This window comes from Haliotis cracherodii, unplaced genomic scaffold (assembly GCF_022045235.1).
Source record: "Haliotis cracherodii isolate W230 unplaced genomic scaffold, xgHalCrac1.p SCAF_8, whole genome shotgun sequence".
Classification (NCBI taxonomy): domain Eukaryota; kingdom Metazoa; phylum Mollusca; class Gastropoda; order Lepetellida; family Haliotidae; genus Haliotis; species Haliotis cracherodii.
Window position 1 is genome coordinate 28,067,727 of NW_027266341.1, and position 121,896 is coordinate 28,189,622.

At 39.5% G+C, this 121,896-nt stretch overlaps 2 protein-coding genes and 140 non-coding genes across 142 annotated transcripts; 1 reads left to right on the plus strand and 141 right to left on the minus strand.

Annotated features, from left to right (window-relative positions):
- Positions 1 to 25,101: 25,101 nt before the first annotated feature.
- Positions 25,102 to 25,503, plus strand: LOC139450899 (uncharacterized). The gene has a single exon (XM_071232727.1). It carries the CDS (start codon positions 25,102 to 25,104, stop codon positions 25,501 to 25,503), a length of 402 nt encoding a protein of 133 aa, XP_071088828.1.
- A 15,427-nt stretch (positions 25,504 to 40,930) lies between these two features.
- Trnaw-cca (transfer RNA tryptophan (anticodon CCA)) lies at positions 40,931 to 41,002 on the minus strand. Its single transcript has one exon. It is a non-coding gene; the product is annotated as a tRNA-Trp (tRNA).
- A 252-nt stretch (positions 41,003 to 41,254) lies between these two features.
- On the minus strand, positions 41,255 to 41,326 carry Trnaw-cca (transfer RNA tryptophan (anticodon CCA)). The gene has a single exon. It is a non-coding gene; the product is annotated as a tRNA-Trp (tRNA).
- A 252-nt stretch (positions 41,327 to 41,578) lies between these two features.
- Positions 41,579 to 41,650, minus strand: Trnaw-cca (transfer RNA tryptophan (anticodon CCA)). The gene has a single exon. It is a non-coding gene; the product is annotated as a tRNA-Trp (tRNA).
- Positions 41,651 to 41,907: 257 nt separating this feature from the next.
- Trnaw-cca (transfer RNA tryptophan (anticodon CCA)) lies at positions 41,908 to 41,979 on the minus strand. Its single transcript has one exon. It is a non-coding gene; the product is annotated as a tRNA-Trp (tRNA).
- A 251-nt stretch (positions 41,980 to 42,230) lies between these two features.
- Positions 42,231 to 42,302, minus strand: Trnaw-cca (transfer RNA tryptophan (anticodon CCA)). The gene has a single exon. It is a non-coding gene; the product is annotated as a tRNA-Trp (tRNA).
- A 252-nt stretch (positions 42,303 to 42,554) lies between these two features.
- Positions 42,555 to 42,626, minus strand: Trnaw-cca (transfer RNA tryptophan (anticodon CCA)). The gene has a single exon. It is a non-coding gene; the product is annotated as a tRNA-Trp (tRNA).
- Positions 42,627 to 42,883: 257 nt separating this feature from the next.
- On the minus strand, positions 42,884 to 42,955 carry Trnaw-cca (transfer RNA tryptophan (anticodon CCA)). The gene has a single exon. It is a non-coding gene; the product is annotated as a tRNA-Trp (tRNA).
- Positions 42,956 to 43,212: 257 nt separating this feature from the next.
- Trnaw-cca (transfer RNA tryptophan (anticodon CCA)) lies at positions 43,213 to 43,284 on the minus strand. Its single transcript has one exon. It is a non-coding gene; the product is annotated as a tRNA-Trp (tRNA).
- Positions 43,285 to 43,536: 252 nt separating this feature from the next.
- Trnaw-cca (transfer RNA tryptophan (anticodon CCA)) lies at positions 43,537 to 43,608 on the minus strand. The gene has a single exon. It is a non-coding gene; the product is annotated as a tRNA-Trp (tRNA).
- Positions 43,609 to 44,056: 448 nt separating this feature from the next.
- Positions 44,057 to 44,128, minus strand: Trnas-cga (transfer RNA serine (anticodon CGA)). The gene has a single exon. It is a non-coding gene; the product is annotated as a tRNA-Ser (tRNA).
- Positions 44,129 to 44,376: 248 nt separating this feature from the next.
- On the minus strand, positions 44,377 to 44,448 carry Trnaw-cca (transfer RNA tryptophan (anticodon CCA)). Its single transcript has one exon. It is a non-coding gene; the product is annotated as a tRNA-Trp (tRNA).
- Positions 44,449 to 44,703: 255 nt separating this feature from the next.
- On the minus strand, positions 44,704 to 44,775 carry Trnaw-cca (transfer RNA tryptophan (anticodon CCA)). Its single transcript has one exon. It is a non-coding gene; the product is annotated as a tRNA-Trp (tRNA).
- A 171-nt stretch (positions 44,776 to 44,946) lies between these two features.
- Trnaw-cca (transfer RNA tryptophan (anticodon CCA)) lies at positions 44,947 to 45,018 on the minus strand. The gene has a single exon. It is a non-coding gene; the product is annotated as a tRNA-Trp (tRNA).
- Positions 45,019 to 45,584: 566 nt separating this feature from the next.
- Trnaw-cca (transfer RNA tryptophan (anticodon CCA)) lies at positions 45,585 to 45,656 on the minus strand. Its single transcript has one exon. It is a non-coding gene; the product is annotated as a tRNA-Trp (tRNA).
- Positions 45,657 to 45,913: 257 nt separating this feature from the next.
- Positions 45,914 to 45,985, minus strand: Trnaw-cca (transfer RNA tryptophan (anticodon CCA)). Its single transcript has one exon. It is a non-coding gene; the product is annotated as a tRNA-Trp (tRNA).
- A 251-nt stretch (positions 45,986 to 46,236) lies between these two features.
- On the minus strand, positions 46,237 to 46,308 carry Trnaw-cca (transfer RNA tryptophan (anticodon CCA)). The gene has a single exon. It is a non-coding gene; the product is annotated as a tRNA-Trp (tRNA).
- A 258-nt stretch (positions 46,309 to 46,566) lies between these two features.
- Positions 46,567 to 46,638, minus strand: Trnaw-cca (transfer RNA tryptophan (anticodon CCA)). The gene has a single exon. It is a non-coding gene; the product is annotated as a tRNA-Trp (tRNA).
- A 249-nt stretch (positions 46,639 to 46,887) lies between these two features.
- On the minus strand, positions 46,888 to 46,959 carry Trnaw-cca (transfer RNA tryptophan (anticodon CCA)). The gene has a single exon. It is a non-coding gene; the product is annotated as a tRNA-Trp (tRNA).
- Positions 46,960 to 47,214: 255 nt separating this feature from the next.
- Positions 47,215 to 47,286, minus strand: Trnaw-cca (transfer RNA tryptophan (anticodon CCA)). The gene has a single exon. It is a non-coding gene; the product is annotated as a tRNA-Trp (tRNA).
- A 171-nt stretch (positions 47,287 to 47,457) lies between these two features.
- Trnaw-cca (transfer RNA tryptophan (anticodon CCA)) lies at positions 47,458 to 47,529 on the minus strand. Its single transcript has one exon. It is a non-coding gene; the product is annotated as a tRNA-Trp (tRNA).
- A 567-nt stretch (positions 47,530 to 48,096) lies between these two features.
- Trnaw-cca (transfer RNA tryptophan (anticodon CCA)) lies at positions 48,097 to 48,168 on the minus strand. Its single transcript has one exon. It is a non-coding gene; the product is annotated as a tRNA-Trp (tRNA).
- Positions 48,169 to 48,425: 257 nt separating this feature from the next.
- On the minus strand, positions 48,426 to 48,497 carry Trnaw-cca (transfer RNA tryptophan (anticodon CCA)). Its single transcript has one exon. It is a non-coding gene; the product is annotated as a tRNA-Trp (tRNA).
- Positions 48,498 to 48,748: 251 nt separating this feature from the next.
- Trnaw-cca (transfer RNA tryptophan (anticodon CCA)) lies at positions 48,749 to 48,820 on the minus strand. Its single transcript has one exon. It is a non-coding gene; the product is annotated as a tRNA-Trp (tRNA).
- A 258-nt stretch (positions 48,821 to 49,078) lies between these two features.
- Trnaw-cca (transfer RNA tryptophan (anticodon CCA)) lies at positions 49,079 to 49,150 on the minus strand. Its single transcript has one exon. It is a non-coding gene; the product is annotated as a tRNA-Trp (tRNA).
- Positions 49,151 to 49,409: 259 nt separating this feature from the next.
- On the minus strand, positions 49,410 to 49,481 carry Trnaw-cca (transfer RNA tryptophan (anticodon CCA)). Its single transcript has one exon. It is a non-coding gene; the product is annotated as a tRNA-Trp (tRNA).
- Positions 49,482 to 49,740: 259 nt separating this feature from the next.
- Trnaw-cca (transfer RNA tryptophan (anticodon CCA)) lies at positions 49,741 to 49,812 on the minus strand. Its single transcript has one exon. It is a non-coding gene; the product is annotated as a tRNA-Trp (tRNA).
- Positions 49,813 to 50,063: 251 nt separating this feature from the next.
- Positions 50,064 to 50,135, minus strand: Trnaw-cca (transfer RNA tryptophan (anticodon CCA)). Its single transcript has one exon. It is a non-coding gene; the product is annotated as a tRNA-Trp (tRNA).
- Positions 50,136 to 50,392: 257 nt separating this feature from the next.
- Trnaw-cca (transfer RNA tryptophan (anticodon CCA)) lies at positions 50,393 to 50,464 on the minus strand. Its single transcript has one exon. It is a non-coding gene; the product is annotated as a tRNA-Trp (tRNA).
- A 251-nt stretch (positions 50,465 to 50,715) lies between these two features.
- On the minus strand, positions 50,716 to 50,787 carry Trnaw-cca (transfer RNA tryptophan (anticodon CCA)). Its single transcript has one exon. It is a non-coding gene; the product is annotated as a tRNA-Trp (tRNA).
- A 258-nt stretch (positions 50,788 to 51,045) lies between these two features.
- Trnaw-cca (transfer RNA tryptophan (anticodon CCA)) lies at positions 51,046 to 51,117 on the minus strand. Its single transcript has one exon. It is a non-coding gene; the product is annotated as a tRNA-Trp (tRNA).
- A 257-nt stretch (positions 51,118 to 51,374) lies between these two features.
- Positions 51,375 to 51,446, minus strand: Trnaw-cca (transfer RNA tryptophan (anticodon CCA)). Its single transcript has one exon. It is a non-coding gene; the product is annotated as a tRNA-Trp (tRNA).
- Positions 51,447 to 51,697: 251 nt separating this feature from the next.
- On the minus strand, positions 51,698 to 51,769 carry Trnaw-cca (transfer RNA tryptophan (anticodon CCA)). Its single transcript has one exon. It is a non-coding gene; the product is annotated as a tRNA-Trp (tRNA).
- Positions 51,770 to 52,349: 580 nt separating this feature from the next.
- On the minus strand, positions 52,350 to 52,421 carry Trnaw-cca (transfer RNA tryptophan (anticodon CCA)). The gene has a single exon. It is a non-coding gene; the product is annotated as a tRNA-Trp (tRNA).
- A 259-nt stretch (positions 52,422 to 52,680) lies between these two features.
- On the minus strand, positions 52,681 to 52,752 carry Trnaw-cca (transfer RNA tryptophan (anticodon CCA)). The gene has a single exon. It is a non-coding gene; the product is annotated as a tRNA-Trp (tRNA).
- Positions 52,753 to 53,010: 258 nt separating this feature from the next.
- Positions 53,011 to 53,082, minus strand: Trnaw-cca (transfer RNA tryptophan (anticodon CCA)). The gene has a single exon. It is a non-coding gene; the product is annotated as a tRNA-Trp (tRNA).
- Positions 53,083 to 53,340: 258 nt separating this feature from the next.
- Positions 53,341 to 53,412, minus strand: Trnaw-cca (transfer RNA tryptophan (anticodon CCA)). Its single transcript has one exon. It is a non-coding gene; the product is annotated as a tRNA-Trp (tRNA).
- A 477-nt stretch (positions 53,413 to 53,889) lies between these two features.
- Trnaw-cca (transfer RNA tryptophan (anticodon CCA)) lies at positions 53,890 to 53,961 on the minus strand. Its single transcript has one exon. It is a non-coding gene; the product is annotated as a tRNA-Trp (tRNA).
- Positions 53,962 to 54,172: 211 nt separating this feature from the next.
- Positions 54,173 to 54,244, minus strand: Trnaw-cca (transfer RNA tryptophan (anticodon CCA)). The gene has a single exon. It is a non-coding gene; the product is annotated as a tRNA-Trp (tRNA).
- Positions 54,245 to 54,848: 604 nt separating this feature from the next.
- Trnaw-cca (transfer RNA tryptophan (anticodon CCA)) lies at positions 54,849 to 54,920 on the minus strand. Its single transcript has one exon. It is a non-coding gene; the product is annotated as a tRNA-Trp (tRNA).
- A 586-nt stretch (positions 54,921 to 55,506) lies between these two features.
- Trnaw-cca (transfer RNA tryptophan (anticodon CCA)) lies at positions 55,507 to 55,578 on the minus strand. Its single transcript has one exon. It is a non-coding gene; the product is annotated as a tRNA-Trp (tRNA).
- A 251-nt stretch (positions 55,579 to 55,829) lies between these two features.
- Positions 55,830 to 55,901, minus strand: Trnaw-cca (transfer RNA tryptophan (anticodon CCA)). The gene has a single exon. It is a non-coding gene; the product is annotated as a tRNA-Trp (tRNA).
- Positions 55,902 to 56,154: 253 nt separating this feature from the next.
- On the minus strand, positions 56,155 to 56,226 carry Trnaw-cca (transfer RNA tryptophan (anticodon CCA)). Its single transcript has one exon. It is a non-coding gene; the product is annotated as a tRNA-Trp (tRNA).
- Positions 56,227 to 56,483: 257 nt separating this feature from the next.
- Trnaw-cca (transfer RNA tryptophan (anticodon CCA)) lies at positions 56,484 to 56,555 on the minus strand. The gene has a single exon. It is a non-coding gene; the product is annotated as a tRNA-Trp (tRNA).
- Positions 56,556 to 56,766: 211 nt separating this feature from the next.
- On the minus strand, positions 56,767 to 56,838 carry Trnaw-cca (transfer RNA tryptophan (anticodon CCA)). The gene has a single exon. It is a non-coding gene; the product is annotated as a tRNA-Trp (tRNA).
- A 255-nt stretch (positions 56,839 to 57,093) lies between these two features.
- On the minus strand, positions 57,094 to 57,165 carry Trnaw-cca (transfer RNA tryptophan (anticodon CCA)). Its single transcript has one exon. It is a non-coding gene; the product is annotated as a tRNA-Trp (tRNA).
- A 301-nt stretch (positions 57,166 to 57,466) lies between these two features.
- On the minus strand, positions 57,467 to 57,538 carry Trnaw-cca (transfer RNA tryptophan (anticodon CCA)). The gene has a single exon. It is a non-coding gene; the product is annotated as a tRNA-Trp (tRNA).
- A 251-nt stretch (positions 57,539 to 57,789) lies between these two features.
- Positions 57,790 to 57,861, minus strand: Trnaw-cca (transfer RNA tryptophan (anticodon CCA)). Its single transcript has one exon. It is a non-coding gene; the product is annotated as a tRNA-Trp (tRNA).
- A 560-nt stretch (positions 57,862 to 58,421) lies between these two features.
- On the minus strand, positions 58,422 to 58,493 carry Trnaw-cca (transfer RNA tryptophan (anticodon CCA)). Its single transcript has one exon. It is a non-coding gene; the product is annotated as a tRNA-Trp (tRNA).
- Positions 58,494 to 59,047: 554 nt separating this feature from the next.
- On the minus strand, positions 59,048 to 59,119 carry Trnaw-cca (transfer RNA tryptophan (anticodon CCA)). The gene has a single exon. It is a non-coding gene; the product is annotated as a tRNA-Trp (tRNA).
- A 257-nt stretch (positions 59,120 to 59,376) lies between these two features.
- Trnaw-cca (transfer RNA tryptophan (anticodon CCA)) lies at positions 59,377 to 59,448 on the minus strand. Its single transcript has one exon. It is a non-coding gene; the product is annotated as a tRNA-Trp (tRNA).
- A 257-nt stretch (positions 59,449 to 59,705) lies between these two features.
- Trnaw-cca (transfer RNA tryptophan (anticodon CCA)) lies at positions 59,706 to 59,777 on the minus strand. The gene has a single exon. It is a non-coding gene; the product is annotated as a tRNA-Trp (tRNA).
- Positions 59,778 to 59,988: 211 nt separating this feature from the next.
- On the minus strand, positions 59,989 to 60,060 carry Trnaw-cca (transfer RNA tryptophan (anticodon CCA)). Its single transcript has one exon. It is a non-coding gene; the product is annotated as a tRNA-Trp (tRNA).
- A 301-nt stretch (positions 60,061 to 60,361) lies between these two features.
- Trnaw-cca (transfer RNA tryptophan (anticodon CCA)) lies at positions 60,362 to 60,433 on the minus strand. The gene has a single exon. It is a non-coding gene; the product is annotated as a tRNA-Trp (tRNA).
- Positions 60,434 to 60,644: 211 nt separating this feature from the next.
- On the minus strand, positions 60,645 to 60,716 carry Trnaw-cca (transfer RNA tryptophan (anticodon CCA)). The gene has a single exon. It is a non-coding gene; the product is annotated as a tRNA-Trp (tRNA).
- Positions 60,717 to 60,973: 257 nt separating this feature from the next.
- Positions 60,974 to 61,045, minus strand: Trnaw-cca (transfer RNA tryptophan (anticodon CCA)). Its single transcript has one exon. It is a non-coding gene; the product is annotated as a tRNA-Trp (tRNA).
- Positions 61,046 to 61,296: 251 nt separating this feature from the next.
- Trnaw-cca (transfer RNA tryptophan (anticodon CCA)) lies at positions 61,297 to 61,368 on the minus strand. Its single transcript has one exon. It is a non-coding gene; the product is annotated as a tRNA-Trp (tRNA).
- Positions 61,369 to 61,625: 257 nt separating this feature from the next.
- Positions 61,626 to 61,697, minus strand: Trnaw-cca (transfer RNA tryptophan (anticodon CCA)). The gene has a single exon. It is a non-coding gene; the product is annotated as a tRNA-Trp (tRNA).
- Positions 61,698 to 61,948: 251 nt separating this feature from the next.
- On the minus strand, positions 61,949 to 62,020 carry Trnaw-cca (transfer RNA tryptophan (anticodon CCA)). The gene has a single exon. It is a non-coding gene; the product is annotated as a tRNA-Trp (tRNA).
- Positions 62,021 to 62,277: 257 nt separating this feature from the next.
- Trnaw-cca (transfer RNA tryptophan (anticodon CCA)) lies at positions 62,278 to 62,349 on the minus strand. Its single transcript has one exon. It is a non-coding gene; the product is annotated as a tRNA-Trp (tRNA).
- Positions 62,350 to 62,600: 251 nt separating this feature from the next.
- Trnaw-cca (transfer RNA tryptophan (anticodon CCA)) lies at positions 62,601 to 62,672 on the minus strand. The gene has a single exon. It is a non-coding gene; the product is annotated as a tRNA-Trp (tRNA).
- A 251-nt stretch (positions 62,673 to 62,923) lies between these two features.
- On the minus strand, positions 62,924 to 62,995 carry Trnaw-cca (transfer RNA tryptophan (anticodon CCA)). Its single transcript has one exon. It is a non-coding gene; the product is annotated as a tRNA-Trp (tRNA).
- Positions 62,996 to 63,246: 251 nt separating this feature from the next.
- Trnaw-cca (transfer RNA tryptophan (anticodon CCA)) lies at positions 63,247 to 63,318 on the minus strand. The gene has a single exon. It is a non-coding gene; the product is annotated as a tRNA-Trp (tRNA).
- A 257-nt stretch (positions 63,319 to 63,575) lies between these two features.
- Trnaw-cca (transfer RNA tryptophan (anticodon CCA)) lies at positions 63,576 to 63,647 on the minus strand. Its single transcript has one exon. It is a non-coding gene; the product is annotated as a tRNA-Trp (tRNA).
- A 251-nt stretch (positions 63,648 to 63,898) lies between these two features.
- Trnaw-cca (transfer RNA tryptophan (anticodon CCA)) lies at positions 63,899 to 63,970 on the minus strand. The gene has a single exon. It is a non-coding gene; the product is annotated as a tRNA-Trp (tRNA).
- A 257-nt stretch (positions 63,971 to 64,227) lies between these two features.
- Positions 64,228 to 64,299, minus strand: Trnaw-cca (transfer RNA tryptophan (anticodon CCA)). Its single transcript has one exon. It is a non-coding gene; the product is annotated as a tRNA-Trp (tRNA).
- Positions 64,300 to 64,550: 251 nt separating this feature from the next.
- Positions 64,551 to 64,622, minus strand: Trnaw-cca (transfer RNA tryptophan (anticodon CCA)). Its single transcript has one exon. It is a non-coding gene; the product is annotated as a tRNA-Trp (tRNA).
- A 251-nt stretch (positions 64,623 to 64,873) lies between these two features.
- Positions 64,874 to 64,945, minus strand: Trnaw-cca (transfer RNA tryptophan (anticodon CCA)). Its single transcript has one exon. It is a non-coding gene; the product is annotated as a tRNA-Trp (tRNA).
- Positions 64,946 to 65,196: 251 nt separating this feature from the next.
- Trnaw-cca (transfer RNA tryptophan (anticodon CCA)) lies at positions 65,197 to 65,268 on the minus strand. Its single transcript has one exon. It is a non-coding gene; the product is annotated as a tRNA-Trp (tRNA).
- A 257-nt stretch (positions 65,269 to 65,525) lies between these two features.
- Trnaw-cca (transfer RNA tryptophan (anticodon CCA)) lies at positions 65,526 to 65,597 on the minus strand. Its single transcript has one exon. It is a non-coding gene; the product is annotated as a tRNA-Trp (tRNA).
- A 251-nt stretch (positions 65,598 to 65,848) lies between these two features.
- Trnaw-cca (transfer RNA tryptophan (anticodon CCA)) lies at positions 65,849 to 65,920 on the minus strand. Its single transcript has one exon. It is a non-coding gene; the product is annotated as a tRNA-Trp (tRNA).
- A 257-nt stretch (positions 65,921 to 66,177) lies between these two features.
- Positions 66,178 to 66,249, minus strand: Trnaw-cca (transfer RNA tryptophan (anticodon CCA)). Its single transcript has one exon. It is a non-coding gene; the product is annotated as a tRNA-Trp (tRNA).
- A 251-nt stretch (positions 66,250 to 66,500) lies between these two features.
- On the minus strand, positions 66,501 to 66,572 carry Trnaw-cca (transfer RNA tryptophan (anticodon CCA)). Its single transcript has one exon. It is a non-coding gene; the product is annotated as a tRNA-Trp (tRNA).
- Positions 66,573 to 66,829: 257 nt separating this feature from the next.
- Trnaw-cca (transfer RNA tryptophan (anticodon CCA)) lies at positions 66,830 to 66,901 on the minus strand. Its single transcript has one exon. It is a non-coding gene; the product is annotated as a tRNA-Trp (tRNA).
- Positions 66,902 to 67,158: 257 nt separating this feature from the next.
- Trnaw-cca (transfer RNA tryptophan (anticodon CCA)) lies at positions 67,159 to 67,230 on the minus strand. Its single transcript has one exon. It is a non-coding gene; the product is annotated as a tRNA-Trp (tRNA).
- A 554-nt stretch (positions 67,231 to 67,784) lies between these two features.
- Positions 67,785 to 67,856, minus strand: Trnaw-cca (transfer RNA tryptophan (anticodon CCA)). Its single transcript has one exon. It is a non-coding gene; the product is annotated as a tRNA-Trp (tRNA).
- Positions 67,857 to 68,416: 560 nt separating this feature from the next.
- Positions 68,417 to 68,488, minus strand: Trnaw-cca (transfer RNA tryptophan (anticodon CCA)). Its single transcript has one exon. It is a non-coding gene; the product is annotated as a tRNA-Trp (tRNA).
- Positions 68,489 to 69,048: 560 nt separating this feature from the next.
- Trnaw-cca (transfer RNA tryptophan (anticodon CCA)) lies at positions 69,049 to 69,120 on the minus strand. The gene has a single exon. It is a non-coding gene; the product is annotated as a tRNA-Trp (tRNA).
- A 257-nt stretch (positions 69,121 to 69,377) lies between these two features.
- On the minus strand, positions 69,378 to 69,449 carry Trnaw-cca (transfer RNA tryptophan (anticodon CCA)). The gene has a single exon. It is a non-coding gene; the product is annotated as a tRNA-Trp (tRNA).
- A 257-nt stretch (positions 69,450 to 69,706) lies between these two features.
- Trnaw-cca (transfer RNA tryptophan (anticodon CCA)) lies at positions 69,707 to 69,778 on the minus strand. The gene has a single exon. It is a non-coding gene; the product is annotated as a tRNA-Trp (tRNA).
- A 554-nt stretch (positions 69,779 to 70,332) lies between these two features.
- On the minus strand, positions 70,333 to 70,404 carry Trnaw-cca (transfer RNA tryptophan (anticodon CCA)). Its single transcript has one exon. It is a non-coding gene; the product is annotated as a tRNA-Trp (tRNA).
- Positions 70,405 to 70,964: 560 nt separating this feature from the next.
- On the minus strand, positions 70,965 to 71,036 carry Trnaw-cca (transfer RNA tryptophan (anticodon CCA)). Its single transcript has one exon. It is a non-coding gene; the product is annotated as a tRNA-Trp (tRNA).
- Positions 71,037 to 71,596: 560 nt separating this feature from the next.
- On the minus strand, positions 71,597 to 71,668 carry Trnaw-cca (transfer RNA tryptophan (anticodon CCA)). Its single transcript has one exon. It is a non-coding gene; the product is annotated as a tRNA-Trp (tRNA).
- A 257-nt stretch (positions 71,669 to 71,925) lies between these two features.
- Positions 71,926 to 71,997, minus strand: Trnaw-cca (transfer RNA tryptophan (anticodon CCA)). The gene has a single exon. It is a non-coding gene; the product is annotated as a tRNA-Trp (tRNA).
- A 257-nt stretch (positions 71,998 to 72,254) lies between these two features.
- Trnaw-cca (transfer RNA tryptophan (anticodon CCA)) lies at positions 72,255 to 72,326 on the minus strand. The gene has a single exon. It is a non-coding gene; the product is annotated as a tRNA-Trp (tRNA).
- A 551-nt stretch (positions 72,327 to 72,877) lies between these two features.
- Positions 72,878 to 72,949, minus strand: Trnaw-cca (transfer RNA tryptophan (anticodon CCA)). Its single transcript has one exon. It is a non-coding gene; the product is annotated as a tRNA-Trp (tRNA).
- A 563-nt stretch (positions 72,950 to 73,512) lies between these two features.
- Trnaw-cca (transfer RNA tryptophan (anticodon CCA)) lies at positions 73,513 to 73,584 on the minus strand. Its single transcript has one exon. It is a non-coding gene; the product is annotated as a tRNA-Trp (tRNA).
- Positions 73,585 to 73,841: 257 nt separating this feature from the next.
- Trnaw-cca (transfer RNA tryptophan (anticodon CCA)) lies at positions 73,842 to 73,913 on the minus strand. Its single transcript has one exon. It is a non-coding gene; the product is annotated as a tRNA-Trp (tRNA).
- A 257-nt stretch (positions 73,914 to 74,170) lies between these two features.
- On the minus strand, positions 74,171 to 74,242 carry Trnaw-cca (transfer RNA tryptophan (anticodon CCA)). The gene has a single exon. It is a non-coding gene; the product is annotated as a tRNA-Trp (tRNA).
- Positions 74,243 to 74,796: 554 nt separating this feature from the next.
- On the minus strand, positions 74,797 to 74,868 carry Trnaw-cca (transfer RNA tryptophan (anticodon CCA)). The gene has a single exon. It is a non-coding gene; the product is annotated as a tRNA-Trp (tRNA).
- A 560-nt stretch (positions 74,869 to 75,428) lies between these two features.
- Trnaw-cca (transfer RNA tryptophan (anticodon CCA)) lies at positions 75,429 to 75,500 on the minus strand. Its single transcript has one exon. It is a non-coding gene; the product is annotated as a tRNA-Trp (tRNA).
- Positions 75,501 to 76,060: 560 nt separating this feature from the next.
- Positions 76,061 to 76,132, minus strand: Trnaw-cca (transfer RNA tryptophan (anticodon CCA)). The gene has a single exon. It is a non-coding gene; the product is annotated as a tRNA-Trp (tRNA).
- A 586-nt stretch (positions 76,133 to 76,718) lies between these two features.
- Positions 76,719 to 76,790, minus strand: Trnaw-cca (transfer RNA tryptophan (anticodon CCA)). Its single transcript has one exon. It is a non-coding gene; the product is annotated as a tRNA-Trp (tRNA).
- Positions 76,791 to 77,001: 211 nt separating this feature from the next.
- Trnaw-cca (transfer RNA tryptophan (anticodon CCA)) lies at positions 77,002 to 77,073 on the minus strand. The gene has a single exon. It is a non-coding gene; the product is annotated as a tRNA-Trp (tRNA).
- Positions 77,074 to 77,328: 255 nt separating this feature from the next.
- Positions 77,329 to 77,400, minus strand: Trnaw-cca (transfer RNA tryptophan (anticodon CCA)). Its single transcript has one exon. It is a non-coding gene; the product is annotated as a tRNA-Trp (tRNA).
- Positions 77,401 to 77,657: 257 nt separating this feature from the next.
- Trnaw-cca (transfer RNA tryptophan (anticodon CCA)) lies at positions 77,658 to 77,729 on the minus strand. The gene has a single exon. It is a non-coding gene; the product is annotated as a tRNA-Trp (tRNA).
- A 211-nt stretch (positions 77,730 to 77,940) lies between these two features.
- Positions 77,941 to 78,012, minus strand: Trnaw-cca (transfer RNA tryptophan (anticodon CCA)). Its single transcript has one exon. It is a non-coding gene; the product is annotated as a tRNA-Trp (tRNA).
- Positions 78,013 to 78,313: 301 nt separating this feature from the next.
- On the minus strand, positions 78,314 to 78,385 carry Trnaw-cca (transfer RNA tryptophan (anticodon CCA)). The gene has a single exon. It is a non-coding gene; the product is annotated as a tRNA-Trp (tRNA).
- Positions 78,386 to 78,636: 251 nt separating this feature from the next.
- Positions 78,637 to 78,708, minus strand: Trnaw-cca (transfer RNA tryptophan (anticodon CCA)). The gene has a single exon. It is a non-coding gene; the product is annotated as a tRNA-Trp (tRNA).
- A 560-nt stretch (positions 78,709 to 79,268) lies between these two features.
- On the minus strand, positions 79,269 to 79,340 carry Trnaw-cca (transfer RNA tryptophan (anticodon CCA)). The gene has a single exon. It is a non-coding gene; the product is annotated as a tRNA-Trp (tRNA).
- Positions 79,341 to 79,854: 514 nt separating this feature from the next.
- Positions 79,855 to 79,926, minus strand: Trnaw-cca (transfer RNA tryptophan (anticodon CCA)). The gene has a single exon. It is a non-coding gene; the product is annotated as a tRNA-Trp (tRNA).
- Positions 79,927 to 80,227: 301 nt separating this feature from the next.
- Trnaw-cca (transfer RNA tryptophan (anticodon CCA)) lies at positions 80,228 to 80,299 on the minus strand. Its single transcript has one exon. It is a non-coding gene; the product is annotated as a tRNA-Trp (tRNA).
- Positions 80,300 to 80,510: 211 nt separating this feature from the next.
- Positions 80,511 to 80,582, minus strand: Trnaw-cca (transfer RNA tryptophan (anticodon CCA)). Its single transcript has one exon. It is a non-coding gene; the product is annotated as a tRNA-Trp (tRNA).
- Positions 80,583 to 80,883: 301 nt separating this feature from the next.
- On the minus strand, positions 80,884 to 80,955 carry Trnaw-cca (transfer RNA tryptophan (anticodon CCA)). Its single transcript has one exon. It is a non-coding gene; the product is annotated as a tRNA-Trp (tRNA).
- Positions 80,956 to 81,206: 251 nt separating this feature from the next.
- On the minus strand, positions 81,207 to 81,278 carry Trnaw-cca (transfer RNA tryptophan (anticodon CCA)). Its single transcript has one exon. It is a non-coding gene; the product is annotated as a tRNA-Trp (tRNA).
- Positions 81,279 to 81,529: 251 nt separating this feature from the next.
- Positions 81,530 to 81,601, minus strand: Trnaw-cca (transfer RNA tryptophan (anticodon CCA)). The gene has a single exon. It is a non-coding gene; the product is annotated as a tRNA-Trp (tRNA).
- Positions 81,602 to 82,161: 560 nt separating this feature from the next.
- Positions 82,162 to 82,233, minus strand: Trnaw-cca (transfer RNA tryptophan (anticodon CCA)). Its single transcript has one exon. It is a non-coding gene; the product is annotated as a tRNA-Trp (tRNA).
- Positions 82,234 to 82,747: 514 nt separating this feature from the next.
- On the minus strand, positions 82,748 to 82,819 carry Trnaw-cca (transfer RNA tryptophan (anticodon CCA)). Its single transcript has one exon. It is a non-coding gene; the product is annotated as a tRNA-Trp (tRNA).
- A 301-nt stretch (positions 82,820 to 83,120) lies between these two features.
- Positions 83,121 to 83,192, minus strand: Trnaw-cca (transfer RNA tryptophan (anticodon CCA)). Its single transcript has one exon. It is a non-coding gene; the product is annotated as a tRNA-Trp (tRNA).
- Positions 83,193 to 83,403: 211 nt separating this feature from the next.
- Trnaw-cca (transfer RNA tryptophan (anticodon CCA)) lies at positions 83,404 to 83,475 on the minus strand. Its single transcript has one exon. It is a non-coding gene; the product is annotated as a tRNA-Trp (tRNA).
- Positions 83,476 to 83,776: 301 nt separating this feature from the next.
- Positions 83,777 to 83,848, minus strand: Trnaw-cca (transfer RNA tryptophan (anticodon CCA)). The gene has a single exon. It is a non-coding gene; the product is annotated as a tRNA-Trp (tRNA).
- Positions 83,849 to 84,099: 251 nt separating this feature from the next.
- Trnaw-cca (transfer RNA tryptophan (anticodon CCA)) lies at positions 84,100 to 84,171 on the minus strand. Its single transcript has one exon. It is a non-coding gene; the product is annotated as a tRNA-Trp (tRNA).
- A 251-nt stretch (positions 84,172 to 84,422) lies between these two features.
- On the minus strand, positions 84,423 to 84,494 carry Trnaw-cca (transfer RNA tryptophan (anticodon CCA)). The gene has a single exon. It is a non-coding gene; the product is annotated as a tRNA-Trp (tRNA).
- Positions 84,495 to 85,054: 560 nt separating this feature from the next.
- Trnaw-cca (transfer RNA tryptophan (anticodon CCA)) lies at positions 85,055 to 85,126 on the minus strand. Its single transcript has one exon. It is a non-coding gene; the product is annotated as a tRNA-Trp (tRNA).
- Positions 85,127 to 85,680: 554 nt separating this feature from the next.
- Positions 85,681 to 85,752, minus strand: Trnaw-cca (transfer RNA tryptophan (anticodon CCA)). Its single transcript has one exon. It is a non-coding gene; the product is annotated as a tRNA-Trp (tRNA).
- Positions 85,753 to 85,963: 211 nt separating this feature from the next.
- Positions 85,964 to 86,035, minus strand: Trnaw-cca (transfer RNA tryptophan (anticodon CCA)). Its single transcript has one exon. It is a non-coding gene; the product is annotated as a tRNA-Trp (tRNA).
- Positions 86,036 to 86,336: 301 nt separating this feature from the next.
- Positions 86,337 to 86,408, minus strand: Trnaw-cca (transfer RNA tryptophan (anticodon CCA)). The gene has a single exon. It is a non-coding gene; the product is annotated as a tRNA-Trp (tRNA).
- Positions 86,409 to 86,619: 211 nt separating this feature from the next.
- Positions 86,620 to 86,691, minus strand: Trnaw-cca (transfer RNA tryptophan (anticodon CCA)). The gene has a single exon. It is a non-coding gene; the product is annotated as a tRNA-Trp (tRNA).
- Positions 86,692 to 86,948: 257 nt separating this feature from the next.
- Positions 86,949 to 87,020, minus strand: Trnaw-cca (transfer RNA tryptophan (anticodon CCA)). Its single transcript has one exon. It is a non-coding gene; the product is annotated as a tRNA-Trp (tRNA).
- Positions 87,021 to 87,268: 248 nt separating this feature from the next.
- Trnaw-cca (transfer RNA tryptophan (anticodon CCA)) lies at positions 87,269 to 87,340 on the minus strand. Its single transcript has one exon. It is a non-coding gene; the product is annotated as a tRNA-Trp (tRNA).
- A 257-nt stretch (positions 87,341 to 87,597) lies between these two features.
- On the minus strand, positions 87,598 to 87,669 carry Trnaw-cca (transfer RNA tryptophan (anticodon CCA)). Its single transcript has one exon. It is a non-coding gene; the product is annotated as a tRNA-Trp (tRNA).
- A 251-nt stretch (positions 87,670 to 87,920) lies between these two features.
- Positions 87,921 to 87,992, minus strand: Trnaw-cca (transfer RNA tryptophan (anticodon CCA)). The gene has a single exon. It is a non-coding gene; the product is annotated as a tRNA-Trp (tRNA).
- Positions 87,993 to 88,249: 257 nt separating this feature from the next.
- On the minus strand, positions 88,250 to 88,321 carry Trnaw-cca (transfer RNA tryptophan (anticodon CCA)). Its single transcript has one exon. It is a non-coding gene; the product is annotated as a tRNA-Trp (tRNA).
- Positions 88,322 to 88,461: 140 nt separating this feature from the next.
- On the minus strand, positions 88,462 to 88,533 carry Trnaw-cca (transfer RNA tryptophan (anticodon CCA)). Its single transcript has one exon. It is a non-coding gene; the product is annotated as a tRNA-Trp (tRNA).
- A 251-nt stretch (positions 88,534 to 88,784) lies between these two features.
- On the minus strand, positions 88,785 to 88,856 carry Trnaw-cca (transfer RNA tryptophan (anticodon CCA)). The gene has a single exon. It is a non-coding gene; the product is annotated as a tRNA-Trp (tRNA).
- A 256-nt stretch (positions 88,857 to 89,112) lies between these two features.
- Positions 89,113 to 89,184, minus strand: Trnaw-cca (transfer RNA tryptophan (anticodon CCA)). The gene has a single exon. It is a non-coding gene; the product is annotated as a tRNA-Trp (tRNA).
- Positions 89,185 to 89,395: 211 nt separating this feature from the next.
- Trnaw-cca (transfer RNA tryptophan (anticodon CCA)) lies at positions 89,396 to 89,467 on the minus strand. The gene has a single exon. It is a non-coding gene; the product is annotated as a tRNA-Trp (tRNA).
- Positions 89,468 to 89,768: 301 nt separating this feature from the next.
- On the minus strand, positions 89,769 to 89,840 carry Trnaw-cca (transfer RNA tryptophan (anticodon CCA)). The gene has a single exon. It is a non-coding gene; the product is annotated as a tRNA-Trp (tRNA).
- Positions 89,841 to 90,091: 251 nt separating this feature from the next.
- On the minus strand, positions 90,092 to 90,163 carry Trnaw-cca (transfer RNA tryptophan (anticodon CCA)). The gene has a single exon. It is a non-coding gene; the product is annotated as a tRNA-Trp (tRNA).
- A 257-nt stretch (positions 90,164 to 90,420) lies between these two features.
- Trnaw-cca (transfer RNA tryptophan (anticodon CCA)) lies at positions 90,421 to 90,492 on the minus strand. The gene has a single exon. It is a non-coding gene; the product is annotated as a tRNA-Trp (tRNA).
- Positions 90,493 to 90,743: 251 nt separating this feature from the next.
- Trnaw-cca (transfer RNA tryptophan (anticodon CCA)) lies at positions 90,744 to 90,815 on the minus strand. The gene has a single exon. It is a non-coding gene; the product is annotated as a tRNA-Trp (tRNA).
- Positions 90,816 to 91,066: 251 nt separating this feature from the next.
- On the minus strand, positions 91,067 to 91,138 carry Trnaw-cca (transfer RNA tryptophan (anticodon CCA)). The gene has a single exon. It is a non-coding gene; the product is annotated as a tRNA-Trp (tRNA).
- A 251-nt stretch (positions 91,139 to 91,389) lies between these two features.
- Trnaw-cca (transfer RNA tryptophan (anticodon CCA)) lies at positions 91,390 to 91,461 on the minus strand. Its single transcript has one exon. It is a non-coding gene; the product is annotated as a tRNA-Trp (tRNA).
- Positions 91,462 to 91,712: 251 nt separating this feature from the next.
- On the minus strand, positions 91,713 to 91,784 carry Trnaw-cca (transfer RNA tryptophan (anticodon CCA)). The gene has a single exon. It is a non-coding gene; the product is annotated as a tRNA-Trp (tRNA).
- A 251-nt stretch (positions 91,785 to 92,035) lies between these two features.
- Trnaw-cca (transfer RNA tryptophan (anticodon CCA)) lies at positions 92,036 to 92,107 on the minus strand. The gene has a single exon. It is a non-coding gene; the product is annotated as a tRNA-Trp (tRNA).
- A 251-nt stretch (positions 92,108 to 92,358) lies between these two features.
- Positions 92,359 to 92,430, minus strand: Trnaw-cca (transfer RNA tryptophan (anticodon CCA)). The gene has a single exon. It is a non-coding gene; the product is annotated as a tRNA-Trp (tRNA).
- Positions 92,431 to 92,687: 257 nt separating this feature from the next.
- Trnaw-cca (transfer RNA tryptophan (anticodon CCA)) lies at positions 92,688 to 92,759 on the minus strand. Its single transcript has one exon. It is a non-coding gene; the product is annotated as a tRNA-Trp (tRNA).
- Positions 92,760 to 93,016: 257 nt separating this feature from the next.
- Trnaw-cca (transfer RNA tryptophan (anticodon CCA)) lies at positions 93,017 to 93,088 on the minus strand. Its single transcript has one exon. It is a non-coding gene; the product is annotated as a tRNA-Trp (tRNA).
- A 554-nt stretch (positions 93,089 to 93,642) lies between these two features.
- On the minus strand, positions 93,643 to 93,714 carry Trnaw-cca (transfer RNA tryptophan (anticodon CCA)). Its single transcript has one exon. It is a non-coding gene; the product is annotated as a tRNA-Trp (tRNA).
- A 752-nt stretch (positions 93,715 to 94,466) lies between these two features.
- Trnaw-cca (transfer RNA tryptophan (anticodon CCA)) lies at positions 94,467 to 94,538 on the minus strand. Its single transcript has one exon. It is a non-coding gene; the product is annotated as a tRNA-Trp (tRNA).
- Positions 94,539 to 94,795: 257 nt separating this feature from the next.
- Positions 94,796 to 94,867, minus strand: Trnaw-cca (transfer RNA tryptophan (anticodon CCA)). Its single transcript has one exon. It is a non-coding gene; the product is annotated as a tRNA-Trp (tRNA).
- Positions 94,868 to 98,064: 3,197 nt separating this feature from the next.
- On the minus strand, positions 98,065 to 101,990 carry LOC139450432 (homeobox protein CHOX-CAD-like). Its single transcript, XM_071232131.1, has 2 exons — positions 101,513 to 101,990; positions 98,065 to 98,534 (listed from the first exon to the last, which is right to left on the minus strand). Exons 1-2 carry the CDS (start codon positions 101,988 to 101,990, stop codon positions 98,065 to 98,067), a joined length of 948 nt encoding a protein of 315 aa, XP_071088232.1.
- Positions 101,991 to 121,896: the final 19,906 nt, after the last annotated feature.

Here is a 121,896-nt window from a genome sequence, read left to right on the forward strand (position 1 = left end):
CACGACAGCTACAATCCTCTCGTAACGATACGGAACCAAAACAATGAGCTCCTGTGGTGAATTGGGCGGGGTGGTGAAGCGAAGGATATTTGACACGGTTAAGAAGAGTGAATAGCAAGATTAATCGTATTAAAATTCAGTCACTGACTTCCCTGCATTATATTTGGGCATTATTTAAGGCATTATTGTACAGTTGTTGATTTCATATTATGATATGAGGCTAGATGATGGCGTGTGAAGGAGAAAGATATTAGATTGGTAGATCGGTTGTTCTAGGTTTCCGAGAACAGACTCTAATCATGAGAAGCCGCATGTTGCTTCCTAATCACTGCACATGATATGGGATTATCTACGATTACGCTGTAGAAGAAATCCTTTAATTATACCAAAGGAAGAACATTAAACCAGAGCCGATTTAAACATATTATCAAATGCTGAAACGACATCATCAAATTGGAATAATTTTTTACATATTCGTATTAAAGTTCATAAAAACAGATTTAATGAGGCCATGCATGTACCAAACGCGGAACTAATGACAGCGCCGCCCAACAGATCACGGTACAACTCCCGCCCTCTCACGTCTTACTCCCGTGTAGATGAACGTTGTCATAATGGACTGTTTCTATGACAAATAACGCGGGAGTTGTAGACTGGTGTGCGAAGCCGCGTTTTGTAATCAGTATTATATACGGTGCACATATTTAGTTATATCGCAGTAATAGTCATTAATACACTGAACAAAAGTAAAAAATGGTTAGAAATTATGAATATTTTGGGGCGGTTTTTTTTAAATTGTGTCCTCAACCTTCACTACAAAGAAGAATCCCGAGAAATATCCATGAGCCGTATTTGTTTTGTTCTGTATTAGATATCTGAATGCAAATATTTTAGTTCTCCTTTGGTGACAAACCACACGATACAATGAGAAGAGACAGAAAACACAATGCTAGGGGACAAAAGGCAAAATGATGACACATGGCACAACGTAGACACAATGTCGACACTAGACGCAGTGAGGACACAAGGCACAATATTGATCTAGACACAGAACAGGGTATAGACAGAATGTAGACAGGGTACAAGGTAGACAGGACACCAGTAGATACACAGCACAATGTTGAAAGACACAGGCTACAACGAGGAGAGACACATGACACAATGTAGACACAAAACACAATGTTGAAAGACACAGGCTACAACGAGGAGAGACACATTACACAATATAGACACAAAACACAATGATGAGAGACACAAGCTACAACGAGGAGAGACACATGACAAAATGTAGACACAAAACACAATGTTGAGAGACACAAGCTACAACGAGAGACACATGACACAGTGTAGACACAAAACACAATGTTGAGAGACACAAGCTACAACGAGGACAGACACATGACAAAATGTAGACACAAAACACAATGTTGAGAGACACAAGCTACAACGAGGACAGACACATGACACAATGTAGACACAAAACTACAATGTTGAGAGACACAAGCTACAACGAGGACAGACACATGGCACAATGTAGACACAAAACACAATGATGAGAGACACAAGCCACAACGAGGAGAGACCCATGACACAATGTAGACACAAAACACAATGTTGAAAGACACAAGCGACACATGATATATATGAAATAATGATGACAATAATAACAACCAAATATTTGTAGAGCGCGAGAATCCAGCTGAATTCAACTTCTCAAAAGCTCTTTCTGAGATTGCATCACACTAGGTATATGGAGTCCACATATATGTGTCAGTGAACAAGTAAATCTTAAGTTTGGATTGAAAGTCAGTTCTTGAATGCTTCGGAGATGGAGGGGGCGGTCGGGTAGCCTAGTGGTTAAAGCGTTCGCTCGTCACGCCGAAGACCCGGGTTCGATTCCCGACATGGGTACAATGTGTGAAGCCCATTTCTGATGTCCCCCGCCGTGATATTGCTGAAATATTGCTAAAAGCGGCGTAAAACCAAACTCACTCACTCACTCACTCGGAGATGAAGAGGTTGCCCCTTCACAGTGATGCAGCTGCTCTCTCGAAACAGCAACCTCCAAAAAGAGTTATCTGCGACGCAAGAACAGAGAGTAAGTGTTGACTTCTTGATCGGAGATTTCTCGATGGCTGGTATTCTTCAATGAGCTCTTGAAAAATAGATTGAAGCTAATACTTGTCTGGCTTTGAAGACTAACACGCGGGTCTTGTATTCTTGTAGCAACTTTCAGCCAGTTTAGATTCTTTAAAACAGGCCTAATGATTTCATTTTCTAGTTTTTGTGACAAGCTGTGTCAGCTCTGTTCTTATATGGCTGCAGATTGTCTATCAGATGTTTCGGTAGACCAATGAGTAGCGCATTGAAGTAATCCTGTAGACACAAGACACAATAAAGAGACAAAACACAATGTAGACACAAGACAATGAAGGTAAAATACACTTAGGACTACGTGTGCTTCGTCAACATGAAGATCTACCCTTAACGGGAACTGGTGGTGCATAATAACAGCATTATCTCATTGTTTATCGTCGTGTTTACTCGGTTTTTTTTGTCGTTAAATAACCTGTCGTTTACTTCTTATGTGTGAAATCGGCTGCTTAAAGCATTACACCTCACATGAAGCATAACATGCCTCGAGTTGCCCGTTACTTTTGTTGAGTAATTTATGGACCGTCTGGTGTTCTTCTCCATTTAACTTATTCAGATTGTAACATGTTCTTCGAATCGTAAAACGCCAACGCCAGAGAACACGACGAGCCGACAATAATCTGTCTGGGCCACACAAGCAGGAACAGGAACATGTTCATTTTATCAAAACAGTCCCACGTGTGTAGATTTGGGAGTGATGATGCCGGATTGGCGGTACTAACCGAGATCCCTTGGTTTCATAAATCATATCTTACTGAGGAACAAACAACAGCGTTAAACCCTCCACGGTCAATGACATAGTAGAAACTACAAAAAACTTGACGCCTTGAAACCACAGAGGCACCAATAGCGTCACATACACGTGTGCTGGATGCTAGGTCGTATCAATGCAATATTACAGTAACATTACGTGCTCCTCGTGTAGCTTACAATTGCGATTGTCACCTTTAAAGGTGCTCTCCACATGGTCTGTTTTAGCAGTCATTGTCTAGACTGTGTAATTAGTACCTTGCGTAATACTAGATAACTGTCCCTGCCTAACTGAAGTATCCAGTCATTAGCAAATTGAACGAGACTGCGAAACTTGAGTTTGCAGACAATAAATGTTTTCTTTGGGTAACAAAAGTCAATTAGGCCTCACGGGCTGAGATCAGGTAGAGGAGCCATCTTAAAGCGAACGCCAGGCAGGATATGTTTCCATTGACCAACAGACATCAAGATGTCGACACAGCGTTAAACCACCAAAAACGTCCCCTCCCTTTGTGCGCAAGCGATATCTCCTGACTGATCAGACAATACTGGTGTCCCCAAATCCCTCCTAATCCATACTCGTGCAGGCTTCACGTAGCCAATATGTTCCGGCACGTATCGTGTATCCCGGCGCGTGTACCTGGCTTACCACAATTACCGCTGGTAGCATCTCACAAGCAAGGCCATGTAACAATTTCGACAAACACCGGCGCGACATCTGCCTAGGAGCACGGACATTCCAAGGTTAGGGTTACCCCTGACAATAGCAGAGCAGGGAGGGATGGGGATCTGCAGAGAGGGCAGAGCAGCTCTTGCACGGGGCTGACATAGGTTGGGCCAATCGCCTGTTTCTTCTGCCCTGTAATCAGGCTGGTCGATCCCTTGATTCCTCCGGCCAATTAACCGATTACAAGCCAATCTCCGACATTGTTTCTGGGCGACACTAATTGTTAGTGCCGAGGCAGTAGTTTTCTTCCCGGTCTACCTTTCCTCAACGCTCTAATCTCGAGGGGAGGAATCCCCGCCTCAGTCACCATCAACCGACGGTGAACGTACGGCCGTCATTATAAGCAGATTTACGACCTCGCTTGTCCGTTTGGCACAGGGAAATTTGAATGGTTTTTTTCAAACGCATGTAAGAAATAGAAGATACACAACCTTCTGATTTATATTAAGGAACGCAGACGAGGGCATGAAATTTGTTTCAGTATAGTATTGCAATTACTTCTCGCTTTCGAAAATGTTCCATAATGTTTAGTTTCAGTGATGTATGTTTCTTATTAACCATGTTATACGCTTGGGTTATGGCATTATGTGGTATTGTAAAATCAGCAGCAATGAAGAGAGAACTGACTGATGGATTTTAACTTGTGTGTTGTTAAATGCGAGGTTTCAGTACAAATGTTTTGTTTGTTGTTTTACGCCGCACTCAGCAATATCCCAGCTATATGACGGCGGTCTCTAAATACTCAAGTCTGGCCCAGACAATCCAGTGATTGACATCATGAGCATCGATCTATGTAATGGGGCTACGATGACATGCATCAACCAAGTCAGTGAGTCAGACCACCCGATCCCGTTAGTTGCCTTATACGACAAGTTTAGTTGCCTTTTACGACAAGTATGGGTTGCTGAAGACATATTGTAACCCGGATCGTCACAGGGGGAGACAAGCATGGGTTGCTGACGACTTCATCTAACCCGGATGTTCACGGGTTCTTCAGTACAGATAACAGTATTTGTCAGGCAAGCACTTCAAACAATAAAGAAGTTGAACTCCATAAACCCATTCGTTTTAGATGCTTGTATCTTTATCAAGACAGTGCATGCTTGATGTTTGTACTAGTGAGTGAGGGAGAGTGAGTGAGTATGGTTTTAGGCCGCTTTTAGCAATATTCCAGCAATATCACGGCGAGGGACACCAGAATTGGGCTTCATACACTGTACCCAGGTGGGGGATCGAACCCGGCATGTCGAGCGAACGCTTTAACTTTTACACCACTCCAACGCTCTATTTGTAGTGAAACGAGGAAAAACAATTGTGACATTGTGTGTTTTGTCTGTAGAAGACAATACTGTCTCACATCTCTATCTTTCACAAAGGATGAACAGATTTCTCTTTTTTTTCATCGATGTTGTTGTATGAACGAAGTTGTAATCCAATACATTGTCAACATTGTGCCATGTGTCTTCTTTGTGCCTTGTGTCTGCATTATGTCATGTTCCGACATTGTGTCATGTGTTCACACGGTGTCCCATGTCTACATTGCATCCTGTGTCTACGTTAGTTATATGAATCATGGAATATGAAGTTGTTTCAAGGCAAATATCTAAACGTAGGTTCGGATCTCTTCGAAACAAAACTAAATCCACCAATGTATATCCAGTAAGTATGTTCAACAGTCACATTCCTTCCTGAATTAAAGGACCCGTGAAGATTCCGGGGTAGAATAGGTCTTCAGCAACCCATACTTGCCGTAAAAGGTGACAATGCTTGTCGTAAAAGGCGACTAACGGGATCGGGTGGTCAGGCTCGGTTGATGCATGTCACCGATCCCAATTGCGTGGATCGATGCTCATGATATTGATCACTGGATTGTCTGGTCTAGACTCGATTATTTACAGACCGCCGTCATGTAGCCGGAATATTGTTGAATGCGGCGTTAAACAACCAATCAATCAATCCTGAATTAAAGTAATGCCCAGTAAATCTTTATGGTATACATGTGGTGTACATTTCGATATTCTGTGCATCAGTGACAGAAACTATGTCCGATGAAATTCCCTATTTTGACTTGTACCATATGTTCCTGTTTTTGTTTCAGGTGAAAAGGTGACTTGTCTTTGCATGTGTTTGTGACGGGTGCCTATGATGGGACAAGATACGCTCACCTTTTCGCGAACACCTGGTATCATCACTATTTGATAGCGATTCATAAACACATGCTCATGATACAGTCGGAATCGTACAATGGACTCTGCTTTTGTCAGAGATTTCCATGATTATGGCAATGGTGGTGTTGCTTTTATTTCCATTTCAACTAAAGTAGGAAGAAAGTATTTCTTAGGTTTCTACTTTTTGGTTTGCAACTTCGGATATTGAAGCTGAGGTGAAATGGTGTTTAACGTCGCGTCCAAGATTATTGCTCTTATATAGCGATGTGCATGTATGTGTGTGTGGCTGTTTGTACTAGTCCGGACTGATGCCAATTTATAGTGCTAGCTCACTGAGATACCATGCCGCAGTTTAACAGTCATGAATACCCCACTCAGACACAGTATACTGACTCCGAGCTGACCAGTCCTTGTTTTAGCCTATTAATGCCGAGCGCCAGACAGGGTAACAACAAGTACAATGTTTTAACGTATTTTGGTATGACGCGGTCGGGGATCGAACCTCGGACCTTCCGCTCTCCGTGCGGACGCTCTACCCCTAGACCACGGAGTCGGTCTTCAGGTATTAAAGGGGCAGTCAGGTAACCTAGTGGTTAAAGCGTTCGCTCGTCACGCCGAAGACCCCCGTTCGATTCCCAACATTGGTACAATGTGTGAAGCCCATATCTGATGTCCCCTGCCGTGATAGTGCTGGAATATTGCTAAAAGCGTCGTTAAACCATAGTCACTCACTCACTCAGATATTAAAATTTCGGCTATTACAAATATTCGGCTGCTAGACCAAGTATTGGTAGCTATCGTAAAGGATTCGTAATATGCAGAGCGGACGCAATTGGGGTAATTCCTGGCTCGTGAATATATGTTTCCTAGGTCATGTGATGTTAATTGGACCCTTAAAACCCATATATTTCTTAAATATTTGCGCTCTTCCACACGGATTAAACTATATTTGCTATTTTGATCGTAAAATGTATAACGTCATCGCATAAAGGGTTAATCCTATATTCATCTGTCTGTTTATATCAGTACATAGCCCAGATTAAATTATTGGATTTTCGTCCTCGCCCGCAATGATACCAAACAAGCCACTTCACGCCGTTCTGCTTGTCTCAGTATCTACAGATGAAACAAATCACTTTGTGTTCATTTCAATGTTTACTTGACGAAATATACCGAATAAGTACGTTGTTCAGCCAATATTTATGTACATGTGAATCACACCCGAAGATGGAAGAACATAGATCCCTGTAAACAGTTTCTTTAAAGTAAATGATTAGATTCAATGCCTCCCGCTCAAAAACATTTATTTGTTTAAAAGGACGAATATTTAATAATTAATTATTGTGGCATTAAATTTACAACACAAACGTTGCCTAAAGGTGAATATTATTCAGTTCCCTCTTCCTGTTCATATTAGTACATAAAGAAAAGACAAAGACTTTGGGATTTAGTTTAGTTATAACTAAAGATCAAATGTGTCCAAGTAACGGCACACGACGACAAACATTTCCCCCATCAAGAGAAATAAATCAAATTGTTAAAAAAACGAATTCTAATTACTAAACACTTAGGGCAGCATATTGGGTTTTTTTTCACAAATATGCAATAATAATAATAATAATAATAATAATAATAATTCTCCCAAAAACACATTTAAAAATCAATGTGAGACTATTTATTATTTTCTGTCGGAAGGCTGTAAATATAATAAGTCAACGCCAGAGAATAACCAGTCTCGATTATCCAACGAAATAGATTCCAATGGGTGTAAAACGTGAAATAGCGGTGAAAAATATATTGGTGGATCACTAGAACTCAGGGATGACCCCAGGTGTTCGCAAAAAGAAACTCGACATACAGATTAGTGTCCAATGTAACACCATCCGCCGCTGGCTCGCCTCTGTACTGTAAACCTTATACCTTTGATGTATTTGCAAGGTGTGTCCAACGTTTCCAATAGTGAAAAAGCCAACATGATGCCAAACACTAAAGTAAAATCGTCATTAATCATTCTACTTTATATGTATCTGATTTGAATGTGAAGGGTCGTTTACATAAATTTGAATTAGTGTAATTTGTGAAGTTCATACCCTAAGGTTAAAATCTAAACTGAGTGCGGGCGTTATTAAACACACCGAGTTATGATGTATGTTATGAGAGAGATACATGCTACAAAGCGGCTAATACTACGCCAACAGTAGCTCAGGCTGTGACCTCCCGCAGTGCTCAGATGACCTCTCTCGGGTCAAATTTCCCGGTTGCAATTATGACGTCCATCCATGTCGTTCTAATTGTCTCAAACCATGGAGATTACGTCGCCACTGTTGCACGTGTTAGAGCTTTCCTGTATTACCCATTGAAATAATCAAAGCGTTCTGATCACCGCATCACAGTGATCGCGGGCGGGGGGACCGGACAATGACTTAAACCTGGGAGGGGGGTGGGGCCTGGGACAATGGGGGGTAGAGAGGGAAGGCTCGGGTAGGCCGAGTGGGTCATTACACTGTTTGCTTTTAATCAGGCAAATTGGGGCAAGTATTAAGCGTGGAAACAGGCCATATTTATATCATCAATCAGCGATTATTATGGGATATTTCTTGTGGTGTCGAGTGAAGTCGCCCACAGCACGTGTATCCTTAGCCATGTATTGACGTCGTAAATGACTTTGTTTTCTACATCACGTGTATATTTTGTTATGAACATAAATGAACGTGTATCGATTGAATACAAAAAGGTTTTGTGAGGTATTTTAGGAGAAATGTACCTGTAGACACTTTATACAGAAACCTACTACAAGAGGACATATGAGTTAGTGATTGGATGGGTGAGTGGGTGGATGGGCTCTATGACGGGACGAGTGGGTGCATGAGGGGGTGAATGAATGAGTGAGTGAGTGGAGAGGTGGGTGAATGAGTGAACACTGCATCATGCGCAAATCAACATCACAGCCACTTAATGACAGTCGGGAAATTGCCGAATCTCGACCAGACAAACTAGTGGTTGATAGCATGAACAACAACATATTCCATGCAATATCATACATAACCACAGTACCAGGATAAACAACGACACACTATTTAAGAAATTAACGATGAGTGGGAGTTGTTCATCGAACAATAAAACACTGCAGGGAGAGTAACCAAGAGGGGCGCATTTTGTACAGCCTTTTAAAGGATGTCAAAAAAAATTACAAACTTTGTAAACATTTGCCCTTATTTAAATAATGATGACTCCTCGAATACAATCCGACCTCGGCAATGTCGGACAAGTCCATTTTATGTACAGGGGGTTTAAGTTTGGTATTCTCACAATTTTCACGTCGATTATCTGCACCTTTTCTCCCAATATCAATTGTCATATCTCTCCCACTTTTGGGTGCGATCGTTCGGCCATTGCGTTCATCTGCGCTGTCCAGCGGCGTTAAACAACAAATAAACAAACAAATAATACATAGCGTTTCATTACCGTTACATTAACCTCTATCACGTGGTTCTCTTGTTGAATTCAAGCGAAGATAGTAAAAATCTTCTTCAATTTTTAACACTCACATTTAATACCCGTGAAGATCCGGGGTAGAATAGATCTTCAGCAACCCGTGCTTGCCATAAAAAGCCTATGCTTGTCGTAAGAGGCGACTAACGGGATCGGGTGGTCAGGCTCGCTGACTTGGTTGATGCATGTCATCGTATCCCTTATGCGTGGGTCGATGCTCATGATATCAATCACTGGATTGTCTGGTCCAGACTCGATTATTTACAGACTGTCGTCATGTAGCTGGAATATTACTGGGTTTAGCGTTAAACAACAAATAATACATAGCGTTTCTTCATTACCGATTCCTTAAACTCTAACACATGGTTCTCTTGTTGAATTCAAGCGATTTCTAACTTTTAGCAAAACTCTTCTTTAATTCTTAACATTCACATTTAATACACACAATTGACAATCTAATTATGACTTTCAGCATACATTGACTATAAATTGATTATTGTGTATTCACTTGATTAGATACTGTATTTATCTGAAAATAAAATCGATATATCACTCGGGTGAAATAACATTTGATACAGGAGGTAATTTCAGTCTGCCACAATGACACCGTGTTTGCAGAGACAACCTCAGTGAGAATATATAAAATAACATAACATTTGTATTTTCTTTTCAAATAACATGTTTATCTCTTCTCGTGTCCTGACAAAGTTGACATTTAACTCATGGCTGCGCAAAATAAGAAAACACGAATATTCCCTTTATACTGTCCTGATAATGAGTAAGGTCCTGTAAGATTTACAGGGACTGTACAACAGCTCTGCATGTTCTATGTTGGTTTGTTGTTTGACGCCGCAATATTCCAGCTATATGACGGCGGTCTGTAAATAATCGACAATCCAGTGATTGATATCATGAGCATCGATCCACGCAATTGGGATGGATGACATGTCAACCAAGTCAGCGAGCCTGACCACCCGATCCCGTAAGTCGCCTTTTACGACAAGCATAGTCACCTTTTACGGCAAGCATGGGTTGCTGAAGACCTATTCTCTCCCGGAATCTTCACAGTTCACAGCCATGCATGACACTCCAGGACATATACGGTGACGATCCGCGATAAAATGGGGGAGGAAAACGTATTTAAACATGTCGGTTGAGGAGAATTCAGCTGTGAAACGTTCAGCAAGGTTGGACAGCACATAGTTCATAATGCATGCTATGCAAGGTACATTATACAAATTCCTGTTGATGTTTGTTTGTTTGTTTTGTTGTTTAACACCGCACTCACCTTTGAGGTCAATATGTTTCATCGCGTAGATAGTAATTGTAATCAACACTCGGTTAGGTTAACGAGTTTCTTTCTTTGTTCTAAATATCAAAGCACATACGAGTATTTGGTTTGTGTCTGGGAGGCATGCATACATTGAATGCGGAGGAACTGTATAATTATTAATAAACATATTCCTATTTATTTATCTGGCATTGCTCATTGATATGCACAATGTTAGATGGGTTCCGCTGAATTTACACTACTCAAAAGAAGTTAAGAACAACACACAATCTTTCATATTACTATAGTAAAACTGTCACGGATTGACATATATACTACAGTAATTTGAAAGTGTCGAGTTATCCTTAACTTCTTTTGAGTAGTATATATTAGGCATAGATAATATAACTTGTTTCAATTCTCTCAAAAACACACGCTTAAACGTCACACCATTTCAAAAAAACATTTTTTCAGGTTCCCCAAGAAATTGAATTGATCGTGAATTTTAATACTGAGCGTCCCTGTATTGTTGAGCTATGTACACATGACTGTCAGCTCTGAAAGACCGCAGTGTAATGAGCCACAGGCCCTTGTCTTCAGCACAAATCCCTGTTTGACAATCAATCAGACATTTCGCTCGTCAAATACCTCTTAACAAAAAACTTTCAATACAATGTTGAAAGTGGCCAGATCTGTTTCCGGTGTGCGCGCGACACCTCACGGCGCTGTGAATCACTTCCGCCCTCACGGGTCCCCGACGTCTCGTAAATTTATCTTGAAATGAGTGTGAAGATGCGAAGCCAATTTGATAGCAATCGCAGACGGTCGAGCGGTTAAAAAGAAAGCAAACGATAGTTTGGGATGTAATAACCGTTTACCCGCATCTCGCCAACTTCGGCCACACTGGCGTCCACACACATCCTTGAGCGTGCACGTGCAGTCACGTGACACATCAACAGTCCGTGCACCTCGGGCATAGTGGGCACCTCGTGAGCGCGTGCAACCCGAGTTATGACCGCTAGGCCGTGGTCGTAAGTGCTATGTCATTTCCAGGTAATTTGTCAGACGGAGGAGCTGGGTGCCTGTCTCCCGTATTGACCCCAAGCCGGGCCCCCGACCCACGCGGCCTACCCCTTTGTTTGTGTGTGTAATGGCAACAAATCCTCCATCCACTCGTCATCTTAAACATCTACGCCGACGTCAATGTAACTGTAGCAGAATACGGGACAATTTCTACTCGATTAAATCGCATTCAAAGTTCAAGTTGCTTGCGACTCGAATCTATGTTTGTCGATCGTTGTCGTTCAATCCAAGCGTAATAAGATGTCAATTAAAAAACTAACAATTATAACTCAAAGGTTTGAGGAACGTGGTCTTTGACAGATACGTCACTCGTCAATAGAGGTTGGCGTTGGCGTATGGACAATCCACCACCGGACTGTCCGCTACGACGTACGTCCCAAACGACGCCGCGATTGTTGCTCCTGTCACCCACCCGTTAAAGCCACTACCAACGTACATGTTCTTGTCAGGTAATGTCAAGTCCAAGATAATGTATAGGGTTGGTTATTGAATTCTAAATTGATTTGAATTGTTGAGGCTATTAAAGGGACGGTCCAGATACAATTTCCCGTTGGTTTTGTCAGGCTATATCTGTAAATGGTGGCCGCTGCATTATAAAAATGAACATTATTTTGGTTTATTCACAATTGCTTGTATCTGTTTGTGTCTGTGTGTTATTGTTGACGTATATTTTAATGCATTTATTAAACCGGCAACCTAGGATTTATATAGTCATGTAAAAGTTTTACTTATGTTTATATCTAATAATCAAATTATATTTAAAAATATCTTATCTTTTAAGACAAGCATTTGCACAATCCTTGGCTTTGGAAACGTGGTCTGTGACAGAACTCATTCATGGCTGGTTTCAAAGGTCGAGAGAATACTAAAAGACCAATTTATTCAACAGTGGCCAGAATGTATCGTATCAAGTTCAAAAGGTTTATATTACTAACATTTAAAAGAATTCGAGAATTTTCTGTTACTTCCTTAAACTACTTGCCTATTTTACAGTTTCGTACATCGGATCATCATTTGCCCATTGAAACAGTACCACCGTTGGTGGTTTTTCAGAGAAACAAAACTGATGATGATGATGATGATGATGATGATCCACCACCTGACTGTCCTAATCGACGCCGTTACTGTTGCCCCATGTCACCCCCCGAGAAAGCCGCCACCAACATGCATTTACATGTCAGATCCTGTTCGAAAAAAAAAGATTTCTTATGAATGTGGATTTTTGTATTATTATTTTACACGAATCTTAACAAATTCAGAATACATCTAAGACTTATTTGTTGATTATCAAATGATATTCTCATTTACACTTACCTACGTTGCAGTTACCACAAGAGGGGACAACAGTAGGCTAGTGTTGTGAGAGTCATCGAATGTTAATCAATGATCAATATGAATCCATTCCCACTGATAATATGTAAATTGTGTTCATATTCTGTTAAACTGATGAAGATGCTAATTCTCTATCAATCATGGGTGATTAGTGGCTTTATAAAGCCATGTCACAGGAAATTGACACACAAAACCAAATTACTGCAAACTTCTAAATTCCCCATTATTGCCCATGTTATGGTTATCTTTATTAAAATCAACAAATCCGCGACGACCAATTACCCAGCATTCTCTGGTCACTATTGTAGTCACGTGTCATTGAAAAAAATGTCTCGATTCCCTTGTCAACCGTCTCAGTCATGCGCAGAGGTCTGTAAGGGGTCAAACTATGGTAATAAATGGATTTGTAGAAGTACAACATGTATTTGAAACAAACGGACTCATTGTGGTAATGAATAGAGGCGGGTTAACCAGTAATTGGTTAGTAGTCCGACAGGTCAACTGTCATCCTGATAGCCAATCAAATGCATGATTTATAGACGTCTTCCGCCTAGTCACGTGACATGCGCAGTTGACTTGTGACCAGCCATCTCGGAACGTGCCAGGTCAAGCTTGTGCTGACCATGTGTAGAAAAAAGTAATTGTTGTATTTTCGTTCAATCAACTTTAAATGGGATCTGCCACGGAATAAGTTCCTTTGTTTTGTTTCCAAGTTATGTGTGCCAGATCTTTGACCGCAACAACGGATACACTGGTTTAATTGGATTCTCAGAAATGTTATTTGTTATATTTTCATAGCTATGTCACATGCCGAATATTATTTTTGATAATTCAGAGAAAAGAGGCTAAACATGAAACTATTTGATTATGAAATTCCAGCCACTGTCATTTTGTGATTTCTCCTGGCTTAGGAATTGAATGCATGAACGGATGGATGGATATCCTGGGGATATTGTGTTTGATTCTAATTGCCTGTTGACATATGCTTTTAGCCATTGGGGTATGTGTATTTTGAATGTAGCAGATGTTGCAATACGCGTTCAAACATGAGAAAATTATTACGTGTACGTATTTCCATCAAATGCCATTAATATGCAGTATCCGGCATGATGGCCAAGAGTCTTCTTAGTACACGGAAACGTATAGCACACACACACACACACACACACACATATAACAGTTATAAAACGTCTTAACACAGCAACGTAGCAACTATGGTAATACAGAAGCAGCAGTGTTGAGTTTACATGCAATATAACCATTCTTACATTCATAAAAGGGACCGAAAAGTGAAAAATGCATTATCAAAATTCTAAATATGATATTACATTCAGTTATATTTGATCGCTTGGGAATACATATTTAGAAAAGAAGGCCCGAATGTAGTGGTTTGCATCCAAACGTCAGCGGATATCGGAGTCAAAGCTGCAAGTTATACGAAAGTGGGATTCTTCTCCCGTATCGCCATGGTAACCACAGTGGCATATGGGTTCATGGAGAACGGTCGGTAGATGCTGAAACCGCCCGAGCTCAGTGTCTAATGGCATTGCATCACACCTTATTTGGCTGAAGTACTTCGTTGTTGTCGGTTGAGTACAAATATGTTAAGAACGTAAGGTTCTACATAACGATTAAGCTTAAAATGCTTGTGGGTACCTAGTTGGGTACCATTTGCTTGTCTAATGTAATAAAAGCGAAAAACAAAATTCCATAATGAGTTTGTGACATAAGTGTAAACATTATATTATTTGAAACAACCGTTTCCTTCCCAAACGCTCCTGTAAACTTATAAGCGCTCTTGCGCGTACAGGCACCATCGCGCCATGTTAGAGCAGTAAGGTGAAGTGCTATGGTTTGTTTCCTGGTATGGAGACCTACCTTAGGTTGCTGGCGGTCTTTAGTCCGTTATTATATTGTACTGTGAAATAACTTTCTAACTTATGCTCTAATACTAGTTTTAAATAAAATTTGTGATAATCTGGTTATTGCACTCTCCATCGACGTCCGGTTTTTAAATAGACATGTATTTATTATTTATGTACAACGTCTCGTCACACGGTATACCTGAAATATTGCCAATGTAACGTTAACTCACTCACTCACTCACTTACTCACTCACTCACCCCTATGGTTGTCAACAGCCTCCGTGGTCTAGTGGTAGAGCGGAAGGTCCGGGGTTCGATCCCCGGCTGCATCATACCAAAAGACGTTAAAAGATTGTACTTGTTGTTACCCTGTCTGGCGCTCGGCATTAATGGGCTAAAACAAGGACTGGTCGGCTCGGTGTCAGTAAACTGTGTCTGAGTGGGGTATTCATGTTAAATTGCGGCATGGTAACTCAGTGTGCTAGCACTATAAATCGGCATCAGTCCGGACTAGTACAAGCAGCCACACAAACACACACACGTACATGCACGTCGCTATATAAATGCAATAATCTTGGACGCGACGTTAAACCCCATTTCACCTCAACTATGGTTTGTCATATTTGCACGAGTACTGACTTACATATCAGTGCTACTAATTCAACAACGTTATTCTTCTTTAACGAAATAGTTGCTGCAAGGGTAGCGTAGAACTAATTCATTCAGCACAGGTCATGATTCCACCCATTGCAGGGCTGAATTGTTAGCAAATCATTCATCACTAACAGAAATTATACCATAATTGCTAACGATGATATTTACACATTATTTCCCCCCAGCACTGATATTTCAATATACGGGTATTGTTACAGTATCCTATTTCTGAGCGGCATCAGCCTCAATGTCACTATGGGTGCAATATTCAACAATATGAAACAAAGTGCGCGACATTCGTTGATAGTTGTCATAGAATCCACGACTTTGCTTGGCATCAAATACACTTTGATACATTCTTACGTGGGTGTATTTTGCGGAGGGAAGGGAATGAAAAATACATGTTTTCATTATATTCTGAATTAAACGTGATGTATTGAAATACTTAGAATATATTCTACCCTTGACAACTTACAGCGAGACAAGCAGGGATACTAGGGACATATTCTACCCTGGGGCAGCCATATGGAGACAAGCAGGGGTACTGGGGACATATCTAAATTGAAGTAACCATATGGAGACAAGCAGGGGTACTGGGGACATATCTAAATTGAAGTAACCATATGGAGACAAGCAGGGGTACAGGGACATATTCTACCCTGGGGTAGCCATATGGAGACAAGCAGAGGTACTGGGGACATATTCTACCCTGGGGGTAGCCATATGGAGACAAGCAGGGGTACTGAGGACATATCTAAATTGAAGTAACCATATGGAGATAAGCAGGGGTACTGGGGACATATTCTACCCTGGGGTAGCCATATGGAGACAAGCAGGGGTACTGGGACATATCTAAATTGAAGTAACCATATGGAGATAAGCAGGGGTACTGGGACATATTCTACCCTGGGGTAGCCATATGGAGACAAGCAGAGGTACTGGGGACATATTCTACCCTGGGGTAGCCATATGGAGACAAGCAGAGGTACTGGGGACATATTCTACCCTGGGGTACCCATATGGAGATAAGCAGGGGTACTGGGACATATTCTACCCTGGGGTAGCCATATGGAGACAAGCAGGGGTACTGGGGACATATTCTACCCTGGGATAGCCGTGTAATCTAAATTGAAGTTGTCAAATGGAGATAAGCAGGGGTACTGAGACATATTCTACCCTGGGGTAGCCATATGGAGACAAGCAGGGGTACTGGGGACATATCTAAATTGAAGTAACAATATGGAGATAAGCAGGGGTACTGGGGACATATTCTACCCTGGGATAGCCGTGTAATCTAAATTGAAGTTGTCAAATGGAGAAAACCAGGGGTAGCCTAGTGGTTAAAGCGTTCGCTCGTCACGCCAAAGACCCGGGTTCGATTCCACACATGGATACACTGTGCGAAGCCCATTTCTGGTGGTAAAAGGCGACTATGCTTGTCGTAAAAGGCGACTAAGGGGATCAGGTGGTCAGGCTCGCTGGCTTAGTTGATGCATGTCATCGATCCCAATTGCGTGGATCGATGTTCATGATGTCAATCACGGGATTGTCTGGTCCAGACTCGATTATTTACAGATCGCCATCATATAGCTGGAATATTGCTGAGTGCGGCGTAAAACAACCAACCAACCAACCATTTATGGTGTTCCCCGCCGTGATATTGTAGGAATTCAACGTAAAACTATACTCACTCACTCACCCATTAACTGTTCAGGGGCGGTGGGGTAGGCCTAGTGGTTGTAACGCTGACTGGCCACGCCGAATGCCCGGGTTTGATTCCCCAATTTGGTACAATAAGTGAAACCAATTTCCTGAAAAATGAAACCTGGTGTCCCTCCTATTTTACTGATGATTTAGCTTTATGAGACACACTTCAAACATAACCACGTGTTTCCATTTAGCTACTTTCATAATAAGGACACACTATCCCACTGAACACTTGAAAATCAGATTTAACCAAAAACTTACAAACGTTATCAATACGTTACTGGAGAAAACATTCGCCGAAACACTCCAAACTTAAGGTTCAAAAACACAACTATGATACCAGAATCAAATCCATCACCATTGAATAATTATGTTTTGTTTATTCATGTTTTGCCACCATCAAACATGGGTGAATACTTTCGTTTGCCCGGTAGTTTATTATTTTATATCAACTGTTATATAGAAAGGAGTCATTGCATTACAGTGTAACCAGCGACTTCCATACGACTGGGAAAGTCGGGTTATGGTATTGTCAACGAATCCTACAGTGGAGCTGATTGTGTGCTTGTCACCAGTTGGTCTATGAGCTTTGAAAACAAAATACGGGACAACTTTAAACCATTTTAACCTGCGTTTGCCAGGAAGTCCTATCGACATGACCAGAAGCCCCGGAATGAGGGAAAACAGTTTGAGACAATCGTCCCTAAAATGGGGTAATGATATCAAAGTCGTTTCCTTTGATTTATGATATTGCAGTTGAGGACTTGACGGCCATATTGAATTTTTAGTTGCAGTCAAATACAAGTTTATTATTCTTTTCACGCCTGGAGTTGCCTGCTCACTAGACGTTACAAGACCTTTAACACAATTTCTTTTTAATTACGTTGTTAACCATGGTACATTTTACACTCCACCGCCCTAGATTAATCTACCCGTTTTACACGTCGGCAACAACAGCGTCTTGTCGCGAGGGAACTAAGGCCGGTCTTTCAATGAAGCTGCTGTCGCTGAAGGTGCAGGTGAATTGTTGCTGTTTGCGTGGATTTTAGGCCCGGGCCTGTTCCACGAGGCGTACGTAGTTGTACAACTGTCGTAACACATACGTACGTCGTGGCACCGTAACCCACATACGGAGCGTATGTATGCATTGTCGTAACCCCGACATATAGCATCATTTCGTCATTACCAAAATTAGAGTTATATTTTGTATCATTTTATTCTCGTTAGGGTAAGGTACAATTGTGTCAAAGGGTTCATAACAATTATATTATTATTATGTTTAAAAACAAAATACAATTTCACCAAAATGGTAACCGGTTTACTTTAAATGTATTCACAGTTAAAGATTATTACCCATTTTAGTGTTTTGAATTATGTGGAGTTAAAGAAGAGCCAATCGTATGTTCAGAATATAAACGATCGTCAAAATAATCCTTGGATCATTGATATAATTTTGTCAAGGATAGGCTAAACGTAGAAGTTCGCTTCTCAACATTTTCTTTCTTTTCATAAATGGTTAATGTATGAAAATATAAAAAAACAGAGCCATTTCATAGGAAGAATAGAAAGCGCATATTATGAATCAAAATCGACAACGAAAATAAAAAATGTTGGGTATATCCCATATGTTAATGAATGTTAATACCCTGTGAGGCGGCTTTGTCGTCTAGCGACTAAACAAATCTCGACAACATGGCAAAACAGATTCTGCTGGGCGTAAAAGGCATAATCCCAGCCGTAATGTTGCTGGAGTATTGGTAAAAGCGGCGTTAACCTCACTCACTCGTTACATCCCATGGTAGTCGAGCGGGCAAGGGGTGGCCTATGTTGATCCCGTCCACACAGCACCGTCCGCGCCTCACAACTCCAAGACCAGTATATGGTTAAACCGGGTAAAATGTATTCCCTCTCAATGTAATCGTTATAATACGATATTGAGGTGAGGTGACATTGGGTTTAACGTCGCGACCAAGATTATTTCACTTATACAGCGACGTGCATGCACGTGTGTGTGGCTGCTTGTACTAGTCCGGACTGATGCCGATTTATAGTGCTAGCTCACTGAGATACCATGCCGCAGTTTAACATGAACACCCCACTCAGACACAGTATACGGACTCCGACCCGACCAGTCCTTTTTCAGCCGAGCGCCAGACAGGGTAACAACAACTACCATCTTTTAACGTCTTTTGGTATGACGCGGTCGGGGATCGAAATATGTTTAAGATTTGAAGTAAAAAAACAGTAATATTACTTAAATTATTTCATTGGGATTGAAATCGTTTTCTACATTTCTTGATATTAGCGCTCACGCCACCGTTGGGTGAATGGTGAACCCTGCGTGTTCACATGGTGGCGTTGTATTCCAGTGTCTGGTTCTCATACAGGAAGGACGAAAAACGGAATGAATGGGATCATAGCATCCTACTCTACATATTATAGATATTCAGCTCTCGGTAAAGGTGTCATTATGTTTTACATTCTGATTATTTGTTTAAGGGGCACTTTTGAAGCTGTAGTATCTGTGATGACTGACTTGACTTAAGGGTTTCAGCTTCTTTATTGCATCAATGCGACCATCGGTACAAGTGCTTGTATTATACAGGAAATAATAAGTGATCAGATATGATAAGAGAACATGTCTCACTTTCTGTAAACTCGTCACTTGAAACGGATATTTTTAACAATACAAAGACAAATTAACAATATAGAAAATATAACGAAAACATACTGACACCCCCGGGCTTTATGAGAGATATGTAAAGTCAGTAAAGCATCAGGATAAATCAACAATGTCGTACAGGACAAAACAATAACATACACTGCATGACACATACTGAGTGTGACTGACACGGAGGCAGACACAAACACACTCACACAGACACACACACTCACTCACACATAAAACACACAGACATACACACACTCACTCAAACACACACAGACAGGCACACACACAAACACAGACACACACACTCACTCACACATAAAACACACAGACATACACACACTCACTCAAACACACACAGACAGGCACAAACACAGACACACACACTCACTCACACATAAAACACACAGACATACACACACTCACTCAAACACACACAGACAGGCACACACACAAACACAGACACACAGTGACACACACGCTCGCGGAGACACAGACACACATTAACACGCACAGACAGACTCACACGAACGAACACATACATACATACATACATACATACATACATTAATTAATTAATTAATTAATTAATTAATTAATTAATTAATTAATTGATTAATTAAATGATTATTTCCACCTGTGCACATATACTAACACTCCATATCCATATATACATACCTATCTCAATAAATGCATGAATCATACTGCTTTAAAACAACTCCATGCATGTGTATTAAAATAATGAAGTAAGCAGTTGTCGTTTACGATATATTGCAGAAACAGCATCACAGAGATTATGAGAAAAACTGCTCGTTTAATGAATGAACAAACCTTTCGCTGGATGTACGGTTGCTGAAAAATGGGATTGCATCCTTCAATCAAATATTTTCAAGTAATTCATATCGCTATATACACCAGCTAAGCCTGTTTTTATTTTTAATACTCGTTTAATTGGTGAAAATAGTCCACGCACAAATCAAAAAGGTCCACTAAGCATGCAGGAAGCATTCGCCCGAGTCACTGAGATGTTAAGGGTGGAAGAGTTACCTCCCTTGACGATCATCTCGAAGCCCCCACCAAGTATAGTCATCACAACACACATATTAACTGTGTGTACACAAAACCTCCCAATCTTTGTTTTCAACATTTATACCGTAACATAACTCGAGACGGAGTACGATTTATCTAGACTAAAGAAGATTGGTTTGTTTGTTAGTTGGCTGGTCCATAACTAATCGAGGCTGGAACAGTCCAGTGATTGACATCATGATCATGCATCCACACTAGTTGGGGGGAAAAGTGGTTTAACGTCGCGTCCAAGATTATTACACTTACATGCATGCACGTGTGTGTGTGTGTGTGCGTGCGTGCGTGCGTGTGTGTGTGTGTGCTTGCTTGTATTTGTCCGGACTAATGTCGTTTTTCTAGTGCTAAACCACTGAGATACCATGCCGAATTAGACATGAATACCCCACTCAGACACAGTATACTGACTCAGAACCGACCAATCCTTGTTCTAGCCTCTTAAGCAGGGTAAAAGCAAATACCCTATTTTAACATTCTTGACGCGGCCGGGGATCGAACTCCCGACCTTCCGCACCCCGGACAGACGCTCTACCACTAGACCACGGAGGCGGTCAGGGGTCATAACATTGCTGGGGGTAAGTAATGAAAACGGGTATGAGTAACAGTTTTCTCAAGTTTATATAGCCGTGTTAGAGATCAATTTCATAATTTCAGGTAAATAAGTATATCACCGCTCAATACATAACAAAAGTTTACATTTCTCATATAGCACAAGGAACGTTTAATACAATTCACAAACTGGTAGATCGAATAATTGATAAACACCAGTCGTTTTGTACTCGTTTATATCGACTATAAGACTTTTACTTTTTCTTATTGGTTACTTTCAGGATTATTTTCCTTGCTCAGTGATCGAACTAAAAATATAAATAGGCCAAGTAGTTGTTTTTTGTTGTTGTTGTTGTTGTTGTTGTTTTGTTTCTTCGGATGGTACGATGATAAAAGTGACGAGAATGTTAAAATATTAACGGTAAAGTTATGAAGCGTATTTGAGAGCGCCTTTAATTTACTTGAGCATTGAGCACCACTTGCTCAGGTAGGGACATAATTTTGTGATATTGTTTTTTCGTAAGCGTCATTATCAGGATCAACGGTAATTAAAAAAATATAAACTATAAAAAACGTAATTTATGTGTGGTTTGTATCCGTGAACCAATTGCTACAAGATAAAACGCCTGAATAATGATAATTCATTAAAAACTCTCGTAAAATCATTTAAGCCTAGTTACGCTACTAGCCAGACACCGACCATTGGTTATGTTGACACATGCGCACATTCAGACCGGGAGGATCGATACCGCACTCACGTGTGAACAGCGCATCAGGGACAGCGGATAGCACGGGCGGAGTTATGTCCCTTAGACCGTGTTAGTGAATAGACCCGTATCCAGAACAATCTGCGAGTTGTCCCTGCAGCACTCACTGACCCTAAGGGTTCAAGACGAGACGGGTTGTTATTATGTCGGTCTGTATAAACGAAAGCGTGACTGTTAAACTAGCATCTGTCATGCCTGCTTAGTCACGAGTACAATGTATTTGGTTTTGTACTGACAATAAAACAACGCAACTTTATAGAACAGTAGTATAGGTAATGGGGGTTCTGCCGCAACCCCACTTCAGCCAGATTTATATACCTATACCACCACTACAGGGGGAATTTTTTATGCAAAAATGATGATGCGATTCAACGATCGTCAATATTAATTAATGGATAAAATTTACTATAGCCCACGAGGATATTGGAAAGGTATAGGAGCAATGAAAAAAATTAGCCACTGCGGCTAAAGTATCTAAAGTTGTGGCCAAAGATTGGTTAAAGAAACAAGCGATGTGGCAAATATACTTACCGGCACCGCGTTATATACCGAGGAAGAATTTTGATATTTTTACAACGAGTGAAGTTCATCAGGCTGACCTCTGGTTTCTTCCCCATGATAAGGTAAGAACAAAGTAAGGAAAAGATATATGGATGAACAACTTCTTTATTATAATTAAGGGTGACGTTTCGGTGTAGATTCTAACACAGTTATAAAGCAAGTGATGTACAGAGAATGGTTGACAAATGACTCTCAAAGAAGGAATAATAATACACTTGCCTTGTTCTGCGGATATAAGGTTGTGGTAAGAGGGGGTGCAGTGAAATGGGTTTCTACTCCACTTGTGTGCGTGCTTGTGTGTCTAAATGTGTGTCTATGTATGTGTGTGTGCTTAAGAGTGTGTGTGTGTGTGTGTGTATGTGCTTAAAAGTGTGTGTGTGTGTGTGTGTGTTTGTATCTGTCTCAGTGTGTGTCTGCATGTGTCTGTGTTTCTGTGTGTGTCTGCATGAGTCTCCTTGTGTTTGTGTATGTGTGTGTCTCTCTCTGTCTGTCTGTGTGTCTGTATGTGTCTGTGTCTGTCTGTGTGTGTGTGCTCGCTTGTATTCGTCGGGAAAATTTGCCAGTTATTTATTGCTGGCTCAATGAGATAGTCCAATGCCGCAGCCTGACATGGGTACCTTACCCAGACATAACCCGCCTGTACTTGTTTTATCCTTTAATTCCCTTGTCTCTTTGTTTGTTGTTTAACGCCACAGCAATATTCCAGCTATATGACGGCCGTCTGTAAGTAATCGAGTCAGACAATCCAGTGATTGACATCATGGACATCGATCCACGCAATTGGGATGCGATGACATGCATCAACCAAGTCAGCGAGCCTGACCACCCGATCCAATCAGTCGCCTCTTGCTACATGCATAGTCGCCTTTTACGGCAAGCATGGGTTGCTGAAGATCTGTTCTACCCCGGATCTTCATGGGTCTCTTTAATTCCGAGCACCAGGCAGCCTAACAGGTGCGTCTTTAGGTATGCACAAGTCTGGGCTGGAACCACGACATTCCGCTGTCCGGGGATGCTCTCTCCACCAGACCACAGAGGCTGTCTGGGGTTGGTGAGAATGATGATGTTGTCGGTGATAAAAATGGCACCAGGCGCAGTCAGGCGTTATGATGGATGGAATGAGTGAGTTTGAGCGTCTTTTCCGCCTCATCAAAGGACGTCAGCTTAATTTTGGTGGAAAGCCCCAAATGGCTGTCTGTTGATCTTCATCGCGTTTCTAAACCCACGAGCTCTGAACGCATGGTAATGTTATACCAGTGTTCGTTATCGGGAGGAATCTAAGGTTCGAACCTACTATCAGCGTATCCTGACACGGTAAAGGGGCTTAATGTGACGCCTTTCACCTCTTTGCCACCAGTACCGTGGTCGAATGGTTAAGTTCACATTTTAGACCAACTTTTATACCACATTTACGTTTAAATCTGGAGGTGATACTCATAAGTCTTTTATTGTCTTTACACTTGAGCTCTACTGTGGAGATTTCGAGTTAGAATAGGTCTCCAGCAACCAACGAGTTTGTTGGTCATAAAGGGCCTGTCACTCGAGAGATGGTCAGCTACTCGAACGTATATAAACAGAGCAGCCAAGGATAAAAATGAAATCATATCAATATAAGAAAGTAGAAATCATATCAATGCAAAAACAGAAATTATGTGAACACCGAACTCACAATAGATATGCGTACCCTTCTCACACACAGGAGTCCCAAAGAGGGACAGGTCAGCCGAAATTGCCTAGGCAAACCTCTTAAACACTTAATGCAACAACAACAACAACAACAACAACATACTACGGTTTCACATCGGTACCAGTACGGTACACATTGAGGCCACCGGAGAGCCGCCGATCCATTACGGGGCTCTACCGGTGCTGTACCGACATTAACGAAGTCATACCGGAGTTCGGCCGTTGTAGTCCCTAAGTCCTAGTAGACTAAATTGATCAGGTGATCTAGCGTGGTGACTTTGTTGATTGCGTGACGTTGTAACCCGAAGGCGTGAGACATTACCTCTATCGGATACAGTATACTGACTCCGAGCCGACCAGTCCCTGTTTCAGTCCCTTACTGCCGAGTGCCAGACAGGGAAACAACAAGTGTACCATTTTTTAATGTCATTTGGATTGACGTGGCCGGCGATCGAATCACCTATGCTCTACCACCAGACCACGGAGGCGTCCCAATCAAAGATTGAATAAACGCGAACACATCAAGGATAAGCAGGAGAAGAGGGAGAGGAAGAAAAGAAGAAGAGAAAGGAGAAGAAAAATATGAAGAGGAAGAAGAAAAAGGAAGGAGAAGAAGAGGAGGGAGAGGAAAAAGTAGGGAGAAGAAGCAGAGGGGAGGAAGATGGGGAGGAAGGAGAAGAAAAGGGAGGCGAGAAAACGAGAGGAAAGGGAGGAAGAAGAGAAAGAGGAGAAGGAAAGAGAGGGGCAAGAAGGAGAGAAGGGGAAGAAGAGGAAGGAGAAGAGGAAGGAGAAGAGGAAGAAGAAGAGGAAGGGGAGGAAGGAGAAGAAGAGGAAGGGAGGAAGGAGAAGAAGAGGAAGGGAGGAAGAAGAAGAGGAAGAGGGGAGGGAGAAGAAGAGGAAGGAAAAGAAGAGAAGAAGAAGGAGAAGAAGTGGAAGAAGAAAAATGAGGAGAGGAGAAGAAGAAGAAGAGGAGGAAGAAGATAGAATGATTTCCTCTAATCACCCTACATACTTTAAGGCCCTTCGTTCAGGGAAATATATAAATATATTTTTGCTTCATATTTTTTCTTAAATTTGAAAAGAGTAAATGCAGCTGTTTAAGCAAACAACGCAGCTGGAATTCCTACGTGTAGATTCCCACGTGCAATGACAAACTGAAGATAAGATATAAGATAAGAAATATTTTATTGCTGTGTCACATGGCGTGTGCTACATTGAAGTCCGATCGAAAAGCCCTATCATACACAGGGGTATCAATAATAACGCAGTAAAAGCACCGAACGTGCTAAGATATGAATCTATATTAATATTAATGGTTAAAATATTACAAAAACATATTACTAAAACCTGAATATCTTAGTTCAACTAAGATAAGAACGTGTGTATTATAGAAACTAATGTGAGGGATGACATTTCCCTTAAACTTAAAGATGACGACAGCGACACGGACAAACGATAACTCTTCACGCGACATTAACAATGCGAATTGATCAGCTGATCATGATAGTAAACAATGGATTAATGAGTGAGGTTTGATTAAATTAGGGGCGGTGGGGTAGCCTAGTGATAAAAGCGTTCGCGCGTCACACCGAGAACCCGGGTTCGATTCCCCACATGGGTACAATGTCTTCAGTCCATTTCTAATGTCCCCTGCCGTGATATCGCTGGAATAATGCTTAAAGCGGCGTAAAACAATGCCCACTCACCTCACTTGAAGAAATAAACCCGATCTTACATTAGTATTCACAGGTAACTAAAATTGAGCTTCGTCTTCACCACTGCGGTGGTTACAGAATTTAAAAATATATTCAGAAAAAGGAGTTTCTGGGCGCTAATAGCGCCCCAACTCTATTTCCAAAGGGAGGGTACCACACCGGAGCTTGACTACGGTGAAACTGATTCCAAATACTGTGCGAATATTATGAAGTGCACAGGCGCTCTTATAACAACCGAAATTTTCTCAGTTTATGACTATTTGATTGCCCAGGATTCCCCAAAGCACTGTACCAAATTTCGTCATAATTCTTTTTGTGATACTATGGAACTCTGTGGATGAATTATTATTATTATCTGGAACAAATAACTTCAACTATCAAGTATGTAAAACTGTCCACGACAAACTGCCTGGATTTTCCTCTGTAAACTTCAATCCACTCAAACCACTAAACCTGCGTTAACGTAAGTATTATCAAGGATGTGGTGATTATTTCACTTATATAGCATAGTACGTGCGTACGTGCGTGTGTATGTGATGCAATGTGGGTTTTTTATTTACGTTAATCATGCGTTATTAAATATCTTTCTATTCAATTCACTTCCCTATTTGAACATACTGTTTGATTTAGTAAATAAAGAGTTATTAATAACTAATAGCTCATGTACAATGGAATTGCTTTCCATGCTCTCTCATTCTGAAGGTATATCCCTCTTTCCACACTCTGATAATCTGCCGTGTAAGTCATATTTAAGTTGCAAATCTCCTGATCAGTATAAACGGGTACTTATCAAGATAAAACTACAGTAAATATATTTATTCAGCTGTTTCAATAGGAAAATCTATAACATGCTATAAATAGAGTATTGATCTAATACTAACGGTATTTGTTGCCAGCACACATTGTACAAACTGCGTGATACTATCGTCATCGAGACAGGAGTGGTGCGATTATATAATGTTTATTTCAGTTTTTTAAAAGGATGAATCATCAGGCAACATTTCTTTTTAATAACACGTTACAGGTATGCGTACATATATTCTACAAATTTGAAATACCATCAGAAAGAATATAATATATAAAAAAAACGAGATATGAAATAGACAAAGATTAACTAAATACATTTATCATACGAATATTTCTTCGTGATTTGTTTATACATTATTACCTGATTTTACTTAAATGAAGATTTAAAATCAATGTCGTGAATAAATGTAATAATTATTTTGGGTTTTGAAATTTAATTTTATTACATAGAATATGAGTAATAGAGTATTGCCCCGTGTGCTATGCATGATAATGCATCATGTTTGTTTATGTGTATGCTCATATTCATCAACAACTCGTACATTACATGTTACCTTAAACACTGAAGAGATCAACAAATGCAGGTTAAATTAACTGGATTGTAATATGTACTCGTTCTGTAATTATTAAACATGTTTGCCCGTCAGGGAATTACAATACAACATTTAATTCACTCATCTATCATAAACCAGAAGTGTCGTTTGTTCACGAATACAATTTTGAAATGGGAATTTGGAAATATTGAGTTCATTTTGGGGAATATATGCAAAATGTGTGTTTAGCTATAACTAATACGTACCACCTGAATACATTATATCTTGTTGCGATGAATGATCAGAACATGAAATCTTCACTTTCTATGCGCAATGAAAATATGATTTATAATGGCAGCTACGATTGGTTAGTGATGAGCTCAGCGGCCGTAACTTTTATGGATTCATGTGAGCCATCCGTAAGTTCACGTGTCACGTGTACGGGCGTATCTAATCCTGTTTCATGAAGACCACGTTGACATGGATTTCAACGTTTTCATTCTTTCAATGCGACGTTTCGGTACAGACACTTGTACCTTTATCAAGCCAGTGATCCGAGAAGGACGCAAAACACCAATCCAGTATGTTGGTGTATCCCACCTAATTTGAATTCTGACATTATCGTTATGTAATTGTTGTACGGACATTAAAATACGTATGTGTTGTGATACATATGTGATCTGAATGTTGCAAAACACAAATTACAACACAAATATGTTTATATGTTGTACAACATGAATTAATACAACATAACAGTAATATGAATTATGTTGACCTATCAAATATGTGATCTATAGGCAATAGAAAAACCATTAACTGTTGGTAATACAATTTTAAGTATTATATATGTTGATCTATATGTTCTTAAACATTGGTAATAAAAGTGATGTGTTATTCCACCCATTTCACTCCTCCAGCAATCTGACTGAATCCCACTATCAAGACCCCTAATGATACAGTTGGCAACACCAACCACTCAATCCTTATGTTGTTATACGCCTACCAATGTTGGGAAAGTCGGGGGATACCGATCAACAACTGGATTGGACCTAGTTTTATTGTTAATAATACATAAACATATATAATTACAAAAACAAGGAACAGAGTGATATGCGATGGGATTAAACCATAGGGACGAAGCAAAAACATCGGGGTTTTGCAGTGTGTTCTTCAATGTGTAGTGAGCTAAAAAGGTCAACATTGTCTTAGACGAAGAAGAAGAAGACGATATTTATTTCTTGAATGATCCAATTCACGATATAAATATAAAATGAAATTCCTCACCAACGTTATTTTTCAAGTGTCCAAAGCTTTCCTTATATTATACCATCTACAAGTTTCAGTTTTCAGTTTTCTTGATGCTCCAGCTTCCAAAATGCCATTTAATGATATTGCCTATTTCTTTACCTACACCGACATCGAATATTAGTTTGAAGCTGAGGGCTTGACATACAGGTAATGCTATTGCCAATTCACACTTTCGTGATCAGGTTGATCTCAATATCGTTCAATAACGTCCATGTATTTTAAATACTTAGTAGGGGGAGAGGGGCGGTCGGGTAGCCTAGTGGTTAAAGCGTTGGCTCGTCACGCCGAAGACCCGGGTTCAATTCCCGACATGGGTACAATGTGTGAAGCCCATTTCTGGTGTCCCCCGCCGTGATATTGCTGGAATATTGCCAAAAGCGGCGTAAAACCATACTCACTCACTCACTAATAGGGGGAATTGTAAGATCTTAGATATTCATTGATGTAGCTGATGAAATATCAAGACCTAGATAAATTACAGGAATAGGTCAAAAAACCTTGAAGACACGTTCGTATTTGTATTTAGCTTTGGTATAAAATCTTATATTAAACAATGCATGTGGTCATATACGTGCGTTCGATTTACGACACACATTCATCGACTGACTAGAATTCTGAATTGAGTTATGGGAGAGGAGAACTCGCACGGCATGGCAGTTAAACCATAGCAAAAGGAATGAATCGGATGTTCTTTAGCTTCTTTTGAGAAGTATCTAAAGGATATTTACTATTGATGTAACGGATAAATGAACCATTATGTTGTTTTTATTATAATGTAATTACTGGGATTGGAGATCCGCCATAAAACCAGTTGATACTGACAGTTGATAGTTTATAGGGGCATTTTAACCCTGTCAATTTTACACCAGATGCATCTCATTGGCCCAGGGACCAGGCATGTTAAGCAAAAGCTTTTTTGACCATTTAAATAGTTCTGGATTTTCTATGAACACTCTTCCTCCTGTTGCCACACGCATGCAGTCATAAATAGAAGACGAGGTAGAAGAGAATGTTATTTAATGTTTCATATCTTGTATATGATACAATTATTACAATATAAAAATTCATAAAAAATATACAATATGCGGATGTATGACCTACAACACACCATATATATATATATATATATATATATATATATATATATATATATATATATATATATATATATATATATATGCGTAAAATACAGAATTTACTCAAAGAAAAAGAAAATTAATAGAATTTTGTTTCCACGACAAATAAATATCCCCAAAAATATTCCTGATCCTTTACTTTTTTGTTCAGTTTATCTCATCACATACAACGCATACAAATACAAAAACATCCAGTGGTAACAGAGATAATACAGTGTAATATTAGTGCAAGCTTTAAAAAATATTTTTTAAAAATAGGGTAGCAATGCGGCTGGGGAATTAACAACCTTGTTGTTCCGCACTAACAATACGTCTGGCGACCGTGCGCATCTGATGAAATTTAGAATTTGAGAAATTTCCATAATTTTAACCTCAAATATGAGTAAAGATTACAGCCAGTTAGAAATATACTTTGTCTTTCACAAAGTGGTGATTACAAATTGTTCAGCTTCTATCTGTGATTGGTGTTTTGGGGCGCGTAAATCTACCCATGCGTTTATGACGCATGCAGCCGGCGTGGCAGGATACGCTCACCTTTACGCGAACACCTGTTATCATCACTATCTGACAGTGTCATAAGCACATGCTCACGATGCAGTCGAAATCGTGCAATCTAATCTCATTTTAGCAGAGATTCTGAAAGGATTTTGTCACTTTCTTTTAATAAGTGACCGAAAAATAAATTATCACAAAACAAAAAAGGCACACACCCCACCACTACAGACTATCAATTGTTGTAACTTCAGAATGATAATAAAAGTAATCTAAACTTAAACAAAACTCAATCTCACTGAAGACATTGTTTTTTAATGTTACGTTTATCAGATTTGGCATGCCACAAGAATTAGCTCTTGGCCCATTTATATTTATAGTATATATTAACGTATACGTTAATATATACAATAAATATAAATGGGCCAAGAACTGCTCATCAGCAAACAGTCTAGTAATATATATGGTGTGGTGGTATTGGATAAATTTTGGGGTTACCTATCACAGGGACTCAACAAATCAATAATATTTTGTCATCATCCTCTAAATTCGTATCCTCATAAGGATTATTCAAGTACGAAGTGAAGCAGTCAACATTTGAGAATCTATAAAAAAAATTAATAGACCAATATTAGCATGAGTAGAATATTCTTTGTAAGTCTGGGATTAACAGCACCACCATTAATGAAAACCAATTTAGATTCAACAACTAGAAGCGGCAAGGATAGTGAAGTTTCTTTCATCAAGCCTATATTACGAAACTTGCTGGGCAACACATAAGGAAAAACATAGACTTAAAAACAACTAATTATACATAGAGTTGTCCACAGCCAATGTCCATCATATATATCTAACTTATTACCTTCCAATATTTCTACAGTTACTGAATATAAGTGGCGTAAAAAACCATAGTTATACATTTTGCTTTAACTTTTTTAAACGCCTCCATTCCAGGCATTTTACGTTCCTTGAACTCTTTGATTATGAAGTAAAGGAAGTAACATCTTTGTTACATGAATATACGTCGTAAATTTGAAACCAACAAATTAAACGTCTCTGACTACTTCGACCGTGGTGAAAGAGAACTTAACATACTACATACAAGGCTCAGATATAACTGTCTTAACCCCAATGCTGATTTATACCTATCTGAGTAAACCTATCTGATCAAATATGAATTGCACTGCACATTGTATATATTTGATCATATTTTATACTGATGTCTTAAATCCAAACGTGTAATTTTGATTGATGTCAATTACTTGATATTCCAATAAGGAGAGGATTTCATAAGTGAATTTCTTCATGGCTAGGCCTATTTTTTGTTGTTGATAAAATATGTTTAACTAAGGAAAGAAAGATCAAACGATGGAATTAACGAAGTGATAAATGAATAAATCTGGTGGAGGGTACCAAAATTATATATATAAATATTTGGTTGTCTTACCAGCAGGATACGTAGAGAAGGAGGGAGAAGGGGAGCGGATGGAGGGGAGGAGGGTGGAGTGAGGGGGCGGGAAGTGACGGGAGGTAGGTAAATGAAGGGGTGGAGTGAGAGGGAGGGAAGTGAGGGGGAGGGGTAGAAGGGAAAATGGTTGAACGGGGAGCGGAAGAAACATTACTTCGGAAATTTGGAGAATCTAATTCCATTTGTGTGAATATGAATTACAGTGAAGTACAAAATGCAACCCATTATCTATAATAACAGGGAACAACCAGTCTCAATTATCCTCCGAAACAGACTCCATGTGACCAAAGCCATACCTGCGTACCACTCATTGCGGCGGTTGTTGCATGTCACAGCATGTGATTTAGAAGTTTGACACTTTTATTTGTCCGATAGACATACATCAGTCACATTAAACTTGAATCAAATCCGTGATCAATATGCCATGCATATATTTATGGACGGTACATAAGTGGACATGTCCTGTAGTAGGTAGTAAATGGATAAGACATTTCCCAGAGAAAGTATGCTGTCAAAATAATTATTGATGACTTTTCACATTAACTTCCGGTTCTCAATCACATAAATTAGTTAATCTAAAAATATAGTCTATCACAAAGATACCCACTGCATACAACAACGCAAGATACACCCACGTGATTCTGCAATAGTTTGTTATTATACCAAAAAATGAAAGTATAAGTATTTATCAAACTTGATCTTACTGGGAATTAACAAGTCATGATTAAAAATATTTTTTCGTTAAACCGGTAAGAATATTAATCATACATCAATTCAACCACACAATTTGTGCCCCTTTTTTGATACCATGCATATACTCTGAATGATTACATGCGTGATAGTGATATTTTCACTGAAATAGTTGGATGCCCTTTTTCATTCAGGTAAAACAGACCAAAACAAATATGAAATAAGATCAACATTTATTTGGGGAGGCATACGGTTATAAGATGAACATTATTGAAACTAAACACTGCATGTTAGACCTTTAGCCAACAACACAAACAATTCATAAAATCAATATACAATAATATTCTGAAATACCGCAAACAATAATATATGCAATCTAAATGTAACTGAGATAAACTAATGTGTTTCGTAAGAAGTATTTTACTGACAGACGCTGAATCATCTCTATTATCCCATAATCCTCTCCATGTTGTTGGGTGTGGTTTTATGCAGGGATGTAACGAAGAACGTTATTGCTTAAAGGTATTATATATATTCATCAGGCATTCAGTGTCCTAAGGATTTCGTCGTAAGGTTATAACTATATTCTTAACACGAAAAGCATAACTGTACAGTCAGTTAACATCGCAAGTATGTGTCAAGATATTTAGTCACATGTACATATTTAACAGGAAATGCATAACAGTAGTCATTTGACATACATGAACTTCGTACTACTGTTGACAAGATAGTTACCTAACATAGAACTGTCACCAAAATATATAACATAACTAGCTGCTGCATTGCATTCATACATATTTCGCGTTAATGAAAATGAATTCGATATAAAAACTAATATTTTTGTCAAATATCTAAAAATAACAGGTGTGAATGCAGATATTCAAATAGAAATAAGGAAATTAGATTCCCATCATAAGTTTAGTATTCCTGAATTTTCTCTATTGACATGACGATGAAATAAAAGAATTTAACACACCCTTGACAAACAAACTTATGCTTACACAACATACTCATGTCTTATTACTGACTGGATAAAGAATTTATTTTAATCAGAATGGCGATTTAATTGTCTTATTGTTTATCTGCCTTCCTCATCGTGCGTTCTCTATTCATCATGTCGCTACAATATTATCCTTCTGGTGTTATTACTTAACCTACTCATGTTAATCCCACTCATCTATGATAATTCTTGTTACTGTTAACCTTTCACTTACCATACACAATTTTGTACAATGTTCATTATTCAGTCTTGCTTGAAAAAGGCACAATGATCTATACCGAAACATCGCTCTTACAGTAAGACTACAATAAAGAGGCTATTTATCCATAAACTTGTGCCTACTTGTGTCTTAGAAATGTCTTTGACACAATTCAGTTTAAAAAAGTTTAAAATTGAATGTTTTTTCATGCTACAATGGATGAAACGGAAACTTGTTGATTTACTGAGAATGGATGAAACAAGGAAACTATTGTTGATTTACTGAGCACTAGCTCTGTTGTGTCGACTTGGTTATATGTTAGACAATTGTAGACTAGCCAAATTCTGTCTTGATGGTACATTATCATGCGTACATTATTCTAGCAAGTATTAAATAAACGATTAAGACTGGATCACTGTGATGTTTACACAAATGACATCAGTTCATCCGAACAGTGATCAAAAGTCATATATTCCAACAAAGATGTTTGTTCTACTTTATATTTCTTAAATTCGCAATAAAAATGCTCGAAAAGACAATTTCAGGGTTTTCAGTTTGAACATCTGACAAAAAGATAACAGTTTCGGCTATTTGTCGAAAACGATTCGATTGGGTGTAAAAGGCAAAATAGTGTTTAAAATTATATGAATCGATCAATGAAAATCAATGATGACATCAAGTGTTCGAGATAGTAGTCTAATTGCTCACAGCCGCACTTGTTAACAGATAAAACTAATACACAGGAATCATTTCCTTCACTGTCGCGCTTTGAATTTACACACACAAAAACTATTTAAAAAACTAAAACTAACAGTTATCCTATACACTGAAATATCTATATTTGGACGCCGACTGTCCAAATCTCCTTTCTTTTGACGAAATCCGTTACATTAACACTCAGTACCAAGATTTCGTTAATCCAGACGACGTCCTCCCCGTGACAAAACCATCTGGGGAGACAGGGTTTTGCGGCACAAGTTAATGTAATACGATATTCTGTGCGTATGAGTACATGTGTTATTATCACCATTTTTATTGCTTCAGTTTCATCGTATTTTTTTCATTTGTGTAAACAGTATGAATAAAATAGTTCCACAAAACACAGAATATGTATACTTACCCTTAGCTGTGTCAGGCCCTGTACACGAATTTAGACATTGTAGTTGTGAACAATATTATGTTTAATGGCTTTGGTTCATTATCCTGAATTTACTTTGGGCCAACAGAGTGAACCCGTGCAGCGATCTACAGATTTGTGAACCACCCAAACCTTCGTGTAACGTTTAGATTCACTGTCAGTGTGGATTTGAAAATCAACCCTGAAAATTATTATATTTATTGAAATATTTAGATATGGTTTAGCTGATCGTGTGGCTCTGTGCATCCTTAAACAGACACGTTGGTTCTCTCTTCTCTGAATTCGAAATAGCGTTTTATAATGTGGATCACTGGATAGGTTTGGCCAAGGTTTTTCAGTCTCTATTTTCAGTCTAGTTATTCAGTCTAGTTATTCAGTCTAATCCTGCAACATTCAAATATGATTCAAACATATTTTTAGTATTGAGAAACGCGTCCTTAAATGTTTCTGTCGTGATACTGTTATTACCACGGTGACACTCCCGGTCGAAGTTTCTACCTGCAAGGTTTCATGGCACATTTGAAAACCAGAATATCTAATGACATTCTCGTTCCAAAACAAATAACGTGAGACTTTGTGACAAGGACATCCACAAGAGGGCGCCACCAACCATATATCACCATCTTCAAGTGCCACAATGTTAGCAGATCTCCGAGCGCTTGTGGACAGGCGCCATTTTCGAATGCCTTATCGTGAGTCCAACGTACATAAAAATGTATAAAATGACTCTTGATGTCGAATGAGGTTTATTGCGGTAATAAATCAGGCAGATTTATTGAAGGCAGGGCGTTTGTATCCGTCATAAGTGGCCCGTAAATAAGGACAAATTTCCGCCGTGTCTATGAGTGTGTTTGCATATCCTGGACTCGATGTTGCAATGAGTTCCAAGGATCGCCTGGTCCCTGCTCCATCCTAGGAACGTACACAGACACACATACTCAACATACACACATTCAGTCAGGGCTATTGACTATTGACAAATAAACATAGGAACAATTTTAAAGTAATCATACGATAACAAATAATCAACTGTAGTATCTCTGTTCAACAGTATTTGTTTCATTAACATTGGTCAACTGGTTGCAGAATGTGATCAACGTCGTTTAACCAAATTGAAACACATTGCATTACCGTTTGTCCTTGGATTGATTATAACAAGATTTCAACAATTTATATCAAATCGACAACCAATACCGTGTCCAGTTTCGGTTCATGTTTCGACTGAAGATTCCATCCAAGGTAAACTAGTATCCAGCACCAACCTCCAATGGGGAATATCATCCAACCTTTCAAAACGAATTGAAACCGCGGTGGTAACCATGTATCCTTGTAACAGTTGTGAATTCTGAACAGAAATTGTTCCACGGACACATTTCCAGAGTTCTATCCTGACCGTGCTTGTTCCTCTGTCCCCGGCGTTCATGTGAGGTGGAGAATAGTATTGTCCTTATATATTCTCACAATAAAATACTGATCCGTCTGAAGTTTGTTTATTACAGTATAGGCGATGTATTTCATTGAGTAAAATCTAAATTTGCTGACAGAATGTAAATATACTAAGCACCCAGCCCGGCAATAGCTGTAATAAACGGATTGGTGGCATCGCCACTACAGAGCTCCGAGCTTGATTTACAGGGCTATACTACCACAAAAGTGTCGGCTTCATATAAACCAAGTAAATTACTAGCTCAATTTCGACGCGATTTCCAACGTTTACATTTGTTTACTATCCTATTTTTATGGGCAAATTAATTCAATGTTCACGTTGGCATATACACCATAAAATCAGAGTGGCTAGGCTAGCAATTAGGCGGGAGATTGTAAATTTGCCTAAACGCTGGAACTTCAAAGCATTAGTCTCTGTTGTGCCTAATACAGAACAAGCTTGGCAAATATGAATTTAGTAAAACATTCAAGGAATCCATTTTTCCAAGAGCTATAAATACGGTTTAATATTCCATTTCTTATATATTGTTTTTCACTCATTTCCAAACATATTCTGTACCAATAAAAAAATCAAATACTTTAATATATTCTTCCTAATACCGTGTTATGGAAACGAGAATATTTTGAGCAAAGTGGGGTAATACATTGAAGACAGAAAACTCGACAACGTCGAGAAGAGTTTATGTCAAATTCAGTAGCATCACCTCAACGTTACATTTGACGCTCCTGAGACATACTGAACGTCTCATCAAGGACCAGTGTCTGTGAAACGTTATGACGTCATAAAAGCTGGTCAAAATGTCATAAGCCTAACAAACAAAAACAACAATTGTGAAAGTGTTTTTAATTTTATTTTTCAACATAATCTCCCTGCTTTTCAATAGACTTCTCATATCGATTTTCAATTCCAGTCAGGAAAGAGTTGTTTGAAGCCACCTTGAAAAACCCATTCACAGCACCTTTCAGGTCATTGTTGTCGTCATAGTTTCCACGAAGGTGTGTTTTCAGTTTAGGAAACGGGGAAATCACTTGGTGCCGGGTCTGGCAAGTATGGAGGGTGATGAAAGCTCTTCGAACCCACATTGTCGCACAGCAGCCTTTGCTGTGAAGCGTGACAAGAGGCGCTGTCATGAAAAAAATAGAACTCCAGCAGCTGCTTTTCTTTGAAAGAAACTCCCAGGCGATGAAGCATAGTAGGCACCGATAATCGTCTTTTGACTTTCCAAGTTATCAACAAGGATCATATCCTTTGCATCCAAGAAAAGAATGACCATAACTTCATTCACTTATTTTGAAGACCTGTTTTTCTTTAGTGCAAGAGAAGTGGAATGGTGACATTCCACCGATTGACGTTTTGATAATAGTGGTAGATCCATGTTTCATCACCCGTTACTAATCTCTCTTTGAATTTGACGAAATTCTCCTCAGTATAGTCTAATTTTTCTCTAGCAATGTGAGATCCTTGTGAGAAATTGAGAAACTTTAGCTTCCAAAGAGCAGGGGTTTTATTCATCTGTAAATGTTCATGAATAACAGTTTTAATGAATCCGTGACTTAGACCTTTGTCTTTCTCAAGTTCAGCAATGGTGATACGTTTATCTGACAGTATAGGTTTTTCTATCTCCTTGATTGAATCTTCATTGATGGAAGTTGAGGGAGGTATTTTGCCTAGATAGTTGTAGGCATGAGTGCACTTGATTACGTCATTTCTGCGTATATAAACTAGCGGCATATGTTTTTGGGGTGACCCTACACTAAATGATTTTGTTATTCCCAGAGTTAATGTACAATCGCCTTTTTGAGCGCCAGCTCGGTACTGCGTCAAGTTTTACACTGAGTTTATCAGGGACAAATAGTGCACTTTCATCAGCATGTAAAAGGAGACTTTTACTTTAGGCCGTACCAACACTGATACCATAATCAAGAATGTTCGTTGCCTGTGCAAGATCGTTAATGACTACTGAAAAACAGTAGTTGAGGACTAACACTCTTGTCTGACCCGACTATCCTATCTAAGCAAAATTATAGCGGCTTACGACTAAAATTTTAACTGCCATATGAGTTATTTTTTAAGCTGTCTTAAACCTATCGCAACGTTATCTTACTTAAGACACAAATCTTCGCTAAGACAATGAGAGCTTTTGTGATGGAGGTAAAATAAGCTGGGTGTTTTCCCAATGACGTCATCGATTATACATGGAAATCCCTTGATTGAAATTTTATTATAACTTTTTATCATTTCTTGGAAGATAAACAATTAAACCGCTGTTGAAAATAAATGGTGATGTTATTATTAATGTTGGTCACATTATTGTTATGAACAATGAATCTATGAAACTGTTGTTCTTTATAGATAGGTATAGCAAGCATTGAAGATTAATATATAGAATTCGAAAGGACGAATAAGCATTGTATTTAGCGAGCCTTGGCTACATACATTGTGTATATTCCTAAAACAGGACATTTATCTTCCCCAAACACACAAGCGTCATGACCTTTTTATCACGCAATGTCATACTTCTGTTCTTCATAATTCTGTGCTCGAAAAATATCTTCCAATCCAATCTCTCACAGACATTACCTAAACATTGCAAGCTTTCCTGATATGTATACATTAATATATATTACGTCATAAGGTAAGTGACGTGTCAGTCGGACAGTGACAACAGTCAATATAGTTCCAACTGAAACATGTTTCTTATACAATGGCGCAACTACATATATGCAAACAATAATTGCCTACACAAAGTGTTTCTACTTGCCCTTCGCGGCAATCCATCGTCTGTCCGCCAGAGTAACCGCCCTTTATCAAAGGGAAGCTGCTCTAACCCTAGTCAATGTTTTTAGAGTCTGCCTGTCCTGTCATAACGTTGCGAAGTGCAGTCACATGTACACACATTGACAAAACGACACAAGGTAACAATTCGGACATATTTCGGCCAAATCCAACTGTTTTATTTTGGGGGAAAGGTTCCAAGCCGCAGAGGTCTATAATCACAGATATGGAAACTGATCCGGCAAGGTCAGTGTCCTCGCTAAATTATTTCGCAATTTATATCTCCAAAGTTGCCCAAACTTGTAAAATGCTTTGCTACGTCACAGTTAGACGCTGATTTTCAGTATATTAGACTATGCTTTTGATAATGAAAGCAATTATCCCAGTAGTTTCTCCAGATTCCCGATGGTTAATTCTGACTCTATCACTGAATGACAATGGCCATGCCATGTTTGTTGGAAAGCACTGAAAATAGTCCCCTCTTGACCTTTAATACTCAGCCACTCTATCCGCATATGACCCCAACGGATATCGTTTTTATCCGATGACCTTATCCTGCCGAGAACCCTACTCATTATGTGATAAAGACATATTTGTGTAAATAAGTAGCAATGACGTTGCGGGACGAGGCAATTATGTCGCAAGTATGTCACATTTTACTACGTTCTTTGCATTCGGTTAATAATAAACGTGCAACCGAATAATTTATAAACAAAGCTAGGATGACAGCCGTGCACCGCTTAACCTTGCAAACAACAATGTTCATAGGAGAAACATTTAGGCCCCACAAAACCGGAAGTAAAGAACATCAAAGCTCAGTCTCCAAAGATGACTCTAAATCAGCTCTATCAGACCACATCCGTGACAACCCAAGCTACAGCATTCAGTGGGATAAAGTCAAAGCCCTCACCTACAACCTCAAAGACTTAAATCAGGAAACTACAAGAAGCCATCAACATCAAAAGACTCCAACCATCAATCAACCGTGACCAAGGCCATGAAAACGCAACCTTCTGATCTGGAGTCAGACGCGCTACCGTTGCGCAAACCGGGCCGTCTGAAAGCCACGAAAACTTAAGGTACTCCTAGTACAATAGTTGTCCTTCAAATTGTATTTGTCACGTCTCAGCTTTATTCCTTTCACAGTGCGTGACGTTTTCGTGCTGAAATGTTACCAGTGTTATAGAGATAGATAAACTATATATTTTATTATTTCTTAAAGACAACAACAACGACAATTTGACCACAAACCCGATTTCGTCACGATCCCTTTACGGTACTTCCAGTAGAATGGATGTCCTTAAAATTGTACCTGTCACATCTCAGCTGTATTCCTTTCACATTACGTGACGTTTTCGTTCTATAATGTTACCAGTGTTAAAGAGATAGATAAACTATATATTTTATTATTTCTTAAAGACAGCAACAACATCGACAATTTGACCCCAAACACGACTTTTTCCCGATCCCTTTACGGTACTTCCAGTAGAATGGATGTCCTTAAATTTGTACCTGTCACATCTCAGCTGTATTCCTTTCACATTACGTGACGTTTTCTTTCTATAATGTTACCTGTGTTAAAGAGATAGATAAACTATATTTTTTATTATTTCTTAAAGACAACAACAACGACAATTTGACCCCAAACCCGATTTCATCACGATCCCGTTTCATTTCTCACTCAAATTTGCAAAACGTTAAATTGACCCCGACGTGATTTGAACACGCAACCTTCTGATCTGGAGTCAGACGCGCTACCGTTGCGCCACAGGGCCGTCTGAAAGCCAGGAAAACTATACGGTACTCCTAAAACTATAGTTGTCCTTCAAATTGTATTTGTCACGTCTCAGCTTTATTCCTTTCACAGTACGTGATGTTTTCGTGCTGAAATGTTACCAGTGTTATAGAGATAAATAAACTATATATTTTATTATTTCTTAAAGACAACAACAACGACAAATTGACCCCAAACACGATTTCGTCACGATCCCGTTTCATTTCTCACTCAAATTTGCAAAACGTTAAATTGACCCCGACGTGATTTGAACACGCAACCTTCTGATCTGGAGACAGACGCGCTACCGTTGCGCCACAGGGCCGTCGAAAAGCCAGGAAAACTATACGGTACTGCTAGTACTATAGTTGTCCTTCAAATTGTATTTGTCACGTCTCAGCTTTATTCCTTTCACAGTACGTGATGTTTTCGTGCTGAAAAGTTACCAGTGTTATAGAGATAAATAAACTATATATTTTATTATTTCTTAAAGACAACAACAACGACAAATTGACCCCAAACCCGATTTCGTCACGATCCCGTTTCATTTCTCACTCAAATTTGCAAAACGTTAAATTGACCCCGACGTGATTTGAACACGCAACCTTCTGATCTGGAGTCAGACGCGCTACCGTTGCGCCACAGGGCCGTCCGAAAGCAAGAAAACTATAAGGTACTAAGAGTAGACTGTGTTCTTTAAAATGTTACCTGTTACATCTAAAAACCTTCCCTTTTCACACAGAACGTGATATTCTCTTCTGAATTCATACCAGTGTAAGAGAGATAGATTACAATTCATTTGTTTCTCATTTCTTAAAGACAGCAACAACAAAGACAATTTGACCCCAAACCCGATTTCGTCACGATCCCGTTTCATTTCTCACTCAAATTTGCAAAACGTTAAATTGACCCCGACGTGATTTGAACACGCAACCTTCTGATCTGGAGTCAGACGCGCTACCGTTGCGCCACAGGGCCGTCCGAAAGCAAGAAAACTATACGGTACTCCTAAAACTATAGTTGTCCTTCAAATTGTATTTGTCACGTCTCAGCTTTATTCCTTTCACAGTACGTGATGTTTTCGTGCTGAAATGTTACCAGTGTTATAGAGATAAATAAACTATATATTTTATTATTTCTTAAAGACAACAACAACGACAAATTGACCCCAAACCCGATTTCGTCACGATCCCGTTTCATTTCTCACTCAAATTTGCAAAACGTTAAATTGACCCCGACGTGATTTGAACACGCAACCTTCTGGTCTGGAGTCAGACGCGCTACCGTTGCGCCACAGGGCCGTCTGAAAGCCAGGATAACTATACGGTACTGCTAGTACTATAGTTGTCCTTCAAATTGTATTTGTCACGTCTCAGCTTTATTCCTTTCACAGTACGTGATGTTTTCGTGCTGAAAAGTTACCAGTGTTATAGAGATAAATAAACTATATATTCTATTATTTCTTAAAGACAACAACAACGACAAATTGACCCCAAACCCGATTTCGTCACGATCCCGTTTCATTTCTCACTCAAATTTGCAAAACGTTAAATTGACCCCGACGTGATTTGAACACGCAACCTTCTGATCTGGAGTCAGACGCGCTACCGTTGCGCCACAGGGCCGTCCGAAAGCAAGAAAACTATAAGGTACTAAGAGTAGACTGTGTTCTTTAAAATGTTACCTGTTACATCTAAAAACCTTCCCTTTTCACACAGAACGTGATATTCTCTTCTGAATTCATACCAGTGTAAGAGAGATAGATTACAATTCATTTGTTTCTCATTTCTTAAAGACAGCAACAACAAAGACAATTTGACCCCAAACCCGATTTCGTCACGATCCCGTTTCATTTCTCACTCAAATTTGCAATACGTTAAATTGACCCCGACGTGATTTGAACACGCAACTTTCTGATCTGGAGTCAGACGCGCTACCGTTGCGCCACAGGGCCGTCGGAAAGCAAGAAAACTATAAGGTGCTAAGAGTAGACTCTGTTCTTTAAAATGTTACCTGTTACATCTAAAAACCTTCCCTTTTCACACAGAACGTGATATTCTCTTCTGAATTCATACCAGTGTAAGAGAGATAGATTACAATTCATTTGTTTCTCATTTCTTAAAGACATCAACAACAAAGACAATTTGACCCCAAACCCGATTTCGTCACGATCCCGTTTCATTTCTCACTCAAATTTGCAAAACGTTAAATTGACCCCGACGTGATTTGAACACGCAACCTTCTGATCTGGAGTCAGACGCGCTACCGTTGCGCCACAGGGCCGTCTGAAAGCCAGGATAACTATACGGTACTGCTAGTACTATAGTTGTCCTTCAAATTGTATTTGTCACGTCTCAGCTTTATTCCTTTCACAGTACGTGATGTTTTCGTGCTGAAAAGTTACCAGTGTTATAGAAATAAATAAACTATATATTTTATTATTTCTTAAAGACAACAACAACGACAAATTGACCCCAAACCCGATTTCGTCACGATCCCGTTTCATTTCTCACTCAAATTTGCAAAACGTTAAATTGACCCCGACGTGATTTGAACACGCAACCTTCTGATCTGGAGTCAGACGCGCTACCGTTGCGCCACAGGGCCGTCGGAAAGCAAGAAAACTATAAGGTACTAAGAGTAGACTGTGTTCTTTAAAATGTTACCTGTTACATCTAAAAACCTTCCCTTTTCACACAGAACGTGATATTCTCTTCTGAATTCATACCAGTGTAAGAGAGATAGATTACAATTCATTTGTTTCTCATTTCTTAAAGACAGCAACAACAAAGACAATTTGACCCCAAACCCGATTTCGTCACGATCCCGTTTCATTTCTCACTCAAATTTGCAAAACGTTAAATTGACCCCGACCTTCCCTTTTCACACAGAACGTGATATTCTGTTCTGTATTCATACCAGTGAAGGAGAGATAGATTGCAAATCATTTGTTTCTCATTTCTTAAAGACAGCAACAACACCGACAATTTGACCCCAAACCCGATTTTGTCACGATCCCGTTTCATTTCTCACTCAAATTTGCAAAACATTAAATTGACCCCGACGTGATTTGAACACGCAACCTTCTGACCTCGAGTCTGACGCGCTACCGTTGCGCCACAGGGCCGTCAGAAAACTATAAGGTACTAAGAGTCGACTGTTTCTTTAAAATGTTACCTGTTACATCTAAAAACCTTCCCTTTTAACACACAACGTGATATTGTTCTCTGAATTCATACCAATGAAGGAGAGATAGATTACAATTCATTTGTTTCTCATTTCTTAAAGACAGCAACAACAAAGACAATTTGACCCCAAACCCGATTTTGTCACGATCCCGTTTCATTTCTCACTCAAATTTGCAAAACGTTAAATTGACCCCGACGTGATTTGAACACGCAACCTTCTGATCTGGAGTCAGACGCGCTACCGTTGGGCCACAGGGCCGTCTGAAAGCCACGACAACTATACGGTACTCCTAGTACAATAGTTGTCCTTCAAATTGTATTTGTCACGTCTCAGCTTTATTCCTTTCACAGTACGTGACGTTTTCGTGCTGAAATGTTACCAGTGTTATAGAGATAGATAAACTATATATTTTATTATTTCTTAAAGACAGCAACAACATCGACAATTTGACCCCAAACACGATTTCGTCACGATCCCGTTTCATTTCTCACTCAAATTTGCAAAACGTTAAATTGACCCCGACGTGATTTGAACACGCAACCTTCTGATGTGGAGTCAGACGCGCTACCGTTGCGCCACAGGGCCGTCTGAAAGCCAGGAAAACTATACGGTACTCCTAAAACTATAGTTCTCCTTCAAATTGTATTTGTCACGTCTCAGCTTTATTCCTTTCACATTACGTGACGTTTTCGTTCTATAATGTTACCAGTGTTAAAGAGATAGATAAACTATATATTTTATTACGTTACGTTAAATTGACCCCGACGTGATTTGAACACGCAACCTTCTCATCTGGAGTCAGACGCGCTACCGTTGCGCCACAGGGCCGTCTGAAAGCAAGAAAACTATAAGGTACTAAGAGTAGACTGTGTTCTTTAAAATGTTATCTGTTACATCTAAAAACCTTCCCTTTTCACACAGAACGTGATATTCTCTTCTGAATTCATACCAGTGTAAGAGAGATAGATTACAATTCATTTGTTTCTCATTTCTTAAAGACAGCAACAACAAAGTCAATTTGACCCCAAACCCGATTTCGTCACGATCCCGTTTCATTTCTCACTCAAATTTGCAAAACGTTAAATTGACCCCGACGTGATTTGAACACGCAACCTTCTGATCTGGAGTCAGATGCGCTATGAAAGCCATGAAAACAATAAGGTACAAAGAGTCGACTGTGTTCTTTAAAATGTTACCTGCTACATCTAAAAACCTTCCCTTTTAACACACAACGTGATATTGTCTTCTGAATTCATACCAATGAAGGAGAGATAGATTACAATTCAATTTGTTTTTCATTTCTTAAAGACAGCAACAACACAGACAATTTGACCCAAAACCCAATTTTGTCACGATCCCGTTTCATTTCTCACTCAAATTGGCAAACATTAAATTCACCCCGACGTGATTTGAACACGCAACCTTCTGATCTGGAGTCAGACGCGCTACCGTTGCGCCACAGGGCCGTAGGAAAGCCAGAAAACAATAAGGTACTAAGAGTCGACTGTGTTCTTTAAAATGTAACCTGCTACATCTAAAAACCTTCCTTTTTTACACAGAACGTGATATTGTCCTCTGAATTCATACCAGTGAAGGAGAGATAGATTACAATTCATTTGTTTCTCATTTCTTAAAGACAGCAACAACACCGACAATTTGACCCCAAACCCGATTTTGTCACGATCCCGTTTCATTTCTCACTCAAATTTGCAAAACATTAAATTGACCCTGACGTGATTTGAACACGCAACCTTCTGATCTGGAGTCAGACGCGCTACCGTTGCGCCACAGGGCCGTCTGAAAGCCAGAAAACTATAAGGTACTCCTAGTTCAATAGTTGTCCTTTAAATTGTATTTGTCACGTCTCAGCTTTATTCCTTTCACAGTACGTGACGTTTTCGTGCTGAAATGTTACCAGTGTTATAGAGATAGATAAACTATATATTTTATTATTTCTTAAAGACAACAACAACGACAATTTGACCCCAAACCCGATTTCGTCACGATCCCGTTTCATTTCTCACTCAAATTTGCAAAACATTAAATTGACCCCGACGTGATTTGAACACGCAACCTTCTGATCTGGAGTCAGACGCGCTACCGTTGCGCCACAGGGCCGTAGGAAAGCCATGAAAACAAGAAGGTACTAAGAGTCGACTGTGTTCTTTTAATTGTTACCTGTTACATCTAAAAACCTTCCCTTTTAACACAGAACGTGATATTGTCTTCTGAATTCATACCAGTGAAGGAGAGATAGATTACAATTCATTTGTTTCTCATTTCTTAAAGACAGCAACAACAAAGACAATTTGACCCCAAACCCGATTTTGTCACGATCCCGTTTCATTTCTCACTCAAATTTGCAAAACATTAAATTGACCCCGACGTGATTTGAACACGCAACCTTCTGATCTGGAGTCTGACGCGCTACCGTTGCGCCACAGGGCCGTCAGAAAACTATAAGGTACTAAGAGTCGACTGTGTTCTTTAAAATGTTACCTGTTACATCTAAAAACCTTCCCTTTTAACACACAACGTGATGTTGTTCTCTGAATTCATACCAATGAAGGAGAGATAGATTACAATTCATTTGTTTCTCATTTCTTAAAGACAGCAACAACAAAGACAATTTGACCCCAAACCCGATTTTGTCACGATCCCGTTTCATTTCTCACTCAAATTTGCAAAACGTTAAATTGACCCCGACGTGATTTGAACACGCAACCTTCTGATCTGGAGTCAGACGCGCTACCGTTGGGCCACAGGGCCGTCTGAAAGCCACGACAACTATACGGTACTCCTAGTACAATAGTTGTCCTTCAAATTGTATTTGTCACGTCTCAGCTTTATTCCTTTCACAGTACGTGACGTTTTCGTGCTGAAATGTTACCAGTGTTATAGAGATAGATAAACTATATATTTTATTATTTCTTAAAGACAGCAACAACATCGACAATTTGACCCCAAACACGATTTCGTCACGATCCCGTTTCATTTCTCACTCAAATTTGCAAAACGTTAAATTGACCCCGACGTGATTTGAACACGCAACCTTCTGATGTGGAGTCAGACGCGCTACCGTTGCGCCACAGGGCCGTCTGAAAGCCAGGAAAACTATACGGTACTCCTAAAACTATAGTTCTCCTTCAAATTGTATTTGTCACGTCTCAGCTTTATTCCTTTCACATTACGTGACGTTTTCGTTCTATAATGTTACCAGTGTTAAAGAGATAGATAAACTATATATTTTATTACGTTACGTTAAATTGACCCCGACGTGATTTGAACACGCAACCTTCTCATCTGGAGTCAGACGCGCTACCGTTGCGCCACAGGGCCGTCTGAAAGCAAGAAAACTATAAGGTACTAAGAGTAGACTGTGTTCTTTAAAATGTTATCTGTTACATCTAAAAACCTTACCTTTTCACACAGAACGTGATATTGTCTTCTGAATTCATACCAGTGTAAGAGAGATAGATTACAATTCATTTGTTTCTCATTTCTTAAAGACAGCAACAACAAAGTCAATTTGACCCCAAACCCGATTTCGTCACGATCCCGTTTCATTTCTCACTCAAATTTGCAAAACGTTAAATTGACCCCGACGTGATTTGAACACGCAACCTTCTGATCTGGAGTCAGATGCGCTATGAAAGCCATGAAAACAATAAGGTACAAAGAGTCGACTGTGTTCTTTAAAATGTTACCTGTTACATCTAAAAACCTTCCCTTTTAACACACAACGTGATATTGTCTTCTGAATTCATACCAATGAAGGAGAGATAGATTACAATTCAATTTGTTTTTCATTTCTTAAAGACAGCAACAACACAGACAATTTGACCCAAAACCCAATTTTGTCACGATCCCGTTTCATTTCTCACTCAAATTTGCAAAACATTAAATTCACCCCGACGTGATTTGAACACGCAACCTTCTGATCTGGAGTCAGACGCGCTACCGTTGCGCCACAGGGCCGTAGGAAAGCCAGAAAACAATAAGGTACTAAGAGTCGACTGTGTTCTTTAAAATGTAACCTGCTACATCTAAAAACCTTCCCTTTTTACACAGAACGTGATATTGTCCTCTGAATTCATACCAGTGAAGGAGAGATAGATTACAATTCATTTGTTTCTCATTTCTTAAAGACAGCAACAACACCGACAATTTGACCCCAAACCCGATTTTGTCACGATCCCGTTTCATTTCTCACTCAAATTTGCAAAACATTAAATTGACCCTGACGTGATTTGAACACGCAACCTTCTGATCTGGAGTCAGACGCGCTACCGTTGCGCCACAGGGCCGTCTGAAAGCCAGAAAACTATAAGGTACTCCTAGTACAATAGTTGTCCTTTAAATTGTATTTGTCACGTCTCAGCTTTATTCCTTTCACAGTACGTGACGTTTTCGTGCTGAAATGTTACCAGTGTTATAGAGATAGATAAACTATATATTTTATTATTTCTTAAAGACAACAACAACGACAATTTGACCCCAAACCCGATTTCGTCACGATCCCGTTTCATTTCTCACTCAAATTTGCAAAACATTAAATTGACCCCGACGTGATTTGAACACGCAACCTTCTGATCTGGAGTCAGACGCGCTACCGTTGCGCCACAGGGCCGTAGGAAAGCCATGAAAACAAGAAGGTACTAAGAGTCGACTGTGTTCTTTTAATTGTTACCTGTTACATCTAAAAACCTTCCATTTTAACACAGAACGTGATATTGTCTTCTGAATTCATACCAGTGAAGGAGAGATAGATTACAATTCATTTGTTTCTCATTTCTTAAAGACAGCAACAACACCGACAATTTGACCCCAAACCCGATTTTGTCACGATCCCGTTTCATTTCTCACTCAAATTTGCAAAACATTAAATTGACCCCGACGTGATTTGAACACGCAACCTTCTGATCTGGAGTCAGACGCGCTACCGTTGCGCCACAGGGCCGTAGGAAAGCCATGAAAACAATAAGGTACAAAGAGTCGACTGTGTTCTTTAAAATGTTACCTGCTACATCTAAAAACCTCCCCTTTTTACACAGAACGTGATATTGTCTTCTGAATTCATACCAATGAAGGAGAGATAGATTACAATTCATTTGTTTCTCATTTCTTAAAGACAGCAACAACACCGACAATTTGACCCCAAAACGCGATTTTGTCACGATCCCGTTTCATTTCTCACTCAAATTTGCAAAACATTAACTTGACCCCGACGTGATTTGAACACGCAACCTTCTGATCTGGAGTCAGACGCGCTACCGTTGCGCCACAGGGCCGTCTGAAAGCCAGAAAACTATAAGGTACTAAGAGTCGACTGTGTTCTTTAAAATGTTACCTGTTACATCTAAAAACCTTCCCTTTTAACACACAACGTGATATTGTCTTCTGAATTCATACCAATGAAGGAGAGATAGATTACAATTCATTTGTTTCTCATTTCTTAAAGACAGCAACAACACCGACAATTTGACCCCAAACCCGATTTTGTCACGATCACGTTTCATTTCTCATTCAAATTTGCAAAAAACATTAAATTGACCCCGACGTGATTTGAACACGCAACCTTCTGATCTGGAGTCAGACGCGCTACCGTTGGGCCACAGGGCCGTCTGAAAGCCAGAAAACTATAAGGTACTCCTACTACAATAGTTGTCCTTTAAATTGTATTTGTCACGTCTCAGCTTTATTCCTTTCACAGTACGTGACGTTTTCGTGCTGAAATGTTACCAGTGTTATAGAGATAGATAAACTATATATTTTATTATTTCTTAAAGACAACAACAACGACAATTTGACCCCAAACCCGATTTCGTCACGATCCCGTTTCATTTCTCACTCAAATTTGCAAAAAATTAAATTGACCCCGACGTGATTTGAACACGCAACCTTCTGATCTGGAGTCAGACGCGCTACCGTTGCGCCACAGGGCCGTAGGAAAGCCAGAAAACTATAAGGTACTAAGAGTCGACTGTGTTCTTTTAAATGTTACCTGTTACATCTAAAAACCTTCCCTTTTAACACACAACGTGATATTGTCTTCTGAATTCATACCAATGAAGGAGAGATAGATTACAATTCATTTGTTTCTCATTTCTTAAAGACAGCAACAACACCGACAATTTGACCCCAAACCCGATTTTGTCACGATCACGTTTCATTTCTCACTCAAATTTGCAAAACATTAAATTGACCCCGACGTGATTTGAACACGCAACCTTCTGATCTGGAGTCAGACGCGCTACCGTTGGGCCACAGGGCCGTCTGAAAGCCAGAAAACTATAAGGTACTCCTACTACAATAGTTGTCCTTTAAATTGTATTTGTCACGTCTCAGCTTTATTCCTTTCACAGTACGTGACGTTTTCGTGCTGAAATGTTACCAGTGTTATAGAGATAGATAAACTATATATTTTATTATTTCTTAAAGACAACAACAACGACAATTTGACCCCAAACCCGATTTCGTCACGATCCCGTTTCATTTCTCACTCGAATTTGCAAAACATTAAATTGACCCCGACGTGATTTGAACACGCAACCTTCTGATCTGGAGTCAGACGCGCTACCGTTGCGCCACTGGGCCGTAGGAAAGCCATGAAAACAATAAGGCACTAAGAGTCGACTGTGTTCTTTTAATTGTTACCTGTTACATCTAAAAACCTTCCCTTTTAACACAGAACGTGATATTGTCTTCTGAATTCATACCAGTGAAGGAGAGATAGATTACAATTCATTTGTTTCTCATTTCTTAAAGACAGCAACAACACCGACAATTTGACCCCAAACCCGATTTTGTCACGATCCCGTTTCATTTCTCACTCAAATTTGCAAAAGGTTAAATTGACCCCGACGTGATTTGAACACGCAACCTTCTGATCTGGAGTCAGACGCGCTACCATTGCGCCACAGGGCCGTCTGAAAGCCAGAAAACTATAAGGTACTAAGAGTCGACTGTGTTCTTTAAAATGTTACCTGTTACATCTAAAAACCTTCCCTTTTAACACACAACGTGATATTGTCTTCTGAATTCATACCAATGAAGGAGAGATAGATTACAATTCATTTGTTTCTCATTTCTTAAAGACAGCAACAACACCGACAATTTGACCCCAAACCCGATTTTGTCACGATCACGTTTCATTTCTCACTCAAATTTGCAAAACATTAAATTGACCCCGACGTGATTTGAACACGCAACCTTCTGATCTGGAGTCAGACGCGCTACCGTTGCGCCACAGGGCCGTCTGAAAGCCAGAAAACTATAAGGTACTCCTACTACAATAGTTGTCCTTTAAATTGTATTTGTCACGTCTCAGCTTTATTCCTTTCACAGTACGTGACGTTTTCGTGCTGAAATGTTACCAGTGTTATAGAGATAGATAAACTATATATTTTATTATTTCTTAAAGACAACAACAACGACAATTTGACCCCAAACCCGATTTCGTCACGATCCCGTTTCATTTCTCACTCAAATTTGCAAAAAATTAAATTGACCCCGACGTGATTTGAACACGCAACCTTCTGATCTGGAGTCAGACGCGCTACCGTTGCGCCTCAGGGCCGTAGGAAAGCCAGAAAACTATAAGGTACTAAGAGTCGACTGTGTTCTTTTAAATGTTACCTGTTACATCTAAACACCTTCCCTTTTAACACACAACGTGATATTGTCCTCTGAATTCATACCAATGAAGGAGAGATAGATTACAATTCATTTGTTTCTCATTTCTTAAAGACAGCAACAACACCGACAATTTGACCCCAAACCCGATTTTGTCACGATCACGTTTCATTTCTCACTCAAATTTGCAAAACATTAAATTGACCCCGACGTGATTTGAATACGCAACCTTCTGATATGGAGTCAGACGCGCTACCGTTGGGCCACAGGGCCGTCTGAAAGCCAGAAAACTATAAGGTACTCCTACTACAATAGTTGTCCTTTAAATTGTATTTGTCACGTCTCAGCTTTATTCCTTTCACAGTACGTGACGTTTTCGTGCTGAAATGTTACCAGTGTTATAGAGATAGATAAACTATATATTTTATTATTTCTTTAAGACAACAACAACGACAATTTGACCCCAAACCCGATTTCGTCACGATCCCGTTTCATTTCTCACTCAAATTTGCAAAAAATTAAATTGACCCCGACGTGATTTGAACACGCAACCTTCTGATCTGGAGTCAGACGCGCTACCGTTGCGCCACAGGGCCGTAGAAAAGCCATGAAAACAATAAGGTACTAAGAGTCGACTGTGTTCTTTAAAATGTTACCTGTTACATCTAAAAACCTTCCCTTTTAACACACAACGTGATATTGTCCTCTGAATTCATACCAGTGAAGGAGAGATAGATTACAATTCATTTGTTTCTCATTTCTTAAAGACAGCAACAACACCGACAATTTGACCCCAAAACGCGATTTTGTCACGATCCCGTTTCATTTCTCACTCAAATTTGCAAAACATTAAATTGACCCCGACGTGATTTGAACACGCAACCTTCTGATCTGGAGTCAGACGCGCTACCGTTGCGCCACAGGGCCGTCTGAAATCCAGGAAACTATAAGGTACTAAGAGTCGACTGTGTTCTTTAAAATGTTACCTGTTACATCTAAAAACCTTCCCTTTTAACAAACAACGTGATATTGTCTTCTGAATTCATACCAATGAAGGAGAGATAGATTACAATTCAATTTGTTTTTCATTTCTTAAAGACAGCAACAACACCAACAATTTGACCCCAAACCCGATTTTGTCACGATCCCGTTTCATTTCTCACTTAAATTTGCAAAACATTAAATTGACCCCGACGTGATTTGAACACGCAACCTTCTGATCTGGAGTCAGACGCGCTACCGTTGCGCCACAGGGCCGTCTGAAAGCCAGAAAACTATAAGGTACTAAGAGTCGACTGTGTTCTTTAAAATGTTACCTGTTACATCTAAAAACCTTCCCTTTTAACACACAACGTGATATTGTCTTCTGAATTCATACCAATGAAGGAGAGATAGATTACAATTCAATTTGTTTTTCATTTCTTAAAGACAGCAACAACACCGACAATTTGACACCAAACCCGATTTTGTCACGATCCCGTTTCATTTCTCACTCAAATTTGCAAAACATTAAATTGACCCCGACGTGATTGTAACACGCAACCTTCTGATCTGGAGTCAGACGCGCTACCGTTGCGCCACAGGGCCGTAGGAAAGCCAGAAAACAATAAGGTACTAAGAGTCGACTGTGTTCTTTAAAATGTAACCTGCTACATCTAAAAACCTTCCTTTTTACACAGAACGATTTTGTCACGATCCCGTTTCATTTCTTACTCAAATTTGCAAAACATTAAATTCACCCCGACGTGATTTGAACACGCAACATTCTGATCTGGAGTCAGACGAGCTACCGTTGCGCCACAGGGCCGTAGGAAAGCCAGAAAACAATAAGGTACTAAGAGTCGACTGTGTTGTTTAAAATGTAACCTGCTACATCTAAAAACCTTCCCTTTTTACACAGAACGTGATATTGTCCTCTGAATTCATACCAGTGAAGGAGAGATAGATTACAATTCATTTGTTTCTCATTTCTTAAAGACAGCTACAACACCGACAATTTGACCCCAAACCCGATTTTGTCACGATCCCGTTTCATTTCTCACTCAAATTTGCAAAACATTAAATTGACCCCGACGTGATTTGAACACGCAACCTTCTGATCTGGAGTCAGACGCGCTACCGTTGCGCCACAGGGCCGTCTGAAAGCCAGAAAACTATAAGGTACTCCTACTACAATAGTTGTCCTTTAAATTGTATTTGTCACGTCTCAGCTTTATTCCTTTCACAGTACGTGACGTTTTCGTGCTGAAATGTTACCAGTGTTAAAGAGAAAGATAAACTATACATTTTATTATTTCTTAAAGACAACAACAACGACAATTTGACCCCAAACCCGATTTCGTCAAATTGACCCCGACGTGATTTGAACACGCAACCTTCTGATCTGGAGTCAGACGCACTACCGTTGCGCCACAGGGCCGTCTGAAAGCGCTATCAGACGCGCTATCGTTGCGCCACAGGGCCGTAGGAAAGCCAGAAAACAATAAGGTACTAAGAGTCGACTGTGTTCTTTAAAATGTAACCTGCTACATCTAAAAACCTTCCCTTTTTACACAGAACGTGATATTGTCCTCTGAATTCATACCAGTGAAGGAGAGATAGATTACAATTCATTTGTTTCTCATTTCTTAAAGACAGCAACAACACCGACAATTTGATACCAAACGCGATTTTGTCACGATCCTGTTTCATTTCTCACTCAAATTTGCAAAATATTAAATTGACCCCGACGTGATTTGAACACGCAACCTTCTGATCTGGAGTCAGACGCGCTACCGTTGCCACGAAAACTATAAGGTACTCCTAGTTCAATAGTTGTCCTTTAAATTGTATTTGTCACGTCTCAGCTTTATTCCTTTCACAGTACGTGACGTTTTCGTGCTGAAATGTTACCAGTGTTATAGAGATAGATAAACTATATATTTTATTATTTCTTAAAGACAACAACAACGACAATTTGACCCCAAACCCGATTTCGTCACGATCCCGTTTCATTTCTCACTCAAATTTGCAAAACATTAAATTGACCCCGACGTGATTTGAACACGCAACCTTCTGATCTGGAGTCAGACGCGCTACCGTTGCGCCACAGGGCCGTCTGAAAGCCAGAAAACTATAAGGTACTAAGAGTCGACTGTGTTCTTTAAAATGTTACCTGTTACATCTAAAAACCTTCCCTTTTAACACACAACGTGATATTGTCTTCTGAATTCATACCAATGAAGGAGAGATAGATTACAATTCATTTGTTTCTCATTTCTTAAAGACAGCAACAACACCGACAATTTGACCCCAAACCAGATTTTGTCACGATCACGTTTCATTTCTCACTCAAATTTGCAAAACATTAAATTGACCCCGACGTGATTTGAATACGCAACCTTCTGATCTGGAGTAAGACGCGCTACCGTTGCGCCACAGGGCCGTCTGAAAGCCAGAAAACAATAAGGTACTAAGAGTCGACTGTGTTCTTTAAAATGTTACCTGCTACATCTAAAAACCTTCCCTTTTTACACAGAACGTGATATTGTCCTCTGAATTCATACCAGTGAAGGAGAGATAGATTACAATTCATTTGTTTCTCATTTCTTAAAGACAGCAACAACACCGACAATTTGACCCCAAACCCGATTTTGTCACGATCCCGTTTCATTTCTCACTCAAATTTGCAAAACATTAAATTGACCCCGACGTGATTTGAACACGCAACCTTCTGATCTGGAGTCAGACGCGCTACCGTTGCGCCACAGGGCCGTAGGAAAGCCAGAAAACTATAAGGTACTCCTAGTACAATAGTTGTCCTTTAAATTGTATTTGTCACGTCTCAGCTTTATTCCTTTCACAGTACGTGACGTTTTCGTGCTGAAATGTTACCAGTGTTATAGAGATAGATAAACTATATATTCTATTATTTCTTAAAGACAACAACAACGACAATTTGACCCCAAACCCGATTTCGTCACGATCCCGTTTCATTTCTCACTCAAATTTGCAAAACATTAAATTGACCCCGACGTGATTTGAACACGCGACCTTCTGATCTGGAGTCAGACGCGCTACCGTTGCGCCACAGGGCCGTCTGAAAGAAAACTATAAGGTACTAAGAGTCGACTGTGTTCTTTAAAATGTTACCTGTTACATCTAAAAACCTTCCCTTTTAACACACAACGTGATATTGTCTTCTGAATTCATACCAATGAAGGAAAGATAGATTACAATTCATTTGTTTCTCATTTCTTAAAGACAGCAACAACACCGACAATTTGACCCCAAACGCGATTTTGTCACGATCACGTTTCATTTCTCACTCAAATTTGCAAAACATTAAATTGACCCCGACGTGATTTGAATACGCAACCTTCTGATCTGGAGTCAGACGCGCTACCGTTGCGCCACAGGGCCGTCTGAAAGCCAGAAAACAATAAGGTACTAAGAGTCGACTGTGTTCTTTAAAATGTTACCTGTTACATCTAAAAACCTTCCCTTTTTACACAGAACGTGATATTGTCCTCTGAATTCATACCAGTGAAGGAGAGATAGATTACAATTCATTTGTTTCTCATTTCTTAAAGACAGCAACAACACCGACAATTTGACCCCAAACCCGATTTTGTCACGATCCCGTTTCATTTCTCACTCAAATTTGCAAAACATTAAATTGACCCCGACGTGATTTGAACACGCAACCTTCTGATCTGGAGTCAGACGCGCTACCGTTGCGCCACAGGGCCGTCTGAAAGCCAGAAAACTATAAGGTACTCCTAGTACAATAGTTGTCCTTTAAATTGTATTTGTCACGTCTCAGCTTTATTCCTTTCACAGTACGTGACGTTTTCGTGCTGAAATGTTACCAGTGTTATAGAGATAGATAAACTATATATTTTATTATTTCTTAAAGACAACAACAACGACAATTTCACCCCTAACCCGATTTCGTCAAATTGACCCCGACGTGATTTGAACACGCAACCTTCTGATCTGGAGTCAGACACGCTACCGTTGCGCCACAGGGCCGTCTGAAAGCGCTATCAGACGCGCTATCGTTGCGCCACAGGGCCGTAGGAAAGCCAGAAAACAATAAGGTACTCCTAGTACAATAGTTGTCCTTTAAATTGTATTTGTCACGTCTCAGCTTTATTCCTTTCACAGTACGTGACGTTTTCGTGCTGAAATGTTACCAGTGTTATAGAGATAGATAAACTATATATTTTATTATTTCTTAAAGACAACAACAACGACAATTTGACCCCAAACCCGATTTCGTCAAATTGACCCCGACGTGATTTGAACACGCAACCTTCTGATCTGGAGTCAGACGCGCTACCGTTGCGCCACAGGGCCGTCTGAAAGCGCTATCAGACGCGCTACCGTTGCGCCACAGGGCCGTCTGAAAGCCAGAAAACAATAAGGTACTAAGAGTCGACTGTGTTCTTTAAAATGTAACCTGCTACATCTAAAAACCTTCCCTTTTTACACAGAACGTGATATTGTCTTCTGAATTCATACCAGTGAAGGAGAGATAGATTACAATTCATTTGTTTCTCATTTCTTAAAGACAGCTACAACACCGACAATTTGACCCCAAACCCGATTTTGTCACGATCCCGTTTCATTTCTTACTCAAATTTGCAAAACATTAAATTGACCCCGACGTGATTTGAACACGCAACCTTCTGATATGGAGTCAGACGCGCTACCGTTGCGCCACAGGGCCGTCTGAAAGCCAGAAAACTATAAGGTACTCCTAGTACAATAGTTGTCCTTTGAATTGTATTTGTCACGTCTCAGCTTTATTCCTTTCACAGTACGTGACGTTTTCGTGCTGAAATGTTACCAGTGTTATAGAGATAGATAAACTATATATTTTATTATTTCTTAAAGACAACAACAACGACAATTTGACCCCAAACCCGATTTCGTCACGATCCCGTTTCATTTCTCACTCAAATTTGCAAAACATTAAATTGACCCCGACGTGATTTGAACACGCAACCTTCTGATCTGGAGTCAGACGCGCTACCGTTGCGCCACAGGGCCGTCTGAAAGCCAGAGAACTATAAGGTACTAAGAGTCGACTGTGTTCTTTAAAATGTTACCTGTTACATCTAAAAACCTTCCCTTTTTACACAGAACGTGATATTTTCTTCTGAATTCATACCAGTGTAAGAGAGATAGATTACAATTCATTTGTTTCTCATTTCTTAAAGACAGCAACAACACCGACAATTTGATACCAAACGCGATTTTGTCACGATCCCGTTTCATTTCTCACTCAAATTTGCAAAATATTAAATTGACCCCGACGTGATTTTAACACACAACCTTCTGATCTGGAGTCAGACGCGCTACCGTTGCCACGAAAACTATAAGGTACTCCTAGTTCAATAGTTGTCCTTTAAATTGTATTTGTCACGTCTCAGCTTTATTCCTTTCACAGTACGTGACGTTTTCGTGCTGAAATGTTACCAGTGTTATAGAGATAGATAAACTATATATTTTATTATTTCTTAAAGACAACAACAACAACAATTTGACCCCAAACCCGATTTCGTCACGATCCCGTTTCATTTCTCACTCAAATTTGCAAAACATTAAATTGACCCCGACGTGATTTGAACACGCAACCTTCTGATCTGGAGTCAGACGCGCTACCGTTGCGCCACAGGGCCGTCTGAAAGCCAGAAAACTATAAGGTACTCCTAGTGCAATAGTTGTCCTTTAAATTGTATTTGTCACGTCTCAGCTTTATTCCTTTCACAGTACGTGACGTTTTCGTGCTGAAATGTTACCAGTGTTATAGAGATAGATAAACTATATATTTTATTATTTCTTAAAGACAACAACAACGACAATTTGACCCCAAACCCGATTTCGTCACGATCCCGTTTCATTTCTCACTCAAATTTGCAAAATATTAAATTGACCCCGACGTGATTTGAACACGCAACCTTCTGATCTGGAGTCAGACGCGCTACCGTTGCCACGAAAACTATAAGGTACTCCTAGTTCAATAGTTGTCCTTTAAATTGTATTTGTCACGTCTCAGCTTTATTCCTTTCACAGTACGTGACGTTTTCGTGCTGAAATGTTACCAGTGTTATAGAGATAGATAAACTATATATTTTATTATTTCTTAAAGACAACAACAACGACAATTTGACCCCAAACCCGATTTCGTCACGATCCCGTTTCATTTCTCACTCAAATTTGCAAAACATTAAATTGACCCCGACGTGATTTGAACACGCAACCTTCTGATCTGGAGTCAGACGCGCTACCGTTGCGCCACAGGGCCGTCTGAAAGCCAGAAAACTATAAGGTACTAAGAGTCGACTGTGTTCTTTAAAATGTTACCTGTTACATCTAAAAACCTTCCCTTTTTACACAGAACGTGATATTTTCTTCTGAATTCATACCAGTATAAGAGAGATAGATTACAATTCATTTGTTTCTCATTTCTTAAAGACAGCAACAACACCGACAATTTGATACCAAACCCGATTTTGTCACGATCCCGTTTCATTTCTCACTCAAATTTGCAAAATATTAAATTGACCCCGACGTGATTTTAACACGCAACCTTCTGATCTGGAGTCAGACGCGCTACCGTTGCGCCACAGGGCCGTCTGAAAGCCAGAAAACAATAAGGTACTAAGAGTCGACTGTGTTCTTTAAAATGTTACCTGCTACATCTAAAAACCTTCCCTTTTTACACAGAACGTGATATTGTCCTCTGAATTCATACCAGTGAAGGAGAGATAGATTACAATTCATTTGTTTCTCATTTCTTAAAGACAGCAACAACACCGACAATTTGACCCCAAACCCGATTTTGTCACGATCCCGTTTCATTTCTTACTCAAATTTGCAAAACATTAAATTGACCCCGACGTGATTTGAACACGCAACCTTCTGATCTGGAGTCAGACGCGCTACCGTTGCGCCACAGGGCCGTCTGAAAGCCAGAAAACTATAAGGTACTCCTAGTACAATAGTTGTTCTTTAAATTGTATTTGTCACGTCTCAGCTTTATTCCTTTCATAGTACGTGACGTTTTCGTGCTGAAATGTTACCAGTGTTATAGAGATAGATAAACTATATATTTTATTATTTCTTAAAGACAACAACAACGACAATTTGACCCCAAACCCGATTTCGTCAAATTGACCCCGACGTGATTTGAACACGCAACCTTCTGATCTGGAGTCAGACGCGCTACCGTTGCGCCACAGGGCCGTCTGAAAGCGCTATCAGACGCGCTACCGTTGCGCCACAGGGCCGTCTGAAAGCCAGAAAACAATAAGGTACTAAGAGTCGACTGTGTTCTTTAAAATGTAACCTGCTACATCTAAAAACCTTCCCTTTTTACACAGAACGTGATATTGTCCTCTGAATTCATACCAGTGAAGGAGAGATAGATTACAATTCATTTGTTTCTCATTTCTTAAAGACAGCTACAACACCGACAATTTGACCCCAAACCCGATTTTGTCACGATCCCGTTTCATTTCTTACTCAAATTTGCAAAACATTAAATTGACCCCGACGTGATTTGAACACGCAACCTTCTGATCTGGAGTCAGACGCGCTACCGTTGCGCCACAGGGCCGTCTGAAAGCCAGAAAACTATAAGGTACTCCTAGTACAATAGTTGTCCTTTGAATTGTATTTGTCACGTCTCAGCTTTATTCCTTTCACAGTACGTGACGTTTTCGTGCTGAAATGTTACCAGTGTTATAGAGATAGATAAACTATATATTTTATTATTTCTTAAAGACAACAACAACGACAATTTGACCCCAAACCCGATTTCGTCAAATTGACCCCGACGTGATTTGAACACGCAACCTTCTGATCTGGAGTCAGACGCGCTACCGTTGCGCCACAGGGCCGTCTGAAAGCCAGAGAACTATAAGGTACTAAGAGTCGACTGTGTTCTTTAAAATGTTACCTGTTACATCTAAAAACCTTCCCTTTTTACACACAACGTGATATTTTCTTCTGAATTCATACCAGTGTAAGAGAGATAGATTACAATTCATTTGTTTCTCATTTCTTAAAGACAGCAACAACACCGACAATTTGATACCAAACGCGATTTTGTCACGATCCCGTTTCATTTCTCACTCAAATTTGCAAAATATTAAATTGACCCCGACGTGATTTGAACACGCAACCTTCTGATCTGGAGTCAGACGCGCTACCGTTGCGCCACAGGGCCGTCTGAAAGCCAGAAAACTATAAGGTACTCCTAGTACAATAGTTGTCCTTTAAATTGTATTTGTCACGTCTCAGCTTTATTCCTTTCACAGTACGTGACGTTTTCGTGCTGAAATGTTACCAGTGTTATAGAGATAGATAAACTATATATTTTATTATTTCTTAAAGACAACAACAACGACAATTTGACCCCAAACCCGATTTCGTCACGATCCCGTTTCATTTCTCACTCAAATTTGCAAAACATTAAATTGACCCCGACGTGATTTGAACACGCAACCTTCTGATCTGGAGTCAGACGCGCTACCGTTGCGCCACAGGGCCGTCTGAAAGCCAGAAAACTATAAGGTACTAAGAGTCGACTGTGTTCTTTAAAATGTTACCTGTTACATCTAAAAACCTTCCCTTTTTACACAGAACGTGATATTGTCCTCTGAATTCATACCAGTGAAGGAGAGATAGATTACAATTCATTTGTTTCTCATTTCTTAAAGACAGCAACAACACCGACAATTTGACCCCAAACGCGATTTTGTCACGATCCCGTTTCATTTCTCACTCAAATTTGCAAAACATTAAATTGACCCCGACGTGATTTGAACACGCAACCTTCTGATCTGGAGTCAGACGCGCTACCGTTGCGCCACAGGGCCGTCTGAAAGCCAGAAAACTATAAGGTACTCCTAGTACAATAGTTGTCCTTTAAATTGTATTTGTCACGTCTCATCTTTATTCCTTTCACAGTACGTGACGTTTTCGTGCTGAAATGTTACCAGTGTTATAGAGATAGATAAACTATATATTTTATTATTTCTTAAAGACAACAACAACGACAATTTGACCCCAAACGCGATTTCGTCACGATCCCGTTTCATTTCTCACTCAAATTTGCAAAACATTAAATTGACCCCGACGTGATTTGAACACGCAACCTTCTGATCTGGAGTCAGACGCGCTACCGTTGCGCCACAGGGCCGTCTGAAAGCCAGAAAACTATAAGGTACTAAGAGTCGACTGTGTTCTTTAAAATGTTACCTGTTACATCTAAAAACCTTCCCTTTTTACACAGAACGTGATATTGTCCTCTGAATTCATACCAGTGAAGGAGAGATAGATTACAATTCATTTGTTTCTCATTTCTTAAAGACAGCAACAACAACAACAATTTGACCCCAAACGCGATTTTGTCACGATCCCGTTTCATTTCTCACTCAAATTTGCAAAACATTAAATTGACCCCGACGTGATTTGAACACGCAACCTTCTGATCTGGAGTCAGACGCGCTACCGTTGCGCCACAGGGCCGTCTGAAAGCCAGAAAACTATAAGGTACTCCTAGTACAATAGTTGTCCTTTAAATTGTATTTGTCACGTCTCAGCTTTATTCCTTTCACAGTACGTGACGTTTTCGTGCTGAAATGTTACCAGTGTTATAGAGATAGATAAACTATATATTTTATTATTTTTTAAAGACAACAACAACAACAATTTGACCCCAAACCCGATTTCGTCACGATCCCGTTTCATTTCTCACTCAAATTTGCAAAACATTAAATTGACCCCGACGTGATTTGAACACGCAACCTTCTGATCTGGAGTCAGACGCGCTACCGTTGCGCCACAGGGCCGTCTGAAAGCCAGAAAACTATAAGGTACTCCTAGTACAATAGTTGTCCTTTAAATTGTATTTGTCACGTCTCAGCTTTATTCCTTTCACAGTACGTGACGTTTTCGTGCTGAAATGTTACCAGTGTTATAGAGATAGATAAACTATATATTTTATTATTTCTTAAAGACAACAACAACGACAATTTGACCCCAAACCCGATTTCGTCACGATCCCGTTTCATTTCTCACTCAAATTTGCAAAACATTAAATTGACCCCGACGTGATTTGAACACGCAACCTTCTGATCTGGAGTCAGACGCGCTACCGTTGCGCCACAGGGCCGTAGGAAAGCCAGAAAACTATAAGGTACTCCTAGTACAATAGTTGTCCTTTAAATTGTATTTGTCACGTCTCAGCTTTATTCCTTTCACAGTACGTGACGTTTTCGTGCTGAAATGTTACCAGTGTTATAGAGATAGATAAACTATATATTTTATTATTTCTTAAAGACAACAACAACGACAATTTGACCCCAAACCCGATTTCGTCACGATCCCGTTTCATTTCTCACTCAAATTTGCAAAACATTAAATTGACCCCGACGTGATTTGAACACGCAACCTTCTGATCTGGAGTCAGACGCGCTACCGTTGCGCCACAGGGCCGTCTGAAAGCCAGAAAACTATAAGGTACTAAGAGTCGACTGTGTTCTTTAAAATGTTACCTGTTACATCTAAAAACCTTCCCTTTTTACACAGAACGTGATATTGTCCTCTGAATTCATACCAGTGAAGGAGAGATAGATTACAATTCATTTGTTTCTCATTTCTTAAAGACAGCAACAACAACAACAATTTGACCCCAAACGCGATTTTGTCACGATCCCGTTTCATTTCTCACTCAAATTTGCAAAACATTAAATTGACCCCGACGTGATTTGAACACGCAACCTTCTGATCTGGAGTCAGACGCGCTACCGTTGCGCCACAGGGCCGTCTGAAAGCCAGAAAACTATAAGGTACTCCTAGTACAATAGTTGTCCTTTAAATTGTATTTGTCACGTCTCAGCTTTATTCCTTTCACAGTACGTGACGTTTTCGTGCTGAAATGTTACCAGTGTTATAGAGATAGATAAACTATATATTTTAATATTTCTTAAAGACAACAACAACGACAATTTGACCCCAAACCCGATTTCGTCACGATCCCGTTTCATTTCTCACTCAAATTTGCAAAACATTAAATTGACCCCGACGTGATTTGAACACGCAACCTTCTGATCTGGAGTCAGACGCGCTACCGTTGCGCCACAGGGCCGTCTGAAAGCCGGAAAACAATAAGGTACTAAGAGTCGACTGTGTTCTTTAAAATGTTACCTGCTACATCTAAAAACCTTCCCTTTTTACACAGAACGTGATATTGTCCTCTGAATTCATACCAGTGAAGGAGAGATAGATTACAATTCATTTGTTTCTCATTTCTTAAAGACAGCAACAACAACAACAATTTGACCCCAAACGCGATTTTGTCACGATCCCGTTTCATTTCTCACTCAAATTTGCAAAACATTAAATTGACCCCGACGTGATTTGAACACGCAACCTTCTGATCTGGAGTCAGACGCGCTACCGTTGCGCCACAGGGCCGTCTGAAAGCCAGAAAACTATAAGGTACTCCTAGTACAATAGTTGTCCTTTAAATTGTATTTGTCACGTCTCAGCTTTATTCCTTTCACAGTACGTGACGTTTTCGTGCTGAAATGTTACCAGTGTTATAGAGATAGATAAACTATATATTTTATTATTTTTTAAAGACAACAACAACAACAATTTGACCCCAAACCCGATTTCGTCACGATCCCGTTTCATTTCTCACTCAAATTTGCAAAACATTAAATTGACCCCGACGTGATTTGAACACGCAACCTTCTGATCTGGAGTCAGACGCGCTACCGTTGCGCCACAGGGCCGTAGGAAAGCCAGAAAACTATAAGGTACTCCTAGTACAATAGTTGTCCTTTAAATTGTATTTGTCACGTCTCAGCTTTATTCCTTTCACAGTACGTGACGTTTTCGTGCTGAAATGTTACCAGTGTTATAGAGATAGATAAACTATATATTTTATTATTTCTTAAAGACAACAACAACGACAATTTGACCCCAAACCCGATTTCGTCACGATCCCGTTTCATTTCTCACTCAAATTTGCAAAACATTAAATTGACCCCGACGTGATTTGAACACGCAACCTTCTGATCTGGAGTCAGACGCGCTACCGTTGCGCCACAGGGCCGTAGGAAAGCCAGAAAACTATAAGGTACTCCTAGTACAATAGTTGTCCTTTAAATTGTATTTGTCACGTCTCAGCTTTATTCCTTTCACAGTACGTGACGTTTTCGTGCTGAAATGTTACCAGTGTTATAGAGATAGATAAACTATATATTTTATTATTTCTTAAAGACAACAACAACGACAATTTGACCCCAAACCCGATTTCGTCACGATCCCGTTTCATTTCTCACTCAAATTTGCAAAACATTAAATTGACCCCGACGTGATTTGAACACGCAACCTTCTGATCTGGAGTCAGACGCGCTACCGTTGCGCCACAGGGCCGTCTGAAAGCCAGAAAACTATAAGGTACTAAGAGTCGACTGTGTTCTTTAAAATGTTACCTGTTACATCTAAAAACCTTCCCTTTTTACACAGAACGTGATATTGTCCTCTGAATTCATACCAGTGAAGGAGAGATAGATTACAATTCATTTGTTTCTCATTTCTTAAAGACAGCAACAACAACAACAATTTGACCCCAAACGCGATTTTGTCACGATCCCGTTTCATTTCTCACTCAAATTTGCAAAACATTAAATTGACCCCGACGTGATTTGAACACGCAACCTTCTGATCTGGAGTCAGACGCGCTACCGTTGCGCCACAGGGCCGTCTGAAAGCCAGAAAACTATAAGGTACTCCTAGTACAATAGTTGTCCTTTAAATTGTATTTGTCACGTCTCAGCTTTATTCCTTTCACAGTACGTGACGTTTTCGTGCTGAAATGTTACCAGTGTTATAGAGATAGATAAACTATATATTTTAATATTTCTTAAAGACAACAACAACGACAATTTGACCCCAAACCCGATTTCGTCACGATCCCGTTTCATTTCTCACTCAAATTTGCAAAACATTAAATTGACCCCGACGTGATTTGAACACGCAACCTTCTGATCTGGAGTCAGACGCGCTACCGTTGCGCCACAGGGCCGTCTGAAAGCCGGAAAACAATAAGGTACTAAGAGTCGACTGTGTTCTTTAAAATGTTACCTGCTACATCTAAAAACCTTCCCTTTTTACACAGAACGTGATATTGTCCTCTGAATTCATACCAGTGAAGGAGAGATAGATTACAATTCATTTGTTTCTCATTTCTTAAAGACAGCAACAACAACAACAATTTGACCCCAAACGCGATTTTGTCACGATCCCGTTTCATTTCTCACTCAAATTTGCAAAACATTAAATTGACCCCGACGTGATTTGAACACGCAACCTTCTGATCTGGAGTCAGACGCGCTACCGTTGCGTCACAGGGCCGTCTGAAAGCCAGAAAACTATAAGGTACTCCTAGTACAATAGTTGTCCTTTAAATTGTATTTGTCACGTCTCAGCTTTATTCCTTTCACAGTACGTGACGTTTTCGTGCTGAAATGTTACCAGTGTTATAGAGATAGATAAACTATATATTTTATTATTTCTTAAAGACAACAACAACGACAATTTGACCCCAAACCCGATTTCGTCACGATCCCGTTTCATTTCTCACTCAAATTTGCAAAACATTAAATTGACCCCGACGTGATTTGAACACGCAACCTTCTGATCTGGAGTCAGACGCGCTACCGTTGCGCCACAGGGCCGTCTGAAAGCCAGAAAACTATAAGGTACTAAGAGTCGACTGTGTTCTTTAAAATGTTACCTGTTACATCTAAAAACCTTCCCTTTTAACACACAACGTGATATTGTCTTCTGCATTCATACCAATGAAGGAGAGATAGATTACAATTCATTTGTTTCTCATTTCTTAAAGACAGCAACAACACCGACAATTTGACCCCAAACCCGATTTTGTCACGATCCCGTTTCATTTCTCACTCAAATTTGCAAAACATTAAATTGACCCCGACGTGATTTGAACACGCAACCTTCTGATCTGGAGTCAGACGCGCTACCGTTGCGCCACAGGGCCGTCTGAAAGCCAGAAAACAATACGGTACTAAGAGTCAACTGTGTTCTTTAAAATGTTACCTGCTACATCTAAAAACCTTCCCTTTTTACACACAACGTGATATTGTCCTCTGAATTCATACCAGTGAAGGAGAGATAGATTACAATTCATTTGTTTCTCATTTCTTAAAGACAGCAACAACACCGACAATTTGACCCCAAACCCGATTTTGTCACGATCCCGTTTCATTTCTTACTCAAATTTGCAAAACATTAAATTGACCCCGACGTGATTTGAACACGCAACCTTCTGATCTGGAGTCAGACGCGCTACCGTTGCGCCACAGGGCCGTCTGAAAGCCAGAAAACTATAAGGTACTCCTAGTACAATAGTTGTCCTTTAAATTGTATTTGTCACGTCTCAGCTTTATTCCTTTCACAGTACGTGACGTTTTCGTGCTGAAATGTTACCAGTGTTATAGAGATAGATAAACTATATATTTTATTATTTCTTAAAGACAACAACAACGACAATTTGACCCCAAACCCGATTTCGTCACGATCCCGTTTCATTTCTCACTCAAATTTGCAAAATATTAAATTGACCCCGACGTGATTTGAACACGCAACCTTCTGATCTGGAGTCAGACGCGCTACCGTTGCCACGAAAACTATAAGGTACTCCTAGTTCAATAGTTGTCCTTTAAATTGTATTTGTCACGTCTCAGCTTTATTCCTTTCACAGTACATGACGTTTTCGTGCTGAAATGTTACCAGTGTTATAGAGATAGATAAACTATATATTTTATTATTTCTTAAAGACAACAACAACAACAATTTGACCCCAAACCCGATTTCGTCACGATCCCGTTTCATTTCTCACTCAAATTTGCAAAACATTAAATTGACCCCGACGTGATTTGAACACGCAACCTTCTGATCTGGAGTCAGACGCGCTACCGTTGCGCCACAGGGCCGTCAGAAAGCCAGAAAACTATAAGGTACTAAGAGTCGACTGTGTTCTTTAAAATGTTACCTGTTACATCTAAAAACCTTCCCTTTTTACACAGAGCGTGATATTTTCTTCTGAATTCATACCAGTATAAGAGAGATAGATTACAATTCATTTGTTTCTCATTTCTTAAAGACAGCAACAACACCGACAATTTGATACCAAACCCGATTTTGTCACGATCCCGTTTCATTTCTCACTCAAATTTGCAAAATATTAAATTGACCCCGACGTGATTTTAACACGCAACCTTCTGATCTGGAGTCAGACGCGCTACCGTTGCCACGAAAACTATAAGGTACTCCTAGTTCAATAGTTGTCCTTCAAATTGTATTTGTCACGTCTCAGCTTTATTCCTTTCACAGTACGTGACGTTTTCGTGCTGAAATGTTACCAGTGTTATAGAGATAGATAAACTATATATTTTATTATTTCTTAAAGACAACAACAACGACAATTTGACCCCAAACCCGATTTCGTCACGATCCCGTTTCATTTCTCACTCAAATTTGCAAAACATTAAATTGACCCCGACGTGATTTGAACACGCAACCTTCTGATCTGGAGTCAGACGCGCTACCGTTGCGCCACAGGGCCGTCTGAAAGCCAGAAAACTATAAGGTACTAAGAGTCGACTGTGTTCTTTAAAATGTTACCTGTTACATCTAAAAACCTTCCCTTTTAACACACAACGTGATATTGTCTTCTGCATTCATACCAATGAAGGAGAGATAGATTACAATTCATTTGTTTCTCATTTCTTAAAGACAGCAACAACACCGACAATTTGATACCAAACCCGATTTTGTCACGATCCCGTTTCATTTCTCACTCAAATTTGCAAAATATTAAATTGACCCCGACGTGATTTTAACACGCAACCTTCTGATCTGGAGTCAGACGCGCTACCGTTGCCACGAAAACTATAAGGTACTCCTAGTTCAATAGTTGTCCTTCAAATTGTATTTGTCACGTCTCAGCTTTATTCCTTTCACAGTACGTGACGTTTTCGTGCTGAAATGTTACCAGTGTTATAGAGATAGATAAACTATATATTTTATTATTTCTTAAAGACAACAACAACGACAATTTGACCCCAAACCCGATTTCGTCACGATCCCGTTTCATTTCTCACTCAAATTTGCAAAACATTAAATTGACCCCGACGTGATTTGAACACGCAACCTTCTGATCTGGAGTCAGACGCGCTACCGTTGCGCCACAGGGCCGTCTGAAAGCCAGAAAACTATAAGGTACTAAGAGTCGACTGTGTTCTTTAAAATGTTACCTGTTACATCTAAAAACCTTCCCTTTTAACACACAACGTGATATTGTCTTCTGCATTCATACCAATGAAGGAGAGATAGATTACAATTCATTTGTTTCTCATTTCTTAAAGACAGCAACAACACCGACAATTTGACCCCAAACCCGATTTTGTCACGATCCCGTTTCATTTCTCACTCAAATTTGCAAAACATTAAATTGACCCCGACGTGATTTGAACACGCAACCTTCTGATCTGGAGTCAGACGCGCTACCGTTGCGCCACAGGGCCGTCTGAAAGCCAGAAAACAATACGGTACTAAGAGTCAACTGTGTTCTTTAAAATGTTACCTGCTACATCTAAAAACCTTCCCTTTTTACACACAACGTGATATTGTCCTCTGAATTCATACCAGTGAAGGAGAGATAGATTACAATTCATTTGTTTCTCATTTCTTAAAGACAGCAACAACACCGACAATTTGACCCCAAACCCGATTTTGTCACGATCCCGTTTCATTTCTTACTCAAATTTGCAAAACATTAAATTGACCCCGACGTGATTTGAACACGCAACCTTCTGATCTGGAGTCAGACGCGCTACCGTTGCGCCACAGGGCCGTCTGAAAGCCAGAAAACTATAAGGTACTCCTAGTACAATAGTTGTCCTTTAAATTGTATTTGTCACGTCTCAGCTTTATTCCTTTCACAGTACGTGACGTTTTCGTGCTGAAATGTTACCAGTGTTATAGAGATAGATAAACTATATATTTTATTATTTCTTAAAGACAACAACAACGACAATTTGACCCCAAACCCGATTTCGTCACGATCCCGTTTCATTTCTCACTCAAATTTGCAAAATATTAAATTGACCCCGACGTGATTTGAACACGCAACCTTCTGATCTGGAGTCAGACGCGCTACCGTTGCCACGAAAACTATAAGGTACTCCTAGTTCAATAGTTGTCCTTTAAATTGTATTTGTCACGTCTCAGCTTTATTCCTTTCACAGTACATGACGTTTTCGTGCTGAAATGTTACCAGTGTTATAGAGATAGATAAACTATATATTTTATTATTTCTTAAAGACAACAACAACAACAATTTGACCCCAAACCCGATTTCGTCACGATCCCGTTTCATTTCTCACTCAAATTTGCAAAACATTAAATTGACCCCGACGTGATTTGAACACGCAACCTTCTGATCTGGAGTCAGACGCGCTACCGTTGCGCCACAGGGCCGTCAGAAAGCCAGAAAACTATAAGGTACTAAGAGTCGACTGTGTTCTTTAAAATGTTACCTGTTACATCTAAAAACCTTCCCTTTTTACACAGAGCGTGATATTTTCTTCTGAATTCATACCAGTATAAGAGAGATAGATTACAATTCATTTGTTTCTCATTTCTTAAAGACAGCAACAACACCGACAATTTGATACCAAACCCGATTTTGTCACGATCCCGTTTCATTTCTCACTCAAATTTGCAAAATATTAAATTGACCCCGACGTGATTTTAACACGCAACCTTCTGATCTGGAGTCAGACGCGCTACCGTTGCCACGAAAACTATAAGGTACTCCTAGTTCAATAGTTGTCCTTCAAATTGTATTTGTCACGTCTCAGCTTTATTCCTTTCACAGTACGTGACGTTTTCGTGCTGAAATGTTACCAGTGTTATAGAGATAGATAAACTATATATTTTATTATTTCTTAAAGACAACAACAACGACAATTTGACCCCAAACCCGATTTCGTCACGATCCCGTTTCATTTCTCACTCAAATTTGCAAAACATTAAATTGACCCCGACGTGATTTGAACACGCAACCTTCTGATCTGGAGTCAGACGCGCTACCGTTGCGCCACAGGGCCGTCTGAAAGCCAGAAAACTATAAGGTACTAAGAGTCGACTGTGTTCTTTAAAATGTTACCTGTTACATCTAAAAACCTTCCCTTTTAACACACAACGTGATATTGTCTTCTGCATTCATACCAATGAAGGAGAGATAGATTACAATTCATTTGTTTCTCATTTCTTAAAGACAGCAACAACACCGACAATTTGATACCAAACCCGATTTTGTCACGATCCCGTTTCATTTCTCACTCAAATTTGCAAAATATTAAATTGACCCCGACGTGATTTTAACACGCAACCTTCTGATCTGGAGTCAGACGCGCTACCGTTGCCACGAAAACTATAAGGTACTCCTAGTTCAATAGTTGTCCTTCAAATTGTATTTGTCACGTCTCAGCTTTATTCCTTTCACAGTACGTGACGTTTTCGTGCTGAAATGTTACCAGTGTTATAGAGATAGATAAACTATATATTTTATTATTTCTTAAAGACAACAACAACGACAATTTGACCCCAAACCCGATTTCGTCACGATCCCGTTTCATTTCTCACTCAAATTTGCAAAACATTAAATTGACCCCGACGTGATTTGAACACGCAACCTTCTGATCTGGAGTCAGACGCGCTACCGTTGCGCCACAGGGCCGTCTGAAAGCCAGAAAACTATAAGGTACTAAGAGTCGACTGTGTTCTTTAAAATGTTACCTGTTACATCTAAAAACCTTCCCTTTTAACACACAACGTGATATTGTCTTCTGCATTCATACCAATGAAGGAGAGATAGATTACAATTCATTTGTTTCTCATTTCTTAAAGACAGCAACAACACCGACAATTTGACCCCAAACCCGATTTTGTCACGATCCCGTTTCATTTCTCACTCAAATTTGCAAAACATTAAATTGACCCCGACGTGATTTGAACACGCAACCTTCTGATCTGGAGTCAGACGCGCTACCGTTGCGCCACAGGGCCGTCTGAAAGCCAGAAAACAATACGGTACTAAGAGTCGACTGTGTTCTTTAAAATGTTACCTGCTACATCTAAAAACCTTCCCTTTTTACACACAACGTGATATTGTCCTCTGAATTCATACCAGTGAAGGAGAGATAGATTACAATTCATTTGTTTCTCATTTCTTAAAGACAGCAACAACACCGACAATTTGACCCCAAACCCGATTTTGTCACGATCCCGTTTCATTTCTTACTCAAATTTGCAAAACATTAAATTGACCCCGACGTGATTTGAACACGCAACCTTCTGATCTGGAGTCAGACGCGCTACCGTTGCGCCACAGGGCCGTCTGAAAGCCAGAAAACTATAAGGTACTCCTAGTACAATAGTTGTCCTTTAAATTGTATTTGTCACGTCTCAGCTTTATTCCTTTCACAGTACGTGACGTTTTCGTGCTGAAATGTTACCAGTGTTATAGAGATAGATAAACTATATATTTTATTATTTCTTAAAGACAACAACAACGACAATTTGACCCCAAACCCGATTTCGTCACGATCCCGTTTCATTTCTCACTCAAATTTGCAAAATATTAAATTGACCCCGACGTGATTTGAACACGCAACCTTCTGATCTGGAGTCAGACGCGCTACCGTTGCCACGAAAACTATAAGGTACTCCTAGTTCAATAGTTGTCCTTTAAATTGTATTTGTCACGTCTCAGCTTTATTCCTTTCACAGTACATGACGTTTTCGTGCTGAAATGTTACCAGTGTTATAGAGATAGATAAACTATATATTTTATTATTTCTTAAAGACAACAACAACAATTTGACCCCAAACCCGATTTCGTCACGATCCCGTTTCATTTCTTACTCAAATTTGCAAAACATTAAATTGACCCCGACGTGATTTGAACACGCAACCTTCTGATCTGGAGTCAGACGCGCTACCGTTGCGCCACAGGGCCGTCAGAAAGCCAGAAAACTATAAGGTACTAAGAGTCGACTGTGTTCTTTAAAATGTTACCTGTTACATCTAAAAACCTTCCCTTTTTACACAGAGCGTGATATTTTCTTCTGAATTCATACCAGTATAAGAGAGATAGATTACAATTCATTTGTTTCTCATTTCTTAAAGACAGCAACAACACCGACAATTTGATACCAAACCCGATTTTGTCACGATCCCGTTTCATTTCTCACTCAAATTTGCAAAATATTAAATTGACCCCGACGTGATTTTAACACGCAACCTTCTGATCTGGAGTCAGACGCGCTACCGTTGCCACGAAAACTATAAGGTACTCCTAGTTCAATAGTTGTCCTTCAAATTGTATTTGTCACGTCTCAGCTTTATTCCTTTCACAGTACGTGACGTTTTCGTGCTGAAATGTTACCAGTGTTATAGAGATAGATAAACTATATATTTTATTATTTCTTAAAGACAACAACAACAACGACAATTTGACCCCAAACCCGATTTCGTCACGATCCCGTTTCATTTCTCACTCAAATTTGCAAAACATTAAATTGACCCCGACGTGATTTGAACACGCAACCTTCTGATCTGGAGTCAGACGCGCTACCGTTGCGCCACAGGGCCGTAGAAAAGCCAGAAAACTATAAGGTACTAAGAGTCGACTGTGTTCTTTAAAATGTTACCTGTTACATCTAAAAACCTTCCCTTTTAACACACAACGTGATATTGTCTTCTGCATTCATACCAATGAAGGAGAGATAGATTACAATTCATTTGTTTCTCATTTCTTAAAGACAGCAACAACACCGACAATTTGACCCCAAACCCGATTTTGTCACGATCCCGTTTCATTTCTCACTCAAATTTGCAAAACATTAAATTGACCCCGACGTGATTTGAACACGCAACCTTCTGATCTGGAGTCAGACGCGCTACCGTTGCGCCACAGGGCCGTCTGAAAGCCAGAAAACAATACGGTACTAAGAGTCAACTGTATTCTTTAAAATGTTACCTGCTACATCTAAAAACCTTCCCTTTTTACACACAACGTGATATTGTCCTCTGAATTCATACCAGTGAAGGAGAGATAGATTACAATTCATTTGTTTCTCATTTCTTAAAGACAGCAACAACACCGACAATTTGACCCCAAACCCGATTTTGTCACGATCCCGTTTCATTTCTTACTCAAATTTGCAAAACATTAAATTGACCCCGACGTGATTTGAACACGCAACCTTCTGATCTGGAGTCAGACGCGCTACCGTTGCGCCACAGGGCCGTCTGAAAGCCAGAAAACTATAAGGTACTCCTAGTACAATAGTTGTCCTTTAAATTGTATTTGTCACGTCTCAGCTTTGTTCCTTTCACAGTACGTGACGTTTTCGTGCTGAAATGTTACCAGTGTTATAGAGATAGATAAACTATATATTTTATTATTTCTTAAAGACAACAACAACGACAATTTGACCCCAAACCCGATTTCGTCACGATCCCGTTTCATTTCTCACTCAAATTTGCAAAATATTAAATTGACCCCGACGTGATTTGAACACGCAACCTTCTGATCTGGAGTCAGACGCGCTACCGTTGCCACGAAAACTATAAGGTACTCCTAGTTCAATAGTTGTCCTTTAAATTGTATTTGTCACGTCTCAGCTTTATTCCTTTCACAGTACATGACGTTTTCGTGCTGAAATGTTACCAGTGTTATAGAGATAGATAAACTATATATTTTATTATTTCTTAAAGACAACAACAACAACAATTTGACCCCAAACCCGATTTCGTCACGATCCCGTTTCATTTCTCACTCAAATTTGCAAAACATTAAATTGACCCCGACGTGATTTGAACACGCAACCTTCTGATCTGGAGTCAGACGCGCTACCGTTGCGCCACAGGGCCGTCAGAAAGCCAGAAAACTATAAGGTACTAAGAGTCGACTGTGTTCTTTAAAATGTTACCTGTTACATCTAAAAACCTTCCCTTTTTACACAGAGCGTGATATTTTCTTCTGAATTCATACCAGTATAAGAGAGATAGATTACAATTCATTTGTTTCTCATTTCTTAAAGACAGCAACAACACCGACAATTTGATACCAAACCCGATTTTGTCACGATCCCGTTTCATTTCTCACTCAAATTTGCAAAATATTAAATTGACCCCGACGTGATTTTAACACGCAACCTTCTGATCTGGAGTCAGACGCGCTACCGTTGCCACGAAAACTATAAGGTACTCCTAGTTCAATAGTTGTCCTTCAAATTGTATTTGTCACGTCTCAGCTTTATTCCTTTCACAGTACGTGACGTTTTCGTGCTGAAATGTTACCAGTGTTATAGAGATAGATAAACTATATATTTTATTATTTCTTAAAGACAACAACAACGACAATTTGACCCCAAACCCGATTTCGTCACGATCCCGTTTCATTTCTCACTCAAATTTGCAAAACATTAAATTGACCCCGACGTGATTTGAACACGCAACCTTCTGATCTGGAGTCAGACGCGCTACCGTTGCGCCACAGGGCCGTCTGACGGCCAGAAAACTATAAGGTACTAAGAGTCGACTGTGTTCTTTAAAATGTTACCTGTTACATCTAAAAACCTTCCCTTTTAACACACAACGTGATATTGTCTTCTGCATTCATACCAATGAAGGAGAGATAGATTACAATTCATTTGTTTCTCATTTCTTAAAGACAGCAACAACACCGACAATTTGATACCAAACCCGATTTTGTCACGATCCCGTTTCATTTCTCACTCAAATTTGCAAAATATTAAATTGACCCCGACGTGATTTTAACACGCAACCTTCTGATCTGGAGTCAGACGCGCTACCGTTGCCACGAAAACTATAAGGTACTCCTAGTTCAATAGTTGTCCTTCAAATTGTATTTGTCACGTCTCAGCTTTATTCCTTTCACAGTACGTGACGTTTTCGTGCTGAAATGTTACCAGTGTTATAGAGATAGATAAACTATATATTTTATTATTTCTTAAAGACAACAACAACGACAATTTGACCCCAAACCCGATTTCGTCACGATCCCGTTTCATTTCTCACTCAAATTTGCAAAACATTAAATTGACCCCGACGTGATTTGAACACGCAACCTTCTGATCTGGAGTCAGACGCGCTACCGTTGCGCCACAGGGCCGTCTGAAAGCCAGAAAACTATAAGGTACTAAGAGTCGACTGTGTTCTTTAAAATGTTACCTGTTACATCTAAAAACCTTCCCTTTTAACACACAACGTGATATTGTCTTCTGCATTCATACCAATGAAGGAGAGATAGATTACAATTCATTTGTTTCTCATTTCTTAAAGACAGCAACAACACCGACAATTTGACCCCAAACCCGATTTTGTCACGATCCCGTTTCATTTCTCACTCAAATTTGCAAAACATTAAATTGACCCCGACGTGATTTGAATACGCAACCTTCTGATCTGGAGTAAGACGCGCTACCGTTGCGCCACAGGGCCGTCTGAAAGCCAGAAAACAATAAGGTACTAAGAGTCGACTGTGTTCTTTAAAATGTTACCTGCTACATCTAAAAACCTTCCCTTTTTACACAGAACGTGATATTGTCCTCTGAATTCATACCAGTGAAGGAGAGATAGATTACAATTCATTTGTTTCTCATTTCTTAAAGACAGCAACAACACCGACAATTTGACCCCAAACCCGATTTTGTCACGATCCCGTTTCATTTCTCACTCAAATTTGCAAAACATTAAATTGACCCCGACGTGATTTGAACACGCAACCTTCTGATCTGGAGTCAGACGCGCTACCGTTGCGCCACAGGGCCGTAGGAAAGCCAGAAAACTATAAGGTACTCCTAGTACAATAGTTGTCCTTTAAATTGTATTTGTCACCTCTCAGCTTTATTCCTTTCACAGTACGTGACGTTTTCGTGCTGAAATGTTACCAGTGTTATAGAGATAGATAAACTATATATTCTATTATTTCTTAAAGACAACAACAACGACAATTTCACCCCTAACCCGATTTCGTCAAATTGACCCCGACGTGATTTGAACACGCAACCTTCTGATCTGGAGTCAGACACGCTACCGTTGCGCCACAGGGCCGTCTGAAAGCGCTATCAGACGCGCTATCGTTGCGCCACAGGGCCGTAGGAAAGCCAGAAAACAATAAGGTACTCCTAGTACAATAGTTGTCCTTTAAATTGTATTTGTCACGTCTCAGCTTTATTCCTTTCACAGTACGTGACGTTTTCGTGCTGAAATGTTACCAGTGTTATAGAGATAGATAAACTATATATTTTATTATTTCTTAAAGACAACAACAACGACAATTTGACCCCAAACCCGATTTCGTCAAATTGACCCCGACGTGATTTGAACACGCAACCTTCTGATCTGGAGTCAGACGCGCTACCGTTGCGCCACAGGGCCGTCTGAAAGCCAGAAAACAATAAGGTACTAAGAGTCGACTGTGTTCTTTAAAATGTAACCTGCTACATCTAAAAACCTTCCCTTTTTACACAGAACGTGATATTGTCCTCTGAATTCATACCAGTGAAGGAGAGATAGATTACAATTCATTTGTTTCTCATTTCTTAAAGACAGCTACAACACCGACAATTTGACCCCAAACCCGATTTTGTCACGATCCCGTTTCATTTCTTACTCAAATTTGCAAAACATTAAATTGACCCCGACGTGATTTGAACACGCAACCTTCTGATCTGGAGTCAGACGCGCTACCGTTGCGCCACAGGGCCGTCTGAAAGCCAGAAAACTATAAGGTACTCCTAGTACAATAGTTGTCCTTTGAATTGTATTTGTCACGTCTCAGCTTTATTCCTTTCACAGTACGTGACGTTTTCGTGCTGAAATGTTACCAGTGTTATAGAGATAGATAAACTATATATTTTATTATTTCTTAAAGACAACAACAACGACAATTTGACCCCAAACCCGATTTCGTCAAATTGACCCCGACGTGATTTGAACACGCAACCTTCTGATCTGGAGTCAGACGCGCTACCGTTGCGCCACAGGGCCGTCTGAAAGCGCTATCAGACGCGCTACCGTTGCGCCACAGGGCCGTCTGAAAGCCAGAAAACAATAAGGTACTAAGAGTCGACTGTGTTCTTTAAAATGTAACCTGCTACATCTAAAAACCTTCCCTTTTTACACAGAACGTGATATTGTCCTCTGAATTCATACCAGTGAAGGAGAGATAGATTACAATTCATTTGTTTCTCATTTCTTAAAGACAGCTACAACACCGACAATTTGACCCCAAACCCGATTTTGTCACGATCCCGTTTCATTTCTTACTCAAATTTGCAAAACATTAAATTGACCCCGACGTGATTTGAACACGCAACCTTCTGATCTGGAGTCAGACGAGCTACCGTTGCGCCACAGGGCCGTCTGAAAGCCAGAAAACTATAAGGTACTCCTAGTACAATAGTTGTCCTTTAAATTGTATTTGTCACGTCTCATCTTTATTCCTTTCACAGTACGTGACGTTTTCGTGCTGAAATGTTACCAGTGTTATAGAGATAGATAAACTATATATTTTATTATTTCTTAAAGACAACAACAACGACAATTTGACCCCAAACCCGATTTCGTCACGATCCCGTTTCATTTCTCACTCAAATTTGCAAAACATTAAATTGACCCCGACGTGATTTGAACACGCAACCTTCTGATCTGGAGTCAGACGCGCTACCGTTGCGCCACAGGGCCGTCTGAAAGCCAGAGAACTATAAGGTACTAAGAGTCGACTGTGTTCTTTAAAATGTTACCTTTTACATCTAAAAACCTTCCCTTTTTACACAGAACGTGATATTTTCTTCTGAATTCATACCAGTGTAAGAGAGATAGATTACAATTCATTTGTTTCTCATTTCTTAAAGACAGCAACAACACCGACAATTTGATACCAAACGCGATTTTGTCACGATCCCGTTTCATTTCTCACTCAAATTTGCAAAATATTAAATTGACCCCGACGTGATTTTAACACGCAACCTTCTGATCTGGAGTCAGACGCGCTACCGTTGCCACGAAAACTATAAGGTACTCCTAGTTCAATAGCTGTCCTTTAAATTGTATTTGTCACGTCTCAGCTTTATTCCTTTCACAGTACGTGACGTTTTCGTGCTGAAATGTTACCAGTGTTATAGAGATAGATAAACTATATATTTTATTATTTCTTAAAGACAACAACAACAACAATTTGACCCCAAACCCGATTTCGTCACGATCCCGTTTCATTTCTCACTCAAATTTGCAAAACATTAAATTGACCCCGACGTGATTTGAACACGCAACCTTCTGATCTGGAGTCAGACGCGCTACCGTTGCGCCACAGGGCCGTCTGAAAGCCAGAAAACTATAAGGTACTCCTAGTGCAATAGTTGTCCTTTAAATTGTATTTGTCACGTCTCAGCTTTATTCCTTTCACAGTACGTGACGTTTTCGTGCTGAAATGTTACCAGTGTTATAGAGATAGATAAACTATATATTTTATTATTTCTTAAAGACAACAACAACGACAATTTGACCCCAAACCCGATTTCGTCACGATCCCGTTTCATTTCTCACTCAAATTTGCAAAATATTAAATTGACCCCGACGTGATTTGAACACGCAACCTTCTGATCTGGAGTCAGACGCGCTACCGTTGCCACGAAAACTATAAGGTACTCCTAGTTCAATAGTTGTCCTTTAAATTGTATTTGTCACGTCTCAGCTTTATTCCTTTCACAGTACGTGACGTTTTCGTGCTGAAATGTTACCAGTGTTATAGAGATAGATAAACTATATATTTTATTATTTCTTAAAGACAACAACAACGACAATTTGACCCCAAACCCGATTTCGTCAAATTGACCCCGACGTGATTTGAACACGCAACCTTCTGATCTGGAGTCAGACGCGCTACCGTTGCGCCACAGGGCCGTCTGAAAGCGCTATCAGACGCGCTACCGTTGCGCCACAGGGCCGTCTGAAAGCCAGAAAACAATAAGGTACTAAGAGTCGACTGTGTTCTTTAAAATGTAACCTGCTACATCTAAAAACCTTCCCTTTTTACACAGAACGTGATATTGTCCTCTGAATTCATACCAGTGAAGGAGAGATAGATTACAATTCATTTGTTTCTCATTTCTTAAAGACAGCTACAACACCGACAATTTGACCCCAAACCCGATTTTGTCACGATCCCGTTTCATTTCTTACTCAAATTTGCAAAACATTAAATTGACCCCGACGTGATTTGAACACGCAACCTTCTGATCTGGAGTCAGACGAGCTACCGTTGCGCCACAGGGCCGTCTGAAAGCCAGAAAACTATAAGGTACTCCTAGTACAATAGTTGTCCTTTGAATTGTATTTGTCACGTCTCAGCTTTATTCCTTTCACAGTACGTGACGTTTTCGTGCTGAAATGTTACCAGTGTTATAGAGATAGATAAACTATATATTTTATTATTTCTTAAAGACAACAACAACGACAATTTGACCCCAAACCCGATTTCGTCAAATTGACCCCGACGTGATTTGAACACGCAACCTTCTGATCTGGAGTCAGACGCGCTACCGTTGCGCCACAGGGCCGTCTGAAAGCGCTATCAGACGCGCTACCGTTGCGCCACAGGGCCGTCTGAAAGCCAGAAAACAATAAGGTACTAAGAGTCGACTGTGTTCTTTAAAATGTAACCTGCTACATCTAAAAACCTTCCCTTTTTACACAGAACGTGATATTGTCCTCTGAATTCATACCAGTGAAGGAGAGATAGATTACAATTCATTTGTTTCTCATTTCTTAAAGACAGCTACAACACCGACAATTTGACCCCAAACCCGATTTTGTCACGATCCCGTTTCATTTCTTACTCAAATTTGCAAAACATTAAATTGACCCCGACGTGATTTGAACACGCAACCTTCTGATCTGGAGTCAGACGAGCTACCGTTGCGCCACAGGGCCGTCTGAAAGCCAGAAAACTATAAGGTACTCCTAGTACAATAGTTGTCCTTTGAATTGTATTTGTCACGTCTCAGCTTTATTCCTTTCACAGTACGTGACGTTTTCGTGCTGAAATGTTACCAGTGTTATAGAGATAGATAAACTATATATTTTATTATTTCTTAAAGACAACAACAACGACAATTTGACCCCAAACCCGATTTCGTCACGATCCCGTTTCATTTCTCACTCAAATTTGCAAAACATTAAATTGACCCCGACGTGATTTGAACACGCAACCTTCTGATCTGGAGTCAGACGCGCTACCGTTGCGCCACAGGGCCGTCTGAAAGCCAGAAAACTATAAGGTACTCCTAGTACAATAGTTGTCCTTTAAATTGTATTTGTCACGTCTCATCTTTATTCCTTTCACAGTACGTGACGTTTTCGTGCTGAAATGTTACCAGTGTTATAGAGATAGATAAACTATATATTTTATTATTTCTTAAAGACAACAACAACGACAATTTGACCCCAAACCCGATTTCGTCACGATCCCGTTTCATTTCTCACTCAAATTTGCAAAACATTAAATTGACCCCGACGTGATTTGAACACGCAACCTTCTGATCTGGAGTCAGACGCGCTACCGTTGCGCCACAGGGCCGTCTGAGAGCCAGAGAACTATAAGGTACTAAGAGTCGACTGTGTTCTTTAAAATGTTACCTGCTACATCTAAAAACCTTCCCTTTTTACACAGAACGTGATATTTTCTTCTGAATTCATACCAGTGTAAGAGAGATAGATTACAATTCATTTGTTTCTCATTTCTTAAAGACAGCAACAACACCGACAATTTGATACCAAACGCGATTTTGTCACGATCCCGTTTCATTTCTCACTCAAATTTGCAAAATATTAAATTGACCCCGACGTGATTTTAACACGCAACCTTCTGATCTGGAGTCAGACGCGCTACCGTTGCCACGAAAACTATAAGGTACTCCTAGTTCAATAGTTGTCCTTTAAATTGTATTTGTCACGTCTCAGCTTTATTCCTTTCACAGTACGTGACGTTTTCGTGCTGAAATGTTACCAGTGTTATAGAGATAGATAAACTATATATTTTATTATTTCTTAAAGACAACAACAACAACAATTTGACCCCAAACCCGATTTCGTCACGATCCCGTTTCATTTCTCACTCAAATTTGCAAAACATTAAATTGACCCCGACGTGATTTGAACACGCAACCTTCTGATCTGGAGTCAGACGCGCTACCGTTGCGCCACAGGGCCGTCTGAAAGCCAGAAAACTATAAGGTACTCCTAGTGCAATAGTTGTCCTTTAAATTGTATTTGTCACGTCTCAGCTTTATTCCTTTCACAGTACGTGACGTTTTCGTGCTGAAATGTTACCAGTGTTATAGAGATAGATAAACTATATATTTTAATATTTCTTAAAGACAACAACAACGACAATTTGACCCCAAACCCGATTTCGTCACGATCCCGTTTCATTTCTCACTCAAATTTGCAAAATATTAAATTGACCCCGACGTGATTTGAACACGCAACCTTCTGATCTGGAGTCAGACGCGCTACCGTTGCCACGAAAACTATAAGGTACTCCTAGTTCAATAGTTGTCCTTTAAATTGTATTTGTCACGTCTCAGCTTTATTCCTTTCACAGTACGTGACGTTTTCGTGCTGAAATGTTACCAGTGTTATAGAGATAGATAAACTATATATTTTATTATTTCTTAAAGACAACAACAACGACAATTTGACCCCAAACCCGATTTCGTCAAATTGACCCCGACGTGATTTGAACACGCAACCTTCTGATCTGGAGTCAGACGCGCTACCGTTGCGCCACAGGGCCGTCTGAAAGCGCTATCAGACGCGCTACCGTTGCGCCACAGGGCCGTCTGAAAGCCAGAAAACAATAAGGTACTAAGAGTCGACTGTGTTCTTTAAAATGTAACCTGCTACATCTAAAAACCTTCCCTTTTTACACAGAACGTGATATTGTCCTCTGAATTCATACCAGTGAAGGAGAGATAGATTACAATTCATTTGTTTCTCATTTCTTAAAGACAGCTACAACACCGACAATTTGACCCCAAACCCGATTTTGTCACGATCCCGTTTCATTTCTTACTCAAATTTGCAAAACATTAAATTGACCCCGACGTGATTTGAACACGCAACCTTCTGATCTGGAGTCAGACGAGCTACCGTTGCGCCACAGGGCCGTCTGAAAGCCAGAAAACTATAAGGTACTCCTAGTACAATAGTTGTCCTTTGAATTGTATTTGTCACGTCTCAGCTTTATTCCTTTCACAGTACGTGACGTTTTCGTGCTGAAATGTTACCAGTGTTATAGAGATAGATAAACTATATATTTTATTATTTCTTAAAGACAACAACAACGACAATTTGACCCCAAACCCGATTTCGTCAAATTGACCCCGACGTGATTTGAACACGCAACCTTCTGATCTGGAGTCAGACGCGCTACCGTTGCGCCACAGGGCCGTCTGAAAGCGCTATCAGACGCGCTACCGTTGCGCCACAGGGCCGTCTGAAAGCCAGAAAACAATAAGGTACTAAGAGTCGACTGTGTTCTTTAAAATGTAACCTGCTACATCTAAAAACCTTCCCTTTTTACACAGAACGTGATATTGTCCTCTGAATTCATACCAGTGAAGGAGAGATAGATTACAATTCATTTGTTTCTCATTTCTTAAAGACAGCTACAACACCGACAATTTGACCCCAAACCCGATTTTGTCACGATCCCGTTTCATTTCTTACTCAAATTTGCAAAACATTAAATTGACCCCGACGTGATTTGAACACGCAACCTTCTGATCTGGAGTCAGACGAGCTACCGTTGCGCCACAGGGCCGTCTGAAAGCCAGAAAACTATAAGGTACTCCTAGTACAATAGTTGTCCTTTGAATTGTATTTGTCACGTCTCAGCTTTATTCCTTTCACAGTACGTGACGTTTTCGTGCTGAAATGTTACCAGTGTTATAGAGATAGATAAACTATATATTTTATTATTTCTTAAAGACAACAACAACGACAATTTGACCCCAAACCCGATTTCGTCACGATCCCGTTTCATTTCTCACTCAAATTTGCAAAACATTAAATTGACCCCGACGTGATTTGAACACGCAACCTTCTGATCTGGAGTCAGACGCGCTACCGTTGCGCCACAGGGCCGTCTGAAAGCCAGAAAACTATAAGGTACTCCTAGTACAATAGTTGTCCTTTAAATTGTATTTGTCACGTCTCATCTTTATTCCTTTCACAGTACGTGACGTTTTCGTGCTGAAATGTTACCAGTGTTATAGAGATAGATAAACTATATATTTTATTATTTCTTAAAGACAACAACAACGACAATTTGACCCCAAACCCGATTTCGTCACGATCCCGTTTCATTTCTCACTCAAATTTGCAAAACATTAAATTGACCCCGACGTGATTTGAACACGCAACCTTCTGATCTGGAGTCAGACGCGCTACCGTTGCGCCACAGGGCCGTCTGAAAGCCAGAGAACTATAAGGTACTAAGAGTCGACTGTGTTCTTTAAAATGTTACCTGCTACATCTAAAAACCTTCCCTTTTTACACAGAACGTGATATTTTCTTCTGAATTCATACCAGTGTAAGAGAGATAGATTACAATTCATTTGTTTCTCATTTCTTAAAGACAGCAACAACACCGACAATTTGATACCAAACGCGATTTTGTCACGATCCCGTTTCATTTCTCACTCAAATTTGCAAAATATTAAATTGACCCCGACGTGATTTTAACACGCAACCTTCTGATCTGGAGTCAGACGCGCTACCGTTGCCACGAAAACTATAAGGTACTCCTAGTTCAATAGTTGTCCTTTAAATTGTATTTGTCACGTCTCAGCTTTATTCCTTTCACAGTACGTGACGTTTTCGTGCTGAAATGTTACCAGTGTTATAGAGATAGATAAACTATATATTTTATTATTTCTTAAAGACAACAACAACAACAATTTGACCCCAAACCCGATTTCGTCACGATCCCGTTTCATTTCTCACTCAAATTTGCAAAACATTAAATTGACCCCGACGTGATTTGAACACGCAACCTTCTGATCTGGAGTCAGACGCGCTACCGTTGCGCCACAGGGCCGTCTGAAAGCCAGAAAACTATAAGGTACTCCTAGTGCAATAGTTGTCCTTTAAATTGTATTTGTCACGTCTCAGCTTTATTCCTTTCACAGTACGTGACGTTTTCGTGCTGAAATGTTACCAGTGTTATAGAGATAGATAAACTATATATTTTAATATTTCTTAAAGACAACAACAACGACAATTTGACCCCAAACCCGATTTCGTCACGATCCCGTTTCATTTCTCACTCAAATTTGCAAAATATTAAATTGACCCCGACGTGATTTTAACACGCAACCTTCTGATCTGGAGTCAGACGCGCTACCGTTGCCACGAAAACTATAAGGTACTCCTAGTTCAATAGTTGTCCTTTAAATTGTATTTGTCACGTCTCAGCTTTATTCCTTTCACAGTACGTGACGTTTTCGTGCTGAAATGTTACCAGTGTTATAGAGATAGATAAACTATATATTTTATTATTTCTTAAAGACAACAACAACAACAATTTGACCCCAAACCCGATTTCGTCACGATCCCGTTTCATTTCTCACTCAAATTTGCAAAACATTAAATTGACCCCGACGTGATTTGAACACGCAACCTTCTGATCTGGAGTCAGACGCGCTACCGTTGCGCCACAGGGCCGTCTGAAAGCCAGAAAACTATAAGGTACTCCTAGTACAATAGTTGTCCTTTAAATTGTATTTGTCACGTCTCAGCTTTATTCCTTTCACAGTACGTGACGTTTTCGTGCTGAAATGTTACCAGTGTTATAGAGATAGATAAACTATATATTTTATTATTTCTTAAAGACAACAACAACGACAATTTGACCCCAAACCCGATTTCGTCAAATTGACCCCGACGTGATTTGAACACGCAACCTTCTGATCTGGAGTCAGACGCGCTACCGTTGCGCCACAGGGCCGTCTGAAAGCGCTATCAGACGCGCTACCGTTGCGCCACAGGGCCGTCTGAAAGCCAGAAAACAATAAGGTACTAAGAGTCGACTGTGTTCTTTAAAATGTAACCTGCTACATCTAAAAACCTTCCCTTTTTACACAGAACGTGATATTGTCCTCTGAATTCATACCAGTGAAGGAGAGATAGATTACAATTCATTTGTTTCTCATTTCTTAAAGACAGCTACAACACCGACAATTTGACCCCAAACCCGATTTTGTCACGATCCCGTTTCATTTCTTACTCAAATTTGCAAAACATTAAATTGACCCCGACGTGATTTGAACACGCAACCTTCTGATCTGGAGTCAGACGCGCTACCGTTGCGCCACAGGGCCGTCTGAAAGCCAGAAAACTATAAGGTACTCCTAGTACAATAGTTGTCCTTTGAATTGTATTTGTCACGTCTCAGCTTTATTCCTTTCACAGTACGTGACGTTTTCGTGCTGAAATGTTACCAGTGTTATAGAGATAGATAAACTATATATTTTATTATTTCTTAAAGACAACAACAACGACAATTTGACCCCAAACCCGATTTCGTCAAATTGACCCCGACGTGATTTGAACACGCAACCTTCTGATCTGGAGTCAGACGCGCTACCGTTGCGCCACAGGGCCGTCTGAAAGCCAGAGAACTATAAGGTACTAAGAGTCGACTGTGTTCTTTAAAATGTTACCTGTTACATCTAAAAACCTTCCCTTTTTACACACAACGTGATATTTTCTTCTGAATTCATACCAGTGTAAGAGAGATAGATTACAATTCATTTGTTTCTCATTTCTTAAAGACAGCAACAACACCGACAATTTGATACCAAACGCGATTTTGTCACGATCCCTTTTCATTTCTCACTCAAATTTGCAAAATATTAAATTGACCCCGACGTGATTTGAACACGCAACCTTCTGATCTGGAGTCAGACGCGCTACCGTTGCGCCACAGGGCCGTCTGAAAGCCAGAAAACTATAAGGTACTCCTAGTTCAATAGTTGTCCTTTAAATTGTATTTGTCACGTCTCAGCTTTATTCCTTTCACAGTACGTGACGTTTTCGTGCTGAAATGTTACCAGTGTTATAGAGATAGATAAACTATATATTTTATTATTTCTTAAAGACAACAACAACAATTTGACCCCAAACCCGATTTCGTCACGATCCCGTTTCATTTCTCACTCAAATTTGCAAAACATTAAATTGACCCCGACGTGATTTGAACACGCAACCTTCTGATCTGGAGTCAGACGCGCTACCGTTGCGCCACAGGGCCGTCTGAAAGCCAGAAAACTATAAGGTACTAAGAGTCGACTGTGTTCTTTAAAATGTTACCTGTTACATCTAAAAACCTTCCCTTTTAACACACAACGTGATATTGTCCTCTGAATTCATACCAATCAAGGAGAGATAGATTACAATTCATTTGTTTCTCATTTCTTAAAGACAGCAACAACACCGACAATTTGACCCCAAACCCGATTTTGTCACGATCCCGTTTCATTTCTCACTCAAATTTGCAAAACATTAAATTGACCCCGACGTGATTTGAACACGCAACCTTCTGATCTGGAGTCAGACGCGCTACCGTTGCGCCACAGGGCCGTCTGAAAGCCAGAAAACTATAAGGTACTCCTAGTACAATAGTTGTCCTTTAAATTGTATTTGTCACGTCTCAGCTTTATTCCTTTCACAGTACGTGACGTTTTCGTGCTGAAATGTTACCAGTGTTATAGAGATAGATAAACTATATATTTTATTATTTCTTAAAGACAACAACAACGACAATTTGACCCCAAACCCGATTTCGTCACGATCCCGTTTCATTTCTCACTCAAATTTGCAAAACATTAAATTGACCCCGACGTGATTTGAACACGCAACCTTCTGATCTGGAGTCAGACGCGCTACCGTTGCGCCACAGGGCCGTCTGAAAGCCAGAAAACTATAAGGTACTAAGAGTCGACTGTGTTCTTTAAAATGTTACCTGTTACATCTAAAAACCTTCCCTTTTAACACACAACGTGATATTGTCTTCTGAATTCATACCAATGAAGGAGAGATAGATTACAATTCATTTGTTTCTCATTTCTTAAAGACAGCAACAACACCGACAATTTGACCCCAAACCCGATTTTGTCACGATCACGTTTCATTTCTCACTCAAATTTGCAAAACATTAAATTGACCCCGACGTGATTTGAACACGCAACCTTCTGATCTGGAGTCAGACGCGCTACCGTTGCGCCACAGGGCCGTCTGAAAGCCAGAAAACTATAAGGTACTCCTAGTACAATAGTTGTCCTTTAAATTGTATTTGTCACGTCTCAGCTTTATTCCTTTCACAGTACGTGACGTTTTCGTGCTGAAATGTTACCAAACCCGATTTCGTCAAATTGACCCCGACGTGATTTGAACACGCAACCTTCTGATCTGGAGTCAGACGCGCTACCGTTGCGCCACAGGGCCGTCTGAAAGCCAGAAAACTATAAGGTACTCCTAGTACAATAGTTGTCCTTTAAATTGTATTTGTCACGTCTCAGCTTTATTCCTTTCACAGTACGTGACGTTTTCGTGCTGAAATGTTACCAGTGTTATAGAGATAGATAAACTATATATTTTATTATTTCTTAAAGACAACAACAACGACAATTTGACCCCAAACCCGATTTCGTCACGATCCCGTTTCATTTCTCACTCAAATTTGCAAAACATTAAATTGACCCCGACGTGATTTGAACACGCAACCTTCTGATCTGGAGTCAGACGCGCTACCGTTGCGCCACAGGGCCGTCTGAAGCCAGAAAACTATAAGGTACTAAGAGTCGACTGTGTTCTTTAAAATGTTACCTGTTACATCTAAAAACCTTCCCTTTTAACACACAACGTGATATTGTCTTCTGAATTCATACCAATGAAGGAGAGATAGATTACAATTCATTTGTTTCTCATTTCTTAAAGACAGCAACAACACCGACAATTTGACCCCAAACCCGATTTTGTCACGATCCCGTTTCATTTCTTACTCAAATTTGCAAAACATTAAATTGACCCCGACGTGATTTGAACACGCAACCTTCTGATCTGGAGTCAGACGCGCTACCGTTGCGCCACAGGGCCGTCTGAAAGACAGAAAACTATAAGGTACTCCTAGTACAATAGTTGTCCTTTAAATTGTATTTGTCACGTCTCAGCTTTATTCCTTTCACAGTACGTGACGTTTTCGTGCTGAAATGTTACCAGTGTTATAGAGATAGATAAACTATATATTTTATTATTTCTTAAAGACAACAACAACGACAATTTGACCCCAAACCCGATTTCGTCAAATTGACCCCGACGTGATTTGAACACGCAACCTTCTGATCTGGAGTCAGACGCGCTACCGTTGCGCCACAGGGCCGTCTGAAAGCGCTATCAGACGCGCTACCGTTGCGCCACAGGGCCGTCTGAAAGCCAGAAAACAATAAGGTACTAAGAGTCGACTGTGTTCTTTAAAATGTAACCTGTTACATCTAAAAACCTTCCCTTTTTACACAGAACGTGATATTGTCCTCTGAATTCATACCAGTGAAGGAGAGATAGATTACAATTCATTTGTTTCTCATTTCTTAAAGACAGCTACAACACCGACAATTTGACCCCAAACCCGATTTTGTCACGATCCCGTTTCATTTCTTACTCAAATTTGCAAAACATTAAATTGACCCCGACGTGATTTGAACACGCAACCTTCTGATCTGGAGTCACACGAGCTACCGTTGCGCCACAGGGCCGTCTGAAAGCCAGAAAACTATAAGGTACTCCTAGTACAATAGTTGTCCTTTAAATTGTATTTGTCACGTCTCATCTTTATTCCTTTCACAGTACGTGACGTTTTCGTGCTGAAATGTTACCAGTGTTATAGAGATAGATAAACTATATATTTTATTATTTCTTAAAGACAACAACAACGACAATTTGACCCCAAACCCGATTTCGTCACGATCCCGTTTCATTTCTCACTCAAATTTGCAAAACATTAAATTGACCCCGACGTGATTTGAACACGCAACCTTCTGATCTGGAGTCAGACGCGCTACCGTTGCGCCACAGGGCCGTCTGAAAGTCAGAAAACTATAAGGTACTAAGAGTCGACTGTGTTCTTTAAAATGTTACCTGTTACATCTAAAAACCTTCCCTTTTTACACAGAACGTGATATTGTCCTCTGAATTCATACCAGTGAAGGAGAGATAGATTACAATTCATTTGTTTCTCATTTCTTAAAGACAGCAACAACAACAACAATTTGACCCCAAACGCGATTTTGTCACGATCCCGTTTCATTTCTCACTCAAATTTGCAAAACATTAAATTGACCCCGACGTGATTTGAACACGCAACCTTCTGATCTGGAGTCAGACGCGCTACCGTTGCGCCACAGGGCCGTCTGAAAGCCAGAAAACTATAAGGTACTCCTAGTACAATAGTTGTCCTTTAAATTGTATTTGTCACGTCTCAGCTTTATTCCTTTCACAGTACGTGACGTTTTCGTGCTGAAATGTTACCAGTGTTATAGAGATAGATAAACTATATATTTTATTATTTCTTAAAGACAACAACAACAACAATTTGACCCCAAACCCGATTTCGTCACGATCCCGTTTCATTTCTCACTCAAATTTGCAAAACATTAAATTGACCCCGACGTGATTTGAACACGCAACCTTCTGATCTGGAGTCAGACGCGCTACCGTTGCGCCACAGGGCCGTCTGAAAGCCAGAAAACTATAAGGTACTCCTAGTACAATAGTTGTCCTTTAAATTGTATTTGTCACGTCTCAGCTTTATTCCTTTCACAGTACGTGACGTTTTCGTGCTGAAATGTTACCAGTGTTATAGAGATAGATAAACTATATATTTTATTATTTCTTAAAGACAACAACAACGACAATTTGACCCCAAACCCGATTTCGTCACGATCCCGTTTCATTTCTCACTCAAATTTGCAAAACATTAAATTGACCCCGACGTGATTTGAACACGCAACCTTCTGATCTGGAGTCAGACGCGCTACCGTTGCGCCACAGGGCCGTCTGAAAGCCAGAAAACTATAAGGTACTCCTAGTACAATAGTTGTCCTTTAAATTGTATTTGTCACGTCTCAGCTTTATTCCTTTCACAGTACGTGACGTTTTCGTGCTGAAATGTTACCAGTGTTATAGAGATAGATAAACTATATATTTTATTATTTCTTAAAGACAACAACAACGACAATTTGACCCCAAACCCGATTTCGTCACGATCCCGTTTCATTTCTCACTCAAATTTGCAAAACATTAAATTGACCCCGACGTGATTTGAACACGCAACCTTCTGATCTGGAGTCAGACGCGCTACCGTTGCGCCACAGGGCCGTCTGAAAGCCAGAAAACTATAAGGTACTCCTAGTACAATAGTTGTCCTTTAAATTGTATTTGTCACGTCTCAGCTTTATTCCTTTCACAGTACGTGACGTTTTCGTGCTGAAATGTTACCAGTGTTATAGAGATAGATAAACTATATATTTTATTATTTCTTAAAGACAACAACAACGACAATTTGACCCCAAACCCGATTTCGTCACGATCCCGTTTCATTTCTCACTCAAATTTGCAAAACATTAAATTGACCCCGACGTGATTTGAACACGCAACCTTCTGATCTGGAGTCAGACGCGCTACCGTTGCGCCACAGGGCCGTCTGAAAGCCAGAAAACTATAAGGTACTCCTAGTACAATAGTTGTCCTTTAAATTGTATTTGTCACGTCTCAGCTTTATTCCTTTCACAGTACGTGACGTTTTCGTGCTGAAATGTTACCAGTGTTATAGAGATAGATAAACTATATATTTTATTATTTCTTAAAGACAACAACAACGACAATTTGACCCCAAACCCGATTTCGTCACGATCCCGTTTCATTTCTCACTCAAATTTGCAAAACATTAAATTGACCCCGACGTGATTTGAACACGCAACCTTCTGATCTGGAGTCAGACGCGCTACCGTTGCGCCACAGGGCCGTCTGAAAGCCAGAAAACTATAAGGTACTCCTAGTACAATAGTTGTCCTTTAAATTGTATTTGTCACGTCTCAGCTTTATTCCTTTCACAGTACGTGACGTTTTCGTGCTGAAATGTTACCAGTGTTATAGAGATAGATAAACTATATATTTTATTATTTCTTAAAGACAACAACAACGACAATTTGACCCCAAACCCGATTTCGTCACGATCCCGTTTCATTTCTCACTCAAATTTGCAAAACATTAAATTGACCCCGACGTGATTTGAACACGCAACCTTCTGATCTGGAGTCAGACGCGCTACCGTTGCGCCACAGGGCCGTCTGAAAGCCGGAAAACAATAAGGTACTAAGAGTCGACTGTGTTCTTTAAAATGTTACCTGCTACATCTAAAAACCTTCCCTTTTTACACAGAACGTGATATTGTCCTCTGAATTCATACCAGTGAAGGAGAGATAGATTACAATTCATTTGTTTCTCATTTCTTAAAGACAGCAACAACACCGACAATTTGACCCCAAACCCGATTTTGTCACGATCCCGTTTCATTTCTCACTCAAATTTGCAAAACATTAAATTGACCCCGACGTGATTTGAACACGCAACCTTCTGATCTGGAGTCAGACGCGCTACCGTTGCGCCACAGGGCCGTCTGAAAGCCAGAAAACAATACGGTACTAAGAGTCGACTGTGTTCTTTAAAATGTTACCTGCTACATCTAAAAACCTTCCCTTTTTACACACAACGTGATATTGTCCTCTGAATTCATACCAGTGAAGGAGAGATAGATTACAATTCATTTGTTTCTCATTTCTTAAAGACAGCAACAACACCGACAATTTGACCCCAAACCCGATTTTGTCACGATCCCGTTTCATTTCTTACTCAAATTTGCAAAACATTAAATTGACCCCGACGTGATTTGAACACGCAACCTTCTGATCTGGAGTCAGACGCGCTACCGTTGCGCCACAGGGCCGTCTGAAAGCCAGAAAACTATAAGGTACTCCTAGTACAATAGTTGTCCTTTAAATTGTATTTGTCACGTCTCAGCTTTATTCCTTTCACAGTACGTGACGTTTTCGTGCTGAAATGTTACCAGTGTTATAGAGATAGATAAACTATATATTTTATTATTTCTTAAAGACAACAACAACGACAATTTGACCCCAAACCCGATTTCGTCACGATCCCGTTTCATTTCTCACTCAAATTTGCAAAATATTAAATTGACCCCGACGTGATTTGAACACGCAACCTTCTGATCTGGAGTCAGACGCGCTACCGTTGCCACGAAAACTATAAGGTACTCCTAGTACAATAGTTGTCCTTTAAATTGTATTTGTCACGTCTCAGCTTTATTCCTTTCACAGTACATGACGTTTTCGTGCTGAAATGTTACCAGTGTTATAGAGATAGATAAACTATATATTTTATTATTTCTTAAAGACAACAACAACAACAATTTGACCCCAAACCCGATTTCGTCACGATCCCGTTTCATTTCTCACTCAAATTTGCAAAACATTAAATTGACCCCGACGTGATTTGAACACGCAACCTTCTGATCTGGAGTCAGACGCGCTACCGTTGCGCCACAGGGCCGTCTGAAAGCCAGAAAACTATAAGGTACTAAGAGTCGACTGTGTTCTTTAAAATGTTACCTGTTACATCTAAAAACCTTCCCTTTTTACACAGAACGTGATATTTTCTTCTGAATTCATACCAGTATAAGAGAGATAGATTACAATTCATTTGTTTCTCATTTCTTAAAGACAGCAACAACACCGACAATTTGATACCAAACCCGATTTTGTCACGATCCCGTTTCATTTCTCACTCAAATTTGCAAAATATTAAATTGACCCCGACGTGATTTTAACACGCAACCTTCTGATCTGGAGTCAGACGCGCTACCGTTGCCACGAAAACTATAAGGTACTCCTAGTTCAATAGTTGTCCTTCAAATTGTATTTGTCACGTCTCAGCTTTATTCCTTTCACAGTACGTGACGTTTTCGTGCTGAAATGTTACCAGTGTTATAGAGATAGATAAACTATATATTTTATTATTTCTTAAAGACAACAACAACAACGACAATTTGACCCCAAACCCGACTTTTTCACGATCCCGTTACGGTACTTCCAGTGGAATGGATGTCCTTAAATTTGTACCTGTCACATCTCAACTGTATTCCTTTCACTTTACGTGACGTTTTCTTTCTATAATGTTCACTGAGATAGATAAACTATATATTTTATTATTTCTTAAAGACAACAACAACGACAATTTGACCCCAAACCCGATTTCGTCACGATCCCGTTTCATTTCTCACTCAAATTTGCAAAACATTAAATTGACCCCGACGTGATTTGAACACGCAACCTTCTGATCTGGAGTCAGACGCGCTACCGTTGCGCCACAGGGCCGTCAGAAAGCCAGAAAACTATAAGGTACTAAGAGTCGACTGTGTTCTTTAAAATGTTACCTGTTACATCTAAAAACCTTCCCTTTTTACACACAACGTGATATTGTCTTCTGAATTCATACCAATGAAGGAGAGATAGATTACAATTCATTTGTTTCTCATTTCTTAAAGACAGCAACAACAACGACAATTTGACCCCAAACGCGATTTTGTCACGATCCCGTTTCATTTCTCACTCAAATTTGCAAAACATTAAATTGACCCCGACGTGATTTGAACACGCAACCTTCTGATCTGGAGTCAGACGCGCTACCGTTGCGCCACAGGGCCGTCTGAAAGCCAGGAAAACTATAAGGTACTCCTAGTACAATAGTTATCCATCAAATTGTATTTGTCACGTCTCAGCTTTATTTCTTTCACAGTACGTGACGATTTCGTGCTGAAATGTTACCAGTGTTATAGAGATAGATAAACTATATATTTTATTATTTCTTAAAGACAACCACAACATCGAAAATTTGACCCCAAACCCGACTTTTTCACGATCCCGTTACGGTACTTCCAGTAGAATGGATGTCTTTAAAATTGTACCTGTCACATTTCAGCTGTATTCCTTTCACAGTACGTGACGTTTTCTTTCTATAATGTTACCTGTGTTAAAGAGATAGATAAACTATATATTTTATTATTTCTTAAAGACAACAACAACATCGACAATTTGATATGGAGTCAGACGCGCTACCGTTGCGCCACAGGGCCGTCAGAAAGCCAGAAACTATAAGGTACTAAGAGTAGACTGTATTCTTTAAAATGTTACCTGTTACATCTAAAAACCTTCCCTTTTTACACAGAACGTGATATTGTGCTCTGAAGTCTTAGCAATGTCCGCATAGGGATAGATTAGAATTCAACTTTTTCTCATTTCTTAAAGACAGGAACAACACTGACAACACTGCGTTTACTCAGCCTGATTTAATTTTTCATTCAAATTAATTGAATTTTTACGTGTTTTAAAGGTGTATATAAACATGAATTGCAGGACTTGCGATATTACAGGCGGCCCAAACAGCGAATGGGATTACGAATTGGACGACTCCCAACTCTGCAGCATTACCCAGGTTATCAGAAGGGCTGTATTCCTGGTAGCAACCCGGGTACTCTTCATCTGATTGAGAGGTACCAAAAGTAAGGAATCGTGAACAATGGGGAGTCGGACAACTTAGTACTTTGGATGCAATCATGGCATTTCATATGCATAGTCCGCATATTTGCCATGTTTTTCCTGAATCTTGTCAATCATATCAGTGTCAAGAGGGACAGAAAGTTCTGATTTCATAGGATGTATAAAAAAGGACAAGATCAGGTTTGTTGGCCAGGATAGGTGTGGGGCTTTTTACGGGCCTGTTCCAAAGAATTTTTTTGTATTTATCATTTCCCATGACGCCATCTACATGTTCTGGATCGTACCATGGATGGACCTGTGTCTAAACCACAAACATAGTGAAGACGGTAATAAAATGATCGCGACGCTTAAGATACTGTGTGACGAAGTGTATCATAAACCGTCCCAGATACTTTACAAATACATGTATGCTATCCATACAGAAGTTGAAAATGTCCCATGGTTAAAATTTATTAAGAATGTATTAGATAATTGTCATATGTATTTCAAAACCCATCGGTATGTTCCACGCCATGGCTGGCCTCAATGATTGAAAATATTCCGTCAGAACTGGAAATCCACTGCCGAATCAAGTTCCAAAGGGTCGTATTACCAGTATTTGAAGATTCAACCGTCACTTGAGAAATATCTATTGCTCTCAAAATCAATATTTCTACCTATATTAAAATTCAGACCTTCTAACCATAGATTACCCGTTGAAACTGGCTGATGGTTGAACATTCTCAGGGAAGACCGCCAGTGTCCACTCTGTGATTCAATCGCTGTGGGAGATGAATTTCACTACCTATTCCGATGTGAAGCTTTTCCCCAACAGCGATATGAACTCTTAAATAAGAATTATCTTCAGTTTCCAAACGTGTCCCAATTTAAGAAAATTATGACCACAAACAGTGTAAGAGATCTAAAAGGCCTGTCTAAATTCCTTAACAATGTGTTCAATGTGGTAAATTGTATTAGTATCCACGAATCCTATTCTTGTTAAATGCTGTCATTTTGTACATAATAAAAATTGTATATAATTGTATCTCATGTACCACCGTGGGTGGGTTTTCTGAGAATAAATGAGTTTGAGTTTGAGTCAAGCTCTTCAGATAAAATAGTTTGTGCCAAAGCTGACAATCCACTGACAATGTGTTGGATTGTCTCATTAAATTCAATGCATAATCTACATTTCATATTTAATTTGGATGCAAAATCAGACATACGGTTTTTCGAGTTGGACGTTTTACTTTCCAGTCCTAACGACTTCATCCAAACGAAGGACTCTGCAGGCTTGCCATCAACAAACACTGAGATGGAATATTGATAAAGCAGTGAGAAGCCTCTCTCTTAGTATATGTACCATGTTGTTTCGCCCCTTCAGTTCTCAAAGTGTGTATGAATGTGTCGAGGTATCATCTAAAGAGTAATTTTGAATCTAAAACGTAAATAAAAGTGACAAAGCCCTTTCCATCTTCACAAGAAATCTCTGCCAAAAGTAGAATCGATTTAGGATTCCGACTAGATCATGAGTATATTCCGACTAGATCATCAAATACTGAGGATAGCATGGTATTCTCGAGAAGGTGAGCGTATCCTGACCCACCGGTGACGTCCGTCACCTTGAGATTCAAGATTCAAGAACCGACGTTCGTGAATAGCTGTCGTGATGAGGCTAGTCAGTGAGGTACAAACGTGTTGTGAATGTGTACAAACGCGTTATCGCGCACAATGCTCTTGTTGTTGATGAGTGTCTCAATATACAGTTTTCATCAATACCAGATAGTGAGTGAATTTTTCATCGCATCGGCAATATATCAGCCATATAGCGATTCATCGATACTAGAAAATGAGCATATCTCGTTTATTGAGATTGAATATGTCCGTAGAAGCTTAACGCTCCTCGTAACTTGTTTGTTTGTCGCTTCGGTTCATAAACCATATTTGAAGACGTTGGAGACAGAAAAACAGACAAAACTTCTCAGATTTGTGTTTTATATTAAAAGTTGTAATTTCAACTTTTTTCATAAATATTTGACATGGTGACAAAAAATGTATTTACAGTCGTCAAAGGGCACCTCTCGTTTCTTATTTACACAATTCATGTACCCCGGACAAATACAATGCAAAATCTTAAAATCACATAATGCCATGTGTCCTTGAAATCACTTTAGCTGTAGTCCTTGGTGACAGTCACAGACACTAGCACAACAGTCGTACTGCACAACACAGAGTCAATGTTTATTTGCACATAACCTCCGTAAGTAAAATCTCATATTGCAGACTTCGGGTGTAAAGTGGATGAGCCGGAGTGTCTATAAATCTCGTTTGTTCTCGTTATAAAAGTCAATTTCTTTCTCACAAACTAATAGTCATTTTCACATTTGGTCACGGGAAGTGGCGAATGCGTATGTGCCATAGTGACCGGAACTTGCACGTGACTAGAGAGAACGGATGAGGTTGGCGAATGATGTTCTGGCTTAGCGTCATACATGGAATGAGATGGCACGAGAAGCTGGTGCTGTGACGTCACCGGGGGGAGGCTGGGCATGGTGGGGGAGACCTGAGAGTACTGGGGTGGGATACCCGACATCTCGGAGGGGGAATCAGGGGACATTTTGTCAGTGCTGTCCTTCTTTTTGTTCTGTTTCCTTTCCTTGGCCCGACGGTTCTGGAACCAGATCTTGACTTGTCTCTCGGACAGTTGGAGTTGGTTGGCGAGCTCGGCTTTACGGCGGATGGTGATGTATCGGCTGTAGTGAAACTCCTTCTCCAGTTCCAGACGCTGGTGATCACTGTACACAACGCGGTACTTGTCCTTGGTGCGTGTCTTACCTGCAATAAAGAATATATACATAAGAACAGGCATAAAACACCATTGACAAAGGGCAACGACAGCATGGGAATCAGAGAAATCAGGAAATTTGTGTAATAAATTTTGTCGTCTTAGAGAGTTCATTGACAGGACCAAGCCCAGCAAATGTTTGTTCTAAGCGTTGTTCCTCTTAAGCGTTATATTGCCGCCACGCGAACACACCACCGATTTCTCTTTGACAGGGGCAGAGTAGTCCTGACTTTTGTACACACGCTAGATTAGATTTGTAATTGTAGTTTCGGGGCCAATATTGATTTCAGTGAGCTATCAGCAACCATCCGGTGCTGGCTGTGACGACATTCCAAGGTAATCCACCCCTACGCCATCTCCTGGAGACCAGGGGTCAGGCTTTCATTTGACACATCGCACACAGGAGCCTCTCGCTTGATCTCAGGATGAAAGGCCAGGCAGCTAACGATTAAGGTTAAACCTTCAGAGTGAAATGGGGACCTCGTTTACACCTTCAGCGTCAATTGAGCCCACGGTTTTAACATAAAAATTCGAAAAACTACGTGTAACTAATTGATTCCAAGCAAATCAGTTGACATCCTTAGTCAAACACCAGAACACGTTCAAACCACTGTTGGTCTTTCATGCCTATACCATGATACTACGCTTCGTGCTTCCACTGCTATTCTTACCCTATAAATCTTTACTTAGAAATCTTGTTGGTAATCGTATCTCGGGATTGTTTTTTGATAGATTCACGCTCGAAACGTGTGTGATTACAGATTGACTTTATGATAGAACGCGGGTGTGAGATTTGCAAATAACCACTTCGCCCCAAGTTCACCCTAAGCTTGTAGATAAGAACGCTGTCCCTCTCTATGGAGGTTGGAGTATCACTGGGTTGAAGCGGGTATACCAAACATGGTCCCCGGGACAAAGCCTTCTAGATAGTGTGTATTGTGCACAGAGCCTCGGGTACAAGTATGACACGAATAAGTCCTACAAATTGATGAACAGTTACTATGGTCTGCACAAGTAGTTGTGAGAGGCCCCGCTATCTCACAGCGCTAAAACTAAGGATGAGTAGCCATGATACTTCACGGACCGTGGGGTGTGATCTTTGATGGATTAATCCCGATTAGCGTAAAGGATGATCACCTCGAAGATTAAACGGATTAAAGCAAGATCTGGCGTTAATTAACTAGGAGAGGGCAATGACTACGTCTGGGAAGGGATTAGGACAGTTAACAAAGAATGAATAAATGTAGAATGAAAACAAAACGGTGATGATTGGTAAGTTCCAGACAGTCTGACGACAGTTACTCAAGAAGTGGTATTTTAAACTTTCACCGTTATGATTAGACGTTTGTTCAAAATATGTGTTATTTATGTGCCTAACCTCTTTATGGTAACATGTATAATTATAAGCACAATTCATTACAATATTCCCTTCATATCAACATTCCCAGTTCTGATAAGTCATCAGAAACACTGATTGCCCCTCCCTCTCGCAGTATCGTTTGATGTCTCTATACGTTTTGTCCTATTCAACGCATTAACACCACGCTGTGAAAGTTTTACAAATTCAATTATTCCTTGACAAGATTGTAAATTTCCTGGGTGTTATAGGTATAATGAAAATGAGGTTGTAATGACGGCGAGAGGAGAACTCCCAGAGCGAAAGTCAACATTCCGTGAATGTTTGCGGTATTCTTTAAAGCCGCCACCAGACTTACCAAACAATAGAATGGTCACGATGCAAGATTCCTTATTGTAACTGATTGAAGTTTACACTGTACATACATGCTACCCATAGGACTAGCATTAGGACATTCACATACCCGCCTACTCCGCCCCTAATGAGGTTCAAATGACTCCAGCGTTACGAGTTGGCAATGCATCGCTAACTTTACCTACGTTGACAAAGACAGCAACGTCACAGATCGATACGCCCGGGTGAGGTCAGTCCACTGGACGCGGTCACTTCAAAGATTAGGATCACTAGTTCTTTAACCCCTTCGACCCATCAATAAAATATTACTTAAACCAGGTACTTAAAAACACATTGGCAACTTATCGTGAGAAATCGGGTTTGGGTTCGAAATTCGAGGTAATGTTATCTGTTTGTGAAGTTATGGGGAAATTGATAACGTCTAAAATATTGATCAAAATTATCACAAAATAAACAATTGTATTTTAGGTAAATAGATGACGTATGATTTTATTATGTCAAAGATCTATTATATTTTCAATAATATATTTACTACATTACTGGTATTCATTCATTGGCCTTAAATTCAGGCAAACTAGTTCCAAAATAAAAATTTAGTTATCAAGTATATATATGTTTACCATATATATATAAGTGTCAGGAGGGGGTTTGGTGTGTGGCAGTATGGATGGGGGGTAATTAGCACACCTATGTCAGGTGAGAAGGAGACGCAGGGGGGTAGTAAACAGGAAGGTGCGAGATAGGAAACATGGCGGTGTATGCATGAGATTCCCCCCGACACGCTTCATTGAGGGGATTAGTGTTATTGAGAGAGAAAGGTGCCTTAAGCTAGATGATATGGAATTGTAAAAATATTGTTTTTATTTCTGAAAGGCGCGTTGATCCCGATTGTAAAGTGATCAAGAAACCTCTGATGACTGAGACAGACACTAACTACACCGTCGCGACTCCTTGATTAATGGGATTACCTTACTTCAACCTTGATTGGATTAGCAAAAATGTTGTTTTAGAACACTTAATTTGTGGATAGTTCATTTGTGAATTTATTCAAAAATACAAAATGCAAAATTCAAGCTATTTAATTTAAAATGTGTGACGTGCACAGTAGAAAGCTGAAAATCCTTATTTCACACGTCTACTTGTTCAACATTGTAATATAAAAATGTAAATTAATACGATTAATCTTTTTAATCGACTCGCATATGATCTGTTGATCGCATCTTTGTCATTTTTTTTTTAATTGAATATTTAACTTACCAGGAGCGGGAGCTTGTTGTGAACATTTCATCCATTCGAACGGTGCTCGGAGTTGCTTGGCATTGTTGCTACCCCCGGGGCTGAGACTTGCTGTTGTGCCGGGTGGTGAACAAGAATCCTGGGGGTGAGGATTGTCTAGAACTGTTAGGTGAGGACTGTCCGCCTGTGTGACTACTGGCTGGGGGTACCCCGCCTCGTGGGTGCGGTAGGAGTAGTTGTACGGCCCCTGCTGGAGGGCGGCGCTGGTGGTGGGGACAGTGTAGGCCTGACCCCAGTCTTCGATCCCCCCGTGAGCAGGGCGGGGTGCACTGCCGTACATCCAGGACTGTTGAAGAGCACTAGGGTCGGTCATAGCGTATTGTCCATAATCCTGACCGTATCCTCCCTGGGTCGGGTACCCAAAACTAGGGTAGCTGTAGGTGTTTGGCGAGGGTCGGGAAGCGAACATCGCGGCACTATTCTCGTGACACAGGGCCATGCTCATGTAGAAAGTCTCAGTATATATGCGGTGATGTACGGGAGTTGACCCGACAAACTATCACAAGTCACCAGTAAAAGCTCCAAGAAACTGACGATGCGGAAATATTTCTCCAGCTTTTCCTCGTGTCGATAGATAGAAGATTAAAATGTGATATATCAAATGACGATCAAATGCGTGTTCAGGCTGTCACTGATAATTCCTTGTTGAATCGAATGTAAGTACAGACTGATGTTCGACCCGCTATTTACATGCGGGATATGGGTGGAAGCTCCGCCCCGTCTGCTGCCTAAGCCCCGCCTCCCGGCCTTATCGACCAATGGACTCGCGGCGACAGCGGGCTGGTCAGGTCGACGGTATGTCTGAGGTAGGTGTTTGTTTCAGTGGGCAAGAGTGTGAAAGTGCTGTGGCAGCCGCTGACACCAGTTTCCGTGATGTACTGTCACTAGTTTAGGATATCTACGCCCGAGACGAGTACATCGGCTACATTTTTACAACCCTAGACAGTCTTGTTGATTGACATGCGATGACAGGTTGTGATTTCTAGCAATCAACATAACATTATCAAATATATCACCATTATTTTTATTTAAAACATAAAACTACAAATTATTAAATCAATTTAACTTCTTTATATACGCTTTATATCATACTGACATTATATGCATATCGAAAATCTAATGCATTTGCGAAAAAGCCCAAATGCAAGCAATATTAGTATTTTTATTATACATGTGAGTTCTGTTTGTGATGTAATAACGTACAGTCGTGTTATGTAAAACAAGAATTCATTTACGCAGTTATGGACTATACCCACTGTCTAAATACTACCCTGCCTATCTCATGCAAGGTCTATAGGTGACACATTATGAGAGTTAAATGAGAATATACAAGCATACAAAAAAAATCATATTTTATAAGATCAGGTACAAATTGCTTCGTTGTGCTTCTTACTCCATCATGCACAAAATCACTTCAATCCAACTCTCTATGGCCGTTTTATTATTATTATTATTGTTGTTGTTGTTGTTGACTCCCATAATTCGATATTAGTGCCTAAAGTTTACACCTAATTAACCAGCCACTGATCTAAACAAGACTCTGTTTTCGCATTTCAATAAAGATTCCGCTCGCGAACAGTAGTAAACGGTTAATTTATAATGTTCATTTTCATCACGGCCCATCAGCTTGCTCGTAAATAGTGAAACCTTTACATTTAATTATTCCTATGAAGCGATTAATTTCACCTCATGACCTCTGCGAGGTGAAGTAAATAAATTTGTCTATAACACAGGGTCCATATACTATAATCTGTTGTTTACAGCTTCGAGCTGGAATAAACCCTCATAAAATTGTCGCTTCATTTCGTTCTAGTACCTTCGGACAATGATGCACGGGGTTTTGTCGTTAAGTCGAGGAGCAAATATACGCCTTTTACTTCACCCTATCTCGACGTTATATATTGATGACAAAACATAAAGGGGAAAATATAACCGAATAATGTTAATCAACAAAATAAGACACCAAGAGAATTTTAAAAATCTATGTTTCCCTACAATTGATTATTGTCGCTTGGGGACATGTGCTAAGTCATGTTAAACCAAGACCTGCTTTTATATACATACTTAACATAAGCATTAGCGATCGTGAATATTTATGGGGATATTTTGTTTTCGTAGTGAAGACTGAGCACACAATCTCCTAAATATCCCCAACAATTTTCATGATCCCTAACGTTTTAGTTCAGAAAATGTTCCTTATTTCGTCATCCAGTATATATTCGCTAGAAAACATCGTATTTTGAACCCTAATGCCGATGAGACGCACAGTTGCAGTTTCATCTCATCTAATTGTTTATTTACATTGCTTCCCCATCAGAAACTATATACACATATGTAGATATTGAAATATATATTCAAGTGTGCACGGTCTCATGTCTCGTTCGGTTTTTTAATGTATAGGTGCATTATTTTTGTTAATTCCAATTTCTTGTTCTGTCATACAAGTAAAGCATTGTGCACAGATGCACGGTTTGGCAGTGTTAACTTGTAAATTGTAACATTGAATATATATTTCATAACGCATTTCATCGTTGACGTTGTCAATATATCAAAATATCAATGTATCCCAACGCATTGACGCAATAGTCGGTCAAGTCCCTGGACATCTCCTGTGTCATTGTTTCAGATCTTCAATGTGAATTGATTGAAACATCAAGAGTTGGAGTACGTGAATAACAAACCGATATTCGTATGAAACAATAAGGGTTTTTTTTAAATAAAACAAGCAACTGCCAGGAAAAGGAAAGAATACACTTGGACTTGACAAAAAACATCACAAATGTTATCAAAAAGTTATTTGGCCGTAAACAATCGCACTGTTAACTTAAGGTCCGAAGCACAGGTATGATACCCGTATCAATACATCACCATCGAATAACCATTTATTGTTTGTTAATTTTAGACACCATCAAACCTTTTATACTTTCTTTTGCCAGGCAGTTTATAACAGCAATCGCTGAGATAATTTAACCCTGGAACTATTAACAACGGGGAGGGCGAGCGTCAACGATGACGGAGAGTTTATCTCTGTACATAGTTTACACGATAATTTCTTTACATCATAGTTCTCGACCGCTGATTGTTTGTGGATTTTCGGAGCCTATATTTAACCATAAAACTTTATCAAACTCGCATTTGTGTACATGTATTTGGAGAATAATCGGCCGAATCTCTGTGTAACCCCGCCCTGAGCTTGTTTTATGGGGGGTTACAACACTCGAGTAGAGGTGGGACGAGGAGGGGAGATGCCTAGTGTTCCAGTGTCGAACAACAGCAGGAATAAAACGTTTTCCTATTGCTGTGTCACAACTCACATAGTTCACATAATTAACAGACCATAATACTAAATAACTGAATTACCATTTCAAAAATAAGATTATAATTATTACCCATATAAAATTTAACAGAGGTCCTATGAATTCTGTTCTGTAACTGTGAAATCTTGCAGTTATCCCGCCATACTGTTTTATAAAATATTTAATTTGAAATGAAAATTGTAACAGGTCTATAAATTATGTTTATTAAATGAAATCAATCTGTTAGATATTCTCTGTTGTTACTAATTTACAATGTGTGTATAAACACGGATATAATTATATGCATTTTATTAAGTATTTGAGTAATATTCCCCAAACACAAATTTATCATGTTAAACTAAGCAATGTCTGTCGACTCCGAGCCTGCAGTCATTTATTGTCAATACTAAGAGTTCTGGATACTGATTTTGCCCCTGTAACAGCTGTTCTGTACAGTTACTATGCTAATTATCATATCCCGTACAATGGTTAGACAATATATATTTTCCGTAATAAATAATACTTAAGCTTTTCAACCAACAACAATTTTCACCACAATAAACCTTCAACTTTTCATGCAATATGTATGTAAACTTCCAAAATGTTAATATTTTCCTTAATGAATTCCGACTCACGTTTTTCGGAGACCTTTCTGTAGGATATTATATATACAAGATGTCGCCAAATGATACTGTTTTTAGTATACAGTATTATGACACGAGAATAAAACAATATATTCTTTTGTAGAAATGTTTTCCCCAGATTAATTGAAACAACACCTTAGTAAATATTATTTCGAATTTTTCACTTATTTTGTTAATGATGTATATACAAATTTATGTTTGATCGAGCTGATGTATTGATCAGGACGACTGGACGACCTCGAGTATATTTTGAACAATTACTTCTCTCAGTATATTATATTATTAATTAAATTAATCAACTCGGAAGTTTCTTTTCTTTTTAAATTCAGACACCACCCTATATATTTTTTTAGGGTTTTATTTCCGAATAGAGAGCGTTAAGGGACCAGCCGTGTATTTGTCTTTTTGTTAAATCAAGTGTATACACCGTGTTTTCGCGCATACATACATCCATTCACATATAAAAGTCTCTCTCCCACAAAATGCTAATACTCTCGGGCATCTTTACAATTGCTTTATAATTGTTTTACAATTGCTTTACAATTGCTCAATGGAAAATATTTATTCCTAGTTAAAAACAGAGGTAAATAAAGAGTATTACTTAAATCATATGTTTCATTTTTAACTGATTCCATGGTATCCGATTAATATAAATAATCGTGGTCTTCAGAAATGTTCTATATCTTATGTTACAAGCGTTTGTCTAATGGTCCGATGCTATCAATGGCTATGATAGACTGGTGCAATATTCATTCCCCAGACTCTCATCTATTCAGGTTCTATTATAAAGCACAAATATCCATATCATAGTGTGAAATTCAAATCTCTCGTCAAATGCAAGTATCTATGTTATAGAACAGACCTATCACAGTTACAGCTCCTTGTGCCTGCAGGGCATTATGTTCTAGGCGTGTAAGAGCGTCTCTATCAAAGGACCGATCAGCGGGCGGCCATCTCTTTCCGGGGCTCAACCGTACACGACAAATATATCAGTAACTACGGTTAGTACCGACTTTGAAGTTCAACTGTAGCTGATTAGACAAGTGGACATGATAATGTTCCATCAAACTGGACACTCGGACACATGGACACTGAGCCTAAGTTGTATCTAGGCCGTGTTGACACATGTACACGTGAATCTGGTGTTGGTAACTCTTGCATCATGTCCCGCCCGGCGTTCGCTCGCCCCCCTCCTCCTCTCACTGATCCCAACTCTCATTTCCTTCTTTACGTACTTAATAAAATGAGTCATGGCCCGGCCACTGCAGATCAAACGGCCTGATAAAGATATATGTCATGTTTATAACACATTACCAAATAGGCACGTGTGCTTTAGATTTGCACGCGCCTTTCATAGATACAGATCTGAACGACAAAGGGGATTGTTCATAACAGCGGCGACCGATACTTCCCCCTCTAAGTGACATGTATTGCTGTTGATGTTGTGGATGTCAATGTCATCTGATGGAAATGTCCATATGTGTAGATTTCAAATAATTAACGGTTCATTGTTTATTTTTAATCTCATTAATTCATTCCGTATCAATCACATTTAACATTTTTCCCGAACAACGATCGTTTATAAATTCAAACTACAAACATTATCCCGAATCAGTATAAATATTAAATTATATTGGTTGAATATCGAATATATTTCCTTTTTGGTTTCTTTCGCGTGGCAGAGGTAGGACTGGGAATACCTTTGGCGCATAAACTTTCCAATTTAAGTGATATTTTGCATATCTCCCATTGCTAAAACCACATGTGCCACCGGAATGCAATGTCTACGCTTGTCCGTGATAACACTGTGGTTTAATGTCTTATAAATGCTAGATCAATGAGAAGACTGGTTTCGGGGAGATAAAATATATTTTGCGTACATAACGAATGAAATAATACCTAAGTTAACATATTATTTGTTAAAGTGTGATTTACACCTGTTTACTATTTACATGTTTGATATAACTAGATCAACATACTTGGATCAACTACTGTGGGTAATGTAGATCTTTGTCCACAGTTTGTACCATCACTGTACAATTGTCCTACAATTTACAACATGATTCTCAGTAAGGGATATGAATGGAAGCAATAAAGGGACTATATTGAATAAATATACATATATACTACATCAAATACATGCCCCCTATTTCAACCACCAGAGCGTGATTTATTTCAGCATGGGTTAAATGAGGTATTGGCACACTTATTTGCTCAGTATTTAAGTAGGTTTAGCACTACACACGTCCCACTATTGCCTACTACAGATCGTGTTGAAATAGTAGATAAAACCATCAATTAGAATATTATAAACCAATCAGGAACAATGACGTAAATTGTGTCCTTGAATTAAACATAATATTTCTTAATACAAAATAGATAGAAAATGGCCAACGCGTTTTTTAAATAAAATACAATTTTAGCATTTCGAAATATTTTTCATATCTGCAAACATTTCAAAAGAGGAATATTAGTTTTGTTCACAAGTGTTACTTATTGATGTCAACTCTGCAGCTGTCATGCACATTTCTAAACAGACGCATGTAACCGTAGATATATTCTAATATGATCATCCATAGTTATAAACTATTCGCTGTCATCTCCAGAATTCGTAAGAATGTCCCAAATAGGACAAGGCCCTTTCCATATAAAAATCAAGGAACACTTTAACTATCCAATTTCAGCATGAATAACTTTGAAATAATGTGTAGAAAATACACCTTCTATGAAACAATGTTTGTGCATAAACTGCCTGACAAAAGAACGTATAAGCTTGAATATTGGCTTTGACCAACACGTTACAAACTTTCAAAATGTTGCTAGGCTGAAACAGTCGTCTAGACACTGCAAACCCAAGTTTGAAAACATAGCTGTGGTACCCTTATCAAATACTTCACAATCGAATAACCATTTCTTGTTGGTTTTCTTTTTACCCACCATCAAACACGGGTTTGCAGTTAAGGCAGAATCCATGGCATGAAACTCCTGCTAACGCTATTTCCGATTAATGATTATAGAACTCTGTACCTGCTGCTGCGGTAAATGTTCCTGATAAATAACCGAAATATCAAGCTGGTGGTAAATTAGAAACCTATTATGACTTTGTGTGTGAATTATTTTCTCCCAAGGTAACTTCGCTTACGTCCAGCACGGCAGAAGGTGTGCTGATATGCCTAGTTCTATGCAAATACAGAACGCTAGATTTATTGTCTCCACGACCTATTTCCAACTTTATAGCCCAGTCACTCTAATATTAAATGTGACAAGCCTCTACTCACAACATCGGAATCAACAGTAAAAATTTCCAAATAAATGAAATATGATATTTATTTGGTTCTGTAGACTAGTTTGCAATCGAGCCTGCTGGATGGAGGTGACTTCATTCTCACTAAAATTGGATCGTGTATAAAATTAGATTTAAAAGAAGTTTGGAAACAAGTCAATCATGGTAAACAATTTTATGGTAATCCTTTGTATCATCCGTAGTTGGTCGCCATGGAATGCAGGGGCAGTGTAACAAATCGTACAGACTTGGATATCGCGATACTTTGCAGAATAGTCAGAACAATCCGAAATACAGTAAACTACGGTTATAACGAACACGCTTATAACGAACTGACGGATATAACGAACTTACTTTTTTGTCCCTAAAATTTGCTGTAGTTATGCTGTATATATGCTTATAACGAACTACGATTATAGCGAACTAAAATTAGTGGTCCCTTTGAGTTCGTTATAACCGTAGTTTACTGTATATGGAATTGGGGTTTGTTTCAAACATGTCAAGACCATATGGTCATTTAACCCCTGATACTGTTCTCGCACTCATAAAATATTTTTAAACTATCATTTTGACTTTCTATGAGAACCCGTGCGTCAACTCCAGAACTTTTAAATTACATTTCAAAATTTAATCCATTCCAAAGAATAGCAACAACAGTAATAATTTAATCTTATAAGAATTTCAGTTATTACACAAGCGTGAAATAGATTCATAGTTTGATTCTCCTCAATGTATTACACCTGGAGGCATCAATCATCATGCGAGGTAATCATCATTTTCTGCCCAATATGGCCACTTTCAAAGAACGCCGCCCTGATCTGAGTGTTCCATGTTTCGATTGTCTTGCAAAGCTCTTTCTACAAATCACAAGCACCGATACATATTTAATTATGAACATATCCAGGGAATAAGCAACGGGCGGTATGTAACCCCACAGACAATGTTTCTACACTACCGTTTGAACCACGTGACTGTGAGTTCCTGCCCCCAAGCGCGGGGATGGTGTGTGGGTGACCGTGTATTGGTAACGAGGCATGACCGAACAGCACAAGATGAGCACAGTTACTTCATAAACGCCGCGTTAGTAAGGCAAGGAGGGGTATTGTGAGGGGGGTGGTGGTGGTGGCTGATGACTATGTGTTAATGCGAGATGGTATTGAATCCATATCCCTCTACTTACTTCAATTACAGGCCGGCAGGTATGCGTGTGACGTGGGTATAATCAGTCAAAAGAACAGTCAGTATAACACAATTCAACACGGACATGGTTCATTGTTATTTGTTACAGTCAGGTGGGAGATTAATCGGAGCCAGAAAAATATTTAAAAATTTAAAAAATGACATCGGACAGATGATACACCACCGGGAAAAGAAATTGTTCTCTTGAAAATATAGATGACCAAAATACGTTATCAAAACGTTAACAGCTGAACACATTGCAACCATAATTTCCCAAACACCACCGGTTTCAAATACATCACCACCGCATAACCATATATTGTTTGTTTCATTTTAACCACCATCCAACTTGGGTGTGTACTTTCTTTTATCCAGCTATTTAGTTGCAGTGTGTAACCTTTGAGAAAACCATGGCGTGCATGTTAATAACGCTTACACGACTTTGTATTTATTGTGTGTACAGAATTATCATCGGGTGATGAAGCATCATTGATGACGTGTTGTCATCCTCGTGCTTTCAGAATTATGTGAGAGAAAACCGACTTATTATACATAAAGTTATTGTTTATATTTGTACATTCTCGGTTCGCCTAATCCTGTAATGTTTTAAATTGATATCTTAATCAGTGATATGCAACCTCTATCATCATCATCATCATCATCATCATCATCATCATCATGTGTACAAAAGTTCTGCCATGTTGTACCATTTCCTACGATATAATTTTCTTGCATTATATGAAGTAGGAAAGTTAAGCGATGTTATCAGTAGAAGTTTTAAATGCCGTTGAGGTCATATACCTAGGTCTGTTTACTTCCCTGTCGTTTTGCAAACAGTTTTGTCGTTATGTAAACAGTTTCACGACCAAGATATATTAATTTCGCGTCCACGTTACCCGCTTGTTACTCGGCGATGTACAAACAGAAGGTGTATATGTAGTCCCTTTGTCTCAGCTCTAGATATCTACTTAATTCCACTCAGAATTTAATATTTACTGAACCAACAACAATAATCCAATCTGTCGTCCTCGATGCACTTTGAGGAGAATACGTGACAGTGACAAAATACTGCACACATTTTTAAATTATATCTGTGCATGCGGGAATTTGTTTATTAGGATTACTTAATTACATTAGTTTAAATTTTTGAAATTACTTTTACAAATATAGTAAATTTCCAAAGTAGACACAATTTATGGATAACAACTTTTTAATTACTGTAATGTTGTCCATACATTGTGTCACTTTGTCATCCGTTAACTTTTACGTAATGCCTACCAAACAATGAATAGTAAATTTCCATAAATTAATGTTTTTCGTGATAATATGAACAGTTCCGGAAAACAACACTTTTTATGAAGTAATATTTCAAGATCATTAGTAGTTATTACTTTTATTGCACTTGAATCTATCAAAACAGTGTGAACTTGTGTACAGGTAAGTTGACTGGATGACAGCGTGAAGGCTATAGTCATATAACCATAGCAGTCCTACAATAAAACGATCGCATGAATATAAAACCATTGGGTAATTTGCAACATGGGGGGACTAGTATCGGATTTATAACATCTATAAATGAAGTAAATTTGGAGCGATGAGAATGTAAGTCAATCATTACTTTGAAAGGCAGCATGAAGGATGTACGACACTCCTGGCGCACTGACCAGGTTTCATTTACAGGTAAGACTATCAGATAATATGGGATACATTCGAGTAAGACGGAATCGGGTGTTTCTTTTCATGACATCGTTGTACTGTTTGTATAGTTCTCCGGGGTCACAGGTCAAAGTCAAGTTTGATGTGTGTGTATACGTTGAGAAACGTATAAGTTGATAATATAGATATTTATATCACCGCGAGGACTGGTGGTCAATAGTATGAGTAACGTCGGGATACGATGAGATTGCCGGGGTCACTCCTTGTAACCATCGCATCCTCATCTCAGTGGGGTCGGACACATGGCGTATACTGGGAATTACTCTGCACGGGATCTTCGTAGGGAATTTACTATTGTTTGGTCAAAACGTGATTGTTCATTCACTATGAGAAATATTTTATATCTTGCTTACACTAGTTTTACATAGGAATTATTTTTAATATCAAACGGGAGGTGTATTGGCCTTAGATTTTACGCATCAAATAATTGGAATGGACAAATGTGTTGTAAAGAATTAAATTGTCCGACTCATTAAACACCACCTTCCAGCCCAACAAAATTTGAATGGTTGGTCCCAAATATGTTTCTCTTTATAAAGTGGTTGATAATGTTATCTTACTTTCTCTGAGTTCATAAGGAAACTGTTTGATACACGTTTGATACAAATCCTATAAACACATAAACATATATTCCCCGGAGTAGCTTTCTGTCCTTCTCTCGTGTGTTCCATCCTGACAACACCCTCCCCCAGCAGGCACCCGGGCGGCAGATATAGGGGGGCCAGGGAACAGGTAGAAGGGGTCGGGATTTATAACAGGTGTCTCTTGAACTTCTCCAACCATCACCGACGACAGATTTACAGGGTCTACTTGACCACGACATCGACGTGTGTGTACATGGTGCTGATAACACGACAGGATAGAGAGAAGGGAGAGGGATGAATGAAATTGGGAGACGGTGCTGGTAACAGCGCGAGGAGGATAGAGAGAAGGGAGAGGGGTGAGTGAAAGTGGGAGACGGTGCTGGTAACAGCGCGAGGAGGATAGAGAGAAGGGAGAGGGATGAGTGAAAGTGGGAGACGCTGCTGGTAACAGCGCGAGAAGGATAGAGAGAAGGGAGAGGGATGAGTGAAAGTGGGAGACGGTGCTGGTAACAGCGCGAGAAGGATAGAGAGAAGGGATGAGTGAAAGTGGGAGAGGGTGCTGGTAACAGCGCGAGAAGGATAGAGAGAAGGGAGAGGGATGAGTGAAAGTGGGAGACGGTGCTGGTAACAGCGCGAGAAGGATAGAGAGAAGGGAGAGGGATGAGTGAGAGTGGGAGACGGTGCTGGTAACAGCGGGAGAAGGATAGAGAGAAGGGAGAGGGATGAGTGAAAGTGGGAGACGGTGCTGGTAACAGCGCGAGAAGGATAGAGAGAAGGGAGAGGGATGAGTGAGAGTGGGAGACGGTGCTGGTAACAGCGGGAGAAGGATAGAGAGAAGGGAGAGGGATGAGTGAAAGTGGGAGACGGTGCTGGTAACAGCGCGAGAAGGATAGAGAGAAAGGAGAGGGATGAGTGAAAGTGGGAGACGGTGCTGGTAACAGCGCGAGAAGGATAGAGAGAAGGGAGAGGGATGAGTGAAAGTGGGAGAGAGTGATGATAACACGGTGCAAGAGGGCTATAGAGAAGGGAGAAGAAGGAGAGAAAATGGAAGAGGGTGCTAATTACACGACACACAGAGTCTACATGTATATGTATAACTATCTAGATGAATGCATACATTTGCCTTTATATGTATTTTTACGTCTAATGATACGTTAATATCTCCAACCACTGTCGATATAGTTATCAGTTATCATATCAATACCTAGGTGAATGCACAACTAGTGTATAATGCATGCATTTGCATACACTGCACGTGTATGCATATATATGAATGCATACACGCGTGTGGATATCTTCAGCCACTACCGATACGAATGTGTGTAATGTACTGGGTTACGTGAATGCAGCGGTTTTCAAATTTGTGTTTAAACTAAGAAGCGTTAGATTGCAATCGACACTTCTGAATGTCAAACGGACAAACATACATGTTGTGGCGTTTTGAACAGCTTGGAAGTAGGAGTGAAAAATATAGAAATTGAAAGTAAGGAAAGAAGGTCGTCTTTGTTTCAATATCCGGCATCAACCAGCAGTACCCGGATGTGGAGAAGATGTCGCCACCACGTGGCTGCGCGTGGGATGAAGTTAACATGATCAGTGCCCTAACTCGGCGAAACTCGTCATATTTAGCACAAGGTGATGCGGCATCTGTTTATGATTAGAAACCCGAGTTGCGAGCTTGTTATTAACAGGTAACTGACGCAACCTACACTTCTCCCGGGGCGTGATTGTGCATTAGCCTTAGAAGCTGTCACAGAGAAAAAATATTCTCTTAACGAAACAAAGCGAGCCCCACTGATGTCTGTCGATGTGGTAGGTAGTCAATGGTATTTATAGGCACACAAACGTAGTTCATGCATCGTTACCAAGTACCCGGGCGATGTATTAAAAGTCAAACGAAAGCGGATGTGAAGTATTTTACCGGATATCTGATTTTATTTAGATAAGAGTCCTGATTGTAAAGCCGACCTTGTATTGATATCAGATGATTATGTTCACTGAGTCATTTCTAAATAAATAAATGTAGGAAGTATCCTTACTGGGAACTTTAAGTTGTGGTGGGGTGGCCTTGTGGTTGAAGCTGAAGATCGGGGTTCGATCCCCACTTGAGTACTATATGTTGAGCCCTTCCTGGTGCACTATTACTAACAGCGGTGGAAAACTATACACATTCACACACTTTCTAGGACTCAATCTTTATATGTTTCATTTAGTACATGGACATGCATATCTGTTTGTTGTGAATCATAAAGAGGGCTTGGATCTGATTGCTTTGCATCCTACGTTCGCGTGTTTTATTTGTTAATACATCATGAGTTCAACGTAACAAATGTTACAAATGTTATGTTTGGGATAGCGCTTTCTTGGTAAAGTACAGATTCTCGTAGTTTTGAGTTTGTTCGTTTGTTGTTTACCGCTGCACATGGCAATATTTCAGCTATATTCCAGCCTGTAAATAATCGAGTCTGGACAAGACAATCCATTGATTGACATCATGAGCATCGACCAACACAATTTAGAAACGTATTAATACGACACGCGAAGCGCAAATTCTTCAAGTGGCATTTAGAGGATGAACAAGGGAGATAATTCTATGTATATACAACTTCTTATTACAAGAAGCGAGAAGTTTCTCGACATAGTGTCTCCATTCCGTTCTCTGCGCCCCCCCCCCCCCCCCCATAGAAACTGTACGGTGCAGACGTGGGTGTCTGATGTTGTGCAGCGGGGATGGTGTAGGGGGTGGGGTAGGGGGAGAGGGTCATAAACATCAGTACGCGACATGTATCCTCATCTTCTGTGAAGTAGCCCCTTTTCTAAATTCCTCCCATCCATATATCTCCGCGCAGCACTTAGAAGTACAAGGGGACTGTGACGCGGCGTGACGTAAGATGACGTGACTACACAAGTGTCTACCATGGCGAGGTCTGGTAGATATATCCTAAGATAGACTGCACGTGCTTCCCATTCTCCATCTCTCTGTACTTCCAATTGCTTTGTTGCAACTTGTAACGAGAAACACACACTGAACTTGCAAAGAAAACGTCCCATGCCGGACCATGTATCATTAATGGTTACACGAGAAAGTCTTATTCATCTTTGTGGTTTCGTACTTTTATTGTGTTTATAGATTAAACACCGCCATCAATTTACTACCGTTGATCAATACACTTGAAGTTAAAATGTAGTTGTTTGAACGTATTTACAAATCACTTGTAACATGATATTGAAATCTGGTATAATCCAAAACGAAAATATTCCAAACGCGTCTTAAATTATAGCAACGTGTTTTGCAAAAGGCAGCGATCGATATGGAGCGTGAATATTACAGGATTCAGTACCGTGAAAGTTGGAGATGTTCCCAGCCCCACACACCCAGGTTCCCCACACACCCAGGTCTCCAGCCCCACACACCCAGGTTCCCAGCCCCACACACCCAGGTTCCCAGCCCCACACACCCAGGTTCCTAGCCCCACACACCCAGGTTCCCAGCCCCACACACCCAGGTTCCTAGCCCAACACACCCAGGTTCCTAGCCCAACACACCCAGGTTCCCAGCCCCACACACCCAGGTTCCCAGCCTCACGCACCCAGGTTCCCAGCCCCACACACCCAGGTTCCCAGCCTCACGCACCCAGGTTCCCAGCCCCACACACCCAGGTTCCCAGCCCCACACACCCAGGTTCCCAGCCTCACGCACCCAGGTTCCCAGCCCCACACACCCAGGTTCCTAGCGCGCGCACACACACACACACACACACACACACACACACACACACACACACACACACACACACACACACACAGGTTCCCAGCCCCGGCTCTCCTTGACTGCAACACCGTGAGGTCCAGCCAAGATGTCAAACACTCATGAAGGGCAATAAATGTAGAGAACTGTAAAATACGGGCCTGTAGTCATTACCGCGTGTTCATATCATTCCCAGACAGGTGACATGTATATCGACATCTACATGACAGGTGCTTCACGTGCAGCACGAGGTGGGACATGGCGGGCACCGGCTGGATCTGTGTGCGGCCACGTCATGGCGCTTACCTCACATTGATTTAAACAAAAATAATTGATCAAAATACTAAATATGACAGGGAATGGTTTAATAAACAGACAGCTCATTGTGTGTTATAGTTACTTCTCCACGTAATCATAAAAGTCGGAAACATAATGCAACAAAGTTGCATCATAAAATAAAGAAATATACTTAAGGGAATATACCAATATGAATTATAAACCATGCCCGCAAGGTCATCAACTTTATAAATCTCAAATATATGACCTTGCATAAATATTTATTATTTCATAAATGTATATTAGTCTGCTTTTGTTAAAAGTGCATCAACATATGTGCAGGCACCATGCCTGTATATATATATACCTTTCCGATACAAACAAGTGATGATAACGGTGACAATATGGTACAGCAACAGACCAATCCATAACATAAAGCTTCATGCATATCCGTACATATTCAATCAGTTAACATTTTGGTTATAAGTAGTAAAAACACCTTGTGTCATCACTGATCCATAATAATTGTCACCGCTATTCTGTCTGTAGGCCCAATGGGTTGTTTCCGCGGATAATCGACACTGGTTTTCTTTTTCATTGCCGTTTTATATTTGTACAAATACTATAATCAGTAACAATTGTCACAGGACAATAATGACATAAAATAGCTAATTTATAGCTTTCCTTAAACCTTATAACTAATATTCACATCTTCAATGAGGGTATGGAATGGGATGTGTTTGTTTTTATTATTTTTGATTAATGCCTCTTATGAAAAACGGAAATAGTGTTCCAAGACAATTATTCTATAATAAAGAATTTTAACGATTTTTGTCGTGTCGCATGAACCAGTATTGGCTGGAAAGTGTTTTATATTCTATTTTAAATATTAGTTTATTTTAAATGTACACTTTGTGACACGTTAATAAACTATATCTTATCTGTCTATGTGATGAATATATTTGCAGTATATTTAATCAATTTATTCAATTAATAAAAATCTACCAGTTTCAAATAGAATCTAATATTTGGATTTGGTCTTCCTTCTCAAATATGAATTTATATATAGCACTGTGAAGATACACGTGATTACATGTATACAACCCATTAACAACGTAAACATAGAGTTTCGTCTGTGTCTTGAAGCATTTTGACACAATTAAGACAGATTTGATGATGGATTTGAAACTTTGATTTAATTATTTCAGGTTCTTTTATTTGACAAGAAATGATAAAATATTACTGATGTTGAAATCCAAGTCAATCAGTGCGACACTGAGTTATAAAACAGCGACAATTCAACATTTCTCTATTCTAAAACTCATCCTTAGAATGAATATAATAATGTTTTTCTTGTATTTACCACGAACAATTTAATGTGGAAATTGACAGAATACAACCAGTATGACTGTTTCGTACGTCACAGATTAATTATTAAATTCAACAGTCACGGTTATCACAATCGCTGAGCCTCCATGTCTGTAGCGGTATAAACATGTTATACGTGACACTGGACAATCGACATGACACTTGTATATGTGTACAAGACCACTCATGGCACTAAATGAACATCGACAACTGATGATGTTGCGGCGCCGTCCGCCGACCCGTCCCATCAAACACCAAGAAGGACCGTCAACAAACGCTGAGCCAGACCATCCGTAACGGGCAATAAAAACCCACTTAGTCTCTGATCCAATCCCCACCTGTAATCGGGGAACAATACCTGGCGTCCAAACACCGTCACAGCCGACTGGTGGCCAGGTGACCGCGAGGGGCCGAGGCGTGACGTAATCAGTGTCACGCATGTATGACCGAGCCGCGTTATGACATCAACATACTGCTGTGAAATGGCGATGAAACTCACAACATCGTCTCCTGACTTGTCTGTCGGTCGGTCTGTCCGACGGATTGGACATTTTTTCGGAAACCGTTTTTGATGATAATCCTGTCTAGAACATGATGTGTCATGTAGTAATCGGTGTCTTAACCTTGTAAAACAACATGGAACATGTTTATTAAGGGAAAAGTTCAATTACAGTGTCAAATGGAATATGTGTAATCTTGTTAAATAATCTCAAATAAATACACAACTCATTATCAGAAACCATGGTTGTCATGTCAGAAAATTTTAATCTTTTAAACCTCTACTTTAAATGGTGTTTAAATTTATTGAAACATGCGTCTCTGTAATATTAAATTGTAACAACTATTGTTTTTCATAAATGCATTAACTTATTTGATCAGAGATTATGTAACCAGCTTATTGATGTAACCATGTATTTCAACACCTTTTTTCATTTGGTTGTCCAAATAATAATGTAATTACATACAGTATGTAATAAACTACTAAGGTTTCTATTTGCATACAGACTGAAGTACATAAGGTCATCATCCCATAATGTTAAAATACTATTTCAAATTTAAACTTTACTAACAGAAAAACAAATTGGTTTAAACAATATTTTATTTCATAAATAAAATTCAAATTGGTAAACAAACAGACCATTTTTTATATAGATACCGCTCCGGGAAAACACATTACAACTGTTGAATTAAAATAAATATGTTAATGTTACATATACCTGTACAATACATAAAATTAATCTGTAACCTTTTAGCTAGAGCTAGAGGTGTCCGAGCTAAAGGAATGCAGTATCACAATTCCAATATTCTACCCAGAATCTATTTATATCATTATAATTATTCAAATCCTTTTGTATTTGACAATAAAGTAGTAGGTTGATTTCAGAATTTCCGTGTCCATTTAGTTTCTAAATGAAGAGAAACGAATTCGAATTAAATCAACCTAAAGTGTTACACCTATAGCGTTACTTTTGAATCGCGGAGTCAACTTCAAATGTCTCTCAAAATGGTATCCACGCATGAATATGTTAGTCCTCTTTTAGTTCGTCAGAGATACGAAATTATAATGACCACAGCTATGTTTTTAATATGATTTCATATTCATTGTTTGACATGTTGTATCTTTATCAAGCGCATTGTCTCCAAGGCCACGGGAAAAGATAGTTAATGCATTATGTGCCATTAATTAAAAAATGCAAACATTTGTCAAATAGATAGTAACATGTGCTACCATCGCCTAACACATTTTAGGTTAGATAAATTACATCGTGCATTACTTTCAAGGTAAATAGTGTTATCGCCTACATTTACATAGTTTAGTCCTTTTTTCTACCGTCACAGTTACCGAAACAAAATCTTAGTTAAACATTACATTTTCATACAGTTTATTCTGTAATTTCATATACACGTACTAGTGAGCAATATTCCCAAGTGAGAAGACAGGGTTTTGATAATCGTTCTGCTTCAACAGGAGATGTTGTTCTTTGTAATAAATATTAAAGTAAACTGTTTTGTAAAATCCTAAACAAAACGACCAATCCTCTTCATGTAACAAATTCGTGAATAAAATATAGTTTAACACTGAATACATTCTCATATTCATTCACTATTATGGGTCTGAGATATACAGTATTGACTAAACTCTGTCTATCTGCACGTGTACCTTTGACTGTTATATCATAGGTGTGTAAATGTATATACAGCGAAATTAGGCAATTTTGTGAACATTCTGGATCAGTGTAGTGTTCTCGGGTAATGTCCCGAGTGTACAATGTAAACAGTTATAAATACTGCAATAAATGAGGTTTCATAAAAAAAAAAAATTATGATAGACCGATGAAATGTGTAACGAATTACCGTCAAATTACCATATGAACAATATTTGTTTCGTACAATTGTGATACTAAACTGAATCGATAACTTAAAACATAGTTTTATATTTTTATTATATATACGCACTAGCCTGGCTTTTATAATTCATTTGTTACATTTACTTATGTTAATCAAAAACATATTGTATATGGAAAGTATGCTTGCCTTTATAAAAGAATTCACGACAGATTTAATTCCATTTTTTTACAACTAACATAAATTTTCATTAATAATAATAACAAGTCATATAGATAAATATCTTTTCTGAAAGTTTGTAGTATAGAACGTCTTTGTAAAATCAGTTTGCATTTTTAATAATTATTAATATTTTAATCTGCTAGTGCTCATCAAGTATCTATTCAATGTTTCAATAAGTGATGATATAATTATAGCGTTATTAAGTTACTGGATTTGACTTTTACTAACATGAAACTGGTTGATCGGTTGTTGGTTAACAACTGACGTGAATGCCTCCAAAAAACAATTCTATTTTTATCTGCAAACGCTATAAAGCTTATCTACCACACCAAGAGTGCCAAAGTTTATAATTGGTTAAAACATACTTTTATTTCATAAATGAAATCCAGATTGTCAGCAAGTAAAATATTGCTTATAGAAGTACCGTTCCAGCAAAAAACAGAATACAGTTGGTGATTTTATATTAGTCATATATAATGCTTCGTTATTTTCAATATGTATATTTTACATAACCATGTTTATGTTGAATATATATACACTAAACATAAACTTAATCTGTACCCGCAAGCTGGAGCTAGTGATGTCCGGGCTAAAGGAATGCAGAGTCTCAATTTCATGTTATCCAAAACGTATTTAGCTTATTATTAACTACTCTTCGAATCATATACTTTTGCCAATGAAATCGTGGGCAGATTTATGAATTAACTTGTTGATTGCGAGCAATAACATTTCCATAAGCAAGATAATTTCTGCTAAAAGCAGAGTCCATTGTATAATTCCGACTATACCATGAACATGTGTTCATGAATCACTATCAAAAAGTGATTATAGCAGGTGTTCGCGAAAAGATGAGCGTCACCTGCCCCACCAGTGGCACCCATCACAAACAAATGTTTAAGTAATATATGCTTCGTTATGTTCAATATGTGCATTTATGTTTATTCAGTGCATCTTTCAAACAAATAATGTCAGATATTGTGTCATTTATTTCCTCACGAATAAATAAAATACTGAACCTTAGTACATAAAGCAAATATTGTTAGCATCAATCTAATGGGCGACAAAGACGATGGTCGTACACAGTCCTGTTGTATCCTGCTGTATCATAACACTGGCATGCACGTATTCAGTCAGACAGTCGGTCTCCTGGCTCTAGTCCTGACGGAATACGCCTGTTTAGAATATATGGCGTCCGTCAGGCCTCACTGGTAGTCTTATAAAAACACGCTGTAAAACGTTTAATGAACTCGATGTTTTGCAAGGAGATCGTAAACTATTTATATCAATATATATAAATGTCAGTTTAATTGAAATTAATTTGCAAGAAGAATGAATTGAAAAGTTTTAATGACGCAAATTCTTCACTGAACACGTTGTTTAGAGAACACTACTGTGAAGGACTAAATATGAAAATATTTGTTTCCTCCTTATTAATTTTCATTTGGCAGATATGAGTATCATAGTGCAGACTTGTTATATATCGTGCATGAGAGCCTTTATATTCAGTTTATAAATAACATATATTGCATGAAAATTAAAACCCAACCTCCCTGCAACAAGTACTATTTTGCATTTTGAAAAGGTTTTGTGAGCCACTATTTTTTTAACCAAATAGTTCGTCTTTAGCATGTTTTGCAATACGTGACTTGTACGTGACTTAAGTATGGGTATGACCTTAACTAG

Coding starts and splice junctions, on each gene's coding strand:
- LOC139450899 (XM_071232727.1), top strand. CDS start 25,102: ATGAAGAGGAAGAAGAAAAAGGAAGGAGAAGAAGAGGAGGGAGAGGAA.
- LOC139450432 (XM_071232131.1), bottom strand. CDS start 101,990: ATGGCCCTGTGTCACGAGAATAGTGCCGCGATGTTCGCTTCCCGACCC. Junction 98,535..101,512: donor ACAACAAGCTCCCGCTCCTG/GTAAGTTAAATA, acceptor TCTTTATTGCAG/GTAAGACACGCACCAAGGAC.